General features: G+C 34.8%; 6 protein-coding genes and 1 long non-coding RNA gene across 7 annotated transcripts; 3 read left to right on the plus strand and 4 right to left on the minus strand.

Moving 5' to 3' along the window:
* The first annotated feature begins 35,714 nt into the window (after positions 1-35,714).
* LOC133334456 (iroquois-class homeodomain protein irx-3-like) lies at positions 35,715-36,953 on the plus strand. Its single transcript, XM_061542755.1, has 3 exons — positions 35,715-35,766; positions 36,154-36,824; positions 36,871-36,953. The coding sequence occupies exons 1-3, from the start codon at positions 35,723-35,725 to the stop codon at positions 36,951-36,953; spliced, it is 798 nt and encodes a 265-aa protein (XP_061398739.1). The 5' UTR covers positions 35,715-35,722.
* A 6,893-nt stretch (positions 36,954-43,846) lies between these two features.
* LOC133334394 (large ribosomal subunit protein uL10m-like) lies at positions 43,847-44,756 on the minus strand. Its single transcript, XM_061542693.1, has 2 exons — positions 44,700-44,756; positions 43,847-44,598 (listed from the first exon to the last, which is right to left on the minus strand). The coding sequence occupies exons 1-2, from the start codon at positions 44,719-44,721 to the stop codon at positions 43,847-43,849; spliced, it is 774 nt and encodes a 257-aa protein (XP_061398677.1). The 5' UTR covers positions 44,722-44,756.
* Positions 44,757-48,195: 3,439 nt separating this feature from the next.
* On the plus strand, positions 48,196-77,346 carry LOC133334406 (uncharacterized). The gene is made up of 17 exons (XM_061542704.1): positions 48,196-48,271; positions 48,345-48,472; positions 48,532-48,881; positions 48,939-49,072; positions 52,621-53,184; positions 53,238-53,442; positions 53,651-54,075; positions 56,764-57,320; positions 60,553-60,702; positions 60,851-61,352; positions 65,286-65,524; positions 65,584-65,763; positions 65,818-66,493; positions 66,550-66,677; positions 69,348-70,309; positions 76,775-77,168; positions 77,287-77,346. The coding sequence occupies exons 1-17, from the start codon at positions 48,196-48,198 to the stop codon at positions 77,344-77,346; spliced, it is 5,730 nt and encodes a 1,909-aa protein (XP_061398688.1).
* A 98-nt stretch (positions 77,347-77,444) lies between these two features.
* LOC133334438 (peptidyl-prolyl cis-trans isomerase, rhodopsin-specific isozyme) lies at positions 77,445-82,103 on the minus strand. Its single transcript, XM_061542738.1, has 3 exons — positions 81,603-82,103; positions 77,616-77,716; positions 77,445-77,547 (listed from the first exon to the last, which is right to left on the minus strand). The coding sequence occupies exons 1-3, from the start codon at positions 82,101-82,103 to the stop codon at positions 77,445-77,447; spliced, it is 705 nt and encodes a 234-aa protein (XP_061398722.1).
* Positions 78,207-78,475, plus strand: LOC133334448 (uncharacterized). The gene is made up of 2 exons (XR_009754495.1): positions 78,207-78,354; positions 78,441-78,475. It is a non-coding gene; the product is annotated as an uncharacterized LOC133334448 (long non-coding RNA).
* Positions 82,104-87,537: 5,434 nt separating the features above from the next.
* On the minus strand, positions 87,538-108,055 carry LOC133334416 (serine/threonine-protein phosphatase 1 regulatory subunit 10). The gene is made up of 5 exons (XM_061542715.1): positions 108,038-108,055; positions 104,139-104,236; positions 103,659-103,933; positions 96,318-98,255; positions 87,538-89,555 (listed from the first exon to the last, which is right to left on the minus strand). Exons 1-5 carry the CDS (start codon positions 108,053-108,055, stop codon positions 87,568-87,570), a joined length of 4,317 nt encoding a protein of 1,438 aa, XP_061398699.1. The 3' UTR covers positions 87,538-87,567.
* A 7,042-nt stretch (positions 108,056-115,097) lies between these two features.
* LOC133334427 (ring canal kelch protein-like) lies at positions 115,098-126,063 on the minus strand. The gene is made up of 8 exons (XM_061542726.1): positions 125,822-126,063; positions 123,365-123,514; positions 119,870-120,271; positions 119,335-119,799; positions 118,490-119,260; positions 117,656-118,242; positions 116,853-117,593; positions 115,098-116,542 (listed from the first exon to the last, which is right to left on the minus strand). The coding sequence occupies exons 1-8, from the start codon at positions 126,061-126,063 to the stop codon at positions 115,098-115,100; spliced, it is 4,803 nt and encodes a 1,600-aa protein (XP_061398710.1).
* Positions 126,064-144,179: the final 18,116 nt, after the last annotated feature.

Consider the following 144,179-nt stretch of genomic DNA (forward strand, 5'->3'; position numbering starts at 1 on the left):
CGTTTTCGATATGAAGCTCTCACCGTACATCACTAGTTTCGATACATAGGTATCGAATATTGAAATAAATAACTGACACAAAGTTTGAAATTTCTATCTAATAAACTTATTTATTTACATGGGTTTTTATATTTTTATAGATTCTATTCCGATTTATTTCCTGATGTGCGGATGACCCCCAATTCCACCTTTTATCCCACTCAGGATTGACCTCCTTGCTTAAGCGAATGAGTCGCCACATGGCAAGTTTTTCCGAAGAAACAGACGGAATTTTCTTCCAACTCTTTCTTACACTAACAACATTTGCATAATTTGCCTTCGAAGACCCTCACGGTCGATTGCTCCAGTTTTTCGGGGCTCACAGATTCACTATTCGACACATGTTAAATTCTTTCTAACATAATTTTTTAAATAATGAGTGAAAAAGGAATTAAGTTCCGCCGGAACGAACTCTTGATACCCTCCACTATAGGTATACTGGCCGTTACGTATAGTGCATAAAACCTCCGACGTAAGCAAAAAATGGATGGGATGTTTATATAGAAGATATTATAACTAAGTGAACCGCGATGCGATGTTTTTCAATGATATCTTGGGAAATACCGCTGACCAGCAAAGCTAAATTGCATTCACTTTTGATGCTAAATTTGCCTAAATATTCCAATATAAGATATTGACATTTATTTGCAACGAAGTTGCTCACTCCACGATGAACCTTATTATAGTACTTCGAGTTATGATGAAATGAATAATGAACGGGATCATAGAATACGGAATATACCAAAAAGTGGGCTTATACATACGACTTTTCTAAAAAAAATTTTGTAAACCTCAATGCAAACACAATAAAAATTTCAGGAAAGTAAAATGAGGAGTTTCCTTAAAATCTGAAAACCTCAAAAGTGTAGCGACATTGATAAGTCGTGGTAGGGTGGAACAAATCCCTTATTTGATGCAAGACCGGCATAAATCAATCCCAATCGATTTTGCAGAAAATGTGATTTAAGTTGTCAATTTATTCACACTTTATATGGGACAGAGGAATTTCTACAGTTTCTCAATTAGAGTGTGTATGATATAATCATCTGAATTTTTTACACAATATGAACTCTGATATAGGGAACAATTCTGCATTATTAACATAAAAATCACGATTTTTGATTTATGCCGGTCTTGCAGCATATGAGCGATATGTCTAAAATCCGAAAAATACTTCAATTACTTCAATAGAAATATATACCTAATGGGGTGCAATTATTTTTTACATCTGGTGGGAAATTCTGAATATTGAACGTGGAGGGGTATTATTTTGTTTGCGTTGCCTAAATGTGGACCGATATACCTCATTTTCGAAACTAACCCCTAATTCGTGTTTCTCGATGCTTTATTTCATCTAGAAGTATATTTTAATGGGGGATATGCCTAAATGTGTGTGTAGTATGATAACAACAGCTTACAGACGGATGGAAATGGCTAAGTTGTCATAGAATTTCATTTTTTCTAATAATTGACGTAACATGCAAAAACCGAAAAAATTAACAATATTTTTTTTTTTTTTTTTGACACTTTTTAATATGGCCTATACCCGAGTATGTTTTTATAAAGACTAGTGCTGTGCTAAAATTGCTAAATAAAAAATAAGCATGTATTCATTTCAGTCGAATAAAGGTTCAGTCCAAAACGCGTTGAGATCAAAGAACTCAAATCCGAAGAAACCACCTGTAGACTTAAAAAATTATAACAACAATTGATAGAACCATTGTTGATCTCGAAAAACTGTCTGTCTTTTGACATGGTTGCATGTTGTATTCACTAGAACTGATTGGAGAATTTAAACACGTTTTTCTCCAAACAGCGTTTTTGCGAATATCCGAATCGATTACAATTTTTGGGATGTTTCTCTGTGAATGTATAGCTATCGTATGATCTTGCAATCGGTGAAGATCTTCCTTTTTTAACTAGGTTTTTTGTCAAAATAGACTATTTTCCAAAAATATTTTTTTAATGGTCCGCCATTTTGTTAATTTTTGAGTGAAGTTAATAATCCCAGTTCATACTAGGGATAAGTAAATCGACTTTCGACTAATCGATTAATCAAATTTTTGCATTTAAAAGTCTAAAAGTCGAAATCGACTATTGATCTTTGAGAAAATCGAAAGTCGATCTTGAAAAGTCGACTTTGCGATTGATAGAACCATAAATAGGGGAGACTGGGGCACCTTCGGCACCGGGGCACCTTCGGCAATCGCGTTTTCGATATGAAGCTCTCACCGTACATCACTAGTTTCGATACATAGGTATCGAATATTGAAATAAATAACTGACACAAAGTTTGAAATTTCTATCTAATAAACTTATTTATTTACATGGGTTTTTATATTTTTATAGATGTTTCTGTAATATTTCAATTCCACTTCGTAAGTATTTCGCGTATAAAACTTTTTAAATTTTTAAGACAATATTATTAAAAAGTGGTTAACTACGATGTGTATTATTATAGAAATGTTTAAAAATATAATGTTTTTAAAAACTGATCGAAAAAAATGAAAAAAACTATAAAAAGTACATTCGGGGTACATTCGGCATTTTAAAGTGGGGCACATTCGGCCATATACAGATTGTGCAATATTATTTGCTTAAAATGTTTTTGAGTTTGTCTTTAAAACTAATCCTTTAATATGGTCCGAAATTGCATATATAATATCAAACGTGTTTGTATTGACGAAAATGCGATAGAAAACCCTTATTTCTGATGTTGTGTGCGAGCTTGAGATGTAAACGTCCGCCGTTAGAAAATAAAGCCCTATAATTCAAACATTGTGTGGCGTATTAAAACCAAATAGAGCCTTTAGAGGATCAGAATTTCAACCAGACTGATACCAATGACAATTACCCGGCTATGACTATGTTGCCGAATGTGCCCCATCAAATGCCGAAGCTACCCCGGGTTGGGGCACATTCGGCGAATTTGACTTTTTTTACAAAACTGTAAAATTTTTTAACTATTACTATTTTTTATATCTTTTTGGTACTATTTTTTATAATTAAGTGTCTGAGGACAATAATCAGCCATAAAGTTGTTATATATGTTGAATAAGTACTGAGATATAGAGCTCTAAAAAAAAGTGCCGAAGGTGCCCCAGTCTCCCCTACATGCTTTATTATCACAAAGCCAAAATTGACCAAAAATTACACATTCCAAAACTTTATTTAATCTGTTGACAACAATACTTCTAAAAATCAAATTTTAAGTCGATTTTGCTTTAGCTCGTAAAACGGCATTTACATTAGAACTTTTTACCCGGTTAACCTACTTAATGAGGATTTATTTGACATATATGCAAAGGAATTGGCAATTGAAACCCACTGGGTTAACGAAATCCGGCTAAATGTAAAAGTACTATAAAAGTCGAAAATCGATTTCGGACAGATTTGACATAATCAAAAGATCGAAAAGTCGACTTTTTAGTCAAATGCAAAATTCGAAAAGTCTAAAAGTCGACTTTTTGGTCAGAAGCAAGAATCGAAAAGTCTTAAAGTCGACTTTTGCGCTCGACTACGTATCTCTAGTTCATACGAGAGCCAGATATGTGCTCTCTGTAACACCGTTGGAATTTTCGGATTCAGATGTTCCAGTGAGCAGTTATCATGCCCGCCATCAATAATAAGGACTTTTCTTTAATCACAAGAAACAATAACAAAAAAAATAAATTATTTTTCTTCCCTTTTAAATCTTCAAATATATATGTGCGAAGTTACAAACCTAAACAAGCATTAATTTACCACCCCATCGAAAATCTGCAAAATATAAAATCGATAATGGGAGGTTCCTTAAATTACAACCAACTATCCTAAAAACGCAAAAAATGTGAACTTTATAACGCAAAAACAAATTTATGTATGATTCAAATTTAATATAGGCCCAACTATAAAATACCGAGTTGTTCAAGTGTTGGCAACCCTAACAAACATTTTAATTCTAGCTACTTGATAAACAAAACCATCCGCTCCGCCCCACTGCCGTATAATTTTATTCGTTTGCCGAGAACTAAGCAAAATAAACGAAACTGTATAGCACAATACCAACAACAATCGCAGTGCACAGCAGCAGTGAAACAGTTTCCCTCGCTTTTTATTTGTCTGTGACTTACTTTCTATGAAATAAATGAAATTAAAATGATTTCTGCTTCATCTTGCTGGTTGCCTGATAGAAATATCGGTAAGGCTGTGCAGCCAACGTCGTCACATGTCTTTCGAAACGACTATGAACGAACGACTCGTCTAAAAACACCACCAACCATCACAGTCAGAATAAGAAGGAGTGCGACTACGAACCATTGCCGACGGTATGTGTGAATGGATGATTGCTGGTTGCTTCGCAGCACACCAACAACTGAACGACTTTGAAGTTTTCGTTGCTGCGTTGTTCCCGTTTGTAGATAGACTTTGTTACTACCCTCTTCCAGAGTCATCAAGGCCATTTTCTACGACCTCATTCAATGTCATGATCTCAATGCCATTTCTCGAATAGAACCTTGAGATGTTGTGCTTGCTGTGTGTTGAGGTTGTTTGAAGGTTTCTTTTTCTCCTTCACTTTGTCATTGGCAATGAAAAAGGTCGCCGCGGCCATGAGATAAACAGTAGGTCAATGTCTAAGGCCATGACTTAGTTCGTACAGTACAATGACTGTATACGATGATGTTATTGAACACAAGGTTAGATACATACGTTCATATGTACGTGTTTAATCTACAGTTCTAATATACGGAAATGAATAGAACGAAATAGGTATATGCGGATGGAGATTTATTTGGCATAACGTCTAATTGGATTTTATTAAAAATACGAGTAAAGATGTAAATTGTTGATATACACCGTTGAGCAAATACTTACGTTCGAATTTTTAAAAATATTTCTACGATGCCTTATAGAGGCGTGGATTTTTTAAATAATATTTTTCCCATGCCTTCTGGAGGCGTGGATTTTTTAAAGAATATTTTTCCCATGCCTTCTGGAGGCGTGGATTTTTTAAAGAATATTTTTCCCATGCCTTCTGGAGGCGTGGATTTTTTAAAGAATATTTTTACCATGCCTTCTGGAGGCGTGGATTTTTTAAAGAATATTTTTCCCATGCCTTCTGGAGGCGAGGATTTTTTAAAGAATATTTTTCCCATGCCTTCTGGAGGCGTGGATTTTTTAAAGAATATTTTTCCCATGCCTTCTGGAGTCGTGGAATATTTTTCCCATGCCTTCTGGAGGCGAGGATTTTTTAAAGAATATTTTTCCCATGCCTTCTGGAGGCGTGGATTTTTTAAAGAATATTTTTCCCATGCCTTCTGGAGGCGTGGATTTTTTAAATAATATTTTTCCCATGCCTTCTGGAGGCGTGGATTTTTTAAAGAATATTTTTCCCATGCCTTCTGGAGGCGAGGATTTTTTAAAGAATATTTTTCCCATGCCTTCTGGAGTCTTGGATTTTTTAAAGAATATTTTTCCGTGGATTTTTTAAAGAATATTTTTCCCATGCCTTCTGGAGGCGTGGATTTTTTAAAGAATATTTTTCCCATGCCTTCTGGAGGCGTGGATTTTTTAAAGAATATTTTTCCCATGCCTTCTGGAGTCGTGGATTTTTTAAAGAATATTTTTCCCATGCCTTCTGGAGGCGTGGATTTTTTAAAGAATATTTTTCCCATGCCTTCTGGAGGCGTGGATTTTTTAAAGAATATTTTTCCCATGCCTTCTGGAGGCGTGGATTTTTTAAAGAATATTTTTCCCATGCCTTCTGGAGGCGTGGATTTTTTAAAGAATATTTTTCCCATGCCTTCTGGAGGCGTGGATTTTTTAAAGAATATTTTTCCCATGCCTTCTGGAGGCGTGGATTTTTTAAAGAATATTTTTCCCATGCCTTCTGGAGGCGTGGATTTTTTAAAGAATATTTTTCCCATGCCTTCTGGAGGCGTGGATTTTTTAAAGAATATATTTTCGAATCCATGGCGTGGATTTTTTAAAGAATATTTTTCCCATGCCTTCTGGAGGCGTGGATTTTTTAAAGAATATATTTTCGAATCCATGGCGTGGATTTTTTAAAGAATATATTTTCGATTCCATTCCTTGGCGTGGATTTTTTAAAGAATATATTTTCGATTCCATTCCTTGGCGTGGATTTTTTAAAGAATATATTTTCGAATCCATGGCGTGGATTTTTTAAAGAATGTATTTTCGATTCCATTCCTTGGCGTGGATTTTTTAAAGAATATATTTTCGAATCCATGGCGTGGATTTTTTAAAGAATATATTTTCGAATCCATGGCGTGGATTTTTTAAAGAATATATTTTCGATTCCATTCCTTGGCGTGGATTTTTTAAAGAATATATTTTCGAATCCATGGCGTGGATTTTTTAAAGAATATATTTTCGATTCCATTCCTTGGCGTGGATTTTTTAAGGAATATATTTTCGATTCCATTCTTTGGCGTGGATTTTTTAAAGAATATATTTTCGATTCCATTCTTTGGCGTGGATTTTTTAAAGAATATTTTTTCGATGCCTTATAGAGGCGTGGATTTTTTTAAGAATATTTTTTCGATGCCTTATCAAGGCGTGGATTTTATCTATATATATAAAAGAGCTTAGTGTTAAGTGAGTGAGTGACTGACTGACAGATCATCGCCCAGACGAAACGGCTGAAGCTAGAAGCTTGAAATTTTGTGTGGGTTGTTGCTGGTGTGTAGGCGTGAGATAAGGCTGGGTTTTTGGAGATTCATACTAGAAGGGTACGAAGAGTACTAAAATGTACCAAATATGGTACCCTTTGTATTAGGCGATCGGGAAGAGCTAGACTTCTGAAATTTGGAATGTGGGTCACTGATGGAAAGTTAGAAAGATGTAGAAAAGGGTTTTTGGAAATTCGACCTATAAGAGTACTAAAAGTACTAAATTTAGTTCTAATTGTACATATATAGCTAAAATCTTTAAATTTTATATAGAATACAGGTTGGGATTTGGTGTTGATGTATAGAAATGGTTTAAGATTTTCGTACTTATGTTTTTTAGAAAAGTACTAAATGGTACTAAATTTGGTACTAAATTGGGTACTATTAGGACTACTGTTGGAATACAGGATTGAGGTAACTTTAAAAAATCGTACCTTTGTGTACGAAAAGTACTTAATGGTACTAAATTTGGTGTATGTTGGATTTCGGTTCACATATAGAGCTGGAGTCTTGAAATTGGGTATTAACATGACAGTTGCAGTGTAGAATTGAGGTAGTTTTGGAAATTCGCACTTATTGGTACGAAAAGTACTAAATCGTACTAAATATAGTACAATTTGGATTTTGCTTAAACGTATGAGCTTAAAACCTGAAATTTGGAATTCTGATTACTGTTGAAGATTGAGCTATAGAGTCATCAGTGGAAATTCGTACGGCACTAGATATGGTACAATTTAGATTTGGGTGAACGGAGAGAGCTGGAAACCTAAAATTTGGAATAATGGTTGCTTTTAGAATATAGAATTAAGGTATGGAAGCATAGTACGTATGTGTACTAAATGGTACTATATTTGATACAACTTGATTAAGTGGATAGAGTTGGACTCCAGAATTTTGGAATTAAAATTACTTTTGAAGTGTAGGATTGACGTAGTTTAATTATAGAAATAAAAAGTACTAAATGGTACCAATGGATAGGGTTGAGATCCTGAAATTTTGATTAAATTATTATTACTGTTGCAGTGCAGGATTGAAATATGTCGGTAGTTTTGAAAATTTGTCATTTCGTGTACTAAATGGTACTAAATTTTGTACAGTTTAGATCAGAGTGAATGGATAGAGATGGAAAACTTAAATTTAGAATGCAAATCACAGAATTAAGGTAGTATTGGAATTTCGTACTCTTGGATACGAGAAGCACTAAATGGTACTAAATAGGGTACAATTCGTTTTGTGTGAGCGGGAACCCTAAAATTTGGAATCAAAATTAAGTGTGGAGTGTAGGATTGAGATATGGAGGTAGTTTTGAAAATGCATGATTATGTGTACTAAATGGTACTATGTTTATTTAGGTTGAGATAAAAAACTTATATTTGAAAATAAAATTACTGTTAGAGTACAGGATTGAGACAGTGTTGAAAATTCAAACTTAAAGTACGAAAAGTACTAAATGGTTCTAAATATGCTACAATTTCGATTTATGTGAACGGATAGGGCTGGGATCCTGAAATTTATGATTAAAATTACTGTTGGAGTGTGGTGAACGGGTAGAGCTGGAATCTTTAAATGTGGACTAAAGGTTATTATTGGTGAACATGACTGGGGTAGTTTTGGAAATTCGTACTTATGGGTACGAAAAGCACAAAATTTGGTACAAATTGGACATTGGTGAACGGGTAGAATTCGAATCCCGAAAGTTGCAACTTACTGTTACTGTGGGAGTGTAGATTTGATAAAGTTTGGGAGTTAGATAAAGTTTGGAATATGGGTACGAAAAGTACAGAATGGTACCAAATCTGGTACAATTTGGTTTTTGATGAACAGACAGAGCTGGAATTCTTAAATTTTGACTATTTGAAATAAGGATTGAGGTATATCTTGAAATTTGTACTTATGAGTACGAAAAGTACTAAATTTGGACTTTGGTGGAATAAGATGGCCCAAGGACGAACCCTATTGAAATTGGGAAAAATCTGTTCAAATTTAGATATAGTTCCCATATATATTTTAGTCCAATTTTATGTAAATAGTGCACCAAACTTCGATTCACGCGAAATTAGGCACAGCGGGCTGAATTACGTGTAGAACGATGTGTGTTAAACATCGTGAAAATCGGTTCCGATTTAGATATAGCTCCCATATATAACTTCGTCCGATTTAATGTAAATGGTGTACCAAAGTCCCTATATATCTTTCGACTTGCACGAAATTTTGCATGGGGTACTTTACTACTTCCCTTACTGGTTTTAATCTGTATAATGGAAGCAAGAGAGATTTCGGAAAATAGTGCTTATGTGTATGAAGAGTACTAAATCGCAAACCGTATGAAATATTTTTTGTATTTCCTTTCCGCATACGAAGTAGCGGGCACTTTGCTAGTAAAGATTATTTTTTCGATGCCTTATCAAGGCGTGGATTTTATAAAGAATATTTTTTCGATGCGTTATAGAGACGTGGATTTTTTAAAGAATATTTTTTCGATGCCTTATCAAGGCGTGAATTTTATAAAGAATATTTTTTCGATGCCTTATCAAGGCGTGGATTTTATAAAGAATATTTTTTCTATGCCTTCTGGAGGCGTGGATTTGTTAAAGAATATTTTTCCCATGCCTTCTGGAGGCGTGGATTTTTTAAAGAATATTTTTCCCATGCCTTCTGGATGTGTGGATTTTTTAAAGAATATATTTTCGATGCTTTATAGAGGCGTGGATTTTTTAAAGAATATTTTTTCTATGCCTTATAGAGGCGTGGATTTTTTAAAAAATATTTTTTCGATTCCATTCCATGGCGTGGATTTTTTAAAGAATATTTTTTCGATTCCATTCCATGGCGTGGATTTTTTAAAGAATATTTTTTCTATGCCTTATAGAGGCGTGGATTTTTTAAAGAATATTTTTTCTATGCCTTATAGAGGCGTGGATTTTTTAAAGAATATTTTTTCTATGCCTTATAGAGGCGTGGATTTTTTAAAGAATATTTTTTCGATTCTATTCCATGGCGTGGATTTTTTTAAGAATATTTTTTCGATTCTATTCCATGGCGTGGATTTTTTAAAGAATATTTTTTCTATGCCTTATAGAGGCGTGGATTTTTTAAAGAATATTTTTTGATTCCAATCCATGGCGTGGATTTTTTAAAGAATATTTTTTCGATGCCTTATCAAGGCGTGGATTTTATAAAGAATATTTTTTCGATGCCTTATCAAAGCGTGGATTTTATAAAGAATATTTTTTCGATGCCTTATCAAAGCGTGGATTTCATAAAGAATATTTTTTCGATGCCTTATCAAAGCGTGGATTTCATAAAGAATATTTTTCCGATTCCTTTCCGAGGCGTGGATTTTTTAAAGAATATTTTTCCGATTCCTTTCCGAGGCGTGGATTTTTTAAAGAATATTTTTTCGATGCCTTATAGAGGCGTGGATTTTATAAAGAATATTTTTTCGATGCCTTATAGAGGCGTGGATTTTATAAAGAATATTTTTTTCTATACCTTACCAAGGCGTGGATTTTTTAAAGAATATTTTTCCGATTCCTTTCCGAGGCGTGGATTTTTTAAAGAATATTTTTCCGATTCCTTTCCGAGGCGTGGATTTTTTAAAGAATATTTTTCCGATTCCTTTCCGAGGCGTGGATTTTTTAAAGAATATTTTTTCGATGCCTTATAGAGGCGTGGATTTTATAAAGAATATTTTTTCGATGCCTTATAGAGGCGTGGATTTTATAAAGAATATTTTTTTCTATACCTTACCAAGGCGTGGATTTTTTAAACGAATATTTTTTCGATACCTTTTAGAGGCGTGGATTTTTTAAACGAATATTTTTTCGATACCTTTTAGAGGCGTGGATTTTTTAAACGAATATTTTTTCGATACCTCATAGAGGCGTGGATTTTTTAAACGAATATTTTTTCGATGCCTGGATAGAGGCGTGGATTTTATAAAGAATATCTTTTCGATGCCTGGATAGAGGCGTGGATTTTATAAAGAATATCTTTTCGATGCCTGGATAGAGGCGTGGATTTTTTAAACGAATATTTTTTCGATACCTTATACAGGCGTGGATTTTTTAAACGAATATTTTTTCCATACCTTATAGAGGCGTGGATTTTTTAAACGAATATTTTTTCGATACCTTATACAGGCGTGGATTTTTTAAACGAATATTTTTTCGATACCTTATAGAGGCGTGGATTTTTTAAACGAATATTTTTTCGATACCTTATAGAGGCGTGGATTTTTTAAACGAATATTTTTTCGATACCTTATAGAGGCGTGGATTTTTTAAAGAATATTTCTACGATGCCTTATAGAGGCGTGGATTTTTTAAACGAATATTTTTTCGATGCCTTATAGAGGCGTGGATTTTTTAAACGAATATTTTTTCGATGCCTTATAGAGGCGTGGATTTTATAAAGAATATCTTTTCGATGCCTGGATAGAGGCGTGGATTTTTTAAAGAATTTTTTTTCTATACCTTATCAAGACGTGGATTTTTTAAACGAATATTTTTTCTATACCTTATCAAGACGTGGATTTTTTAAACGAATATTTTTTCGATACCTTATAGAGGCGTGGATTTTTTAAGGAATGTTTTATCGAGGCCTTATAGAGGCGTGGATTGGACATCATATTCATGCCATTCATTTCACACGTCCTTAAATGACTTAAGGAGGCTTGGAGTTAAAAAAAAATATTTTCAATCCCTTCATTTTCGGTCATACCAATTGCTTCCTAAAATAACCACAAATCTCCAAATTGGCATCACTAATCACCCCATACTATAGTCATATCTTTCTAACACATACTTATTAAAATAAAAAGTGGATTTCCTTCCTCAAATCTCCATGCTTCCCTCCCTAACCCATGTATACAACAAACAACATCAACACAGCCAACTCACTACATGTTGAGTTGAGACACTTGTGAACAACTAAAAATGTCGCCATTGCCTGCTGAAAATTCTGCGTTCCTTGTAATGCGGTCAGACATTTGTGTTTCACTTTTCGTAAGCTCGCAACTTGTATTGTCATTTCTGCAGCTACAACAACAACAAACACACAGGAAAATAGCAAACCGTATGATGGCTGGCTGGCTGTGGCTTGTTTGTTGTGACTGAAGTGACATTTCTAGTTGTTTGAAAAGCAAAGCAGCTTTTGTAGTGAAACGAACCCAAGGCCAATGAACTTTGTCGGGTTATTGACATTGATTTCGTTTTTCGGGTGCCAGCCAGTTCAGTGAACTTTTTTAACTCACTTTTTCTTTTAACGGTTTTTGTTGTTATGAATTGAGAGTGAGGAGAATTCATGAACTATGGGTCGAAGCAGTGCTGCCAGTTAAATTTCATGAAAAATCGTCAATTTTTCAGAAAAAAATCGGCATAATCGGCATTTGTATTTTTAAAAATCGGCAAAAAATCGGCAGCATATAATTTATAAATAAATTCATATTTTTTTGGTTTATAACAAATCAATATTGTTTATTACATTAAAAAAAGATAACAAATTCAATTCTGTATAAAAAATAACATAAAAGATTAATTTTTCTACAAAAAATGTAGATTTTTCTAAAATATAGCAATTATTATGTACACTAGTGAGATCTTTCAGATTTACGTATAACACAGTGTGGTATTAAGGTCATAAAAAAATTAGAAACTAGTACATATTTCTATTACAAATTTTTAGTATTTCATTATCAATTTTGATATTAAAACAATTTGAATTATTTAGTTTGAGGTAATATTAAGAATAAAGAATCCCTTCCAATGAATCATTCTCAAGTGAGCTTCTAATTTTAGTTTTGTTAAGGTATACCTGACTAAAAATTCGTTCCACATTTGCTGTGGAATGTGGAAGAACCATAATTCTTTGTACAAATTTAGACAAAACTGGAAAAGCTAAATTGGAGCCCCACGTTTAATTTCGGAAATTTTTTTCCGAAAAATTTTTAAATTATATTCTGCATTTTCAAAAATTTCTTCAAAATTCAGAAAGTTTAACTCCCTAAACTCGGAGTCTAAAGATTTGCCTTATTCGATGTAAAATGTAAACTAGACAGAGTACAATGCTGACAAAAAATGCAGATATCTAAGCCATTGAAAACGGCTGCGGCGAGTCGCCGATAGTTATAATGATTTAAAGCTGCCAATTTTATATGTTTGTATGATAACGCCGTATTAAATTAAAAAGTTAGACAATTTGTGTCGATTGTTGAAATATCGGCAATTCTGAGGCAAAAATCGGAAAATCGGCATTTTCCATTTTTAGAGTGAAAAATCGTCAAAATGCCGATAAATCGGCAAATATGGCAGCCCTGGGTCGAAGAGATTATTTTTATCACCTGCTATGTTGGCGTAAGAAATGTTGTCAATCTGCAACATTTGAATGTAAATAATAAGCATTATAGTTCGGTCATAATTAGAACCGGGATAAAATAGTAAACAAATTAAGCCTTTACAAAATGGATCGTATACAAACGAAGAATTTTATATGTACATATATGCCAGGGTAGAAGGATTACTCATAAAAAGCGAATTTATTTTGTTTCACAATGGGTAGAAAATCTCCCTACGAAAAATAATCAATATTGATTGACCCACGGTCGCCGTTTTAGTATATGTACCCGTTTAGTATAGTAATGGTGCCACGGCGTTTTGGGCACTTTTTTAGTCTAAACGCCTGTATTTTTAATTATCAAAAGATAAAACGACACCCTACCATAAATTATAATTTCGACATCAGTTTCAAGTTAGCCCCATATAACTCTATAAGCCCTCATACAAAGTTCATGCATCATTTTGCTATGATTAAGGCCTCAGCCCGACCTGATTGTCTGTAGTTGGAATATCTTTTTTCCGGGCTGGAATTTATCAGGACAGATCCTCCATATAAGAGTTCCGATATCGCTTTGCAATTTTTGCACATAAGCTGCTAATTCCACTCGGATATAGAAAATGAGACGGGTTAATTAATTTGAAAAATCTCTATATAACAGTGTGGGGGATCTTAACAGCAAAATTATTCAGTGTCGGAACGTTATTAGATTTAATTTAGATTTTAAAATTTTCTATTATCATTATAATTATATCAATTAGATTATAACTAAAAAAATCATACTAACCGAGATATAGTTTCGGAGAGATCAAAAAAATACTTTGTGGAAATCATTCTTTGATACCGAGATGCAGTGAAACCCAAAAAATAAAGAAAAGAAAATCGAAAGTAAATATTTTCAATCTTTATTGTAAAGTAGACGAGTTTCGTGAGAAACAACGGGAAGCGCCTCTCTGCATCCGAACTATGCGAATGTGGCTTCCAAGAGATATAGTAGAAGAGAGCGTAACACTACCCTACAATCCGAACTAGGCGAATGAGGCTCCTTTAAAGATATGCAGAGAAGATTTCCCCATCGGGCTCCGAAGAGCGGCCAATTAAAGAGGTTAATTGTAATGCTGTAAAAGGGGAAACGACGCATCGAACATATACATTTCAGTAAGCAATGTATCGAACTTCTACACATCCAAAATATCTTACTTGGGGTGACACATTTATATGGGGACTATTCAGTCTCTGAGAAAAAAGATAATACCAAATTACCGACCCTCAGTTGAAAAGCTGAGCCAGAAACTTCAACATACCGAAAGTTAAGGGAAACCTTTGTATGGGGTTATTTACTCCTATAAAAAAATGACTAATATTATTTAGATATTAATTACAAATACAATATTTAATATTTTGTTTCCGTATGCGTTTTGAGTATCGACAGCTTTTAGTCTTATTGTAACGGATTCCACTATTTTTTTTTTGCATACATCAGATCTTATTTGGATCCATTCTTCATGTAATGAGGCTTTATGTTGGTCTTGCTCAATTACGTTTAGATCAAGCCTTTCGCCTTAGGACAATTGTACAATAACCAGTATTTGGCTTCAGTTTTTTTCACGCAAATGGTTAGTTAACGTGGTCTGTTTAATTGTACGCGGCATTGTTCAGCAATTTTTATACCCTACACAACTATGTAGTCAGGGTATTATTGCTTTGTGCAGCCCCAAGAGTTTGTAACGCCGCGAAATATTGGTCCTAGACCCACTTTTAAGTATACTGATCATCATATCTCGACTAGTTAAGCCGATCTAGACATGTGTGCCCCTCCGTCCGTCCATCTGTCCATTATAATTTGTAAACACGATACAGGCCACAGTTATGGACCAATCTTCACGAAATTTTGCATGTAGGATGGGTTCTGCCCAATGAAAACCCCTATGTTTTTGGTAAATATCAGTTAATAATTAGGCGATGAAATGGACCGAATACTTAATTTTTGTCTGATTTTCTGTTAGCTCCAAAGGCCGCAATTATGATCCAAACATCGCGAAGTTTTACGTTGAGAAGGGGACCGGGACAAAGAGTAAGCATGCCTATTTTTGATAAAGATCGGTCAAAATTTTAGCTGGTCAAATGAACCTTGACTTTTGTGTGAAAAATTATAAAATTTATATTCTATAGCGTATATATTTACCTCTGAAGGGCATAGACCCGAGAATTATATTTAAATATTTACAGGTGCTTACGTATTCATATATTATTTAGTAACCCATTACAACCCTAGAGGGCGGAAATATAGCGCTGATAGCTTTGAAAACGTACATAAGGATCCAGGTATGGTCGATGAAAACGCCTATAACTTTCGGTGATGATCAGGTAAAAATTTTGGGATGAATGACAAAATTAGGAAATTATAGCCATTTCGATGACGAAATTAGACAAATAACGTAAATTTGACAGAACTAATGTTAAAACATGGACCCATATAAAATATTTTAATTAAAAATGCTTTTTTCAATCTCCAAAAATCCCAAATGCTAAATTACATCCCCTTTCAGTTGGAAAGTTCGACTAAAATGTTAAAAATGGGACGGTGTTGTTATAAACCAAATGACATTTACATTCTAGATTTATCCGAGTTCAGAATGTTATTTTCCCACCTCATTCAGTTCACCCTCGTTCCATTCGAAATAACATTTAAAAGCAAAACAGCTGATTGCATCCTCTTGTCGTTGTTGTTGTTTTCCCACTCACAAATAGATGAGTATATAATTTTATGCCAGCGGTTTGTTGTTGTCCAAACACTTGCGGTTAATTCTGTTCGCCTAATCAATGTAAACTCGGTAGTGCGGTAGAAAACTCGCTTGAGTTGTGTGCGCTCACTTTGTCTAGCGGGAAAAAATGCAACAACAACAGTATACCCCTCCGTAACCTGAGTACACCAAACACACACAACAAGTCCACTCGAACTCAATTTGGCTGTATTAGCTAGAGGAGTAAGAACGACGACGATAACCATACAAGAAATATGAACGAGATTGCATTTAAACAGATGATGAACAACAAACAAGAAGAAGACCAGGGAAGTACTATTGGACTTGTTTCCACTTCCATGGTTGCGAAGTGGGGAATATGATGGTATGACGACGAACAAACGTTATACGAGTCGAGTACACATGAACGTGTATATCATCCGTCCGTCCCTTTCACTTTGACTCACTGCGCTAATAACAAAGAGGAAGAAACACAGAAACAATCATGTTTTCTATTCTATAGAATGGATTTCCCCTCTCGCTCTCTCCCTCGTTCGCGCCAATCAATCTACGTGGACTGTATTATGCTGTTTGTTTATATGGTAGGTATTGCTCGTTTGCTCGCTGTATAATCGTGTTCGTACTGTATTACCACTTTGCCCAACACTCAAACAGCCATTCATCCAGCTGACCCTAGCTGCTCTCCTGGTACTAATAAGGTTCCTTTTTCTTGAAAATACAGTTTAAAAAACTACTTTTTACGAATTTCGGTGTTTTATGTGCACTGGCACGGCACAGCCAGTTTCTTTTCGACTCGCCACCACCATGATGAGATTGTTCGGTAGGTACAAAAACCAACAAACAAACACAGGCAGGCTGTGTTTTTCTTCTTCACAGTTCGGTCGGTTGGCTGTTCTTTCCGTTACAGTTTTGAATTTTCACATGAGTTTCCGTTAAATTTGAAAATACTCGTCGGAACATTTTCTGGTTCATCATTTGAAACATTTTAAAATCGTCTATAACAAAATGGTGTCGTCTTTAACGGGATGGTAAGGCATCAAAAATCAAATCAACCATTTAGTACGAAGTTGTCTGTAATGGAGTTTGGAGTAAGAACCAAAAAGGGGTTCGGCCAAACCGAATATTTAAATATTGGATAATCAGCATTCGAATGCTAATTGGATGAGACGCCGGGTCTGACACATAAGTTTTGTCCGTGTACTTATTATAATATAACTATTTATTTACTGCCTAATATTACAAGTAAAAAAAAATGTCGTTTGGTTCGGGCGGGCCGAACTTTTTATACCCGCCACCATTAAATGGACATTCCAAAAACCGAAAATCAAACGGTATTTCTATATGGGGTTTGCTATGTCATGGTAACGAGGAAAAAATTAAATACAAAACTACAGACACTCAGTTTAGAAAATTGGGTTAGGAGCTTCAACATACCGAAAATAAAGTGTGACCTCTGTATGGAGGTTAGATAGAAACATGGATTTATATTGAAAATGTTCTGTGAAGAAGTTGTAAGGGAATTCCAAATTAATTCGTACTAAAATATAGTCACTTGGAACGGAAAATACTCCTTGGACCATCAAAATACTTATAAAACGGATGGACCTTTATATGGACCTAAGGTCGACCAATATCTTTTTGTATAAACCAATATCTTTTGGTTAAAAAACATATCTGAAATTCTTAAATACCGAAAATTATATGGAGGCTGTTCCTGATCATGGATCAGTTAAAGTCGGAAAGGAACTATAGGTAGCCTTTTGTCTCTTGCTCATGCGGGAGGCAAATATGATCAGAAATGACACTCTGTACACCAAACAACACATGTTATTCGCCTGGTGTTGGTCAACAGATGCTACTATGGTCTTACTAAGCAGTTTAGAAATAAAGCCACCTCCCGCCAGACCAAACTCACACTCTACAAGACGTTGATAATACCCGTGCTGTTATATGGATCTGAAGCAGATGATGCAGCTCTTGGAGTGTTTGGGAGAAAAATTCTTCGAAAATATTTAAAAAAATTGAATTTATTCTCACGATTGGAAAAATATTTCGAAGAACAATTGAATGTCCCGGTCTGACAAATATGCTTTGTTCCTGTTATATTCATACCCTCCACCATAGGGTGAAGTATACGAAGGCTACTATATCTATGGCTTGCCTAATAGGACAACAAAAATTTCATTAATGACTCTTTTTCATTGTAAATTGTAGCCAGAAGAGGACGAAATACCAAACTACATGTTTTAAAATTGGGCTACGACTTTGATATACAAAAATAAAGCGTGATTCTTATTGGTTGCCAAATCTCACACTCAAAAATCAATATCGGTCCCGCTTTGGTATAACCCCCATATGACAGAAACCCCACTCTTCGGGAGTGGATTTGAGGATTGCTGTTATACCATGTGGTGAACGAACGACGATTTGAACTATATTAAATTTGTCATTCTCAGGAAATCCCATATAGTATTTTCTTAATCAGAATAAAATTCTATGTTGATTATTATGCGCGTCGTCTGTTTGTCAGTTGAAATCACGATATATGGTAGCCTCCATATAACGGTACCCCATTTTTCGTAATTCAACATTATCAGCTGTAATGTGGTGTATTGGATTCACTTCGGCTATCAGATCTTCCTACGCAGGGGTACGTAGGGTTTTTGTTGAGAACCTTCTTTCCAGATTCGGAGACTCCATCATTTCCTCCAGTTGTTGATGAAATGAACAGTGTCTGTCGGATTAGAAGTAGAAAATCGCCAGGTATGGATGGTATGACTGGAAGGATGGTTAAAGCCATCTTAAAGGTCATGGATACTTCCCGCGTACTTGGAAATGCGCCCGAGTTGTTGTGTTACTTAAGTCGCCCGATCGGGTGAGGAGTGATCCTCGCACGTATCAGGGCATGGCTTAGGGAATGCTACAGCGAAGTCCTTGTATTAGTTCGATTTTGCGGAGTGTAGAGGTACGTGGACGCGTGGCGGCAGGTGCAAGATAACCTGAGTGGATCAAATTTCAAATATGTCCTTGGCATATTTGTGGATTTCCAAGGAAGGTTTGTATCGTGGGAGCCAGTGCCCCAGTGTTCCATTTGTGGACCATGTATATGAATCCTCATGATGCATACTCTGTTGCGGGATCTAGCTACCTCCTTTAAGGTTTGTGCGTATGTGGACGAATTGCTCATCATGGTTGAAGGGGATATTCGTCTTGAACAAGAAAATCGTGGTGTGCATGCTATGCAGATTGTGCTGGCCTGGAGTGACCTGGAGTTTTGGTGGCAACCGAGATGCTGATGGTAGGTTGGCACACAGATGTGTGTCATTCAATCTGGTGAACGCGGCATAAGGTACTCGAGTACGGTTAAGTATCTCGGAATAACAATGTCCGAGAGGTTAAATTTTCTTCCTCAATTTGATCGGTTGAAGGAGAAGCTGGCAACAGTCGTAGGTACCATGAAGCGTGTCTTGCGGACCGATAGGGGCTTGAGTAGGCGTTATGATGTGTTATTTGTTGCCTGTGCAAGAAGCTCCTTTCCTCCTTTCGCACTGTTTCCACAGAGGCGTTGGATGTGCTGCTTGGCGCCGTGCCGCTGGACCTTGAGGTGGGATGTAGGGATATCAAGTATAAGCTTAAGCGTGGCTTGCTGTTGGATGGGGATTATTGGCTCAGGCCTTCTGATTTGGTGGATGGGAATAGTAGGCGATACTTCGGGGGTGTGTTGTTGATAGTTGATAGATAGAGGACTAGGTGGACGGACAGACGCGGGGGGTGGTGGCTTCGCACCTCACCAAGTAAGCTTAATTTCAGCAGTTCAGGTGGTGAAGAAAGTGCCGGTGGATTTGGCAGCGTGCATCTTCATATTTCTTATATGGAAAAACTGTACCGTATCAGACATATAATAGGACCCGACGTCATGTTCGAACTACCATCCGCATACTGGTACTGGTACATCCTCGGTTCGAAGCACACTCCTTTTCGATTTGTCACACCCGGGGTGCTTTATAAACTGGGGCTAAAATATCTTGAGCATCTATTCGGATCTGTTTTTGGAAAGAAGTTTTGCTAAACAAAATTACGAATGATGAGCGGGAAATAAAAATAAGTCATTGGGTGCCAAGTCTCGTTTGGAAAAAAATTATCGGTGGTTGCCGAAACAAAAAACAAATTCGAAGAGATATTTTGATGACCCTAGACACATTTTCAAACCTAAGTGCTTGTAATTTGACATTCAGAGTTAGAAACCCATCTTTGAGGGCCGAAAACACCTTAAGGGAACCCCACCCATTCTCGATTTTAATTTTTCAAGATTTTCAAATGGGCTGGTAAATGAATACAAATGCTTGTTCAGGTTTGTAACTTTGCACATATATATATTTGAAGATTTAAAAGAGAAGAAAAATACTTTACAAACAATTTTTGTTATTGTTTTGTTGTTGTTTTTTTGTATTTAAAGAAAAGTCCTTATTTTTGATGGCGGGCATGATAACTCCTCATTGGAACATTGGAATCCGAAAATTACAACGGTGTTGGAAAGAGTACATGTCTGGCTCTCGTATGAACTAGGATTATTGACTTCGCTCTAAAATTAACAAAATGGTGGACCTTCGAAAAAATATTTTTGAAAAATCGCCGATTTTTTTTACCAAAAACCAAGTTAAAAAATAAGGAAGATCTTCACCGATTGGCTTTATCCTAGTTCATACGATAGCTATACACTCACAGAGAAACGTGTAAAAATTTGGAATCGATTGGGTTATTAGTTTTTGAGTTATCGTGCCCGTCATTCGCAAAACAATGTTTAGAGAAAAACGCGTTTAAAGTTTGAGAAGCCCTTTAGCCGTCACTTGATGCTGACACAATAAATCGGCTACATCTTCAAGAGTTCTTGAGATTTTCACTTGAAATTTTGTAGGGACATTCTTGATTTAGTGTAGATTCGAATTAAATCAAAAAAAAAATGTTGACTCCGAGAATGGGGGGGGTCCCCTTAACTGACAATTAGGTCCATGTTTTGATATAAACGTTCGGTTGGCCTAACTTAAACGTGCTTTCACTTGTTCTCAATAAAAATCTTTACGCATTTTAAGTCCTTGAGATATAATCATTTACTAATTGTAGATATATTTCTTTTTATCAATAAATTTCGAGATTTTCTAATTAAGTATTTCAATACTTCTCTCGAAATTTCTTAGATAATTCTATGAAATTGCTCCACTGTAAAACATGAGTCTTTAATACAATCATCTACAAATATATACATATGTATATATTTAAATATATGTATGTTTGTATGTACAAATCTATAATATGTATTTGAGAAGATCCTCATAAATACTTGTCTAAAAATAAAGACGTCACCTACATTCAGATTTTGAAAATGATTTCGTGTTTTTCGTGCTGATCACCCCAAAATGCGACAAATAAAGCGAGGAGAAGAGGAAAAAGAAGAACAACAGCATCATTTGTTGGTGATCTGTTTCGCTCATGTCAACATTTGACATCTATGATAGCCCACATTTAAGTGCCATCTATAATTCCACAAACAGGGAAAGGGAGAAAGTGGTCCACTTTTTTTTTGAAGTTAAAGTGGAACAGCGTCGTTCATCGAATTGCAGTGTAAAATAAGGTACTTCTATCAAAATATTCTTTGGTGGGCCAAAAGGTCCACATATTCAAAAAAAAAAAAAAAAAAAAAAACAGCTGTCATTAAATAGTCGAATGTCCGAATCTTGTAGTCGAACAATAAAGTAAAAATGTCCGAATCTTGTAGTCGAACAATAAGGTAAAAGCAGGACCAGGGATAATTAACTGTCTGAATAAAAAATTCAATGAAAAGTCCAATGCCCGAATCTTGTAGTCGAAAAAAAGCTGGTAAAAAAGACAACACTAAACGCGAAACTTGGCTACGAACTTCACCATTTCGACAATCGAGCTGTGCCTTTATATGTGTGATATATCAAAACATCGACATCATGTAACAACTTGTTTTCGAAGAGTTCTTAAAATTTTCGGGAAGCCTAAATGTTAAATCACGGCAACAATATGGCTAAAACTTGTAAATTCCTAAAAATCTGGTGCTATATGGCACCCAACTCAAAACATAGATCAATATATCTCGGTTTCAATGCCACACCTACTGCCTATCGTACATATTGTGAGTTCCATCGATACTATTGCACAGATATACTAATAAAATCGGCTAATAAATTTTAATTGATCCCGTCGAGCATTTCGGGGCGTTTGGTTCCTTTGGAATCGAGGAGTTACAGAATGACGTTTCATCCTAAGGAGAATATACCGTCCTCCTCCTCCACAACAATCTCCAAAATACACACTTTTTTAAGAAATTTCTTGTTTTTCGTCAAAATATTAATCACCTCCACATTCACACCCACAATGCCACTAATCACGTAGTTGTCGTCGTCGTCGTGGTCGGCGATCTTTTCCAATTGAGCATTGGACACCTATGAAATTTTCTCAGATTCGGTTGTGTTGAAAATTGTTGATGCTGAAAACAACAACAACAATACGAAAGTATGCATGTGTGACCAAACGCAAACAACTTAAACAATTTTATGTTTTTTTTATTTCATATTTGTTGTTTATTAAAAATATCACAAAGACCACTAGTTTGTGTTTTTGTTTAATGAAATGTCATCGTTTTACGATCCAGAACAAAAATTCATGTTTTTGTTTCATATAGGAACAATGGAATTTGTAGTGTATTAACAACGAATTTGTGGTTATGCTACACAAGAAAATGAAGGGTATAAAACCTAGATATTAAACAAGTAAAAAAAAAAATTAGTAACGTTCAAAAGTCGAACGGAGCCGAATATATGATACCCTACACCACTTCGGGTAAATACTAGATATTTTTCTATGCACAAAATCCTGTCATTAGAACGGACATTGCATCTTTGGGGGACCATTGACATGGAATTGGATGAAATTAAATATGTGATCTACATAGCTATATCTATGTAGATCACATATTTAATTTCATCCAATTCCATGTCAATGGTCCCACAAATCAGCCCATGTACATGTCATTCAAATTTCATGGCAATCGGACAGACTTGGGGGTCTTTAGATGTTTAAGAGCTAAATGTATAACTATTGAAGCAAACTTGACATACACCATTCAGTATGCTGCAGTACAGTGCAATGTCCAAAAGTACATGTTAATCGTACAAAAGGTGATTATTTGGTGTACAAGTTGCCTGAAATCGGACTAAAATATATAGCGGATATATAAATCTGAACCAATTTCAATTTGTGAACAATGCTATCGCTATATCTAAATCAGAAATATATATGAGACAGTAAACAATTCTAAACCAATTTCAGGAAACTTAAAACATTTCATTCATCACTCAATTCGATAATGTGCAGTGTGCTAAATTCGTACATCCGATAAGCAGATTTTTCAAAATTTCATATATATTTTTTTCTGGAAAAAAACTTTAGTATACTATATACTATATGGCGGAATTTTCATATTATGGATTACAGAATAACGTATTCGTACCGAGGAACAAGATAAAAAAACAGTGAGCGGAGCAGTATAGTCGGACGGGGCCGACCATATGATACCCTACACAACTACCAGGGAACTCTAACTTTTGCGTATGTTTATTTCGAACTGGGTCAATATTTAGTGATATTTGCACCGATTAGAGATCAAAAGCACATCTTCCTTTTCCGAATATACCAATATTCAGTACAGCCCTTCTAATTACTTGTCCAAATTCCCTTCACCGTGGGTTGTGTTGTGATTTTCGGCTTGTGGCCTATATATTGACTCGAAAAAACACAAAAAATTTAGTTTCCGGTCCACTTCATGCCAAAATTTTAATCTGATTATCACTGAAAACTTTAGGCGTTGTCCTTGATCATACCTGGAACCTCATGCAACATTTCAAAGCGATCAGCGCTATGTTTCCGCCCTCCAGTGTGGTAATAGGTTTCTAAATAATATATGAATACGTAAGCACCTGTAAATATTTAAGTGTAACTACCGCATCCGAGTACCTACGACTATATAATTGGTATCTATTTAAAGGCCAACCACTCCTCTTGGATATACTATCAACTTGTAGGGTCTATATCCTTCAGTGGTAAATATATACGCTATAGAATACAAATTTTGTCATTTTCACACAAAAGTTAGGGTCCATTTGACCCGCTAAATACTGACCGATCTTTATCAAAACAGGCATGCTTATTCTTTGGCCCGATCCCCTTCTCCATGTAAAAATTCGCGATGTTTGGGCCATAATTGCGACCTCTGGAGCGACCAGAAAAACCGACAAAAATAAAGTTGTTGGTCCATTTCATCCCCTAAATATTAACCGATCTTTTCCAAAAACAATAGGGGTCTTCATAGGCCAGAACCCATCCTACATGCAAAATTTCGTGAAGATTGGTCCATAACTGCGGCCTGTATCGTGTTTACAAATTATAATGGACAGACGGACGGACACACATGTCTAGATCGATTCAGCTAGTCGAGATATGACGATCGGTATACTTAAAAGTGGGTCTAGGACCAATATTTCGCGGCGTTACAAACTTTTGGGGCTGCACAAAGCTATAATACCCTGACAACATAGTTGTGTAGGGTATAAAAACAAATAAAGAGTATGTAATTTAGGCCCGGTCGAACTTTTTATACCCTCCACCATGCGGATGATATTCAAAATATCTTAAATTAATGGGGGCTCCTAAGATATGATAGGAACATATTGAAAAAGATGATCTAAATTCTCAAAATACCTACTAATGGAGCTACCGTTATATGCTTCTATAGCAAAACGGTTATCGATATTTATAAAAATATCAAACTACAGCCAATTCGGTTAAAAACGTGCCCAAAAGATCCAAAATACCGACTTATATCAATGTAAATAATTTTTAGTACGGAAATGTGGGGTACCTTTATATGGAGCTACCCTCAAACTTGGATCAAATGGTGCGGAGATGTATTATACAATGAAAACGCAAAATGCCAAATTTTACTCACTTCGGTTAAGAATCGTGCCCAAAAACCACAAAATACCGAATATTTAGGGATACCGTTATATGGGGGGTTATCCTAAAATTTGGATCAATATTAATAATTGTTAGTACGGAGATGTGATATCAAATGATAACCCAAAATATGCAGAATATTGGAGGGTACCGCTACCAAAACGTGGACCGATATATCCCATTTGCAATTCCAAACATCCTAGGAGTACTAGCAATGATTGTGCAAAATTTTAGAGCTCTGTCTTTAATATTGCAATCTCTTTGCGTATTTGGGTGAGAAGGTGGGTATTTCAGTACGCAACGCACTGAATTTAGGTACAGGCCTAAAAGAGATCTCTCGATTTCCTGTTCAAGGACTTTATTACTTTAGCATCCCTCTGCATGAATGCACTGCCAAACTGACGATCTCCTTGATCCGATCCACAGACGATAGCCGATCGAAGGCATGCTTCAAAGAACCACCAGTGACTATCACTAATCCTACCATAAGGATCAGATTTGTCGATGATCGCCACTTGAAGGCCTTCGTCAGCAGCTACCGTGCCCCGCAGATTTCTTCTGCGGGGCAGTATTCGCTCTTACAGAAGACGATGGTTCCTTGTCAGAACTGAACTTCCTCCTATTTCGGCCAACGGTGGGGCTATTCAAAGCCTTAGTACCAACCGCTTCACCTTTGTCAGATTTGTTCTGCGATGGTTCCTGGCCAGACTTGACCTTCTTCCTTTTCCGACCAACCATGTGGCTACTCAAAGGTGTATACCAACCGCTTCACCTTTGTCAGTTGGCGTAGAATCGGGTTATTGCCCTTCACACGTCCATCACCCTTATGGATGACACTTTGTGTCGGGATGTGCTCAACAGCTTTTTCAATTGCCTTTTGACTCGGGCTGGGTTCGGATCAGAAGTCTACTCCACACCTTTGTCAGAGACAGTGGGCTTCGTCGACTCTACTACTTTTCTCGATTCAGAGGTCTCCTGAGAGATTTTTAATCGAGCTGTTTGTTTCGGGAGGGAGATCTTCTCCATCTCGAGGTTACGATGAAGAGCATGCGGATAAGTTCTTTCGAACTTCCTTACGAATTTCATAATGAGATGAACCTCCCTCTTCCAAAGCAAATTCGCATCTAGCCCTAAGAATTTGCGAAGATACGATACGTCACGTTTGTAATGCTTCGCATCGGATGCTTCTTGGGCAGTTCCGACCTTTTAATCGTTGTCCGTTGCTGGGGTCTGGATAGATTCCCCATCGTCGGACATCGCTTAAGACGCGGTCTGCCTATGGAGCTTATTGTCGGCATGTGCCTATATAAATAAGCACGGATATCATAATGCTAAATCCGTCTTTATTTACAACTTCGAGGAGACTTGTATTTGTGAGACAATAAATGATACGCAATTGCGAACGAAAGTATAAAAAGGAATGAAAAAATAGAACATCGGTTGAAAAATGTGCCTGAAAATTACAAATACTTAAAACGGCAAAAAAAAAACATTCTCTGTGAGGATGTTTTTCGCCGTTAAAAATACGGAATTTTAAATTATGGTATTTTGGTTTATAATTAGTCTAGGATCATCAAAAAACCCACAATAGTGCGGGGCCTTTATGTGGACGCAAACCCTAAACATAGATATGTTCATAATTTGTTGTGTATGAATTCCACAAAATAATGAAAACTGAGAGTTACTTTTAACTAAAAAGTAAACCAACATTGATATTTTTTGCTAGAAAGATTTGAACTCATAATAATAAATAGAGCCAATTCGCCGGAAAAACGTGCCCAAAATCCTCATAAAAACAAATTATCGTGGTACCGAGATTTTTTATTCTTTTTTTTTTTTGATAAATGTGCCCGAACTCCCGAATCTGGGGAAGTACCGTTATACGAGGACTACCTCAAAAAAGTGGACCAATATTTAGCATTATTGGTATGAACATTTGATAGAACCCAAAATACCAAGCTTAGAGTCAATCTGTTTGAAAATCGTGCCCTAAATTCTGAATAATGTGGCTATCGTTATATGGGCTCGACTCGATACTTATACGACGAATTAGGAACTTTGTAGCGGGCTAACCTCTTTCGCAAGAATTTATTTGACATATCGCTCATTTGCTGTAAGACAGGCATAACTGAAAATCGATTTTGTAGAAAATGCGGTTTATGTTTTCAATTTATTGGGACAGAGGAACTTCTACAGCTTCTCAAGGTTTCTCAGCTTCTAGAGGTTTATTATAGCGAACAATCGTGCATTATTAACTCGAAAGTCACATTTTTTAAGCTAATCCTCTCTTGCAGCAAATGAGCGATATATTAAACATTACCTGTGATATTATTATTCTTTTAAAGAGGACTATACAAATATATCGATAATTTATGGTAGGAAGATTTTCCACACAATGATAATCCAAAATATAAAATTAATACGGCTTTTACATTAGAACATTTTAACGGGTTAACCTACTTTATGATGATTTATTTGGCATATATTCAAAAGAAATTGACAATTTAAACCCACTGGGTAAACCAAACCCTGTACAATTTAAACGTACTTTAAAGCCAAGTCGTTTAGAAAACGTGTCTGAAGTACTCAACATAACGTTACTTTAAACCAAATCCTGGACCAATATAGATATTTTTGGTAGGAAGAATTGGCGGCCAATTAGACCTAAAATTCCAATAAAAACGAATAATGGGGATTGCCGTTAAATGGGGGCTACACCTATGTTTATTATCCAAAATATAAATCCACATCCAATTCTGTTTTAAATACGAGCCCATACTCCCGCAAATACTGAATATTGGAAGTAAAACAAAAATGAAAATCTGCTTCTATAGAGTGCGCTAAAATTTCTCCAAGTAACTACAGATGAATAATCAAAATCACCTTCAAATCACATGTAGGGTATTTTTTATTTATGTTTGTATGTATAACAAAGGTGACGAAAAATAGATACTCGATTCTGCGCACAAACAAATTGCTTTCTTAACAAGTTTTGGCACAATTTTCATGTTTTTTCTTTTGAATACAAAAAAACATATAAAATGTTATGTTTTATTTCGAGTGATGAAAATCCACGATAAAACAATTAAAACCAAATGTCATGTAAATAATAAACATTTATAAAAAAAAACCCAAAATAATAATAAAATATTCAAATATCTAACAATTCAGATTCAAAATTCATGAATGAAATTACAAGATTTGTTTCCCCTTCAAGTGGTTGCATAGATTAATTGCATGTCTTTACATAATTTAGGTGTTTTTGTCGTTGTTGATGTTTTTTCATTCCGTCATTATGTACGAGTACATACATAGTTTTACATAGATATTGCCCACCTATTGGCCATCATTCTATTCAATTTTCTTGTTATTTTATTTTTCTTTGTGTGTTTGTATTAAATTGTCCTCGTCTTTCGTTTTGTTGTAGTTTTTCTATTGTAATTTCCTCTTTTTGTCGAATTTTCTTCTTTTTTATCGAATTTGTGATCTATTTTTATTTTCTTTGGGGTTAAGGCAACACTTTTTCAAAAATACAAAAAAAAAATCGCTTTGCTCTCTCATGGACAGATATGACTAGAAAAATGCGAATTGCAAATTTAATATTTTGTCTAACCTTCAGAGTAAAAATATACGTATCGGACACAGTCTTGGTAAAGCTCCTATATAACGGTACCGCTCCACTTTTCTTATTTTGCGGTTTTTTACCCCATTTTCTTTCCAAATTGTGGATTTTTGAAGGCTCTACCTAAAACTATCAATATTTTGACATAACCCCTAAGTCGACTTAGCATGTTTTCAATTTCTTTACGATTTTAGATACTACGGTCCTTAATTTAAATTCACTGAAATTTTGGTAATCATCGGACAATCCAAACCAAAGTTATAAACAAAAATGTACTTAGCATGGCACGTACGATTAAAGAAACTTCCATACTTTGAAAGCTTCTACTAAAAAACTCACTTTTCAGACTGAGCATACTATGGTTCGGAGACGTCGATATGAGCGGCACCTCTATATGGGGGCTATGTTTCACATTTTTAAGGTATTGGCAGCATTTTCCTGGTGAATAAAGTGACTGGCCATTAAAAAACGTATTTTCAGGAAGTTTTCATCATAGATAGATATGGTATTTACCGGGTAAATACCCAAGGGTGGTAAATGCGGGTATTTATTATATTCAATCGGTTAGCCCCCACACAAAGGTACCCCTATTTTGAGTATTTACCCAAAAATAATGTGTAAACTCTTTAACTGGCAAACCACATAGGCGGCCAAAATTCGGCTCAGATGGATTTTATATGAATACAACTTCTGGTATTGCAAATGGGGTCTCTGCGTCCAAGTTTCGATATGGCCCCCATATAACCGTACCTCCTGATTTTAAGTAATCGGGTATTTACCCAAGTCTTTAAAGTATAGTATAACTATATTAATTTTAAATCGATTTGATAACAGAAACCCGGAAATTGGGTGTAAGATGTTGTATTACCCATTCAATAAAGTGAATACCCACAAATGGGTACTCACCCAATTTACCGGGTGTTTACCCACTGTCCATCATTAATCAATCATCACATTTTCTTATCAGACCTTATATGTACATTTTTGCACCACTGTTCCGATGACTTCTAGCAAATTGCGTAAAACAATATTGTTGGATAATATACGATTCCGATTTGAATTTATCTTCCGTATCTTTAATATCAAAGTTCGTATTTAACGAGGATTACCTGTTATTGTTTTCATGTTTTCTTATTTTTTTATTGATAAATACAATACACAGATTTAAAATCTAAAAATCATTGTTTTTTGTATTTTTGTTCATGTGATTGTGGTGACAAATACGAAATTTACAACAAAATCACATTTTAATTATATCATGGTCAAAATCATTAAGATGAAAACAGCAAAAGAGAGAGAAAGTGGTCAGAAGAAAAAAATTAAGATTAAGATTTTGTCACAGCACATTTCTACCCTACACCACTACTTGTGGTGTACCCACACTGGAAAGAACACCTCTGCGGCCATACGTTCAGAATGGTTCTCTCTGAACTTTGTTCTAATGACTTAGGTGGAGCATCATTGCATTACCTTCAAATATTCTAATATACTTCAAAAGATACACAGAAATATCTTCAATAATTGAAAAAATAATCTTCAAAATGCAATGTGGTTTCTCATTTCGTTGACCCATTTCCAATTACTCTTATTGTTGGTAAATGTTTTAGTTTATTTTACAACACAGTGATATGTGTATGTGTACATTAGGTGCACTACAAAAAAAAAAAAAAAAAAAAGATTCAATGCGTTTTCTTTCTATCATAAAAAATATTCGGAAAAAGTGAAAATGTCGTCTATGTTAAGGCCATTTTTTACTTCTTTTGAATTTTATGTTGCCTGCGGTTGGGACGAATAGCTATAATCCATATAAAAGCGAAGTTATTCCACATCAATGTTATTTGCGCCCATGTTCGGACTTCGCGACAGCAAAAACATGATAGTTAGCAGCACTAGATTCAAGCATTTCGATATACACAAGGCCACATGGATTTCTCCCGATCAAGCAAGGATAAATCAAATTGATCATGTTGTGATAGGCGGAAGGATTTCATCCAGTGTTTTAGACGTTCGATCGATACGAGGAGCGAATACCGATTCGGACCATTATCTTGTGGCAGCCAAGGTTTGCACCCATCTTAGTGTAGCAGCAAAGGTGCGATCTCATGTAACACGGAAACTCGACGTCGAAAAGCTGCAAACACAACATATAGTATAGCCTACTCCGTTCAACTTACCCACCTGCTTGACGAAAGCACTCCTAGTCCACATAATAATATAGAAGCACAATGGCAAAGAATTGCCCCACTTGGTTATCAAAGACCACCATAAAGAAAACAGGAGAAAGACGCAGAGTTTACGGCAACCCTGCAAACAGTAGGAACATGCAATGCGAGAGAGAATTATCGGTAGAAAAAATTACAAAAATGACATAGGAAAAGATAACGAATGAGAGTTTTTAACCATTTACGCAAACGTATGATTTTGGGAAGTTTTGAGCATCATTGTTCAAAAGAATAAAGAGATAACAAGATAAATCGTAAGCGTAAGCAAATCGAGATCTACAGAAGTTAGAATGAAGTCCGGAAATTTTTATCAACGAGTAAAACTTTGGCTTTGGAGAGGATACAACTCCTGTAGGGATGAAGAAGGAAACCTGGAGACAGATACATACAGCGTGTTGAGGATGCTCCTTCCAGCATTTTGTAAAGCTTCTGGTATCAAATAGTAACGGTGAAGAACCAATTAGTATACAACCTAGCCTAGATGAGGTCAGAATAGCAATTAGTAGGCTGATGAATAATAAAGCAGCAGGTGGCAGTGTATTATAATAGACCCAAAATTAAGTTTTATGTTACTTTAATGCGTTTAGTCGAAAAAAGTACTGGGAAATGACTTTGAAAAAAAAATACAAGAACATTTTGAATTTTTTGTTGAAAATGTATGACTATATATTCGTTATATACATTGTGGGAAAAATGGGTAAAAACTAGTAATAAGTACCATTTTAAACCTAAAATGAGTTTATGTTTTTTAAGATTATTGACTTTTAGGCTGATTTTTGAGTTTTAGTCTATTCTGAGACTTATGGCGAACATTTCTGTAGAATATTCTGAGCAGCTTTAACCCCGTTTTGAATGATTTTTCAATCACTTCTGGAAAAGGAGACCGAAAAGACCCCCTCAATGAGTCGGTTGAGGGTTAAAGTTTTATAATTTTTCATCAAGACAACGCACCAGAGCACAAGAGTGTTTTAACAATGGCTAAAATCAAGAATTAAATCACGAGTTGTTTGACTTTTACTAGTTCCTAAATCTAAAAAAATTCCTTGCTGGCAAGAATTTTACTTCAAATGAAGATACAATTAAAGTTGTAAACCATATTTTGTAGACCTAGAGGAAAACTATTTTAATCAAGGGATAGAATTGCTAGAAAAGCGTTGGACTAAGTGTATTGAACTTTTAGGAGATTATATTGAAAAATAAAAATATTTTTGAAAAACTAACCACATATTCTCTTTCATTGATAGGCTAAGAAGTTTCCGAACCACCCTCGTATTGGTCCGAAATTGGTCGATTCTTACTAGGCCAACGTCTGTCACCTCAGCGCTTTGTATAGAAACAATGGGGCTGTTACAACAACAACGTATATATCTCTGAAAGTCCCTTCAAAATACAGTTAGAGGGGCATTCAAAAATATTCTTAAAAATCAACGACTATAGATTTGAAAATGCCTCTAAAATATTCTTCAATATGTTTGTATGAGAATTATAGGGTAAAAAGATCCAAAAGTCATGTGCCTAATGTACATCCATACATACACATGTATGTATGTATCTTCGTGCTAAGCTATCTGATTGCTAAACAAGCAAAGAGAAGATCTATCATTAAAAATCTATTCAATATCTGAAAAAAAAGAAAAACTGATATTGAACGAAAAAACAACAACAAAGAAAACAGAACAAACGTGAAATTGTTTTCCTCTTGATCACCACACTGAGAGTGTTTTTAAATTTCAGTGTTGTTGTTGTTCTAGCACGAATTTTCAAAAAAGAAAACGACACAAGAAAATATTGTTAAGAAAAACAAGAAAATCTTGGTGGCGAATAGTCTGATTGTGATTGTCTAGCCAAACGGTTGTTCTTTTGGGAAGATCAACGAAATTAAAAAAATATTTATAAAGATAAATACAAGAAAACATAAAAAATATATAGAAATAAAATTAAATCGAAAAAACATAAGTTATATGACGCGTGATATATAAAAAGTTTAAAACAACAAAAAAAATTAAAAGGTGTGTTTTGGGGCGTTAAGAAATTTTTATTACAAAGAAAATTTTATAAAAAAAAACATCTTGAAAATATTTGAATAAAAAAATGAAAGAACACCCCCTTAAACATCTGTAACATCGTGTTGACAAGAATGATTTTTTTTAATATTGTCATTATATAATAAACAGGAAAAAACATGACTATCTTAAGTGACTGGCCAATGTCATTTTATTGTAATCGAAAAAATACACAGAAACGAACAAAAAGGAAATAAATTTATATCACCTTCATATATCAAAAAATTACTTCCTTAAATTTAAAAAAGAAACGATGTTTGATTTTGAGAAAGAATAATGAAAAACAGAAGTGGTTTTTATAAAAAGTATTTTAATAATTGTTTTTGTTGTTATGAAAGAAATTCTGTGCATTGACCTCCTTAATTTTTCAGTTGACCAATAAATTTGAAAGAACGATTTTATTAAAAATTATATTAAAATATAAAACAATTAATAAATAAAATATTAAAGTTTTGAAAAATTAAAAAAATAATATTAATTAAATAAATAATTATATTCAGTGAAAATGTGTTCAAGTTGATGAAGGTTTGCTAAAAAATCTTCACTTTTCCAATGGAAACTCCAGTTTGCATTTGATAAAGACTTGTATTGTCTGGAACCACTATATATAACAAACGTCGTATTAACGTAAAATGACATATAAAAAAATATATTCATTGAACTTTAAAAATACGACTATATAAAAAATAATGTAATCGAAAAAAATAAATTTGAAAAAAATCTGTATTATCTCTGTGTTAAGCCCTCAAATTTTCAGTTTCTGTATATTTTTGTTACTTCTCCTCAAAGGAAGGCCATCAACAGAACAAACTTTAAAAAAAGAACAACAAAAAAAAATACTACGACGAAACTAAAAAAGTGTCATCGAAAAAAAACGAATTCAAAACTATTCTGAATGGCGTAAGGTGGTTTTCTCCCTCGCACGAAGACACACACAATTTATCTCTTTGGCGATGCACTCTCTACTTTTCTCTTTTGTTATTTTTATTTTTAAAATTTTTTATTTATTTAGAACACAAAATACATGTTTTCTTGTTAAGAATTTTTCTTATTTGTTTATATCCCAAAAAAAAAAAAACATGAAAATTGTTGATGATCGCTTGTGTGCTTTCTCGGTTCTCTCTCTCTCTCTCTCTGTGTTTGGTGAAAGAGTCCAAATATTTTTGAGATTTAAAATTTTGTTTAAATATAGCATTCAGTATTTAGAATATAACATTTTTTTATTGACACTATTTAACCACCTTCATAATTTAACAGAGTGCTGCAAAAAATATATTCCTATAAAATATATATATTAAAAAAAAACATTAAAAATATTTATTTTTAAAAAATAACATATTCCAAAAAATACACATTTAAGAAAATCCATCCTAAAATGTTTTAAAAAATGTATATTCTTAAATAATATATGTTTGAGACATTCATTTCTAAAATAAATTATTATTTTTTTAAATCTAATATTAAATAATTAAAAAAAATTAAAAATCCATTAAAACACCAGTAAGGAAAGTTGGACTGGGCCTTCACCACTTTGAGTATATTCTACATAGTCACCTAACAGACGTCGCCTTATCGAAAGACGATATTCACGAAACTTAACACAAATTTTTCTAGACTTTATTCAGTGCGCTACACCAAATCGGAAGATATATAGGGACTTTGGTGCACCATTTACCTTAAATCGGAATTATATATGGGAGCTATATCTAAATGTGAACCGATTTTTCCGAATTTCAATAAGGTTCGTCCTTGGGCCAAATAGTGAGTAGTGCCAAATTTCATCCAATTCGCATCAAAAATGCGACCTGTACTTTGTTTACAATTTAACATGGACAGACAGACGGACGGACATGCATAAATCGACTTAAAAAGTGATTCTATGCATATTCTCAAAAGGAACAATGGGTCTATCTCGTTTCCTTTTGCTTGTTACAAGCATATGCACAAAGACATAATACCCTATACCACAGTGTGGTGAAGGGTATAAAAATTAGGAAAAAATTGTTTGACAAACAATTAAATAATTTTTTTTAAAAATGTAAAAAAATAGTTTTAAAATTTTTTTATTTAAAAAAAACCTAAAAAGTGCTCTGTTTTACCATTTAAATCTAAGAGCTTTGAAAGACCTAAAGTCTTTAAAAAATTTAAAAAAAACCCAGAGCCTTGAGAAGGCATTCAAAAAATAATCTTAAAACATAATGTTTAAAAGGATTTTCAAAAAATATTTTTTAAAAATCCACTCCTAAAGCTTCGACAGCCCTCCAAAAATGTATTAAAAAAAATCCACAACTAGAGCTTTGATAGTGCTCCTAAAAGGTATTAAAAAAATTCACGACTACAGCTTCGACAGTCTTCCAAAATTTTTATAAAAATCCACGCCTAAGTTTCAACAGTCCTCCAAAAATATTTTTAAAAATCGTACGCCTATAGTCCTTCAAACAATATTTTTAAAAAAATCATGACTATAATTCTCTACAAAAAATATAATTTTTTTAAATTCACGCACGTGATAGTCCTCCAATTTTCCCGATTTGCCCCGTAGTCCAGTGTACTCGTCATCACTACATGTAGCCACATTGGCGCACATCACTGTTAGGGGGAGCTGGGGAGATACATTTTCTTTAATGTTTTTTTTTCACTTTGGAGAGTAACATAAGAGATAAGTGCCCCATTAATACGAACGCGTACACACACATCCTCAAAACGATAAAAATTCAAAATAAAACCACCTACGCGAAGTTTTGAAATCTTTTTATGGTGATTTTTTTCTTGTTCTTTTATTATTCAAATATTTTCAAAAAGTGTAAAAATTGTTTTTTGTCTGAAAATAATTAAAAAAACAAACACCTAGAATTAAAAGAAAACAATTATTTTTCATATTGACACAATTTAAATAAAAAATATTGTTTTTTTTTTTAAGTTGGTAAAAATATAAAAAAGCGTTTCCAAACCAAAAAATATGTCTCTGATGGAAAAACCAAATCGACCACAACGCAATCGTCGTCACAGTAGGTGGGTCACGAGACATCTTTTATACAATCATGTTCTTTTTTGTTGTTGCTATTTTTTGAAAAAGAAAATAGTTTTGTGTTTTTGTTTTTGCTGTATTTGAAATTTTCATTTGTTGTTGTTGATTTTGATTTCGATTTTGCTTTTCTTTTTTTTACAAAGTCGTGGGGTCAGTTACGGAAAGTGTGAAAGAGGAATAAGAAACAACCCCCCTCTCAAACACCCAGTTTGTCTTTAAATACCTTTCTGTATCTGACTCCCGATTTTTTATGCCAGAATCAAAATTACCTCGCATCTAATCTGTTTTTGCATTTTTGTTTTTCGTTTCTAACCTCATTTTTTATACAAAAACCAAATTTTCAATTCCAATTTCCACCTCCCTTTTTCTAGACGTGCCTGGCCACCAGAAGATGATTTACATTATCCACGAGCAGCCAAACGCCTTTTCACTCCCGAAATCAAGCGAATGCTTAAAGAATGGCTGGTGCGAAGACGAGAAAATCCCTATCCCAGTAGGGAGGAGAAAAAACGCCTAGCCATAGATACAGGGCTGACTTATACCCAAATTTGCAATTGGTTTGCCAATTGGCGTCGTAAATTGAAAAATGCCGAAAGAGAAAAATCAAAGAAGTCCTGGGGTCATCTTATCAAAAACTACAATACCAATGCCAAGGGTAATGTCGAACAATTTAGTATATCATCGGAGGATAGCATATGGGAAGAGGAGGAACAACAATATCGACGTCACCAGCATAGTGATAACGACTATGAGGATGATGATGATTTAGATTCAATGTGTGATCTAGATGGTTCAAGTGGTAGTGGTTCGACAGATATCACAACAACAGAACGTAATGACAACGGTAGCGGTAGTGGGTGCAGTACAATAAGCAGTAGCATTGGCCAAAGTGATTATCACTCAATGGATATGCATCAAAATAGGAATGGCTATACCACTCTGACTTTACACAATGATCCTAGTGATTTGTTTATAGGACGTGAGGTAGATGTGCTCACGACAAATGCCACCTGTCAAATAACACAGAGTGCTGCAAGTGCGGGTACTAAAACCAAATACAAACAGAAAATGATGGAAAAATATTTAAGAGATACTTATGATACAACGACACCACCGACCATCTCACCCACCACCACAATGGTACATATTGATTATAGTGGACAGCCAGTAACATCGGATAGTGGGCAACATGCCACCGCCACAGTATATTGTAATGCTACGAATACAACAATTATTAAATCGGGAGCAGAGTTATCCAAATGGTTGGAAAGTGCTGCGAAATTTACACCAAATAAAAATAACTATTTCATTGAGTGGAATAGTAAAAGGTAAGCATGAAAAATACTTTTTTTATATGGGAACAACTGGTCCAGATTTAGATATAGCTCCCATGTAAATTTTCGTCGGATTTTATGTAAATGGTGTACCAAAGCCCGTATATATATTTCGATTTGCATGAAATATGGCATAGCGTACTGAATTAAGTCTACAATGATGTGTGTTAAATTTCGTGAAAATCGACTCAGATTTAGATATAGCTCCCATATATATTATTTTCCGATTTAGTGTAAATGGTGCAAAATGTTCCTATATATCTTTCGATTAGCATGAAATTTGCTATACCTTATTAAATTGAGCCTAGAATGGTGTGTGTTAAATTTCGTAAAAATCGGTTCAGATTTAGATAAAGCTTCCATATAAATTTTCGTCCGATTTAATGGAAATGGTGCACCAAACTCCCTACATATCTTTCGATTTGTATGAAATTTGGTATAGCGTACTTAATTAAGTCTAGAATGGTGTTTGTTAAATTTCGTGAAAATCGGTTCAGTTTTAGATATAGCTCCCATGTACATTTTCGTCGGATTTAATGTAAATGGGGCACCAAAGTCCCTATATATCTTTCGACTTGCACGAAATTTGTTATAGCGTATTTAATTGAGCCTAGAATGATGTGTGTTAAATTTCGTGAAAATCGGTTTAGATTTAGATAAAGCTCCCATGTATATTTTCGTCGGATTTAATGTAAATGGTTCAAAAATGTCCCTATATATCTTTCGATTTGCACGAAATTTGACATAGGGTACTGAGTTAAGTCTAGAATGATGTGTGCAAAGTTTCGTAAAAATCGGTTCAGATTTAGCTTCCATATATATTTTCTTCAGATTCCATATATATCTCGGACGGGTGTCCCATTGAGATTTAATTTTGAATAGTCCAGTATACCGAATAGCGTGTATAACATTACGTTTTTTCTTACCAATTAAAAGTTGCTAATTTTTATGTTTCTTATATTTTTCAGAAACAAAAACGATAAGAAACCCATATTGGTGACAACAACGACAACAAAATCATTTCCATCGCCATCATCATCATCGGCAACTACAAATGGTGGTGGTGGTTGTGATCAGCAGCAACAACAGACTTCGGTAACCCTTGTACCAATCATATATTCCAATACATCGGCTACAGTACAAATAACAAATTCAACAACCACTCCAAATACGCAGGCGCATCACCATCCCCATCCGGCACAACAATTTCAATTACATCTACCCGACGACAACGACCATACGGATCATATCTATAATTCCATTCATCACAAAGATGAATTGGATGCCGCTGAGGCCCTGGCTAATTTGGCGTTTAATTGTCGCCAGCGGATGATGGATGCAAATGTTAAAGCGGGCTGTGGTAATACATTTCAACGGCCCCTAAATGCAATAAGTTCCTAAATTTGTTCAAATCAAAAATTCTCTCTCACACACACACCCACATACAAAAGCATTTAGACTTTAGATGAATTGAAAAAAGCAGCGAAACCAAAGTACTAGTTACAATTATTAAAAAAGGAAAACAAACTACTTCGATTACAAGACAAAAGCATTCCAGCACTGTGGTTTCTTTTTTTGAATAAAGTGCGGAAGACATACTTACTACATACATACTTATACAAAATCTAACAAAAACTATTATTATACTATTTTAATTGTTGAATAAATTTTTAAGAACAAATGTTTAAATCAAATATATATACATTTTTTGAATGCATTAGAAAAAATATTTGAGTTTTGATTGGTCTTAAAATATTTCACCGGAAATCGAGACTTTTTACCGATGTTTGTGAAATGTACAAAGAAGCTAACGCTATTTTGACATTTGATCATAATAAATAGGTAGAGATGGTATTTACCGGGTAAATACCCAAGCGGTGGGTAAATACCCATTTGCGGGTATTTATTTTGACCGCCTATGTCACGTGGTCCGGCAGTTAATGAGTTTATACCCAATTTTTGGGTAAATACTCCATACCTTTGTATGGAGGCTACCAGTAAACGTAGACCCACATACAGTGGTGGTCACAGAATTAAAACATTTACTGTGGTAAACAGTTTTTGATCAGCCCTCGATTCGTTTGAAGTATTTTTGAAAAATTTTTAATTCAGAACACTTCGATATACTGCACTTAAGAGATTTAGTGTGAAAATTGAAAATTATTGCATGCAATTTTTCCATAAATAACGGTTTTTATGAAAATACATCGACTTTGAAGTGGCCATATAATTAAAACATTGTGTGATTTTTTACTTTACTGCATTTTTTGAAAATATTTTTAAAAAAGCTCTTTAATGTAGTTAAATTATGTAAACTAAGCACCGATAAAATCATTTGCTGATAAAAATTTTTGAAAAAATCTGTAAAATCTATCAAAATTGCCAAAAATTTGTACAGTACACCTTACATTCAGAAAATAACCCTTATTATAGAAAATAAAGGTCCGAATGCACCAGAAATTGCTATAATTAGTAGAAAAAATAAATAATTCTCAAAATAAATAAATATTTGAAATAAAAACTGAGAAAATGGGAATTAACCTAAAAGAACGACTCAATTTCGATAGACTTTATTGAAGAAGGTCGGAATATTTTTGCAGTATGTGAGGAAATATCGATTGATATTGACATTTATTATATCAAATCGATTGTTCGAGTAGTACAGAATATATTTTATCAAAAAATATATCAGTCACAACAGAAAGAACAGAGATCAACGCATATGTTGACGAGTAAAAGTTTCTGCCACACAGCAGCATTTTTGATGCCCAACACAAGACTTTAAATATTTGTCAAATTGTAAATTGTTTCTTTCTTTTAGGCTAAAATAGATTAAATGGACATTATTCTATTCAAAAAATATTATTTTTGAAAAATATTCTCATGTTCAATAGATTTTAAGGGTCAAGAGTTAACCATCAAACATGGTGCTGTGTACCAGAAACGATTTCTCGTCAACATAGGCGTTGATCTCTGTTCTTTCTGTTGTGACTGATATATTTTTTGATATAATATATTCTGTATTACTCGAACAATCGATTTGATATAATAAATGCCAATATCAATCGATAATTCCTCACATACTGCAAAAATATTCCGGCCTTCTTCAATAAAGGCTATCGAAATTGAGTCGTTCTTTTAGGTTAATTCCCATTTTTTCAGTTTTTATTTCAAATATTTATTTATTTTGAGAATTATTTATTGTTTTCTACTAATTCTAGCAATTTCTGGTGCATTCGGACCTTTATTTTCTATAATAAGGGTTATTTTCTGAATGTAAGGTGTACTGTACAAATTTTTGGCAATTTTGATAGATTTTACAGATTTTTTCAAAAATTTTTATCAGCAAATGATTTTATCGGTGCTTAGTTTACATAATTTAACTACATTAAAGAGCTTTTTTAAAAATATTTTCAAAAAATGCAGTAAAGTAAAAAATCACACAATGTTTTAATTATATGGCCACTTCAAAGTCGATGTATTTTCATAAAAACCGTTATTTATTAAAAAATTGCATGCAATAATTTTCCATTTTCACACTAAATCTCTTAAGTGCAGAATATATAGAAGTGTTCTGAATTAAAAAATTTTCAAAAATACTTCAAACGAATCGAGGGCTGATCAAAAAATGTTTACCACAGTAAATGTTTTAATTCTGTGACCACCACTGTACATACATTTTTGCATTGACATTTGGTACCCAAAGAGAACACTCTGTGCCAAATTACAGCCACCGTAAAATGTGTCTAATAGACAAAAATACCTTAAATCGGGAGTTGCGGTATATGGGGGCTATATCAAAATATGGGGGCTATATCCGATTCAATATTTACTTTGACATTAAAAACATGTAAGCAAAATTTTGGGAGCCTATGTTAAGTGGTTTGACAGGAAATGAGTTTATACCCAATTTTTGGGTAAGTATCGTAAAACTATCCATTCTAAATCGATTTGATACCAGCCCATCAGCCCATCCCTACTAAGTTCTTGCAGGAGTACAATCATATTAGACCTGTCGTAAGTTCCTCTACGATCTAGGATGGTGCCGAGGTATTTGGCTTCCAAAGAGAGTCCCAGACCTACTCCATCTATTGTTGGTAGAGAGAACGTTGGAATTTTACGCTTTTTAGTGAATAGTAACAATTATTTCTTAGTGTGATTGACTCCAAAACCATTTCATCGCGCCCACCCTGACAAGCGTACCAGTGCACACTGCGTAATGTCTAATATCGTTGGTAATACTTTTTCGCTAATCACAACTACAACATCAAAATGCCACGACAGAGGAACTACGAACTGAAACGACCCGAGTCATATTCGGTCAACGTCTGTCACCTCAGCCCATTGTGTAAAAGCAATAGGTCTTCTACAACAACAACATCATCGGCATAAGCCACTACTTTCGTTCACCATTGGTCAAAGTTAACAAGAATATCGATTATACTAGAAGCCAAAAAATGGCGATTGCCCCCCGTTTTGTGAAGTTCCTCTGTTGATTAACCACTTCATCCTCCTTGATTATACGACTTTTCAGTATAACATCAATCCAATCCACCAGGGTTGATGAGAGAGAAGAGAGCTAATATCATAAATTCCAAATTTACGTTGTTGAAAGCTCCGTTTATGTCGAGAAAAGACGTCAGCGTGACGTTTGTAGTTCTCTCAATATGCTCAATATGTAGGCATACTGGGATTTGCTGATCATATTTTTATTAAGTCCAGTAATGTCCTGATTTCAAGATCTAATAAACTTTCCATTGTTTAAAAAAAAAATAAATAAAGACTAATCGGTCTATAGTCTTTCAGTAAAGTGTGACTAGGTTTCCCTGCCTTGGGAATGAAGGTCACCTTTATTTCTCTTCACAACCTTAGACAGGCCCCGAAAAAAACTCCCTAAATTTTATTAAAACCTGTTCTGATGCAATCTGCATCGTTGCAGGTATTATGCCATCTGGACCAGGAGATTTTTAGTGTTGGAAAGTGTTAATTGTCCATACCAGTTTTGGATACCTTGTATGGTCTTATATCACAGATTAATTTGACATGGACAGAGGTTGAATATGATGCAGCAATTTCTGATCCATACCCAAGTCTCTGCTCCCAGCAAAATTAGTATCCGATAGAATATCCAGAGTCCCCAAACCACAATTGGTCCATGTGTCAACCTTTCTTTTAATATTACCGATGGATTTTGTATCTTCGATAATATTTTCATTAACTCCCTTTATCGACTCACTAATGCATATCCAAGGCTCTCGCTGACTTTCCTAATTTCACATTTGTAATTATTGAAAAACTCCCTATAAGTGCCCCAATCTGTTCTATGTTTACATTTATTTGATTTGTTGTACCGAAAATTGGAGATAACGTTGTATGGGGGATATTCAAGGTTAGGTAAGGTCTGGGGATGTGCAGTCACTAATGTGGCTGCAGCACTCTGAGACCATCCGGTCCATTGTGATCATCCATGAAAAGTATGGAGAGATCTGTAGGGGAGAAAGGATAAGAAGCCAACAAGAAGTTTTAGGAGAAAGGTGGAATAGTTTCGATGGCTATAGAAATTGGACAGAAAACATATTACTTGCTAAGTTTGCACTTTCCCAACCACTTTAGGTTGCTAATGATGCTGTAGATTAAAGCAGCTTCCATAGTTGAAAAGAAGCTTACAGACGGTGAACACCCTCTAGTCTGTGCCGTCTGCAGGCCAGAACTGGACAGCGACACAGGAGATGCTCAATTGTCTCCGTCTCCTCCTCGTCGACATAGACTCTGCAGTAATCGGTAACATCATGGCCCCTTTACCGGTAAATGCCCTGATATTGCAATGACCATTAATGACTCCTGTCATTACTCTAATTTCAGCTTTCCTCAGATTCACAGTGAGTTTGCCCAGATAGATCTTGACACATTGCCCCTAAGTTCGTTGTGCCAGAGTTCATTGGCTCGTTCGTCGATAGCTAGATATGTAGATTGATATCCTCGTCTAGCTAATTCGTCAGCTTTTTCATTACCCATAAAGTCACGGTGTCCTGGTACCCAACACAGCCGATAGCTATGAGTGTGAGAGAACCCAAAATATCAAATTAGAACCTCATCGGTCCTATTGATCATTTTGGTGGGAGATTTGCCCAATGATAATCAAAGTTCAAGTTATATCCCATTCTGTTGAAAAGTGACTCAATTCCTCAAAATATCGAATGGGTTCAAATAATCGACCGATATATCCCATCTTCAGTAACAAACATCTTATGATAAGTGGCATATATTGCCACACAATTTCTGTGCTATATAATAAATACGTATTACAAAATTGGATATAGATTTTACTAGTCGGTCTTTCACGAGAGAGGATCTATATAGGTTATACAGTCTCTGGGTGGAATAGTGTCAGGGCAAATTAAAATTGGATACTTTCGAATATAAGGATGCACAATATCAAATGATTAACAGGAAAATTGATTTTATAACCTTTGTGCAAATGGGTTACACCAACTAATGATGAATTTATTATCATTACTTTTCTACTTGTTTGACCCCTTTGTTGGTTACCAGTTATTTAAAAAAAATCACAGTTTTCAGTTTACTTACATACATATTTTTCTATTCACAATTATTTACTTGATTGTTCGCATTGTCGGATATCCATTGAATTCACACATCCCATTTGGTCATTTCTTTATGGGTTTTATTTCGTGTAATAACAATTTAACATATTTAAATTAAAAACAAATTAATTTTTATTCTCTCCACTATCTGCGGGTGCTGTTGTTTTACTAGCATCGCCGCCATCAGAACTTTCACTCTTAGCATAAACATCTAAAATATTTACAAAATTCTTTTGGTGGGCCTCCAAATTTTGCACCAACGATGTACCGGCCATATTCAATGTTTGTACAAGTTCAGCTTGAGCCGATTTCAAACCTGGCAATTGAGCATATTGCATAAATTCATTACGGCTCAACAAAGTGTCATCGACAATACCGGCTATTAAAAGCATTTGTGGTATTTTACGTGTGATTTTCAACAATTGTGCCACCTTAGGTTCTGGCGAAAATACTAGACAGGTTTGGGCATCAAACAGAGGCAATATCGCTTCGAAACGATTTCCCTCCACTGCCTTGCGGACAATTTTCTGACCATACTGTTTCAATTGCATATTTTGTTTGTGCAACAAGACACGGGCATCAAAGTAATCATCCGATTTAATGGAGTTAATGTGAAATATGCCCACCATTTTGGAGTTACTCAGCCAATTGTAGACTTCACGAGCAATAATATCATTGTAGGGATTTTCTTGTACTGTTCGTGATTTCTTTTCAAAACAATTGGATACTTTAGGTGGTTCAGGATATTGAGGTGTTGTTACTGCAATTACTCGGGCTCGTTCATAGTGAGGTTGGCGGGGACGTTGAATATTGATTTTGGCCCGGAACCGTTGGAATTGCAGCAGAGGATTGCTACGTTTCAGCTGATGGAAGAGTTCTGTTGTGGTGGTGGTGATGGACCGGCAATAACATACAAAAAGAGATGTTATGGTTATACAACAAATGTTTGAGGAATGTGCTGAATTTCCATTTACTTACCAGGTTTAATTAGTTGAGACATGACGGCTACTTTATGGTTTCAATGATGGGGCATTTAATTACAATAGTTTCAATTAATTTATTTGATAATTTGCCTAAAAATTGTTTTAGAATAAACAAATTTTGCAAGAAAACCCCCAGCTCGTGTGTTGCTGCTCCAACGGAATCCAAATAATCGTTTGTACATTAATCGAGGTTATCGATAACGTAAATGTAATGCTGCCTGGCAACACATCAAATTGATAACATTGGTGGAAGTTCACTGTTGTGAAGTTTATAGCAGATTTACATATTACATTTAAAAAATAAAAATAGTAAAAGTTTGTATATTCTTGCAATACCAAAAAAGACAATTTGTGAACATGATTAATGTGACGTATTTCCTATGGAATAGACATTTGAAGTAGTCTAGTCTAAACGGACCAAAAATTTGCAACTCTGGCTTATTTTTATATTCAATGGTTGCCAATTGCAAAAATGAAAGACGAAAATAAAAAATATTAATAAAATTATTTAGACTGTTCTAGAACCTGCAAGAAAATAAAATTTTTTATAACGAAGACAATTTTTTGGAAAAAATAATATATTGCATTGCAGGAACATTTCAATTGTTGCAATTTTTCTTTTCATTTTCTAATTCCAAACAAATATTTTTGGCACAAATTATAAATTTGTATATACACTAACAAACATCAGCTGATTGATTTTAAATCGTGATTAAAAGTATCAGTAATCAGTTAGGGTGTATATCTAGATTTCGTTAATCAAATTTGTTTAAAATCCGATATGTGCAGCATGCAAACACCGTATTCGTTCACCCACTAAAATGAAGAATTTACGAAATATTCAATTTAATAAGCAGATTTTCAAAATTTAATATTGGTTTTTATCTTTATGGAAGAAACATATGTATACCAAATTAATTATTCAGCCGCTAGATGGTGGAATTTTCATATTAAATATTATGAACACCTTATACGTGCAGAGGAACAAGATAAACCAGTAAAGAAAGTAGTAAAGCCGGTTGGGGCCGACTATATGATACCCTTCACCACTATTGGTATATTAAACAGGACTATTAATATGAAATTGGATGAACTAAAATATGTGATTCATATTTAAATTGATTGAACTAAAATATGTGATATTTATCTAAATGTGAATCGACTTAGATCAATCCATAAACATGACATTCGTTGTTACAATGGGACCAAAGTATGTAAATCGACTTCAAACAAATACCAATAGGTCATCCGTTTGGCTATGTCTGTACTTCTAGAAAACGCAACTACGTAATTCTATGCTCAATTTTATACGTTGTGCAAAATTTGATGTCAATGCCCAATTTACTTAAAATTGAACGAAAATATATATGGAAGCTCTATCCAAATATGAACCGATTTCAACGAAACTTTCTACAGGTTAGGTTATACTAATTTTAGTACGTTTTGTTCCTAACAGCCATATATTGGTTCCTTGGTGCGTCAATTACTTAAAATCAATCGATAATATATAAAGGAGCTATATCTAAATCTCAACCGATATCCCCAAAACTTGGCACACATCATTCTGGACTAAATTCAGTACGCTATGACACATAAGAACTTTGGTACATTATTTACATTAAATCGGACGAAAATATATATATTTAGATCTGCACCGATTTTCAAGAAACTCAGCACACATCATTCCAGCATCAATTCAGTATGCAATGCCAAATTTCGTGCAAATCAAAAGATATATGTGGACTTTGGTGCACCATTTACATTAAATCGGACGAAAATAAATATGGGAGCTATATTTAAATCTTGACCGATTTTCACGAAACATAACAGACATCACCATATGCTCAATTCAGTACGTTATGCTAAATTTCGTACAAATCGAAAGATATATTGGGACAAAACTATATATGGGAGCTATATCTAAATCTTGGCCGATTTTCACGAAACTTGGCAGACATCATTCCAGGTTCAATTCAGTACGTTTCAAGTTTCGTGCAAATCGAAAGATATATAGGGACTTTGGTGCACCATTTACATGAAATCGAACGAAACTATATATGAGAGCTATATCCAAATCTTGGCCGATTTTCACGAAACTTGGCAGACATCATTCCAGGTTCAATTCAGTACGTTTCAAGTTTCGTGCAAATCGAAAGATATATAGGTACTTTGGTGCACCATTTACCTTAAATCGGACGAAAATATATATGGGAGCTATATCTAAATCTGAACCGATTTTTCCCAATTTCAATAGGGTTCGTCCTAGTTCCAAATAAATGAACTTTGTTTACAATTTAACATGGACAGAAGGACGGACATGCATAAATCGACTCAGATAGTGAATCTATGCATATTCTCAATAGGAACTAATGGGTCTATCTCGTTTCCTTTTGACTGTTACAAACATATGCACAAAGACATAATACCCTGTACCACAGTGTTGTGAAGGGTATAAAAATAGAGATATTTGGTATGTTCTCGTATTGCAAGAATCTACTAGTTTTTACTATTTTTTCGATGTCGTAAAGGAAATTTTGTTATTGTAGTGAAATGTAGTAGATTCCTGCATTACTAAGGGAAGTTAGACTACGATTACGTCGTTAAATTAATTTTTCGTCTAAAAAATTCACTTAATTTTCTATCCATATCGTGTTTCCCTATGTATATAATACTAGAAGGTAACAGCAAGTGTTGTTGTAAAACAAACGATACAACAACCACATGGAAATTTGTTGTTGGAAGTTATGCTAATGTCAACGTCATTTGACAGAAAATTTTAAACAAACAAAAAAATTATCAACAAATTATTGGTCTCTTCCCGTACTGCAAAAATCTACTACGTTTTACTACGATAACACTTTTTTCCTTTATGATATCGAACAAAATAGTAAAAAATAGTAGATTCTTGCAATACGGGAACAGACCATATATTTGCTTTGAAAATTTAAATTTTTTGAATCTTCAAAATAAAATTGAAAAACGTGAATGAAATTCTATGAAATTTATATTTCTATCGCTTCCACATCTTTCCTATAATTGAGACATTGCCTCTCATATGTGTAACACATATGACAATGATTGGAATTTCGAGTTATTCCATGAAGAAAAATTTGCTTCCTCAAACTTTCCCAGCAGGCAGATTAATGGTATGTTCCCGTACTGCAAGAATCTACTCGATTTTACTATTTTCTTCGATATCATAAAGGAAAATTCGTTATCGTAGTAAAAAGTAATAGATTCTTGCAGTACGGGAACATACCATAAGTAAATTGAATACGGGAGGACATTTAATAAAGAAAAATTTCGAATTGTATGCGACCCAATTAAAAAGGATATGAAATAATTCGATATATTGCCCTCACCCTTTAATCATTGGTCATTATTCACAATAACTGTCAATATCAACGATAATTCACAATAACGTTATCAAAAATTTGTAGCAGCTCTTATTTTTGAAAAAAATATTAAAAATATTTTGTTCAAAGAAAATAATGTCGCACATGGAAACAAATGAGGATGTAGTGCTTACAAAACGCCTTGAAAACTATTGTTGTTCACAAAAACAATGTAAGATGATAATTCGCTTATTTCAATTAATATAATAGATAATTCAAATATATCTTTTTTTTTCAAATTTCAGATTATACCAACAGCAAATCAACTCTTGTCAATACATTACAAATTTTACCAAGAGTTGTTATATACAAAAAATCTTTGAAAATCGGAAGCTGTTATGAGAGTATAATAACAATTAAAAATGAGGGATTGGTGAGTAATTTAGTATAGAGTATATGTGCAGTAATAGTAATATTATTTTCTATATGTAGCATAATCGTCGTTTGTTATATAGCAGCGATTCAAATGATATTACAATTAGTGTCCACCCAGACAACCAGATGAATAACTTTTTGGAAGCTGATCATTCTCTACAACTATCTATTTACATAAAACCCACGAATAAATTAAATCTTAATCGCAGACGCCATATCTTCATTGAATCTGAACATCCGAATATAAAATTTGAAATACCCATTATAATATTGGGTAAAAATAAAATCGAATTGTCCAGTTTTCCAGAGCAGATTGTATTTCCAACGTCTACGATTGGTAATTGTACATTTTATGAAATGATTTTGTATAATGGAAATTCAGAAAAGACAAGTTTTAGTGTTAAGGGGTAAGTTTAAAAATCAGGATGTACCTTGTTAGCGATTTTAATCAAGTTTATTTCCAGAACTAATCCTAATTTGTCTATAATTGTACCTACATTAGCAATTCCAAAACGTGATTATTGTACAATTTTGTTGAAACTTAACTGCAAAGCTCTGAATGAAATATGTGATACTATTAAATTTAAATTTGGCTCAGGTAAGTCGGAAAATGGTTCCAGATAAAAAAATATTCCTTTGTTGTTGATAAATTGAAATGGTGAGAAGGTAATGCATATCTTAATACCCTTCACCATTATTGCTAAGTGGTTGCGTCAAAACTGCCTTTTTATACCCTTCACCACACTGTGGTACAGGGTATTATGTCTTTGTGCATATGTTTGTAACAGGCAAAAGGAAACGAGATAGGCACATGGTTCCTTTTGAGAATATGCATAGAATCACTTTCTGAGTCGATTTACGCATGTCCGTCTGTCCGTCCGTCCGTCCGTCCGTCTGTCCGTCTGTCCGTCCATGTATTTTTGTGAACAAAGTACAGGTCGAATTTATGATCCGATTTGGATGAAATTTGGCACAGGTCACTCATTTGGCCCAAGGACGAACCCTATTGAAATTGGGAAAAATCGGTTCAGATTTAGATATAGCTCCCATATATATTTTCACCCGATATAGGCACCAAAGTACCTATATATCATTCGATTTGCACGAAATTTGGCATAGCGTACTGAATGAGGTCCAAAATGATGTGTGCTGAGTTTCGTGAAAATCGGGTCAGATTTAGATATAGCTCCCATATATATTTTCGCCCGATATAGGCACCAAAGTACCTATATATCATTCGATTTGCACGAAATTTGGCATAGTGTACTGAATTAGGTCCATAATGGTGTGTGCTGAGTTTCGTGAAAATAGGTTCAGATTTAGATATAGCTCCCATATATATTTTCGTCCGATTTAAGGTAAACGTGGCACCAAAGTACCTATATATCTTTCGATTTCCACGAAATTTGGCATAGCGTACTGAATTAGGTATAGAATGATGTGTGTTAAGTTTCCTGAAAATCGGTTCAGATTTAGATATAGCTCCCATATATATTTTCGTCCGATTTAATTTAAATGGTGCACCAAAGTCCCTATATATCTTTCGATTTGCACGAAAGTTGGCACATCGTAATCAATTAGGAATATAATGGTGTGTGTTAAGTTTCCTGAAAATCGGTCCAGATTTAGATATAGCTCCCATATATATTTTCATCCGATTTAATCTGAATGGTGCACCAATGTCCCTATATATCTTTCGATTTGCACCAAAGTTGGCACAGCGTAATGAATTAGTTATAGAATGGTGTGTGTTAAGTTTCCTGAAAATCGGTTCAGATTTAGATATAGCTCCTATATATATTTTCGTCCGATTTAATGTAAATGGTCTACCAAAGTCCCTATATATCTTTCGATTTGCACGAAATTTGGCACTGCGTTATGGATGAGGTCTGGAATGATGTGTGTTAAGTTTCCTGAAATCGTTGAAATCGGTTCAGATTTAGATATAGCTTCTATTTCATCTGTTGAATATGCTCAAAGTGGTGAAGGGTATCATATAGTCGGCCCCGTCCGACTTTACTACTTTCCTTACTGGTTTGATACCTATTTACGTGCTCTCCTTCTAGACGACTTAGACACTCCCCTACCTTCCTTCACAATGGTAAATGGTCATTCAGGGACCACCACGAAGATCCCGAATGAATAGGGATTTCTGACATCATTATCCCTGCGGTGTTAGGATACCCAGACTTCTCTCGATTTTAAAGCATTCCTTATCGGTTATCGTACTCCTGTTCTGTTCAATGAACCGGCTGCAGAAGGCGATTCCTCTCCGGTAAAGCTTTCTTGGCATTAACACATTTAGTGGTTGATTGCTCTTATAAAACATCCATTGCTTCAATGGACAGATCATCGACGCAACATCCACCTCAACGGCATTTTGCCTTGGCCAGCCGTCGTTTGGGGCTACCATATATATATATATATATGTATAACTTAGTTGGCAGTGACCCATCCATGGAGTGTATGGGGATAGCACTTAAATGTGGTAGTGCTGAGGCAGAGGAGCTTAACGTGCATATATGGCCGAATTATAACTGTGAACCACGTTATTTTCTTAACATTAGCTTTCTATTGGAAGGAAGTAGGGAATTTCAATGTTAATTATAAGTTGTGGCACTCCGTACTAGGTAATGACCAGAGGGTAATAGTACTAGAAGAGCAAATTGATAGCTCCACGTTCTGTACCGTGAAAGAGGATGGCCCCACCAGAATAAGGGGAGAGTGTCGCAGTTCGCCAGACATAACAATTATTTCACCTGATCTGAACATCTAGCAGCCCGTAATTTCCCTTGGCTCAGGCCACCTCCCCATATTCGTCTCCATAAGCAGACAACCCGATATCGTCTCCTCTGAACGCCACACTTTCTAGCGGAGATGACAATGTCATTGAATGAACGGGTCGAGGGGCATACAATTCCGCCCACAATTTAAGGGGTCAAATTCGACAGCATGTTAAAAAGTCCGCACAGCTATCTGCGATAAGTTGAAAAGTAGGAATAAGTTCCTCAAGCGACTGCATCACTTGATCTATTACAGAGTGATGGTCTGTTCTACGCAATGGAGAGGAATTCAGACCTGTCAGAAAGCCGCCCTGAGAACTGCACCGGGTTGCCTTCTCATGGACCATCAGGAGGATCTTCTTCAAGAGGAGAAGAAGATCCTACTCGTACGTACCTGCTTGGGTGCTTCAGGGATTATCATCGAAGCCATCATATGGGGAATAAAACTCCCCACCCTGGCGTCAGCTGCCATACAAACCAGAGTAGTTTTGGCCCAATTATGTTCAGGATGGTTGAACCGTCTCAATTCGTATTTGGCACAGATTGATAACCACGTGCAGAATGTCTGCCCAGCATGTGGCGTGGTGTTCAAGACTAAGGTTGCCAAGGCAGCCACGACAACTTCAGTCGAAAGGGTGTTTTTCGTCAGTAGTATTCATTGGCGTATTTGGCAAGAGTTTTGAGGTCGACGTTGGCAAACTTTTTGGGGCGCCAATATCTCAACAAGGATCAATTGGTACCCTGACTGCAATTGTGAAACACTGATACGCATAAGGAAAGAAGGTTTTTAAGACCTAGGGGTTGATTATTTGGGCGCCAATTTCATATCTTTAATCTTGGGACCATTGGTTCTCGGAGATTTCCTACGAGGCTTCCCCAAAACGCTCTGACTTTCTGCAATCTATTGGGCGCATACGTTAGCATTCCCCATAGGCGGAACAAAGCTGAACGCTTACTTCATATGTATCCACGACGATGTAGTCCCCTTAATAAAAACTACCAAAGCATTAGTAGACAGTCTGCCCATACATTTTACGTGAGGAAAATGTTTGCAAAGTACAAAAAACCCCTCCTGATAGCAACCGACTGTGTACATATAATGAGCGTCTATAGCCTGCGTATCAAGGACTATTTGTAAGGTTACCCAGTGAGACCTGCGAAATGAATTATTGTGAATTAACTACCATCACGAAAACGTAAACTAAATTCAAATGTTTGACATTATGTTTGGGAATTAACAGCTGACTTTCGCTTGCTGGGTGACCTTATTAATAGATCTTGGATACATCCTCCTCTTCAAATGTTATTTTCTTATATTTAAATCAACTTCAAATTCAAGCCTAAATTTATTTCTCTTTTTCAGAAACATTTGAGGCAACATTTATTCACAAACCTATACAATGGAGCCTATTTCCAGACTGTGCCAACATTCAATTTGATGCCATAAAATTCGATAGAAACACAACTAAGACATTTCGTTTATGTAATGATTCTAAATCTACCATTAAATTTCAATTAGAATTCCCAACCAAACATAATAGAACTTGCTGTGAAATAGACCAGACATCAAATGAGAATAATTCCTCAGAAGAAAATAAAACAATTATAGATCAATATCCATGGCGACATTTTAAAATTCATCCAAAATGTGGAACACTCTCCCCAAATACCTCTCAGCTGATAGATGTAACATTTCATCCGATAATGCATGAAGATTTTTCGTCAGAAATGGAAATTCCACCATTTTTAGTTGAAACGAAATTATTTCTAAAGGCTCAAGATGAGCTGAAAGTTGAACAAAAATCTATTCGAGTAAAAGGTTTTATAAATGGTCCAGATATTGAAATTATACCGAAATTTATTGATTTCCGCAATGTCTATTTTGGAGAGGAACAATGTGCAACCATTAAGGCTATTAATGTGGATGGTAAACTTGACTTTTATTTTGGAGAATTTTTAATATTTTTTTCGGATTTTAAGGTCTCACGGAATGCCATGTGGATTATTATGACTTTAGTGTCCATGATGATGGCAATGTGATGATTACACCAGATGGCGGCTATGATTTGAAACCCTGTCAGAGTGCCATATTCAATTTACAATTTTTTGCCAAAGTCATTGGGAAATTTATGATCAAATTGCAATTTAAAGTAAGAAATGGGAATTTCTTTACATCAATTATAAGGTAAGATTCACGGGTTGCATTGACTTATAAATTAGATGTTGACCAATACAAAATCTTTTGGGCGCCAGAATATCATTGTATATTTCTAAGTGTCAAGATGTAGAAGTACCCAAAATTTGATATATATTTTTGTCGGTTCCCTAATATATTTGACCATATCCATTTCTATCATTTAATTTTTATTTTGTTCCCTTTCTTCCATTCATAGAGGCATCTCGCAGCAAGTTCGTGTCAAATGTTTTCCCGAAGTCTTGGAATTGAATAGCATACCAATATGTGTACCACAAAAACGTCTAGTGCTTATAATAAATCCCCTTTCTGTACCGATTACTGTACAATGTACGGTACCCAATGATGGCATCGAAATACCATTAGTTTTAAATGTCAACGAAACGCACGATCATTTACCTATTACGGTCAAGGATCCTGTCAAACATATGCAAGAATGTCATAAAGAGGAGGAAATCAGTTTACGTCTAAAAAAGGATGATGCAGAGATTCGAAGCAATGAAGAAAATGCGATTGTAGAATTGGAAAATTCCGAAATATCACTACAAACCTATCGCTCAATTAGAATCGATGACAATTCATCAATGACATCGTATAGTACGGAATTTCAGGAGAATGCCTTGGGTAAGTTGGGGGAAGGAACAATGAATAGTTGCAGTTCCATTTAACTGGAAAAAAAGATTAAGTGAATCTGCATTAGAAATTGTAAACCGGGTTAGAAACTGTCAAGAATTTTCAAAGTAAGGTGTATTTTGACAGCACTGTTGCAGAACCTGCAAAACTCTTCTTTTAATCGAAATTGTTTTCAATTTTCTCTTCATAAGTGTTTACCACGTTTTGAGTATGGCAACAGATTCACAATTTCAATTGATTGAATTCTCTCCATCTTTTCTTGCTCTATTAATAAGGTCACCCCAAGATCTACTAATAAGGTCACCCAGGTAGCAATCGAAATCGGAAAACAGCTGTTTTTTCTCAAGTCTAATGTCAAAAATTTCGACTTTGTTTACGTTTTCATAATGGAAGTCAATTCCCAATAATGCATTTTAACAGCAAACTTGAGTGGCGCAGATAGCCAGCTGGTCTCCCTGGGTGGCCTTATTTATAGGCCATGGGTCACCCAACAAGCTGTTTTTTTCAACTCTAATGTAAAAAATTTGAACTTTGTTTACGTTTTCATCAAGGAAATCAATTCACAATAATGGATATTGACAGCAAACATGAGAGACAGCTGATTACCTTATTAATAGGCCTTATTTTCTTGCATATACGGTTTATTAGAAATCGTTGAATCAAGATCTATTAATAAGGTCACCAAGATAGGAATCGAAATCGGAAAACCGCTGTTTTTTCTCAAGTCTAATGTCAAAAATTTCGACTTTGTTTACGTTTTCATAAAGGAAATCAATTCACAATAATGCATTTTGACAGCAAACTTGAGAGGTATCGATTATCAGCTGGTCTCCCTGGGTGACCTTATTTATAGGCCATGTCGTTGAATCAAGAATTATTTATAAGGTCAGCCAACTGGCGAAAGTCAGCTGTTTTTTCTCAAGTCGAATGTCAAAAAATTGGCCTTTGTATACGTTTTCATAATAGAAGTCATTTCTCAATAATGGATTTTGACAGCAAACTTGAAAGGCAGCTGATATCCAGTTTGTCTCCCTGGACGACCATATTTATAGGCCTTGGTTGCAATGTGTGAATCAGTTGTTTCTAGGATCAGCTGATTTCATCATTTAGTTATATTTTCAAAGATTATTCCACCAATGTGCTTCATCGCTAAAGATTTTTTTTTTTCGAAAAAGTGCCGTCCACCGCCTGTTTTACCAGCACCCTTTCTACGTATCTACGACGCTGCGAAATGTCAGCTGCCAATTGCTTGGAAGGTTGGACGATTATGTAAACCACAATGTCCTCTCAAAGCACGATATGTGGCTGTGACAGAATCACAATTTCGTAATATGTTTTGATAATTTTTATGCGTTTTGAGATAACTAAGCTATCCACTTTCGTCAATGTCAGACTTTCAAATGAAAAGAAGCAAATGTAAATCTCGAAATGGATAACCCTTTACAAGTCCTGTTAATAGGGACACCCAAGAAAATCAGCTGTTTCTCAAGTTGGCTGTCAAAATCGATTATTGGGAATTTACTTCGCATTAATAAAAATGCATAACCCTTTACAATTCCTTTTAATAATGACACCCAAGAAAATCAGCTACTTGTCAAAACCGATTATTGTGAATTGACTTCGCAGTAATAAAGTCAATATTTTTGACATTCACCTTGAGAAATAAAATCTGGTTTTTCTCTTCCTTAATAATAGGTTAAGGCCTGTTAATGTTATCCAAGGCGACCAGCTACATATCATCTGCTTTTCAAGTTTGCTGTCAAAATTCATTATTGTGAATTGTCTTTCCTTATGAAAACGTTAACAAACTCCAAATTTTGACATTAGACTTGAGAAAAAATAGCTGACTTTCGCTTGCTGCATGAGCACCAAGGCCTATAAACAAGGTCCAGGGAGACTCGATGCATATCAGCTGCCTCTTAAGTTTGCTGTCAAAATCAATTATTGCAAATTGGCTTCCCTTATGAAAAAGTAAACAGAGTCCAAATTACAATTCCTGGGAGACCAGCTGCCTCTTAATTTTGCATTCAAAATCGATTATTTTGAATTGACTTCCATTATGAAAACGTAAGCAAAAGCCAATTTTTTTTACATTAAGCTTGAGAAAAAACTGCTGACTTTCGCTAGCGCGTAACCTTATTAAAAGATCTTGATAAAAAAGAGAAATTCGAATGCCCATTTAATAGGTCAGCCAAAATGCAATCGAAATCACCCATTCTGATTGTAATGGTTGTTTAGTTTTCCCTACAAATAATTCAAAATAGAATGAATTTTGACATCTGGTCTTAATATTTATAGAAAGAATATAAAAGAAAATATTAAATGCCTCCAAGCTATCAAGGATTTGATTTAACTACTATTAATAAGGTCATCCAGAAAGTGAAAAACAGCTGTTTTCCTCGCTTTAATAATGTGATGTCAATTCACAATAATGGCTTTTGACAGCAATTCTTAGAAGCAGCTGATCTTCCTTTATGACCTTAATAATATACCTTGATTGCGTTTACTTATTTATACGATTAATTCAAAATAGGTTCAATGAGGATCAGTTGATTTTACCATATATTTCAATAGAGAAATTCAAAACAAGTTTCGTAAAAAAAATATATTTTTTTAATTATATTCCTTAGTCCTATATGTATACGTCTTCTTTTTAAAATGTGTTTCCCCCCATTTCAGATTTCATTCCGACAATGGCCACCAGTTTACTACATCATTTAAAGAAAATCAAAATATTCGATAAACCCGAAATGGAAAAGAAAGTTATCGATGAAACCATCTCGGCTTTATTACAAACTTCGTATTTTCACGATATGGATAAATATAAAAATTATTGTAATATGGATTGGAATTCATTACCATCAGATCCCAAAGAAATCTATTGTAATAATGAAATAATATTTCTTCATCCAAATACGGGTAAAGTGCTAAGTGTAATGATAATACCAAATGTCATTGGTGATCATCAGAAATTTCTCGAATTTCGTGTATGTCCAATATTGCCTTCACCTGAAGCCGATGATGATAGTGATGATGATTCAAAATTACAACAAATAGTACGTTCCAGTAATTTATTAAGTAGGCTATGGATTGAATATAATTGTGAGGTACCGGAAATTAGGTGGGGTAATGTCATCGATATGAAAGGTCCTCACTATGCTGGTGAGCTATATGAATTTGAAATGGTGTTTGAGAATTGCAGTAAAATTGGTGGATTTTTCTTCTATGATGTTATTGTAAGTATTTCCGAACTTCTTTCTATAATTATGATTATCACTTATATATATTTTTTAGCCGGATAATGAATATGGCGCGATGAAATTTTTAAATAACTGCTGGAAATATTTTATTGAACCGGAGTCAATCATCAAAGTTCCCTGCGCTGTTGAATATAAGAAAACTGGGTTTATAAAACTTTTAGGATTGTAAGTTATAAAAAGAAGTAATCCACACCTATCAGTGACAAGATATATTAATAAGTTCACCCAGCTAGATAAAGTCAGCTGTTTTTTTCTCAAGTCTAATATGAAAGGTGTGGACCATGACACAATGAATAGGTAGTCCATTTAGCGCAGCTGATGTCTCGATTAACTGTCAAAGTGGGTAATTTTTACTTGAATTCGATGTGCAGTCTTGCCAACCATTTGACATTTTATAAGGAAAAATTTGACAGATAATCGAGACAAAAACAAAGGTTTTTGTTGTGATACATCACCTTATTATTGCATCATGGTGTGGACTTTGTTTACGTTTCATAATGGAAGTCAATTCACAATAATGGATTTTGACAGCAATCTTGAGAGACAGCTGATATCCAGCTGGTCTCCCTGGATGACCATATTAATAGACCTTGATCAGTGATAGTTGTTGCAAAAACCAAAGCCTATAAATAAGGTCGTCCAGGGATACCAGCTTGATATCAGCTACCTCTTAAGTTACAATGCTACTTAGGTTTATATCTGCGATGGGAAGCATAGTTGAATGATTTCGAAATCGTCCACAGGTTGCCGATAGTGGAAAACCAATGATCTTCTAGACCAACAAGGTGAAGTGTTTAGCTCCCCTATAATTAAACAAACTTATGGGTTAATGACCTATCTATCCTCATCAACGCTGGGTTGTTATGCGAACTCGTGCCCATCGGTGTATAGGGTTTGTAGTCAGGGTTCCGACTATATTCGAACTGAGCCCCATCGACACCTGGGCGCCTTGATGAGTATTAGGTTAAGTTACCAAGTTCTTGTCATGGCAAGAAGGCTATGTCATAGTTGACATTCGGTCTTCCAATTAACCAATGCCTATGGGGTATTTAAAACCCCCCAAAAGAATCAATGTGCGTATGTTCACTTAACGGGCGCCAACTGCAGAACACGTCGTAGAATTGTCAGCTTCAGTCGACAGACCATCACTTCTGAGGCAAACGGATACTGATACCGGTTAAAAGTGAGTGTTCCAAAACTATTTTAGAATCCTCGCTGACGGCTCCTGCCCTCAAAAGAACAATTTAATTTTCGCAGCGATACATAGATAAGGATCCCAACATTATCAGCGAAAAGGAATTCAGCTGAATATAGAAGCACCCAAAAGGTTGTGAAGAATTGCGAAAATAACTATCCCTACAAGGCATCTAGGAAACTTCCGATCGACCGAATTTCTATCTTGCGGTGTCCGGGAGCTCTACCAAGGCGACGACAAATTAACCCCACTGTATATGATAAAAGAATGGGGCAAACAAGAGATCAAAGACAGCATCATCATCGATGACTAAGGTGGAATCCAACTGAAATCAACTCCTCCAAAAAAGAAGACCTGCACTATTCAGGTTGTGATGGATACAACGTATTAATGAAAAATCGTGGAGTGTTATCGTTCCTATTACACATTTCTGCCCAATTCTGACCTATCTCTCTTGACTCTATATATAATGTATAGGGTTTAGGATCAGGTGAGGTATCGTCAAGGTTGAGTTGATTAACATACATATTTCGCCATCAAACTGCGTCGCCCACGTTATTTGCAATATTTTAGATGGCAATAACCTCTGCTACTAGGGGATTTCAATGCTCTCCATGAATTAGGGCATTCCTTGGTTAGTAATGACTAGAGTGGCATGAAGCTGGCCGAGAAAATATTTATCGATCAAAGGTTAGTAGATTATTATGTTAGTCGGCTAGATTAATGGATGATTCCAAGAGGTGCGCGAGAAATTTTACCCGGCAATTCAAAGACCAATCCGAAAAGGGCAGGGCGAAAAGGAATGTACTGCACCGTATACGATTACTTTAGGTCGTGGAGGAACAACTACAATTTACTTTGGAGGATGATGCAAGTGTCATCAGAAACTCAAAATCAACGAAGGCACATGACCCTGATAGAATCTCTCGTCGTCGTACATGGAATTCGAAAATTAAAAGTCAAAGACCAGTTGAGTGGAAAATGCAATTTCCAGGGAGGTTGAATATTTCCGGAACTATATAATATCTACCTTTCTGGAATCCCTCGCCCACTGGACTGCATTAAGATCAATGTACGATCTTGGGGTCGGGGTTAAAAATTGATGACATCTGCGATCGGTTGAAGAACTATCTCGCGGACATAGCAGAGTTCTAGGGTTCACATTTGATAACCTATAGAAGAACATTTAAAATCTGCAAAATGACACACTGAGGACTGCAGCAATATGTTTCGTTATGACTTCAATAGCCCACTTGCATGAGGACACGAAGATTCAACAAAATTTGTCGATACAATTACTGCTCTTGTGTTAATAATGCAGCCATCCGAACCACCACAAAGACATGTCAGGAGGGATCTTCATGACATAAAATAGAAGTATCGAGGTGTTAAAAAATGCCTCCCGATTAACAGGTCTATGAAGCAGAATTGAATCGTATTGATGTAGTTGTGGAAGCAATTCGAGAATACAGGGTCAATACAATATTTTATGATCTCGAGAAAATGGTCCAGAGGTACACCAGAAAGCCCCTAGAAACAGGCTCAATATGTCAACTAGGATTGAATCGTGTTCACACCGATGGAGTTTGGAAGCAATTCGTGAATACAGGGCGAACCTCTGAGAACACCCGTCAACAATAGGATCAGATAACGTGACAAACCAGAGTGGTTTTGGTACCATTGAGATCTGGGAGGTTTAACCGACTCGATTTGTATTGGGCACGATATCTATTTTCTCTCTCCTTCTCTCTCTCTCTCTCTCTTATTATCCAATAGAATAAAAGTTGTTAGCCTCAACACTGGATTTCCATTTCACATCAAATCGGAAGTTCTTCCACCTGAAATAAATGTTAGTCCTCAGCAAATTGTGAAAAAGGTGATGGTATTAGAAAGAACACGTGGCTATATATACATAGATAATGTCACTCCCACAACCACTTGGTTCAGGTTAAAATTAGTAAGTCTAAAACAAAAAGAAAATGAAATCTTTGAATGAAATATAAAATTTTACAGAAGGATGACTCTCACATTACAATTTATCCTGAAGGAGGGCAATTGGCACCAACAGGACAAAGTATATTCGTGTTAATGGAAATGTTCTATACCGATCCTGGACTTTATAGGACAACTTTGAACGTTATAATGCAATATGAAACAATTAAGGTAAGGAGAAATAAGAGCTATTTAAGGTCTTCTGTCTATAAAGGAGCTGTATAAGATCTTCTTTTTACATGTGAACTGGAGGTGGTCTTCTGCATATAGTAGAAGTTATTCCACTTTTTATTATTTAATAATTCTTTTATTTCTACAGAAAATCCCCATTATAATCCATGTGGAGGGAATGTCAATATTCTTCGAACCAAATATTCAAATTGAAAATGTAGATATCGGCATGATATTGTGTACCACAGAAACTGAATTTAATTCGGAAACTCCAAACTATTCTAAAACAATACAAGTTATAAATCGTGGTCAGCATTCATATCGCATTGTGATAACCAAAACGAAAACTTCCGCACGACCCATTTGTCACATGACACCAATTAAGGCAAGATTACTTATAAAACCCAGTAGTATAGTAATGGGGCCAATGACAGAGGATCAATTTGTAATAACTGCCAATGCCTGTGAGGCTTTGAGCGTCCACAATGAATTTCGTATTGATATTGTTGATCTAGCGGAACCAACTATAAAGAAATCCTCTCGTTTTGTAATCAAGGCCGAGTTTACACAACCCCAATTAATTTGGAATCGTCGTGAAATCAGCATTGATTATTGTCGGACCCATAAGTATAAGGAACATCCGCAGTGGGGTAAGTACAAAATCAAGCCTATGGTAGTCGTGGTAAATATATCGTATTCTCAAAATATTAGGGACTTTTATATGTAAATGTAAATTGTCTGCTAATACGTTTTTTCTCTGCGAAAATTAAAAAAAAACTGGATTAGGAACTTCAATATGCCGAAAATTAAGCGGGACCTTGCATAAACTTGAACCTACATTTAAATTATATTATTGTTCTGCAATAATATATTTCACCTTCCAAATACCGAAAATAGGTGGTAATATAACGTGGATCTTGTTAGTTTTCTGTGGGATGATTAGACGCGTAATGATAACCCACCACAACGAAAAATGTACCCAAACTCCCCAAAATACCAAAAGTTGAGGTATTCAGTGATATGGAGGCTACCCTCCAAAGTGCATCAATTAAAAACGTGTTCAAAAATTCGGAAAAAAATCCAAAATTGATACATTTTGGTAAGGAGAAAGTCCCATTTCCCCTTACCAAAATGAATCAATATTACCGTTTTAACGACAATGACATTAATAATTTTTGTGGAAGATTTGCCACCCAATATGAACCATAAATATCAAATTAGGGCCAATTCGGTTTAAAAGCGTGTCCAATATACAGAATAACGGTGTTTCATTATATGGCGCCCAATATGGATAATTTCTGGCAGGCTGGTTCGCACAATAACTCTCGAAGGGAGTAACCGATTTCATCCAAACTAAGTTCAAGTTCGAATATGGGGAATATCGGTTCACTCCTTCTGGTACCTCCCCCACAAAATGGTGAAAATTATGCAAAAATTTAATTTTAAAATATCATGCCAATGAACTATCCGATTTGAACCAAACTATCCGATTTGAACCCATTGGTTCACTCCTTCTGGTACCTCTCCCACAAATGGTCAAAATTTGCAATATTCATAAATCCAATATTAGGCGAATGGAATGTCTGATTTGAATCAAATTTTGCGCAACCTATTATCTTTATGAAGGCCAAACTTGTAAATTTTTTTAAAATTGAAGCAAATTGAATAGCCGTTTTAATCAACATTTAATCTGAAACATCTCTGATAAAAACATACCCTATATAAAGCGAATAGTAAAACCTGTGTGTTATTCCGAGGGCTTTCGTAAACCATAGGCTGAGAGTATATATCTGTCGGCAACACCGACAGGCACTTCTTTACTTCTTGGTAAGGAGATTTCTACAACATGCCCAAACAAAAAAAAATATATATATATATATATGTATATGAGCGCCAGCCGAAAAAATGGGCCTATATTGATAGTTTTCAGGTTCATAAATGTTGCAATCTTTATTGACTGTGATCAAATAACTTCTTCGGGCAGATTAGTGGCAAAACTGCGCAATTGAAAAGATGAGGTCCTAGTCCACATATTGTACATGTTCCCAGTATCGTGCTGTCAATTCGGACCCCATGCGAATTTAGTCGGCTGCAGCCTAATGATCATAGTTGGTCTAAAACCACTCTCATTCGTCTAGGCAGCTGTCGTTCCGCTGCACCAATGCGTGGTGGATTTCTTCAAGAACTGCATTCACGGGATATTGGTCCATGCTATTCATTCCTCATCTATAGGCCTGTTGATCTAGGGGTTCTCTTTTGCTTCGTTTGACCTCTCTCTATAGATCCTGAAGATCTCTCCTTACGTGATTGGGTGAGGGCAATCATATACATTATATATATATATATATACATTATGTGATGGCATAAATGTTCCGGAGATAACTCTCAATGTACTGGTAGTAGTATGAACGTACGGGTAAGACAATACCCACTGGTGATATAAGGAGATAACCTGTCGCAGTTCTCAGAGCGAAATTTTGATAGGTTTTTACATTCTTCCACTGCATATCTCTTACATTCGAAAACCACCGGCGTCTCTTAGCTTACCACCGATCGACCTATTACTTTTCAACCCAAGAGCTGCTTACAAGCGATATGAGGACATTTTTCTTTCAACTGATCTTATAGCAAATACCGTGAATAACTAAAGTAATATTTTTTTATGGTCGGCATATGTGCACCAAGCCGTATAGCGGGAGCTTCAGATCAGAGTGTGGATTTGGCGCGGGTATCTTTACATAAATTTACATTTTTTCTAATTTTTTTGAATAAAAGCAAAAATGTTGGAAATAGTATAAAATTTTAGAATATGTTTAGATTTGTTCGAAATGGTCATCTTTTGCATGAATTATGGCCTTCAAACGGCCAATTAAACTTGAGGTGATCGACACTTTGGTATTTTTAGTGACAACCTTGCTTTCCGCAATACTGCAGACACATGGAATGTCCAAGGTCTGCGGCCCAAATGTTTGCGTGCCCAAGGCTTTAATACGCCCTCCAGAATATTTTCGCGATAATATTCGGCATTTATTCTGATGCCACGGTCGATTAATACGAGCAGAGAGCGACAATCGGCTGTTATGGCGGACCACACCATCACAAATAAATCACACTATCACGCTTGAATTCCATCACGAATAACTTTTTTTCTGGAAAATTCTCACCAAAATGCTTTTGTACGCTTGTAAACAATATAATGAGCAGTCACTGGCATAATTTTAACATCTGTCGGACGAGTTGCTTAGAAATGACAGCGGTCTGAAGTTGTTTGCAGTTTTTTCATCTCAGCCCGTATATTCCTCAGATATATCATCGATAATGAGATCAGCAATGAGGCAAGATCAATCATAAAGCCAACCACATACATCGCGATTTTATGCCGTCCGGGAGGTGTGGAATTTCAGAAAGGTAGATTTTACACAGTTTCGAAGATATCACCCCTCCATGAGAACTCCCTGTTTTACTCTACGGGTCTTCAACTTATTGTTTCTGAATTCCACATATTGACTGGCGATGAAAAATGTAGTTGATTAACCATCGTTTTAAAGTATGCCGGACGTTGGTCTTCTCTATGTCCTCGAACAGCTTCTCATGGTTCCGAATCCGAAATCCGTTTAGATGTTGGGCAACTGAGAACCTTCTTCTCATCAGAGGGAGGAATAGTGACTCAAGAGCGAAATCGGGTACCGCTGACATTCATGAATGGCTTCAGTATTTAATTTTCAGGATTCAGGAACAATTTGAGTGGCTGATAGCAGCTGATAAATTCTATACTCCATTCTCATCCAGTTACTTAAGCATAACATTGAGATTCAATCCGGACCAAAAGCTTTGGTTAACATAGTGATTTGGACGTGAAATGTGATTTTACCTCCTCGACTCGGAAGGCTCTTATACGACGAAGCCCACTCCTTTCCGCCTTGTCACTATAAGGGTGCTCTTTGAACTGCCGTCGACTCAACTTGGACTTACTTCGGGTATTCGTCCAGCAGGTATATGACGTGCGGCGGAAGCAGTATTGATGTTCCGGAAAATTCTCTTAGGTACCTGAGAATCTATGAAAACAATCAGCTTTGCCATGTTTCAGGAATGTATTGCGTTCAGAGGTTATGAACTATGGTCATTAGAATACTAAGCAATGAAATCCTAAAAAAACAAATTACAATCATTTAGGTTATAAACGTTGCCAAAATACCGAATATCGGACTGTGCCTTTATATGAGCGCTATACCAAAACTTGGACGGATACATTCCAATTTTAATACCATACATCCTTGAAGTATCAGTATCTTAAATATTGCGATTTCTACCGTTATTTCTACGGACAGAAATAGATGGACATGGCTAAATCGACATAGAATTATATTCTGCGGTCTCCAAAGTGGCAGATAGTTTTGTGATAGTCCAAAAAAATATTAAAAAAAATTCCAGGCTTTTGAAATCCTATAAAAATATTTTATTTAATCCACGCCTGAGATAGTCCTAAAAATATTTTTATCCGAGCTCGTGATAGCTCTAGAAGAAATATTAAAAAATTAAATTTGCAATTATTCATCTGAAATCATATTATCACACTTTTTCAGAACTTCTGAAACTTTCCAATACAACGAACAATTTTATTAAACTTGTCTGTCTCAAGATAGTTGGACCATTTTTGCTAAAAGAAAATTTCGAATATAATCCACTGAAAGATCTTCAATTCTCAATACATCCAATGGAATCTAAAGAAGTTTTCATAGTTTTGGATAAGAATGCATTGAAAGAGTTTAAAAATTCGTCTGTAGAAGGGCGCATAAGCTGTTCAGCGAATTCACATAAACAGGTAATACTGAAAACATTTGCGTATTCTCAAAATTCAATTCCCCATTCCTTTGGTTTCAGAAATCTGTGAGCATTAAACTGAATATATATACACCCACCATAAATATTAAACAAAATAATGTGATACTGTTTGTGAAAAATTCCGAAGGAGGTTGTTATATACCAATTCATAATGCAGGAAATGTTCCCGCCACCTATAAATGGTTAAAAATCCAAGAAACATGGCGATACATTAGTGAAGTAAACATAACATCAAAAATATTAATAAACAATTAAAATATATTTAAATTATAGGAAGATGATCATGAACAAGTTGCTGACATAATTATATCTGATATTATTAATAGCCTTCAGTTGGAAACAATTATTTTTGAAAATGATTCCGAACCAAATATGACCAAACGCTATAAAAAATTACGTTGCTATTTACCAAAGTTGAACGATCCAATTGGAATACGGAAAATATTAGATGATGTTATAAATGAACTTGATTTGACACACAAACGTTATAAATTTAACTTGCGGGAACCTCCACCACCTGCTGAACCAAAGTTGTCTTCATCCCGTTCAGAGTTATTGGAAGATAATAAATGTTTACATGAATTATCTCCAGATGTCACAGAAAATTATATTCAAGATGTAAATGTAAACCAAGAACAGGAAACTATTTTGGAAAATTTGTCAAAAAGACAAGATGCAGACATTCCCAAAACCTTATATTTTAATAAGACATTTTCCAAAATTCAGTCAACTACAAATTTACCAGAACAAACCTCATCAAGAGCATGTGTCTATCATACGTTGGATGCAATTTTAAATAATGTTAAATTGGAAGATAGTTATACTATATCTGAGCCCTGTATCGAAACTTGTGATCCCAAGGGAACAGTGTATTTCTTTGAAAAGTGTGGTACTGTACAAGGGCAGCAAATGGAAATGTGTGCTCTACACATACCTCCAATAAGACGAGGTAAGATATTTTTCAATTTTTAAATAAAAGAGATAAATTATTTTATTTTTTTTTAGGTTATGAGGTATCAGTTGCATTCCAGCTGCAAGTTGTTGGTGGTCAGAGCCAAGAATTCCACATTAAGTTCGTCAATTTGAAACGAACATTGAAACTCAGCAAGGAATGTGTATATTTGGGTGTAAAGGTAAGAGAAGCACACAGTTATTGAAAAATATGTTTCAACAAGTAAAATAGTGGTTATGTTCGTCCGGATGCAACTTTTTATACCCTGCACCTTCTGGGTTGCACTAAATCGGTCGGGAGCTTTATATGGATATTATGTTATTGCAATGTATACGAGTTGGTTTTTCAAAGATGATCTCCAAAATTACAGACAATTAGGATGGGAAACTGGGCAAGGGTCCTATATCGAAAATGTATTTCAAACATATTTTTACCCTCCAAAACCCCGGAATACAAAATTTCAGTCAATACCAAAAAATACCAGGACTTTTGTATAGACGTATTCAATACAACAAGATCTTCAAAATACTGCAATAGGATTATATATCAAAACTTGATCATATATCGAAAATATTCTGAAGATATGATTACCATCCTCTAAGATTGGAGTCTTTATGTTGAGGCCATGTAAAACATGTATCGATGTTGATATGTTTCTTCTTAGATATTTACCAGCCTCCAAAAATCCGGAATGTCAAATTGGTGGGAGAATGCGGATATAACCGTCTAACCGAAATTGATGCAATTTGGTATTTCGGGTCACCAGTTGGTTGAATACCTTTTTGCCGCTACCTTTGTGCTGTTTGTCATAGCCACCATGATAAAGATCCCGCTCCATTTTAGGTATTGTAATGGTTATGCGTAGACACACAAATTAGACCGATTTGATTCAGGATTTCCTCTTAAACTTCAGTAAGCTTTACATGTATGCCGACACGGTAAATACTCAAGAAAATATTGTACACCATCGTCCGGCTAATTTTGAAACGTTGGATAATCAACTAAATGTGTGGACTCAGTCATATGTGAAATTCAGAAAAAGGAATTGGAAGATGCGTGGAGTTAAAAAGACTGTTACCCAATCTCTTGAAATGTTCCAAATCCTCTGAAATTCCAGATCAACCGATAATACGATAATTGCGTAAGGCCCCATTATCAATGACATGACTATATAGTTTAATAGAGAACAGTGTTTCCATCTGAGAAATATATTATGAAAAATCCGAAAAATCGGACAAACACTGGCAGTTTGGTGCTCCATTAATATAAAATCGGACGAAAATATATACGGGAGCTATATCTTAATCTAAATCCATTTCAACAAACTGTAGTATTCGGATGAAAATATAAAATATATAATGGAGCTATATCTAAATCTGAACCTTTTTCAACATCAACAATTAGAAGTTTGGTCACCATTTACATAAAATCGGACGAAACTATATGTATAATTCTGAACCTTGGATCCTTGGTGACCAATGCCAAATTGCATCCTATTCGGATAAATGTGACCTGTACTCTGTTTAAAATTTAACATAGACAGACGGACGGTCGGACATGCATAAATCGACTCATAAAGTGATTGTATGCATATTCTCAAAAGGAACCATGGGTCTATCTTCGTTTCTTTTTGTCTGTTACAAACATATGCACAACGACATAATATCCAGTACCACAGTGTGTTGAAGGGTATAAAAACGAGAGTGTTTTAGCCAAACTAAGATCAGGATGGCGCAGCTCCATTGGCGACAAAATTAGAAGTAGGAACAAGGTCCTGAAGATACACAGTGAAAATGTATTCAAAACTGGTCAGAATGCGGCCCTGAAAATTACCACTGAGCGTTTCCTTGTGGCAGTAGTGGGACTTTTACATAAGGAGTTGAAGGTCTTCCCGTACATCGAAACAATAGGATGTTGCTGATGCAGTGACTACTTTGCTGTTATCGCCATCGAATGAATGACATTACCCAGACTATAGTCCAATAACACGTGAATGCTGAACTTAGAGGCTGTGCATAACAGCAGAAGAATGTACCTGTCATAACCTCATGGATACGATTCACCCACTCACCCAAAAGCAGTAACCCATGCTTATACGTGCAGCATTTGGAATCTACGGAGTCCACACAAAGCCGCAGAAGAGCGTAGCTTCCTTGAGAAACGTGAGTGGTTTTAACTCAGCTAAGATCAGGCTGGTTCAGATTACCTCTTTGCTCTCTGGTCGCAAAAAGAAAACGACTTTAAAACATTTTTAAATCAGGGTAGTCTGAACCAGACTAACTTCAAGTATACAACAACACTATATTAACAACAACTATAACAATGAATCAACTAACGGGTTGTGGCCTTAATAACCTTGGTTGCTCTCAGACGATGGATTTTCATGGCTGTCTCCTTAAACTTTGGATTGGCTCAGCTATCTCTTTATATCAGCCAACTGTAAGCTCTTTTTCTTTTTTCTTGGATTGACATTAGTCTATTCTTCGGAGATCTATCCTTCTGCGCATACGTTTTCTGTTCGCTCTTGTTTCTGATAGTTTTTCAACTCAGGTGTAGACTGTTGGCTGACTACTCTTAGCGATAACTTCGAACCTACAGATGCCAAGACACTCACATATGTAGGAGATGCTTGAAAACGATCATCGGATGACGACGGAGCGTGACTCGCTGTCCGGGTTATTGAGGATCTGCACTGTAATTTTATTTTTCTCTATGCCTTCCCTACTTGTTTTTTGTTTTAGGGTGGAAAGTATTAAAAGTTCGGTTCGATCGAACTTAACGATTTGTTTACTTATTTTTATAATTTCATATTATTTTTTATTAATTGATATTTGTTGCCTTTCACATTCAGCCATGGTATGAAAATGTCAAAACCCAAGTGATCGCTGAAAATATAACCCATTACGAAATAAACTTAAATATGGAAATATTACCCAAAACAACAACTAATTTACCCTCTGCCGCCAATGGCAATATGAAAATGTTAAATAATAAAGAATTGATCCTAAAGCCATTAGAAAAAATTAAATTAAAATTTGAAGGCATTATGGGCATCAACGAAGACGGATTTGAACGTGAGCTATGTATTACCATAAATAATGGGGAACGAAAATCATTAAAATTTCGAGGTCAGGGTATTATTCCTATGTTAATAAGAGATAACAGAAAATTACCTTATGAACCACAAACACCTGAGGAAATTATCGATGAATATCGTTTCCTGCAAAAGATTTATTATTTCGAGATATTTTCGGATATAACGAAGTTGGATGAGGAGAATACTAATAAACTAACAGAAGAAAATGATTTAAAAAGATCTTCATGTTCTCTAATGGAACTAACATCGACACAATCCGAATCATTGATTGACGAAAGTCAATCTACAACTGCAAGATCGACGACACATCGTGAAAAGGAATTCGAATTCTTTCGTTGTTTATTTCGAAATTATGTTTTAATAAATAATAATCAAGGATTACCCGATCCGATACAATTGGAACAATTATTGGAAACAGAAAAATTCCTCCAGCAACTGCATGAGCATTCGGAAACTGGTGAATTATTCAAAATTCTTTATAGAGAATATCAAAATGTGAATTATGATCGGATTTCCAAGAATTTAAAACATTTCGTCGTTCAACCTCTGCCTTTTAATATGAGAGGTCTTGTTTTGGATTTGGGTAAATTAGTATTTAATCAATATCGCAAGTACTCTGTGTCATTGGATTTTTTGGGACCAGGCATACTTATTGCAGCCGCTAGAAGTGCTATAGAAATTCCTGGTGTCTTTGTTGATTTTGAAGCGGTTGATAGGTAAGATGATCTCTTGTTATAATTTAATCATGTTTTTAAAATGAAAAAAGTTCTTGATGTTTACTGGATCGAACTATCAGGAACCGAAAAAATGAAAATCTTATAGATCGATATATATCTGCGAATAGTTTTTTAATAACTCTATAACATGCAAGACTTTGCTGGAAAATAAGACTATGTTTCTAACATTTTCCAAAATTGGTTGATACATGGTTGCTAATCGGGCCTATTTTGATAGTCTTTGATCATAAATCACAGTCGAAAATTGGACTAGAATTCAAAATTCCCTCAATGGGCTGGCATTCTTATATACTCGTTAAGTTCGTCCGGGACGAAGTTTTTATAACCTACACCATGAGATAGACAAAAAAAAAAAAAAAAAAACTAAAATCTATCGGGACTTTTAATATATGGGGCTATTCCATAGTAAATTGATGTCATATGAAAACGAAATATCAAACTGCCGACATTCCGTTTGGAAATTTGGGCTAGGCTCGAACATAACACGTGCCCTTAGTATGGGGCTATGTATATACAGTGGCCCCATCGCATAATCGGACAAAAGGAGTATTTACTATAACCGGAAGATTTTTGAAAGCAGGTAATTTCATGATAGATCATCTTAAAATACATTTCTATTGGTAATTTTCATTATATTAAGGTTCTGTTTACTGACGAAAGCAAATTTAAGTTGCACGGATCAGATGGAAAGATGTATGTGTGACGTAAGCCAAATGCTGAATTTAATCATAAGAATACAAAAGCCACTGTTAAGCACGGAGGAGGTTCTGTTATGGTTTGGGGCTGCATGTCGTGTGTGGGAGTAGGCAATTTGCATTTTATTGATGGTAAAATGGACAAATTTGTCTACCTCAACATTTTAAAACAAAATGTAAAGCAAAGTGCAGACAAATTGGGTATCGCGAACAACTTTTCCTTTTATCAAGACAACGATCCCAAGCACACATCAGGTGTTGCAAAGCTTTGGTTGATCCATAACTGCCCAAAACTTATACAAACACCTGCACAGAGCCCAGACCTTAACGTAATTGAGCATCTTTGGGAAGAAATAGCTAGGAGAGTGTATGAAAAAAAATTAACTCCTTAGTACAGCTTAAGGAGGCTTTACTGGAATCGTGGAACTCCATAGAGCCGGAGGTATGCCAGAATTTGGTCAAATCAATATAGAGGGTTTACAGGCCGTTCTGGACAACAAAGCATATGCAACTAAATATTAATTTCTCGATTTTTTCATTTTTTAACATTGATACTTTGCTTTGTCCGATTTTGCGTTGAACACAATAAATTGAGTTAATTTTGTTTTTCTAACGAAATTTACTGTTATCACTAGAAAAAGTTGTTGTTTTTGTATTGTTCAGAAATATAAGTAAGTAATGTGTAAATAAAAGCGAAAAAAACTACACATTTAGATAATTTTTTTGAAATGTATACCATTATTATATCTGACAACCACTTGTCCGATTAATCGATGGAGCCACTGTACATAGGAATCTACTTACTTGGGTCAATATTTATAAATATTGTTTGAAAAACGTACCCAAAAATTTGGGTGTACTGTTTTATGGGGTCAACCTTGGTAGGATGATTTGCTACCCAATGTCAAATCGATATATGAATGCCACTTAGGCTGTGAACCTCTTTTGATAATTATACCCTTCACCACACTGTGGTACAGGGTATTATGTATTTGTTCATATATTTGTTAAAGGCAAAAATAAACGCTTTCTGAATCGATTCATGCATGCCCGTCTGCCTGTCTGCCCATGTTAAATTGTAAACAAAATACAGGTCGCATGTGAAATTTGGTACAACTGGCCCAAAGACTAAAATTAGATATAGCTCCCATAAATATTTTTGTCCGATTTTATATAGAAGGAACACTAAACGCCCAAGCTTTGTTCGATTAAGAGTCTATAATGAAGTGTGTAAGTTTCGTTGAAATCGAACCATATTGTTACGAATATAACTTTAGATTTAAGTTAATTTAGATGAATTCCGTTAATTTAAGAATTTGAATTGTAACGTAAATTTCTACTACGCAGTTTATTCGAATAACTTCACAACAACAACTACTGTATAGATTTTTCTACATCCTTCCATTTCCTCTTTCATTTTCTATTTTGTTATTGACGTACAATTCTTGTTAAACGTCATCATTGATGATCGCTTAATTTCTCTTTCTTTGTTACTCCCTCGCCTGTATATGTGTTGTTATTGTTCACTCAATGTAAGTTTGTATGTGTTTGTTGCATTGGTAGATTGTTCGTAATCTAGGTGTTACCAGATCGTCTAGAAACTTCTGTAGCGACAGGCAAGGCTCATATAAATAGGGGAAATGGCAAGGCAGTTAGTCAGTTGTGAATCAGATCGCGAATTGAAACCGTCGAGTAAAGTAAAGTGCAAAGTTGTGTGAATAAAATCATTGTAATACTCGTAATCAGAAAGAACCCGCGTTTTATTTAGTACGAACCGTATTGGGAAATAAAACAACGTCTACACGGGATTATGTAAAATCCAAGAACATAACAATATGTATTGTTCGAACGATTTAATGTAAATACTACATAAAACTACCAATGTTCGTCCGAATGAAGGTAAATGGTACACCACACATCCAAGGCAAAATTGTCTGGAAACAAATGAGAGTTATGCCAATACTTTGACCCCTTTTTCTGTCAGAAAGTATTTTATCAACAGAGAACATCCGGAAAAGTTCCAAATTACAAGCCACTTCGACGGGGAATGACTCAAGGACTGTCTAAAATAGGGCGGGACCTTTATGTGGGGGAATAGCATATCAGAATATTCTGAAAGGTGATATTTTATCCTCTGAGGATCTGAAATAATAAATTGTTGTTACTTTGGTTGGAAAATGTGAATTTTCAAATTATTTAAAATCGGGGGGCCATACTATATGTAGGCTATTCAATTCTGCTATAAGATATTTTAAGTTCTAAGAGATCTGTATTAGAATTTTTTTTTCGATAGGTCGTCAGCCACGTTATAGTTTTTCTAAAACTTAAGACACATCTTCACATCCCAGATATTTACCGACTATAACGCTACTTTACACATCCCAACATTTTGGAAAGGTTCAACATTATTATGGTCTAGCCTAATAATGAAAATTCGAGTATTTATCATTAAAAATGGCTTTTCAAAGTATTCTCCAGCATTATCGAAGCATTTTCTCCTGACGCTTTTTATACCCTTCACCACACTGTGGTACAGGGTATTATGTCTTTGTGCATATGTTTGTAACAGGCAAAAGGAAACGAGATAGACACATGGTTCCTTTTGAGAATATGCATAGAATCACTTTCTGAGTCGATTTATGCATGTCCGTCCGTCCGTCTGTCGATGTAAAATTGTAAACAAAGTACAGGTCGCATTTATAATCCGAATTGGATGAAATTTAGCACAGGTCACTTATTTGGCCCAAGGACGAACCCTATTGAAATTGGGAAAAATCGGTTCAGATTTAGATATAGCTCCCATATATATATTTAACCGATTTAATGGAAACGGTCCCAATATATATTTCGATTTGCACGAAATTTGGTACAGCCTAATCATTAAGGTCTAGAATGATGTCTGCCAAGTTTCGTAAAAATCGGTCCAGATTTAGATATAGGTCCCACATATAGATTCGTCCGATTTCATCTAAATGGTGCCCCCAAAGTCCCTATATATCTTGCGATTTGCACGAAATTTGGCATAACGTACTGAATTCAGCCTAGAGTGATGTCCGCCAAGTTTCGAGAAAATCGGTCCATATTCAGATATAGCTCCCATATATAGTTTCGTCCGATTTCATGCAAATGGTGCCCAAAGTCCCTATATGTCTTCCGATTTGCACGGAATTTGGTATAACGTACTGAATTGAGCCTAGAATGATGTCTGTCCAGTTTCGAGCAAATCGGTCCAAATAAAGATATAGCTCCCATATATAGTTTCGTCCGATTTCATGTAAATGGTGCACCAAAGTACCTATATATTCTTCGAATTTCACGAAATTTGGTATAACGTACTGAATTGAGCCTAGAATAATATCTGCCAAGTTTCATGAAAATCGGTCCTGTTTTAGATATAGCTCCCATATATAGTTTTGTCCGATTTCATGTAAATGGTGCCCCAAAGTATCTATATTTCTTTCGATTTGCACGAAATTTGGTACAGCCTAATCATTTAGGTCTAGAATGATGTCTGCCAAGTTTCGTGAAAATCGGTCCAGATGTAGATATAGCTCCCATATATAGTTTCGTCCGATTTCATGTAAATGGTGCCCCAAAGTCCCTATATATCCTTCGGTTTGTACGAAATTTAGCATAACGTACTGAATTGTGCCTAGAGTGATGTCTGCCAAGTTTCGAGTAAATCGGTCCAGATTTCTATATAGCTCCCACATATAGTTTCGTCCGATTTCATGTAAATGGTGCACCAAAGTCGCTATATATCTTTCGTTTTGCATGAAATTTGGCATAACGTACTGAATTGAGCCTAGAGTGATATCTGCCTTGTTTCGTGAAAATCGGTCCAGATTTAGATATAGCTCCCTTTTATTATAGATTGATTTTAAGTAATTGACGCACCAAGGAACCAATAGGAACAAAACGTTCTGAAATTAGTATAACCTAACCTGTGACAAGTTTGTTTGAAATCGCTTAATATTTGGATATAGCTTCCATATATATTTTCGCCCGATTTCAAGTAAGTTGGGCATCAAATTCCTCATGTTAGTCAGATTGACATCAAATTGTGCACAACGTACAAAATTGAGCATAGAATTACGTAGTTGCGTTTTCTAGAAGTACATACATAGCCCAACGGATGACTTATTTATATTTGTTTGAAGTCGATTAACATACTTTATGGATAGATCTAGGTAGATTCACATTTAGATAAATATCACATATTTTTTTTCATCCAATTACATGTTAATAGTCCTGTTTAATATACCCATAGTGGTGAAGGGTATCATATAGTCGGCCCCGTCCGACTTTACTACTTTCCTTACTGGTTTTTTTGTTGTCATTGGGCGCCAAGTCAGAATTTTTCAGTGGATGATCCATCGAATCCACGTTAGGCTGCAGTTTTGCGCCGATGTGTTACAGCTCGTATTGTCATGTTGCAGAATGATTCGTCTTCTCTTGTTCATTTTTTAATTTCTCCGATGTCTTCAGACAAGCAAATTATGGTGTACGTTGCTAAAGCGGTTCAGTCGTCATATCACCAGTTTTACAGAAAAAACAAGTGACCATTTCTTTTGAGAGGCAACTTCCACGAACAACTTTCGTTGAATTTTGGCTGATGATCGAAGACACATATTGCCGTTTTGTTTCGGTTTCGGACGTACAAGCATAGATCCACGAAACGTCATTTTTGACAATCTTAAAAACAAAAGTCTGTTGAATCATAACGATACCCTTAGCCTTATGGCTAATGGTGAAAAATGTATTAATCCGACTTTAATCCAATATCCAGTTTGATCCATATATTACACATTATAATATTTGTACCAATACTAGATATAGTCCGAAGTTCTGTCTCCTAGATTTGATCTACTCCTTCTTGTATAAATATTCACTTTTCTTCAGATCTTTTATAACGATTTCCTTCAGCTCATCTGTTAAAACTTCCTGAGCTTCCACTCATCCATACTTCACATCAACTCGACTATCGTATATAGAAACTCTCTGACCTTCAGCATGACAGCAGCAGACAACATGACTTTCATCTCGTTGTTAATGATTCACAGGCCTTCAGCTTGTCTATAAGGGCTGTCCAGGCCTTCAGCTATATATAGTGACTGTATGGTCATCGGCTCGTCTGAAAATACGCTCTGGCTTCCAGCTAGTCTGTAAAGATTGCTGGCCTTCAGCTCGTCTATAAGGGCTACCTGAGACTCCGGTCGCCTGGTAATAAACAGGATTCTATATTTTTTGACACGGATATTCCCATGGAATGCGCGCACATCTAATTTCAGTCTATGCGCAGTTACACACTAATTTATTAATATAAAAATATTAATTAAGAACTAACTATGACAATATGACTATCTGTTTTAAATTAATTTGTAAAAGAGAGAATTATCATATACAATCTTAAATATTCAGCGGGGTTGTTGCTCATATCAACACTTATTTGATATATTGTATTTGTCATTTATATCGAAATAATTTTGAAAATACATATGCAGTGTCTAAAATAAAGAAACATTGGATAGCAAAACTAACGACAATCGAGTGGTTACAGTTGATCAAAGTATGAAACAATTTTGATAATAATGAAATGTTTACATTTTTTGGAAAAAGTGGTGGCTTTTTTCGTGAGTATAAGACTTTGTACTTGTATTCTAAGCGAGATATATCCACAATATGGAAAAAATAAACTATGTGTAGTAGACCCTGGAATAAATTGTTCATGTCTATATTCCCTTTTCAGAACTGGAGATTCCCAATTTATCTACGATCGTTCGGATAAAAATCAATGTCAGACGAAATCTCCTACACGTTATCGTAATATGTATGAACGTGAGCTAGATGCTGAGATAGATCCAAAAGTTAAGCATGCTCACTCCTTTGACATAGACAAACAAGTTCAACATCAGCGCCGTTTTCGCCACAATCGTTGCCAGCGTAAATGGTTACAAAACTATTATGGCAGTTTAAATAAATCAATTTATGCCGAACATAAACATCTGTATACACATTGTAAAATTTTTACCAAAAATAAAAAGTACATATCTTCGGCGAAACTTAATGTCGTGATACTAATACGCCCTGAGAAACGATATTATTTGGCAAATCAACATATTGAAGATTATGTATTTATTGATGTAAGTTTTTTTATGTTATAGGATTTTGTAAAAAAATCGAAATATTTTAAATCGTTATAAAATTAAAAAAAAATTAAATTTAAATTTTAATACAAATATTTGTATTCTTTTTTTTCAGCTACACATGGGTCCTACTTTACCCATTTTGCTACGTGGTACCATTACGGAACCAGAGTAATAATTATCTTCAATAAAATTATATTTTTCTTATTTTTTTATTTTTAATAAATTAATTTGATTTATTTTCTATACATTTGTTGTTGTTTGTTTCGTATTTTAACAATACATATTTAGCTGTCGGAAGAAATAATGAAAAACTATTAGTATAACAAAAGAACTGGCAACTGGTATTCCGGCCGATTTGATCCAACCCCAAACACTGGAAAATAAAATTAAAAATTGTTTTAAATACTTTTTTTTTCAAGAAATGTAGAATATTGGACTTACCTAAAATCATCCGGATAATATTCATATGGTTCAATAGGTATTTCACCGCAATTTGTTATAATAACCGGATGTATGGGATGATCATCTCTATCTGTTTTCACCTGAAAATATTGCACGTATTTTTAGTAAAATTCTATATGATATAGTTATGAGGGAGATATGAAGAAATTGGGTTAATCACCATAAAATATTGCAAATAATATAAAAGATATTCAGGAAATTAAAATTAAATTAATGCTCACAGTACGGCTTATTATAAATTTTACTGGAACGGGAAACTAGGAAATAAGTTAAAATTGGATGTCAATTCTTCAAAAATGGCGGGAAAGTACTATGAAAACAATGGAACATTGATTTCTTGTCTTTTGGGACCCAATCTAATATCTTATGAGTGATTTTTTTGTAAAGTATGTCTTATGGTCGTAATATCATGGTTCAAGGATATAAGGACAAAAAACTCACAAGGACTCGATATAGAAGGGGGAATACGAAAATATTCCTCATTCTACTGAAGACATTTGATCTTAAAAACTAACAAGCAATAATTTGTTCTTCTGGTTATTAATATACAAGGGCTTCCATCTCCATACAGAGTGAGATGAAAAAACTGCAACCAACTTCAGACTGCTGTCATTTCTAAGCCCCTCGTCCGACAGCTGTTAAAATTATTACAGTGATAGCTCATTATATTGTTATCAAGCGTACAAAAGCATTTTTGTGAGAATTTTCAAGAAAAGAAGTTATTCGTGATGAAATTTATTCACATTTAAATGTGAATAAATTTTTTGTGTCTTGTACCATCGCTTGTTACTGTGATACTGGTAGCGTAGCCCGACATCAAGGAAGTAGACGGAAGAAAACAGCAAAATCAGCAGAAATGGTTTAAAAAGTAAAGAAGCGACTTGATCGAAACTTGCGTCGCAGTGGCCGAAAAATGGCTCGTTTGCTGAACATATCGCAATATTGGTTCGATTGAGACAACATTTTATACATGTATGCGAAGTTTTGTTCAAATCGGCTCAGATATACATGGCAATATTCGCAATCAGGCAATATTGCCAATCAAAAAATCAGCTTTTTTGTTTTTGTGGCACATCAATGATTTTTGGTACACATATAGAGAAAAATGTTCTGACTCCAAAACCGTTCGCGATCAAATTTTTGGTTGATGCGCGCAAAAGTTATCGAGGTTTTAATTTTGGGCATAAGAAAAAAATCTTAAAATTACGCCATTTATTATATTGACCAAAAACATTGATATAGATCTTCCTCCGTAAAATAAGAATATGAATATATTATAATAATCACGATAAAGTTGCACATCTTCGCGAAATATGAGAAAAATATAGGAGATTACATAAATATTTTCATTATATTAATGACACACACACCTAAAAATTAATTTAAAAATATCTACATAATCTAAACACCATGATGAATCAAATGATATCAAAATCACGCAAGTCCGTGTAGCGGTTTGTAAATCACAGCGACAACAAAACCAGATATTGAGGAAAAATATTTGTTTTTGGTTCGAAGAAATAATATCATCATATTTATTTTTTAATTTTATACAAGGAATTTCAAAAAAAATGTTGGGGTTATTCTTCTATTTTACCCGAATTTCGCCGAAAAATTACCATATATGAAAATAATCACTTCATGTGTATAAGTATACACCTTGCGGATTGTACCAAGACCCTTCCGATAAATCTTGAGGTTCTGTAAGAATAAATAAATCTTAAAATAAAACTATATTATGAAATATACATTTTAAATTGCGTCTAAATCGCGTAATTATCAAAATCATTTGATGCGCATCCGGTTTCAAAGAAGTACTGAAGTTTATCTCCCAATCCATGTATATTTTGCGAAATTTCATTTGACGGCTAAGATGTGCCACACGTTGCATTGAAGTACCCAAAAATCGTAAAACGTGAATAATTTCCGAAAACTCCATATGCCATTAACGTGCATCCGATTTCGGTGTGCACCCTAAAAAAATACATTGATCTATACCGATTTCAATGTGGTCCATTAAGAACCATGGATGTGCCAGCTCACACTATTTTTGAGATAAATTGGGTACATCTCTCTTTCGGCTGAAGTTTTTAAAGTTCTCTTTTCGAAAAAGATCAAAATCCGTATAAGGTCATTTATTGAAGCGGAAATGATCCACAGAAAACGCAATTAAATCCGCGATATTTTCAAAAACATTTTTTGCCAAATTTCGTGTTTTTGGAAGGCCAGTTCCCGCCGTTCTAGTAGATGGATTTTCACGAAGAAGATTTGATATCATCCGAAACGTAAAAAACCTTATTGAACGCGGGTACCCATATCATTAAGTTGACAGATCTAAAAATTTGGCCCGAAAAATATGTTTTTTAAAAATTTGATCGCATAAAATTTTCACCTTCGGATGAGTATAACTTTGAAGCTGTGCATACTACATACCCAAAATATATATCAAATTACTCAGATTCGCGACTAGAATACTCTTATAAACGATTTTTAGAATTTCTTTTTGCGTATTAAAGCTAGAAGTAAAATGCAAAAAACACTCAAAATCGAGCTTCAAAATATCAGGATCAATTAAAGGTAAATGCAGTTAAAATTTTGAAAAATGATACATAAGGGGCGTAGTCCCCATTTTGTTGGCTTCTAGTTTTACTTTGACACGAAGACAGTGAAATGAGTGGCTTAATCACAAATCGATAGAAAACATAAAAAAACTGGTTCGCCTCAACCTGTTTTTACACATTTTTTTACATTAAAGTAGACACAGCTTCCACCAAAATAAAGTTTGGAGGTCGATATCATAAGCAGTTTGCAACGACAGATCAATTAACCCAAAACTATTCACTTTTTTTCATACACTTAAGTAATTCCCGAGTTATAAAGGGGTGAACCTCCGCTTCAGCTATGTTAAAAAATTGGCAATATTGCCCATATATATAGTTTCGTCCGATTTTATGTAAATGGAACTCCAAAGAGTTAAATTTAGGCCGATTGGCACTAAGTTTTGCAATGCGAACTGAATTATGTCCAAATTTATGTATGCGATATTTTATTGGAATCGGTTCAGATTTAGATATAGCTTCCATATATAGTTTCCTCCGATTTTATATAAATGGTGCCCCGTACTTTTGCATAGCGTATTGAAGTTAATACATGTTGACATTCGTATTGCAATCACTGCAGATTGACATCAAATTTTTCATAAATGTCAGATTGGTATGGGTTGTTTTAATTTAGTACAAGTATCTATAACATCACGCAGTTAATTTCGTCCGATTCCATTTCAATGATCCTCCAAAAATTCTATGTCTATTATATCTAATGGATATTGTACATATGAGCATCTCTTGTATGTACCGGAAGTGGTGAAGGGTATCATATAGTCGGCCCGTCCGGCTTTTGAACTTTCCTTGCTGTTTTTTTTTTTTTTTCATTTTGTTCGAACATTTTATTTGTTCCAGGACTTTTTCAATAGTATCATCAAATTATATCGGCCTCAAAGAAAAAAACCCAAAAGTTCTAGAGCGGAAAACTAGTTAAAATATCAAAATAAGATGGCTATACTTCAAAATCAACACAACAGCCAATCAGAAGTTGGCATTCCTAATTATCATTTTTTTTCGTGGAAATTTACAGGTTCTGGAACGGAACTATTAACGTCCAAAAGTATGTTCTAGTTTCATGCAAATTGTACACCAAAAACCTATTGTTCGGATTGAAGTGATTTTGCACGGATATAGATCACATATGCATTTAATTTAGTCGGGCTTCTTGTCAAGGATCCACTATCGATGCTATATCGATATATGATACCAAAATCAATATAGCTTGTTTTGAATCTGATTTTATGTTAAATGTTCATAAATTCGTTACATCATAAACTCATTTTAAAATAAAAATTATTTCTGAAACATTATTCTACAAAATTCAATGAAATCATTGAAGATTAATCATATCGATTAAACTTACATCATCAATGGCATGCACAACATCCATACCCTCCAACACCTTTCCAAACACCGTATGTTTACCATCCAACCAACGAGCCGCCACTGTGGTAACATAAAATTGACAACCATTTGTATCGGGACCACGATTTGCCATACCCAAATAGCCAGGTCTCAAATGTTCAATATCCAATGCTTCGTCTTCGAAATAATCACCATAAATACTAATGGAACCGGTGCCATCATGATTTACAATATCACCACCCTGAATAATGAAACGATTAATGACTCGATGAAATTCCGAACCAACATAAGTGGTGCCATTAATTCCCCTTGTGCAAATATGACGGAAATTTGTTGTAGCCTTTGGAGCACGCTTGCCAAATAAACCGAATATTATACGTCCCAACGGTTTCTTATGATGTTTTACATCCATATAGATTTTCGAGGTGACAATAAAACTTAATGCCGTAGCCGAAGTAATGAAGGCGGTAAAAATCAGTAATAACCGAAGTAAGTTCATTTTTTTTATAATTTTTTTAAGAATACTTGTTACGTTTTATGTGATTGAGTCAACTTCCAGTACTGAAATGTGAATAACATACCAAATATTTACCTGTGTTTTTTTGTTTTTGCCATTTGGTGTCCCTCGGAAACCTTACAAATTTCGTAACATTTTGGTTTTAGGTCGATGTCGAACAAACCCTTGAATATTGCTTGCTGTACATTGACATTCTTTTTATTATTGATTTTTTATTTTCGTGAAATTCTTGTTCTGGACCCCAATCACCCCCACAAAGACGATGAATGAACTATGGGGAAGGAAATTATGTCATAGTCATTCTAGATAAGCAACCTGTAAATAAATAAATTAATACGCCGCGATATTTTACGAGGGGAAAGTGTAATGCTTTTGTTGCGGTTGTAACACAATCCAGATATTTGTGCAGGTCAGTGACATGATCATTGTTTCTCGTTTGTAATAATAGGTATGTTCGCTTACTCAATAATTTGTACAAAATGTTACTGGGTGCTGTTCGCAAAAGTCCACTTGAGAGAGTATTTCGGTGACGTAGGGGATGATAGATGCCAAGCAACGACAACGAAAAGACCCACGAAAAATACATCGACATATACCTATTCCTGGACTACAAGGCTGCATTCGACTGCCCAATCCGCTAAGAAGTGTTTAAATCCATGTCTGCGTTAGGCATTCCTGCAAAATTAATACGGCTATAGAGGATAACTTTAACTGGCACAAAGTCAGCAGTTAAAGTCGAAAATTACCTCTCGGAGCCTTTCAATAAGGAACGAGAATTCAGACAAGGTGATAGTTTGTCGTTTGGCCTTTTTAACATTCGACTGGAAAAGGTGATGGTATCAAAGCGTAAGACGTCCAGTAGACTCGGACCAACCGTGGAAATTGGAAACTACAGCTTCGAGGTAGTAAATTTGTGTATATACGTCGGTACCACCATTAGCAAAACTAATAACATCAGCTTTGAAATCCGGAGAAGAAAAATGTTGCCAACATGTTAATATGTCATTCCATGTTCTTGAAGTTAAAATACACATTTGAAGCCAAGTTTCAAAATATGTTCAGTTTTTGGCTTAGCCCCTATGTAAAACGTCCCCTCGATTTCAGATATTTTTAAGGAACTAGTATCATGTTATCAAGCGATATGATTATTCCAATATCAAAAATTTTCCGCTCATTTTTTTGGTTATTGAAAGTTCTTTCCGAATTTTCCAACATATATGTCCGCAATTAAGTACATATTTATTTATTTTTGTTCAGAAGATAAACAAACCTCATGGCGGATAATTTTCAACGTAGATCCATGTTATGGCAAATCCATGTTAAGGTCTCCATGTTATGGGGACCTTATAAGGGATCCGTCCGACTTTAAAATGATCACATATAATGATCACTTTAAAATGTTCACATTGCACATCGAATTCAAGTAGAAATTACCCACCATGACAGTTAATCGAGACATCAGCTGCGCTAAATGGACTACCTATTAATTGTGCCATGCACACCATAATATACTTGTGATTACATTTCGTCTACATTTAACTCCTAAAAGTATGCAATATTTTTGAATATTTCTTTCTATAAATATGCCAGAATCTACAACTACTATACAAATGTTGGCAATTTTTATACCCTTCCCCTGCAGTTAGTGTAGCTAACGAATAACTAACGAAATGATTAGTTACGCAGAATTACCATGCATTACTCGCCAAACTACCACCAATGCGTTTGACTAACGAATTTAACATGGGGATGACATTGCCGGTAGTCAATTTCTACCTTCTGCATTACCTTTCACTAAAGATTTCGCCAATAACATGTAGTGTGCTACTTATCTAGTCTATCTGTACCAGTTATTACACTAATGCTATTTCCCTAATAAAAAGACTTTTTTATTTATTTTTTTGGAAATTTATTTAAAACAATAAAATAAATAAAACTTATTATGGAAAAAAAGCCTTTTGGAGACGGATTTTTCTTTTTTTTCACCCTTACTTGGATCCTTGGAACTTCTTAGCTGCTCTTCAGAGGGTCTTTTGTATTTCAGGTCTGGATTCTGAAAAGAGATAAAGTAAAAAAAAAGTCCGAATCAAAAGAAATTATAATATTTTAAAATATTACCTATTAGTAATATTTATATATTTTCCAGTCCTTTGAAAATAGTTTGCCTGAAACCCATCAGTATTGTAGGCCATGACCAAATGGTTGCAGTATGGAGTTGAAAAATGCTACCTAAAACAATTCTATTAAATATTAAAATTATATTATAAATGGAATACTAAATACTTACATAAACATGTTTCATTTGAGGGCTTTAGTGGTGTTAATCGCTAAAAAAATGCGACGCACTTACCTCCACGAACTATAAATTGAGACTATCACCAACGAAAAAATAAAATACTCAAAATTAAGTAAAAATTTTTTTTCCTTCTGCATTTTCTTCGGAATAACGGTGAAACCTGTTTTGCCCTGGAAAACAATGTTGCTTTTGTAGAAATGATCCTTCTCATTAATGATTTCGCCAGTCAGAATGTGTATCGTAAAAGAGTCGATATGCGAACTCCTGCATAACTGATGGCGTCAGGAGTAACCAGTCCATTTTTCGTTAGCGTAATACATAACGATTTTTAAGCAATTTCTACTTTTAAAACTGCAGGGTCACCACACTGTGGTACAGGGTTTATGTCTTTGTGCATAGGTTTGTAACAGGCAAAAGAAATCGAGATAGACTTTTGGTTCCTTTTGAGAATTTGCATAGAATCATTTTCTGAGTCGATTTACGCATGACCGTCATCTGTCCACGCATTTTGTGAATAAAGTACAGGTCGCATTTATTATCCGTTTTGGATGAAATTTGGCACATGTCACTTATTTGGCCCATGGACGAACCCTATTGAATTTGGAGAAAATCGCTTCAGATTTATATATAGCTCCCATATATAGTTTCGTCCGATTTTATGTAAATGGTGCACCAAACTCCCAACATTGGTCCGATTGAGACAAAATTTTGCACATAGTACTGAATTAGGTCTCTATTAACATATACCAAGTTTTTTTTGAAATCGGTTCGTATTTAGATATAGCTCCCATATATAGTTTCGTCCGATTTTATGTGAATGGAGCACCGTACTGCCAATATTTGTCCGATTGAGACAAAATTTTGCACAGTGTACTGAATTAGGTCTAGATTGGTGTATGCAAAGTTTTGCTGGAATCGGTTCGGATTTAGATATAGCTCCCATATATAGTTTCGTTTGATTTTATGTAAATGGTGCACCATTCTGTTTCAATGTTTGTCCGATTGAGACAAAATGTAGCACAGAGTATTGAATTAGGCCAAGATTGATGCATGTCAAATTTTGTATTGGATTTTGTGTCGATATACATTTTGGATAGCACACTGTGTTGCAGCATAGCAAATGGTGGTTGCTCAAATTCGTCCGGTTGCTCAAATTCGACCATTTATATATAGATATTTTACAATTTTTTTTTAAATTTCTGATTGGTATGTGTATGGGTTGTTTAAATTTAGTTCAAATATCTACCTACTTCATGCAGTTACTTTCGTCCGATTCCATTTCAATGGTCCTCCAAAGATGGTATGTCTATTCTATCTAAATGATATTGTACATATGAGCATCTCTTGTATGTACTCAAAGTGGTGAAGGGTGGTATCAAATAGTCGGTCCCATCCGACTGTTGAACTTCCATTACTGGTTTACTAGGAGGTACCAAAGAGAGTGGAACGATGGTTTTGAACTTCGGACATGACCTAGGTTTCGCAAAGTTTGGATCAAAGCAGACATTTAAGTCGTTTGATATTACGTTGTGCAATGTTTCGATTCTACTGAATATTTGTTTCGCTTCATATGAGATATACAAATTTTCAAAAAAATTTCGAAGGAGTGCACCGTTAAGTCCCATCTCCAATACGTTTATGGGTAATGACATAGACCCACACATCCCTTCGGAATAGCACACAAAGAAAATATTGAAGAATAAAAACGTAAAAAGGTTAACATAACATAAAAGTATATCTCATATCTTACTGATTGTAATTGCAACCTTTCAAATATCAATTTAAATAAAAGATTTTTTTATTTTTAGTTCAACATTTATGTATTATTTTTTATTACTTATTTTTCTTTTAATAAAATAGGTACTATTATTTTTAGATGGTACAAAACCTACATAATTCTTATTTTAAATAAAATAAATTGATGTTTTATTTTTTGTTGTTGTTGTATACAATAAAACAACTTAAACTTAAATTTATTGTTTTACTATGTAGTAGTAGGTAGGTACAGTACACTAAGCGATATATATTTATTTATATGCTACTATATAACAAAAATGTGTGGTGTAAACAAAAACAAAGTTCATATTGTACAAAATATTATTTATATTGATTATCTTTCTTTTAATAATAATTACTACAATTTATAATTACTTATTTCTTGTTTATAGTCTTCTTTAAAAACTACATTTCTATGATTTGAATAAAACGATATTTTTTCAATTAATTACAATATAAAGGTAAAAATTAACGAGATTTCAATTTTTGAAAATAAAAAAGGATAATAGAAATGACAAATATAAATGTCTTTACATGAAACGATGTAGTGGTGAAAACCAGTTTTTTTTAATAAATTTAAGAAGTATGCATATTTTGTGATATACGAAATATGCCTATTAGCTAAGCGCACAACAAAACAAGATACATTTATATAATGAAGTAGTTGTTGTTATGTTTCTTTAGGAAAACAACAATTAAAAGGAAATGCAAAATGGTACGTTCATTGTTGTGTAAAAATATATGTATAGTATGTATATAGTAATGAATAATATATATTGAACGACATGTTTCATCTATGTGGTAAGCATGTAGTTATTTTTCCATAATCAAAGTATGCTTCATGGCTAATTATATTTTCTATATAATTGGATACTGAATTTCTTAAGAGATAATTTTCTGTTTTTTTTTTTTATTTTATATATAAATCTTTTATTTTTTCTTCTTCTTTTATACGATAGTAATAGTTTACATATTTTTTTAACTTCACTTCTAATATAGAAATAATTCATAGTTTAACATCATCATCATCGTGTTCATGATCTTGAGCTTTTGTGTTTTGCACACAACAAAAAATACAGCAACAAAAATAAAATACATTTTTAAAATATCATGGCAATGGATACAGCAATAACATAACAGTCTTTGAGATCTCTCTCGGTCTCGGTCTAGGGCTCGCTCTCTAGGGTAACTCGCCTGCTGCTGCTCTCTCTTCTCTGTAGAGGCTAATATGTACTAACTTAAAGGCATCGGCCGGATACCAGCCACACACATTTAAGTAAGATTATCACAGTCATTTTTTGATTTGAGGTCAAGCGTGGGGGAATGTAACGTCGTTGTCTCATCTTCTTTGGGCGAAGAAGAGTCAGCCCACTCCTATATGCGTTTACTCTTGGATGGATGTATAAACTTACATGACTTGCCTAGGCGGCAATGACCACGCATAAAAGCCTTACAGATACCGTTGTTGTTATTGCCATTTCCGCCACCATTTCCACGATTATTTGGACCAGGGCCAGCTGGTCTCCAATTGCCACCGCCGCCGCGGCCATTGTTATCTTGGAAGTTATTTATCCAATTTCCACCACCATTATTGCGATTATTGGGGCCATTCATCATATTGGGACCGTTCATCATGTTGTTGGGACCATTCATCATGTTGTTGGGTCCGTTCATCATCATATTGGGACCGTTCATCATATTGGGTCCATTCATCATATTAGGACCATTCATCATATTCGGACCATTCATCATATTGGGACCATTCATCATATTGGGACCGTTCATCATGTTGGGACCATTGTTGCCCATTACACCAAAGTTATTGGCAGGACCCGTAAATGGATTCATGGGACCAGGACCGCCAAATGGATTGTTGTTGTTATTACCAGGACCAAATTGATTATTGAAATTGCCAGAGGGACCATTATTCATCATGTGACCACGCTGTGGTCCACCCATATCCATAATTGGACTACCATGATTGTTGTTGAAGGGATTGGGACCACCACCACTACCCATCATAGGTCCATTGCCACCACCACCCATGCCATTGGGTGATCTTTGCCAATGACCTTGGGGACTATTTTGCATGGCATTCATTGGTGGGCCATTGGGACCAACCACTGGTCCTCCTCCAGAATTACCACCAAATGGATTAACATTGTTATTGAAAGGACTAACTTTGTTTGGCGCAGCAACATATGCTCCCAGGCCAACGGCGTTATTGGGCGGTAAGGCACTACCCATCAGCGATTTGGGGCCTCCAAACATATCAACAGGACTACCCAAACCTCCAGTACCAGCCATAATAGCAATATCTCCATCTTTTGGTGAACCCCTTGGCTCTGGCCATGGCATGCTTGTAAAGTCATTAACAGCATCGGGATTACCGGTCAAATCGTCCAATGGTATAAGTGGTATGTCATGATTGAATATGGGTTCAATTTCCGCTTCGGCTGGCGAGTCGGGAATGAGAGCATGCGTAAAGTACAATGCCCGCAATGTAGTCATTTCACGTTCAGCTTGGATTTTCCTCTGTTTCGATTGGCTGCCATCTGGATGTGGTGGTACATCATCGACTAAAATCAATGGCCTCCAAGTGGTTTGGGGTTCCATGTTGTCTTCCTGATTGAAGCCGCGGCGAGCCATTACAATGGCATCACGTTCATTGAAACGCTCCAAATTTTTCATATCCATAAACGAGGTCTTGGTGACATTGACACGTTCGTTTTCATCAAGTTCGAAGAAACGAATCTGTTCCAATGATTCCTGGGGACGCCAGGTCAGCTTCTTCTTGGGACCCTTACGACGATGTAGCATAAGGACACCAGGTGGTCCATTGGGACCACAACCTGGACCAGGTTTTTTAACTACCACAACATCGCTGGCATTATCCGAAGATGCATCATCATTTGCCGTATCTTCTTTCGGCTTACCATCCTCATCTTTGGTAATATCAATAACTCCGCCCTCCGCCAAATCTTTTTTCTTCTCCTGTGCTACTTTTTGTTCTATGTCTTCCTTGACTTTCTTCAATGGAATGTCATCGTCATCATCTTCATTTTCCTTGTCGGTATTTTGATCATCGTCAGTTGTTTTCTTAGTAGGTTCATGATCTTCATTCTCTTTGTCCGATTTGGAATCTTCGATTTTGGATTCATCTAAGGTATCTTGATAGAATTTCAGTGGTGCTACCTTAGGCATATCGGGACTAGTTGGTGGGGAGGGACCTTCTTTGGCGCCTGTAGCCGAAGTGTTTGTTGGTAGCGGTGTATTGGCACGTTTGCGTTTAGCTACCTTTTTGGGTCCTGTCGCTGCCGATAGAGCATCTGAGAAGAGATTTGTTTCAACAAGTGTTTGTACTGTAAGGGGGAAAAGAAAGAGAGAGAAAATAAAATTAGTATTTGTATTTAAACAGAAGGGAGAGAGAGATAAATGAAGGATATAAGAGAAAACATGGCATCATTTCAGTGGGTGTTCAGCGGCTTTTGCAGTGTTCAATGGGTATTCTGAAAATAGATTTAAAAAATAAAGAAAAATTGCGATTGTCTTTTCTCTCTTTCTGTGTATATACTGAAGAGATGATACATGGGGTATATTGTAAAAAATCTAATAAGAAACTTAGGATTATTGTGTAATTCAATGTGTTTAAATGCATTTTTTAATTTTGAATCCTAGGAAATTAAACTTCGAGGCAGATGAGTACATGATCAGATGGTTAATACTTAAAAAATAGAACGCGGAATAACTGACAAAATTATTGGGATACTGAGTGATAAAATTGAAATTTGAAAATTGACTAAATATGAAGCAATGGAGCTAAAGAGTCATGAATACAGAAATACGTACATATACGGGGAAAATTATAAAGATCTGTCTGCAATATGCAATATTCATAAAATAGAAACTTGAAGAAACATGGAAGCAATGTTGACATTGTCAAGAAGAGATATTTAACCAACTAGTAGCCGAAAATTGTAGGCTGAACAGATCTTGTTCAAAAAAAAAAAAAACAGGGAAACAGAGCCCAGCTTGTAATCCTATAGATATTCATGTATAACTAAAGGAATTCAATAGTCATTGTGGAATAGAGGTGTCGAGGTATCATTATACTAAAAGAAATAGTTTTTCCGAAAAGGAAATATTTTTCCAATAAAACATTTGGATCAATAGTTATTGATAAATTGGTATTTTTATAAAGTATCATAATTGAATTATATCTGAAGTTCATATATTCATATTAGATTTTCAAATAATGTATAAAAGAAGCAGAATATGAAGACAATTTCTATATTTTTTGGAATTAAGGATATTTATACACTTGTGTAATTCATTTGGTACCTCTGAGTCATTTAACCTATTAACTTAATATATACAAGATTCTATATAAACCCCAAAAAATAAACACACATTTAATAGTTCCTTTGAGCTTGGTGGTAGGTAGTATAAAATATCGCCTTAATAATGATTCAATAATTTCTCTATATGTTCAAAAAATGTTGTAAATAATTTCAATATTATCGATTTTATGTTATTATATTTACATTGTATATGGTTGGAAAAGAGATGATTCAAAATCTTTTTCAATATCCAATACATAAATCACACAAGTCTTTACTTGGAGAAGTAAAAAAAAAAATAATGATAATAATAATAATAACTAAAATCTGTTATGTATAGAGGAGGACATTATAATTTGAAACGTTATAGTTACATTGCATACGGGAGAAAATCACATAAATTTTTACTTTGAGGAATTTATTATTCAATAAATTAATTAACATCTAGTATGGAAATTAAATAAGGCAGAAGGGGACATGATAATTCAAAGAAAATGTTTGTTTGGATTCTAATCCAGGAAATTTTCCAAAGAAGAATTTTATTTCAATGCTGACATTTGTAAGAAAACTGTGAAATATAAAAAAAAAAAATCCGAAAGAAATATCTTATTTAAAGGATTGGTATGAACAAAATAACTTCTTTAAAGAATCGATATATTTCTTGCAAAAAAAAATAATGGAAAATAAGGTCTATAATATGAGACAGTACGAAAAAAAAATATTTTATTGTAAAAAATAGCAGAAGAAGTATTAGCTGAATAAAGTTATTAATCTTTAAGAAGACTTTTAATTCCTTTATAAGAAATATCAAGCTGTCAAGTTATTTAGTTATGATCTAGATTCAGTCCTTGATATTATTTTTAAAATGTTGGGGAGTATTTGCGGTAATAATTCTACGTTGAAAGTGGGTTCATATTACGATTAATTTGTTCGCAATTTACATGCATTGCCAATGATATTTGTAATATTTTCTTTAAAACCGGAAATCTAAATCTAAACTTTTAATAACATCCAATTTGTCTAGTAATATTCATGATATTTTATTGTCTGATATATACGATTAATGATTGTCTTGTGTGAAGCCTGAATTGAACTATTGGGAACGGGAATTGTACATAACAATAATGAATGCAAAATCAATGAAACTTTTTTATATTTTTTATGGAATTGGGCGTTAGAAATATATTTTTAGAAGTAATAAGCCTGAATAAACAATTGGAAGCGAGAAATGTGCATAAATGGAATGAATGGATTGAGTGACATAACCTCAAAAACCATAAAACATTTTTTATTCCACCACTTTTTATGGAATTGAAATGTATATAGAAGTAATAATTGTCTTGTGTGAAGCCTGCATGAACAATTAGGAACTAGAAATGTACATAAACCTAATGAATGCAGTGAGTACCATAACCTCAAAAACAATGAACCGTTTGGAATCCATATAATTAATAGAAATGTCCTTGTGGACAATATATATATATATATATATATATGATATAAAATGATAGAATATATGTGGAATACAACAACTCGTCCTCCAATAGAAACATACAAAAACAAAGAGACGGACCCTGTCCTTAAACACTTAAAATGCATTGAATTAAAATTATCGATGTTATGTATTAATGAAGTTTGGAGGTAAGGAAAGGTAAGGTTTGTGTGAAACAAACTCAGTAATGATATGTCCTTTTACTTCATTAGATCACTTGTAATGAATTCATATAGAATGAATATATAGAAAATAATGAAGGTATAACATAACCTCAATTTTATAAAACAATTTCATTAGTAATAGGAAGCGTATGTAACATAAAGTTAATGGATAGCTTTTTTTATGAACATCGTGGACAACAATTGAAGACCGGAAATATTGAAAGTAATAGGCATATGCGATGACGCAACCTCCAATTAAAGATTACCTTGAAGGATCTACGGCAAACGTAATATTCAATGAATTTAATTCTGACATGGAATAGTGGAGGATATTGAGTGATATAAATTTCATAAAAATGCATTCAACTAATGGAATGGTTGGTGGTTATGCCAATTAGAAACATGTTAATAGAGGATCTCTCTTATCCTCCATTGAATGAAAGAAGTATGCAATATTTCATCTTTTAAACAAAATACAAGCAATCCTAAATCTTCATAAATTCTATCAAACTATCTAACCTTCTTTGCAAATATTGCATCTATCTCCCTATCACCTATATAATGTTGGCCCCTGAAAATCAACAAGTCATGTAACAGCAGTCAGCAGAGCACAGTGTGTGTAACAAAATCAATCTTATACAACCATAGCAAAATTGCTCATTACTACAGGCGTGACGACGACTACTACCAAACTTCAAGGACTATTCATCATATTTTATGTATTGTTTTTTGTTTTGTATGTATTTTATTGATTTCTTTTGCAATAAATAATAATATCTATTATTGCAGTTCCATTTCATTTTTTTCTTTTGATTATAGTTAATTTAAAACTAGGTGTAAATTAGAGTAAAATAATAGGATATATATGTATATTGTATTGTATACTTATCACATAGTTTGCCATACATCATCACCCGTTAAACAACCCCTTTTTCGACGAGGGGGGTTAAACACCACACGCGTATATTCATCGCGATCACCAAAAACAAAAAATAAAAATTGCTTACAAATTTTTGTAACGCCTTGTTCGTAAATTTGTGTGAAGCTTTGTAGCGCGCGTCGTTTTCATGTTGTTAGGAATGATAGTGGTGGTAAGTGTTGGAAAAATACGTTGCCATTTGCATTGAAGATTTTGGCAATGCCCATGAGAGTGTGAGAAATGTTGTTGATTTATGCACAATGTTAAAAAAAGGTAGAAGCAAAACGCGTGTGTGCCACCTAGAGGTATTATTCGAATTTTTTGTATCATCAGGGAATTACTCCGTTGGGAAATTAATTAAGTAATGTCATCGCACACTTCGTTTACTTTTGAAAGTTTTGTTTGAAACCTCGGCACGACGGGACCTACTTTGGAATACTGAAGCCATCCCTTTTTTGAGGGTTAAGTTCAGCATGACCCTACTACTATCCAATTTCTAAATGTTATAACTTCTTATGCACTTAAAAATAGCTTCATAGAATGAAGACACTACGCGCTACATTTATCTAGGCTTGTATATTTCAAACCCCGCGTTATCATTTCAAATAATTTCAACAATTGATCGCATTCAATGGAAACAAAGCTATTCCAATTCCAATATGTGGAGTTTCAACTATTCATTGCATTCAATGGAAACAAATCTATTCCAATTCCAATATGTGGAATATAAGGCCCACATGTTGTGGTCGGCAGAAGCCGGGGTTTAATTCCGCTATGACGTGAGGATCTTATAAACCCAACATCTTTGCACATTATCTACATGCCCGTTAGGCGTTTCGGAATATAATCAACTCTGCTATAAACCCCTTAGTGGTGGTCAGCAATAGCCACTTTTCCAGTGGAAGAAAATTGTTACAGCGTAAACTCACAGGAAATGGGATCTTATGGCCATACGCTGATAGCGAGAAGGACCCAATATTTAATCTAATCATCCAATCGGAAAATAAACCACTTCTCTTTAAATGCTCACAAGAGTTGGGATCTTATGGACATATAGAGATGGAAAGGACTCAATAGTTCATCTTTTCATCCGTTAGTCACTGTTATCCATTATCACATCGTAATGAAAATCACTATTATTTAAATGAAATATGCCCGGCTCTATTCTGAACGTTGTTCCACGATGAAAGTTCTAGGTGGAAATATTGGCTTTAAATCTCAAAAAGAAAAGGGCTGAACTACACCCGTGAAACCAGTGGGTATTCGAAACAAGCTAATGCTGGTAAGTGGAGCCCGAAAACCACTTCCTTCGATTAACACTCCTATTTTATTATCCTAATCATGCAAATTTGCAATAGAATAGAATTCTACCATTAAAAAATTGTTACGTTGCTAGGTCAGTTCTAAGTGGATCAAGCACATCGTCAACACTTTTCGAGGAATATTACAAAAACAACTACTTCATAGCCAGTTATTGTTGTTACTATAGCAGCCCTAATGCTACCAAATTACCATTCCAGACCTTGATCATATGGTCCTCGGGTCCTTCCGAATTGAATAATACAAATGTGAAGCTTTTTTCTCTCATTCTTCATAGAGGTATACATAAACCCTCATTTTAATAGGGGAGGTTATATTTTTCGTTAAGCAATGTTAATGGGTTTGATCAGGGAATTGAATTTAAATTAAATTAGTTCAATTCTGATTCCATGTTGTTCTGAGAAGTCAAAACATAGGGTTTTGGGTTACCCATTTTTGCGATAAATTTGTCCAGTAAAACAAGGACGAGAAGGCGACGTCTAATATTTATGATTCCGAAATATAATAATCTGCTTTTCATCTGAATTTAAATTAAATTAGTTCAATACTGATTCCATATTATTCTCAGAAGTCAAATCGAAACGTAGGGTTTTGGGTTACCCAATTTTGGGATCAATTTGTCCTCTAAAACAAGGACTGGACTTTTCAAGAGAAGGTAGCATCTAATATTTATGATTCCGAATCATGCCTTTCATCTGTGCAATTATTCTTAGGATTTAATATTCTCATCATAATGTTTATTTGCCCAAATTATAAATATTCTTCGAAATTCGAACTTTAATACAAATTGATTATCATTGAAGGAGTGGTTTTCCGAAACTGAATTTCTCTTTTAGGGAATTGCAAGAAAACATTTACTTGAAGTACGAGTAGATTTTCGAAGAATTTTTAATTAGAACCAGGCAACAGATGCGATTAAAGTTCCCCTCCTCCTAAGTTCACAAATAAAAATCATTTCATCTTCATATAAACCTAACCTCAACATAAATTCTCACAAAAAATATAACTGCATTTTTAAAGCAAACAGCAACGTTTTCCAACACTACAATACTTTTTATCATTTGTTTAGAGAGAGAGAGTGAGGTAACGTACACAACTCTCCCCTGGAACATTGCTCTTTTTTCATTTCATTCATTCCACTGTGTAAAAACGCCATAAAGGTAGCAAAGAAAAAAAGAGCAATGATCAAAGATTCACATTCACCACACACATTAGATTATACCGATTAAAAAAGTAACCGAAACGTTGCTGTTCAAAATTAAAAAAAGAATGTTCAATATCATCATCAACAAAACAACAACATAAAAAGTGAGGCCAATGATGACTTTGCTATATTCCTCCCCATGTTTTCTCTCTCTGGCTCGCTTTCAAGCAATACGGCTCTCTTCTCCATTATTTTGAGTCAGGCATGCAGCAGGCGGGCGGGCAGACAGTCAGCTAGCCAGCCATCCATCTCCACAGGGCAGCCAACAAACAACAGAGTATTTGGGTAGTATGAGTCATCAAAAGTTCGCTGTGGAGTAGTGGTTGTTGTATGTCGATGAAGAATCACATTTTATGTTAGCAGCAAACGTACAGCAGCAGACATTTGTCAATGTTTGTATAACCACCACGACACACACACTCATTCACAACATTTCTTTCCCTTTTGTTTTCTCTCTCACCAAGAAGAAGAAGGGGTTAATGTATTTTTGTATTTTTTTACGGTATGAAAAAGAATTTAAATAAAAAAACAAATAAAAAAAAACAAAAAAATGTTTATACTTAATTTGCAAAAGCCCCAACGCAGACACACACACTCAATATGAATGCCATTGTTTTCTCTGTAAATAGACGAGAAAAGAACAAAAAACCAAAATTAATATCGGTTCGACAAATCAAATACTTACTCTTCTTAGGGGCTATAAGTTTAATAGCTCCAGGCTTTTCATTAGCATTGGCTACTGTGGTCATATCTATTTTGGGTTTCTTCTCTGTGGGTGAATCCCGTGGTGGCGGTGATGACCTCTTCAGTGAGGAGGGTAAAGATGTGGGTAAAATGGAAGTGCCTAAAACAGGTGTAACCGCCGTACTGGAGGACGATGGTTTCTTAAGACCTTTGCGTGAAGGTGGTGGTGGTGCTTCTTCGGTTAGGCCATGGGAACGGAATTGGGATTTGTAGGTTTTTACGGTTTTGGACTTTTCAGCATCCTTGCGGATTTCAATGGACATTGAAGCCTTTTTGGAGGGAATTGTAATGGATGTGGGTTTGTTGGCATCATCATTGTTGCTGCTGTTAGCCGAGGATGATGAGTTTTCATCTTTTGATTTTTTACTTAGTTTGGCTAATTTATCGCCAGATGATGACGAGGAAGAGGATGATGATGAGGAATTGTTTTTCTCTTTATCGTAATCACGGTCCTTCTTTGATGATGACGAGGATGATGATGACTTGTCCTTGTCACGGTACTTATCCTTGGAACTGGAAGATGAACTAGATTTTGATGAAGACGATGATGATCTGTGTTTGCTAGAACTGGAACTAGAACTGCTACGTTCTTTGTCTTTGCTGGAACTGGAGCGATCCTTATCACTTTTATGCTTATCACTTGAACTGCGATGCGATGATGATGACGAGGACGATGAGGATTTGGATTTACTCGATGATGAGCTGCTACTTTTCGATGAGGAAGATGATGATTTATGGCTGGAAGATGACGATGACCTATGTCCCGAGGAGGAGGAGCTCTTTGATGATTTGCTACCATCTTTCTCCTTCTCCCTGTCATTGCTACTGCTACTACGTCTATCCTTGTCTTTGGAACTTTTAACATCCTTCGACTTGTCTGAAGAGTCTTCAGATTTTTTATCCTCAGATTTCTTTACATCTGCCGATTTACTTTTAACTTTCGCATCATCTTCATTGCCACTGTTGCTGTCATTTTCCTTTTCCGGTTTATCCAAAGAAGAGCTATTGTCATCGGTTTCCTCAATGTCATTGGTTTTACTCTTTTTCACAACGGTAGTGGCAGCATCTGTGGTATCTTCCATAGATTCTTCATCCTCTTCATCTTCTGCTTCATTTTCTTCTACAACTTCATCTTCCTCATCCTCTTCGTCTTCATCTGCTGCCGTTTCATCCTTGTCACTTGATTCACGTTCACTCTTCGCAGACTTTGGAGAAGCAGCAGCCGCTGCCGAGTCTGATGTATTTTTGGGAACTTTAGCTAAAAATTGATTACCATTTTTAACAACAATCTTATAAACTAGACCAGATTCACTGGCTTTTTTCTGTGCCGGTGTTAGACTGTATGATGCTGTGGAAATAGGTTCGGCGGCAACATCACCTAAAGGATCTTTTTCTTCATCATCATCGTCATCGTCGTGACATTCTTCGTCGTCATCATCGGCATCTTCATTATGTGCCTCCTCCTCTTCTTCTTCGTCGTCGTCTTCCTCGACCTCTTCTTGCTGTTCTTCCTCCTCATCTTCATCTGCAACTTCCTGTTTGGCAATTATTCTAGCCTTTGTATTTTTGCCAGCATTTTGTTTTGTTGCTGTGATTTGATGATTATTTCCCGGAGATGCTGTCGTCGTTGTTTGTTGGGCGGTTATGTTAACAGGAGTTACCATGGGTGCAACAACTGCAACAGGTGGTGATTTAATTACTGCTGCTGTTGCTTGTGGTGTCATGTTGTTAACGGTAGGTGTTGTGGTGCTTGTTACTGCTGATGATGCTGCGGCTGCGACAGGTGTTGTTGTTGTTGTGTTGGGTAATGTGGCATCCGGATTTTCGGTGACAACTTTTAGCCACTGTTCAACAAGACGTTTAGCTAGTATTCTCACGCCTGGAATTAAATAAAAAATTAAGGAATTAGTAAGAAGACATATTGAAAATTAATAGACGTAGTTTTTTTGAGAAAAGTTTCATTACAAATTTGTTAAAATTCAAAATAATTTAAATAGTATTTTCTTGATAGTCCTTTTGGTATCGTAATTTGGATTTATAGCAATAAATACGAAGGAAAAATAATAATAATACTAATAATAATTTATCAACATAAATCAATTCTGTCCCTGCAGGAAGGGTTTTGGTCATGAAATGAAAAAAGAGTTATGGCCTATTCAAAATTATATTTTGTTACAGAATAAAAAACGATTTATATTTAAATGAGCCATTTGTAAAGTCTCAACCTTGTAATGAGTTTTTAAAAGAAAGATTCAAGAAAATATAAAAAAATATTCTTTCTAATAGCTGAAGTTTAGATATGTTGATGGAAAATTAAAAAAATATATATTGTTTGTATAGATATAAACAAATAGAACAAATAAACTATTTTGAATAAAAACAAATAATTTTTTTTTGGCAATCTTAGATATCAAATCTTATTTAAATTCATAAAAACATATATCAAAATTAAAAATTTGAAATATTTTTTTACCGATTTTTTTTTTGTTTTCCTACTATTTTTAATTTTGTATATATTTCTATATTTTATTTTATTATTAAAAGGGTTCCATTTTTATTATATTAAATTAAGAATTTGAGTATGACAATAAACAAATTTGAACAAGTTTCTTTCTATTTTGTGAAAAAAACTAATTTGTTTTTTTTTTTTGAATTTATAAAAACAAACATTTAAAATAATTATATGATAATAAAAAACTATTAAAAAATTAAATCACAATTCTAATTCTTATATTTTATATAAAAATATATATTGGGTTAATTTTAATTTTTAAAAAATTATTTAAAATAAATGATTGAAATCTTGAAAATTTTTTGAAATCTTGAAAATTTTAAAAAATTTAAAAAAAAAAGAAAACATTATTTAAAAAATATTATTCAGAATTTATTTATTTTTATATTAAAGTAATTTCATTTTTTTCGTTTCACCATTTTAATAGTTAAAAAGTTTAATTCAAAATTTTATATTTTTTTAAAAAATATATATATTTTTAAATAAAAATATATATTTTTAATTTTAATAGTGAAAAAAAAACAAAAAATTAATTCAGAATTGCATATTTAATATTTTTTATATAAAATATATATATTTTTTAAAATTAATAACAAAAACATTATTAAAAAAATATTATTCAGAATTTATTTATTTTTGCCATACTATTTGTAATTTTCAAATCGTATTTTCATTATTTTCGTTTAACAATTTTAGTTAGGTAAAAATATATTTTTAATTTATATATTTTAAAGAGATTATTTTTTTAATATATATATTTTATATTACAAGTTTTTTTTATTTAAAAAAATTATGTTTCAATTTCCTTAAATATTTTTTTTATAATTTTACTTTAAATATCGCATTAATATAATTCAATTTTCTTTTTAATTTCAATTTTTAGAAATCTAAAAACCCCATTGAAATGTTTATTGTTTTTAGATTTGAATTGACAAAGATATTTTCATCTGCTTGTATAATACCATCTGATCAAGAAACTAAAACGTTTAAGGGGGAAGAAAGAAGAAGGGTAGAATAATCTACACATCGCATATAAACACGCACACATGTTACCCTTGACATTCCAATGACGCAATTTATTGTTGTTAGTAGTTTGAAATATAAAATATTCTTCAAGATCTTTGTATCACTATATTATATACAAAAAACCTGTTGTATATCTATATATGTGACCCAAGATGATAATTAAAACCATTATTTTCATAACACGTGTTCTTCATACAAAAGTAAAAAACTGAAGATTTTTAAATTTCTTCAAAAAAATATTTACCTCACTCCTATATATTGTAAATTAATAATAAAAATCACTAAAAACACTTTCAATATTTTATATAAAAATTGTCTATTAGAATTGAATATTATTTATATTCTGTTACTAATTGTAATTTCTAATGTTCACACAATTTTTTTTTTACATTTAAAAATCACTTCTCTCCTCAATGGCAAATAAATTGTGAATGCTGATTGTGGTGTACTACAACAGCAGCAAAGTTAAAATGTAATAAAAAATATCTATTATACATTGAGTCATGTGTTTTTTGTGGCTATATATGGAAAGAGAACAATTAACAGCGAACATTCTCTCCCTTGTACAGTAGTTCAAAGCCAAACAAGAAAAATTTACCTGGGCTATAGATTAGTTTGTAACTGGCAGATGTTTACAAATTCAATACAATTACAAAGGTAGTAGTAATATTGTATTGTGTACAGAACCACAAGATGTTATGTAGGTAACCTGGTATTTTTCAAAGGTATTGTGTAGAAGAAAATCTTAAGGGTGTACAATTTTCTTAGCATAAAAAATCTTGGGCAAAATATTGAATTTGTCAAATCAGCTGTCCTATTCAGGCATATAAAATTGCGTTGCTCTATTTTACTATAATAACGAGCGTTATATACAAACTACCCACACCACACATATTAGAGAGGTACTACTAATAACAAATTCATGTTGTACGCACTGCTGATAAGGTCATAAACATGGAATGATGATTAGTGGCACGTAGTCAAACATACGCACAGCTATACACATTGTTGTTGTTTTTTATTGTATAAAGTACAGTTCGTGCTTGTTCGGGGAAATCCAAAACATTTTGAAATCAAATAGAAATGACAACAAATGTGTAGATTGTCATTCTTCGAAAAAAGGTATTGACTAAGTAGGGTTATCAAGATTTTAAGTAAGAGATAAGTAGTGGGAAATATTTTTTAGAAATTCATTTTTGGGTAGAAAGATATGTTCCGTATATTGATGTTACAAGAAACAAGAATTCTAACAGCAGATCGTTGTATTTATTAAGGGTCATGTAGACAAGGGTTATCACAATTTGAAGTATTTGAAATATTTGAAAAAGAAGATATGCTCAACATATTGACCTCATATTATGAGAATTTTTTCGTTCTTGCAACATTAGATCGTCGTGTGATGGCATTTCTCGAAATACCTATTGTCACAAGTAGGGTTATCATCTACATTTGAAGTACGAGATAAATAATATAAAATATGTATTCGGAAATTCATAATTGGAAAGGAGAAAAATATGCCAACATATTGACCTCATGCAATTGGAAAATATTCTTTAATTTTAAACGAATTGTAACAATAGATTATTTTATGATATTCCACGAAATATATACTGAATAATAAGCATGTTCAAATTACAGATAAATATTAGACATTTGTTTAAAATTCCTAGAGGAAAAAATGTTTCAAAATGTTCACGCCATGGTAGGAGAGGTAGGAGAAAATGAATTGCCGTATGATATTATCCGAAAAAAATATTGACTGCGTAGGGTTCCGAATTTTCATGTTCAATTTGTAGAGGAAATAGACTACAAATCTTTACGCCATGGCATAAGAAAAAATTCGACCATTAAATACGAATTGTAACTGATCAGCATATAGTGATAGCTGAATATTTTGAAATAGCCTGTGGTCAAAGACAAAGTATTCGAAGTTAGTTATTGTAATTGCAAACATATCAAGACTGCCGATATATCTCCAGGCAATTTTACAGTATCATATGATCTTTCAGGTAATCACTGAATTTTAAATAATTCATTAAATAAAGATCACATTTTTACTGGTTGTTGTAGTAGGTAGCCTAGAAGAATTTAAATTTCAAATATTAAAATATGGGTAAATATCTTAAAAATGTATTAAGAAAATATTGATACGTTTCCACGACAATAGGGAATACGAATATAAACTGGGAACTGCTACCACAACAATTGTCATGGTAAAAATTACATAGAAACCGTTTTGGAATCACAAATTTTTTTATTGATTTCTATATTATTGAACGATTTTTGGGTATTTTTTGAACAAATTAATAAAAATTAAATCGGTCGATTATTTGAAGTTCTCTCTCGGTTCATTAAAAACACTCTAAACTTATTCAGTCTTATTTTTAAAGGGCTCGGTATGTCGAAATATTTTTTCTGAGAAAATATGTTTTAATTTGAATTTATGAATTGATTAATAATTAATCGTTAATTAATTTTAAGCCTTTGGAGTAGTTTATGTATTGTTGGTTATGATATAATTAAGTGATATACTGTTAATTTTAAGCTTTTGGAGTAGTCCATGTAAAGAAGTTTTTGGAATCGCTCATGGCCCTTTGGGCTAGGTTCTTGTTTATGAAATAAATTGAATTGAAAGCTTTTTTATTTTGGAAACTGGAAAATGTAAATTCTCTTAAAAAAGAAAAAAAATAGAATCAATCAATTATTTGGGAAGAGGCAATTCACTCGTTTCAATCCCATTTTTTTTTAATAGGGATGGTGCATATTTTCAAAAACATTAGACCTTATTTGAAGAACAATTTTTAATTGACATGTTCCTGTACTGAAAGAATCTACGTTCTAAACTGAGTACAGGTCGCATTTATGATTCGAATTTGATGACATTTGTTTCGCATAGCCTACATATTTGGCCCACTAATACGCCAATCCATGGTATATTCAGTAAGGTAGCCGCATAGACGAATTTCTACAACAAACATCAGTTGTTGTATTTGTATTTTTATAGAAAATATCAATAAAAGTATTGTCAAACAAGCTCTTCAAAATTCGGAGTTTTTTCATCTATAATTTTGTTTTTTTTTTTTTTTTTAATTTTTGGGTTCTACATTTTAACAATATTTTTGACATTTATTTGCACCAACAGCTGGGCCGATGCGTCTATCTTTTAAATATTCCTTGCGCCACTCAAAAACATTAATAATGAATGACCCATCAAGCGGTAGATGTTCGAACTATAACTTGCTGGAGCTTTGACATATTCAATGGCATTTCCAATGTGTCGAATTGTACTAAATAAAATTTTTAATTAATGGTTTTCTTGACCACACATGTAATTTACATATGCCTTGTTCCAGAACTTGAACGAAATAGTTGAGGGAATTGCCAACCACCATCTTTCTCGCCCACAAACTGACAATTGCCACAATTAAAATTATCGTTTTCACTATATCCATATACGACTGTGTTGTTTTTAACTGCTTATCTGACGTCTATTGATAATTTTTGACATGTGTATCAAATAACGGTCAAATAACACAAGATTGTGTTATCAGTATTTCCAATATTTTCAAATGTTCTTTTTAAAGTGCACCTAGAGATTTTTTATATCGCAAACCCTGTACTAAATGTTGAATGCAAAAATAAGCTAAATACGTCATGTTTTCAATATAAATACATCTATCTGCTTAAAGAAACTCTAATTAAAAAAAATTAAAAATCTGTTATACCAATAATATTTATGCTTACCTTCATTACCGCCATCCTTGCACAGACCCTTAACAAGTTTGGGAGCAGAATTAATCTTAAGACGATTGACATCAACCGGGCACAATAACAGCAATTCCAATATCTCTTGGACCAATGGCCAATTCATGGCACGAATGGCATCATTTAACCAGGTATAGACCAATGACCAGCCACCGGCACCCATAAATTCGCCCAGTAATTCGGTTTTGGTACATTTTAAGATTTGCACATAAATGCATTTGGAGACCAATTTTTTGGAATATTTGGTCATTAAACTGTTGGAGAAAAAAACAAAGGAAATAGGAAAACAAAAACACCATTATTAAACAAATCAAGAAATACAACTCTGTGTAATTGTAATAGATTAAAAAGGGCAAGAGTGGCGGTACAACGTGATTATTTATGGAGGCCAACCACCTAAAAACCACTCTTGCAGGGGGTTGGAATGAAAACACAAATATTTTATTTTTTTATGCCTACCTAGCTAATCTTTTGACTTCTCCGGCGCTCAAAATGCCGCCATTATCATCTAATAACACCTTAAGGCATTTCAATAACTGTATTGGCACAATACGTGGCTAGAAAAACAATAACAGAAAAAAAGAAAATCATTGAAATATGCTCGTCACACATTAATTATTTATAAAATAAAGTAAAACACATTATCAATTTAACAAAATTTTTATTTTTTATATTTTGTTAAAGGTTGGCAATTGCAAATGATCTTGGAACTAAACTTACCATTTTGTTGGATATTTTTGTTTAATATGTAATAACAATTAACTGGAAACTGGTATATTTTGCACGTCTCTCTCTTCTCAAATTGTGGTATACCAATATTTTCTTCTTTAGCTACGCGTTTGTCTTCTCTCCGGTTTGTTTACGTCATTTGTTTTCAATTGGACTTCACACAATTTTTCGGCGTAGTTACAGCTTGTTTTATTTTCTTTCCTTCTTTTTTCTTATTAAAATTTGCGATTATGTAATGCAGGTTTTTTTCTTCTTCATTCCACTAATCCATTGATTATTTTCTTTGTAAATTTCTTGTTACTCTTTTTACTTTTAAAATCTACAATAAAAACAAATAGAAATTAATTTATTTGTTGGCAAAAACGCAATTAAAAACTTATACACATTTTTTTCAAGTCGTCTATCGGAAACAGAGAAAAGAAAAACACACTTCAACAAAAGGAAAGAAATACTTCTTTCCAGTTGTCAAATTTTTGTTTACTTTATTTATAAACAACAACAATCGTATTACCTAGTATTTAATTTAATTGTTTAATATAAAAGAGTATAAATATGTTTTAAATGCGACAAGGAATTGTATTTATATTTATTTAAGCACGCTACGTGCAGTCTCCCATGAGTACTCTGAATAAACTGATGAAAACGCCAGTGGTGGCGGTGTTGCTGTGTTTGTAAAATGTAAACACATGTCTACAATTGTAATAGATTGTTTTCATTTGTTAACAGGGTGTTTCAAATGTTTCTGAAATTTCAGTGCTGTCTAGCAACATAACAGCATAACCCAACAAACATGAATTGTTTTGTATATCGATTTCACTTTTTTCGATAAATTACAAGTTGTTAGTAATGTCATTAAACTATATCCATGAAAAAGTCATCGAAATGGTTTAGTTGAGATGGTAGCTGTCAAAATGTTGTTTGTTTTGCATGTATTATGGAATGATTACAATAGAATATTTGGTCTGTTCCAGAACCTGCAAGAATGTGCTATTTTTACGAGAACAATTTTTCTTTATAATATCGGAAAAAATTAGTCGATTCTTGCAGTACGGGAGCAGACCAACAATGATTACTTGTAAATTAAAATATGTTATTTGCCGTATATTATATTTCATTAGGCTCAAAAATTGATTACGATAAATAATTTTAATGCATACGTAGTGATTAAATCTACAAATGAATTCAGAGAAACGTTTTTAGAAATAACTAATGTTTTATTTTTTGGAAAAGAAAATAACACCACTTATCGACAAATGCGATTATTATTTCAGTCAATAGTCAAGAATATCTTAAATTAAATTGGTAATATACAATATTTATAAAGAATTTTTTTGCAAATACAACTCTGATTTAGCAGTATTCTGACTACCATTAACATTCAGAAAAAAACTTTTTGCAATATTCGAACCAATTATGAAAATCAGAAATAGGAGATATATAAATGACAATACAATGTAGGATCATTACCAAAACCAGTATGATTCTAATATTTATTTAATAAATTCAAAGTTTTATTAGTGTAGAAGCAATTACAATTTCCTATGCGGGTTTTTCCAAAGTATGGTGAACTAATAAAATTCCCCACTTGAAGCGAAAATGGCGCTACTAGAATTAAATGTTGAAAAAAGCGCGTACGTTTTTGCTAATACAACTCTGATTTAAGAGTATTCTGACTGATGGAGAGTGACACCGATGCTGACATCTATTTTAAAGTAAATGACAAATACAGTCAAAGCCCGGTATAAAAATTGATATATTTTCAAGCCAATTATTCGTTATAGCGAAAAATTCGTTATTAACGTAATAATAACGTGTTTACATATTTTATATGGCTGGATAATTTTTTAAGGGATCTATAATTTATCAAGTAAAAAGTATTAAAAAAAGAGAAATAAATTATGGATAAAAAACCAATGTCATTATCTACCGGACATTATTTTTATTTTTATCAAGGTTACCAACAAGTCATGGCATAATTACAGACGGTAGTCTCATTTGAGAATTTTAGGCTGGCAACCCTTTTTAATTTGGAACTCATCTATAAATTTTTTATATATTATATACATTAGAACTTTTTAAAGGGTTAACCTACTTTATGAGGATTTATTTGACATATATACAAAGGAATTGACAATTGAAACCCACTGCGTTAACGCAATTCGGTTAAATGTAAACTTACTATATTATGTATGTGTGTCGATTGGCATATTTTCAATAAATTAAAAAATATATATATTTTCTAAAGCTGAACATTGCTCTTAAGATTTAATAATTTTTGACACTGAACACATGATATGCGAAAATTAAAAAAAAAGGATCAATTGATTCTTGTGAGTTCTGAAACATAACATCTGTCAACAAATCACTTTCCCTGTTCTTGTCAAAAATTATCTGAACTATAATTTTTGATCAAGATTTTTAATAAGGGAAATAATATATTGCAAAAAATAAATATTGCCTATTTAAAACTCCTCCCTGTCGATTTGTAAATATCGAGATGCATCATCTGAATTTTAATCAGCTGCCTTTTGGCCGGTAATGGCAAAGATTCGATTATTTATGTTTTTTCGTCAATGTTCCATTAAATACAAGAGTGGTAAAACCCATGATATATAGGGAATAGCTACCGACTAAATAATGGGCAATTCTATATGTACATATTTGGTGTATGTTCATCCGTTCAGACTGGATGATTTCATCCGAGCTGTCAAAATGCAATGTAACAAAACCTTTAACAGTATGGGGCAAGGCCTATAAATAAGGTCATCCAGGGAGACTTCCATTATGAAAACATTAAAAAATTAAAATTTGTTGACATTAGACTTGAGAAAAACAGTTTTTTTCCTTATTAATAAACCTTGGTATGGGGGATATTCAACCAAAATATCCGATAACCATTACTTCTTACACTACCTGTTTAATAATGGATCTTGACCCGTAGTAAAACGGGTCCTTTATGGGGATTTATTTGATATATATATATATATGCAATGGAATTGACAATTTAGAACCGAAATCCAGTACAATGTGAACGAATTTATAAAACTTTTCAAATTTATAAAGGGGAAAATAAAAATCGATTACTTGAAAATTCTTCCAAATTCAGGAATTAGTTTTTTTAACTTATAAAGAAAATAAACGAAAGATAGTAGGTTTTGGAAAAGACCAATTAAAATGTATACAAAAATTTCAAATTTATAAAGGAGAAACACATGTTCGATTATTTACACATGTTTTGTGCGCTTTTAAAAATAATTGTCAACATACAAAATGTCGAAAAAAATGTATACTTGACAAATTCCAGACACTACAACTATTAGCTTGGTAAATTTTAAACGATTCTAACGAGGGTTTAAAATGACATTTAGGTTATAACTTTTTTCCGGGTTAACCTACTTTATAAGGATTTATTTGGCATATATTCAAAGCAATTAACAATTCATACCCACTGGATTAACGAAATCCAGAAAAATGTAAACGTGCTATAAACGACTCTGGGCATTAACGCAGAACACGTTATTATGTATAACACGAATGAATCTGTGTATGAACTTTTTAATGAACAAAAACATACATAATAAATCTAAAATGCGCCAAAATTACATTTATAATTTTGAGTTTTTAATTACACCAACACTTGATGACATTTCACTAACAGCTGAGCGCTGATGTTGCCATATTATCAACCATGCAATGCATTAAATATTTTGATAATTGTTTGACATTTGGTCTGTTCCCGTACTGCAAGAATCTACTAGATTTTACTATTTTCTTCGATAATATAAAGGAAAATTCGTTATCGCAGTAAAAAGTAGTAGATTCTTGCAGAACGTGAACAGACCAATTGATATAGATATCGATAAAAAAATGAGTAATGTTGCCATACACTTGAGAGAAAGACATCGTTTGATGTGAAGGCCCCTTAATAAATAGCAACACATATTACTACACTAATCGATAACAATTCGATACCTCTGTTGCCATACTAAACACAACTCAACAACCGGTTTTTGGCTTAGCTAAAAGAAAAAGTAAACACCACTACAAACTAAAACACAATCTATTACAATTCCAATACACCTTCGTTAACGCCCATATAAAACTCTGACGCCATTTTGTTTTCCATTTTCGTATGTATAACAAAAATGTAATTATATACAACGCAATTTCACCATATATTACCATAAAAGTACAGCACACTATAATCCAACGATGAAGCAATGGAAATATTTGTAATATTTTTTTCGTATTGATTTTTCTTTTCGAGTGAAGTTATTTCACATTTTTCTATTTTCTTTGCTTTTCTCAGCAATTAGTTATTTCGAAATGCCCTAAATTAGTCAGCAAATTTTTCGTTTCGTTTGTTTTTCTTCAACTTGTGCTTTTAGTTTCTCCAAGCACATAACTCAATATCTAACAATAAAAAGACTTGCATTTCGATATTTCGTTAATGATTTAATTTTTTTTCTTCTTCAACAGTTCAATATTTATATTATTTGTTTTCTTGCTTTTTACAGATTTCTATTTTATAATTATTATTATGTATATATGGAGATAAATGTGTCAGCTTATTTTTCTTTTCTTTGTTCCGAGTTTACCAAAAAAGCCACGTCCAACTCACCCGTATTCACAAAATTATCTGAACAAAATGCAGTTATGACTAGGGATAAGTAAATCGACTTTTGACTAATCGATTAATCGAATTTTTGTCAGAAAGTCGAAATCGACTTTTGATTTTTGAGAAAATCGCAAAGTCGACTTTTCAAAATCAAGTTTGCGAATTTGAGATAACACGGAATCCAATGCTATAATTATATAAAATATTTTATGCAAATGAGTATTACACGCCCACGGGCTTAAAAATAGATTTTTACAAAATGGCGGTTGCTTATTTTACGGATAACCTACAAATTACGAGTCGTTCAACAGAATCCAAACATCTGCGCATGAAATTTTTAATTTTCGTAAATTTTAATAACAAAAGAAGATGCTTTTCGCAACTATGTGACTCCTTCACAGTAGAAGAGTTCACTGATACACAAGGCTTAGAAAGTCTAATTATCAAATTCTTAAAGAAGATCGAAGTCAACCTGCAAAACACAAACCACCATCTATGGATAAAGTCAAATCGTAGCTTAATACATTGGAGACACTGAACATTCTAATACCAAATAGGACGTGAGCCAAGGAGGAGAGGAGTTAATTGAAAAAAAAAAAAAAAAATATTTTATGAATATTATTGTATTTAATAAATACATAATTCATTGGTCCAAATTGATAAATCATCATGTGTGAATACTTGGGCATTTCTTCAAACAATGAATGAACGTCTGGCTTTAAAATGGTAAAACAAAGATATAAAAAACGATCGCAGTGCTTCAATAGGACGTTTATAAGATCATCACAGGTGCCGAATCATAGATCTTTGAGTACGAGCCCGAAATAAAACATAAAACAGCAATAGACCTTGTGGGTATTTGAAGCCAAATCCAATGAAAGTTGTTCGTGGAAGAAGCATTTTGGTCGTCTCTTTCTTCGCCTACCTGAGTGGTACACCACTATTTGTGTGCCAGAAGTATTATTGTGCGCCATGACAATACGAGCTCTCAAGTATCGATTCGAACCTTTTTTTTTTGGCCAAAACGTGGATTTGAGATGTTATCCGCAATTTAATCCTGACATGGACATAACTTTTTTTTATTCCCGTATATTGAAAATATTGGGTGACGTAGGGGATGATAGATACCAAGCAACGGCTGGCTGATTGGCTTTAACATGACGAAGCCCAGGCTTATCTTGGTCCCTCTTTCCCTGGGGTAACTATTTTCATCATCCATTGAAATAGTGAGCTGATATGTGCCGCGAATTCTCCCATAAGAACTATCAAAAATGGAAAAATTCTTACTTTGAAAAAGCAACGAAAAAGAAAACCAAACTTTGCGTAAGTTAATCAGATGATTAGGCCTTGTATTATAGCCAGTGTTGCCAATTTAGCACTTTTAGTGCTAGATTTAGCACTTTTTAAACTCGTTTAGCACCAAAAAATTTGATCTAGCACCTAGCACTTTTTTTAGCATTTTTATTTTTTATTAAATTTTTTCGAGAATTTCTGGTATCACTTCAAAAAAAACTTGTCGTTTTTCGATTTCACTTTGACAAACTGAAATTTCTTTATGTTTTCCACGATGAGTTTGATTTTTTCAACGTTAAATCAGTGAGTGGAGCATAATTATCACTGGTCCCAATGCTCTGCGAAACGATTTCCGGTTTCGGGAAAAAATCGCGACATATACACCTCCTTCTGTGATAAAAATGCTACTAAACAATATCAGAATATGAACATTTAGTATAACTCCAAGTATATAAATCAATAAAATTTATATAAATTTAAAGGCCAACCGCACCTCTTGTATATACTAGCAACTTCTTCCCCTCTAGAAAAATAAATGTTTTGGAATATTTTTTTCTTTTTCCCACAAAAGTATTGTTCAATTTGTCTCGTTAAATATTGACCGATCATTATCAAAAAAGTCATGTTTTATTGTTGGCAGATGATTTGGTGGAGCCCGAATCATCAAATACTATAGATGTCTCACTTGACCATAACCGACATTTCCACCCTCTAGTGTGGTAATGGTAATATTAAACAATATTAGAATACGTAGACACCTGTATATATGTATGTATAGCATCCACATCCGATTACATACATCAGTAATTGGTATCAATTTAAAGGTTAACTACTTATCTTGGATTCACAGTCAACTTTACCGGTATATGTTCTTCTAGAGAAAATATATACACAAATTTTGACATTTTTCACACAAAAGTGTTTACCGTTTGAGTCGTAAAATATTGAAAATATCTTTGGAAATTCCTTTCGCATTTCGCGATGTTCAGGCCATAGTTGGGGTCTCTAGAGCGACCAAAACAATATGTACCCTGTTTGGAAAAATTTCATATCAATTATTAATTTATATTTAAGTATAAAAATTAAGAAATATAGATCTCATTAACAACTTTCTTTATATTAAAATTTAGCACTTTTTTCTGGCACTTTTCTAAAATTTTTAGCACTTTTTGGCATTTTTTAAACAAAATCTAGCATTTTTTCTCAACAAAGTTTTGGCAACACTGATTATAGCTGACATGAAACGTGAATTTGGCTGCGAATTTATGGTTAATAAATTCGTAGATGAGCGAATTGCTATAATCCGTATGAAAGCGAAGTTCTTCTACATCAGTCTTATTTTGCACCCATGCTCCGACGGAAGACAAAGATGAACAGACCAAAGACATTTTTACGAGCGCCTAGAAACTGCATATGACCGCTGCCTGGTGCGATCTAATGTAACACGGAAAATCGACGTCGAAAAACTGCAAACACAACAGGTAGCAGATGCCTACTCCGTTCAACTTACCCACCTGCTTGACGAAATCACTTCTTGTCCCGATAATAGTATAGAAGCACAATGGCAAAGAATTGCCCACTCCTACAAACTGCAGCTAAAGCAACACTTGGGTACCTAAGACCACCGTCGCGAAATCCATGGTTCGATCAGGAGAGTCGTAATGATACTGATATGAAAAACGCAGCGCATAGGGTAACCCTGCAGACAGTAGCAACATGTAATGCGAGAGATAATTATCAGCAGAAAAGGAGAGGAGAAACGTATTTTCAGAAAAAAGAATGAAGTCCGGAAATTCTACGAACGAATTAAACACCAAACCGAAGGCTTTGCTGCAGGCACATTATCCTTTAGAGATGAAGATGGAAACCTGGTGGCAGATACAGAAAGCGTGTTGAGGATCTGGAAGGAGCATTTTGCAAAGCTTGTATACCACTTAGCCCAGATGAGGTCAGAATAACAATCGGCAGAAGAATAATAAAGCATCAGGTGACGATGGATTACCAGCCTATTTAAGATCGGTGGTCAGATACTGGTCAGGAGCATGCACCAGCTGGTTAGTACATATGCTTGGAACCTCAGCATCCTGTGTCCCGTACGCAAAAATGGAGACAAGACGATATATGCCACCTATAGAGGAATATGTCTCCTTCTCATAAAGTGCTATGCAGCGAGCTGTGTAAATGACTGAAGTCACTGATCAATGGCATTATTCGCCCATACCAAAGCGGTTTCAGGCCTGGCAAATCCACCATTGACCAGATTTTTACTCGGCGCCAAATCCTGGAAAAGGCCCACGAAAAACATCATGACATTTCACCTATTCGTCGACTATAAAGCCGCATTCGACAGTCCAATCCGTTCAGAGGTGTTTAAAGCCATGTCTGCATTCGACATTCCTGCAAAAATAATACGGCAATACAGGATAACTTTAACTGGCACAATGCCAGCAGTTAAAGTCGGAAAGGACCTCTCGGATCCCTTCAATACCGAACGAGGATTGAGACAAGGTGACAGTTTGTCGTGTCACCTCTTTAACATCCTGCTGGAAAAGGTCTTAGCAGAGGCAAAAGTGAACAGAAATGGAACTCGGTACATGCTAAGTGGAAACACATTTAATGACTTCAGGATTGGCATGTTAAGTTGGCTTCTTTTATTGTAAAAGAATAATAAAGCCAACTTAACATGCTAGGCCTGAATCCTCGTATGTGTTTCCCCCATGCATACGCCGATGACATCGACATAATGGGTCGAATTGAAAAGAGTCTGCCAAAGTGGGACTGTCAGTAAATGGCGGGAAGACCAAGCTGATGGTATCAACTTTGGTACCGCCATTAAGACAACTAATAGCATAATTTTTTGAAATTCGGATCTGGCCAACCACATGCTATTTTTATTTGTTTTTCTTGTCATAATTAACACAATGATTTGTCAATTGCTCTGAATCGAATCCCCGAACATCACGGTTCAATGTTATTAAATGTTCCTACTATTTATTTCTCTATTCAGTTCCAATAAAAATAAAAAAACTTACAATTTTATGTTAGATATATATTTTTTATTTTGATTAAATATGCAGGTTTGTTCTCATCTAATGAATATGTATAATTTTTACCAATTATATTTGAAGATCATACTTCACATGGATACGTATTTAATATCAATAAAACTAACAAAACACAAAATATGTTACAAAAAAGTGAGAAAGGAAATATAAGAAGAAAATAGTTGTCTTTTTTCCGAAAATGATACAAAGATACAGAGAAAAAAATAGTCTACAAAAAGAAATGTGCAGATCAAAGATTAAAATCTCTTACAATATAAATATTTTCTAGGGAACAATAATTGTTGAGGTTTTATTATTAAAAATTCTAAGGGAATTTTGAATTTTATACTTAAAAGAAAACTAGAAGAATATTAAACAAAAATGAATATGAGAAGTGTTGAATGAATGTAGGTATGTAAATATTTATAAAAAATAAGATTACACAATAATTGTAAATGTATTCGAAAAAATTGTTACAGTACATAATATATATTGGTTGGTTAAATATAGTATTTCTTTTTTATAATAATATATAGGAAATAAATTCAGCTGTTATTTAGTAATATAATAAACAAAAAAATGTACACTTTATAAAATTTCACATTTGAGGTCATTGTTAGAGAGGGATTCTGAAAGAGAGTTGGAGACCAATATCGACTAATTTTATATTTAAAATTACTTTTCGCTTGCCGGTTGAGTTTTTAGTAAAGGATAGGTCATTGCTAAAGGTAACAAATTTCAATCCAGTTATTTTTATAGTTTGTTTGGCTTTAGAAGACTTTCTTGCAACAATTGAAATGTTATGGATGGCCAATATTTTTGTTTGCAATTATTTTCCAGACACCCTTAAAACTGTTGATAAAATTCTTTATGGTTTTATACTTTATGTGTATGGTTATGATTTCTTTTTAAAGAAACCAATCTTTTGCGAAGTTAATCAAAATATTTATTTTTTTTTTCTTAAATAATAGAATAGTAATTATTTCTAATAAAAATTGTGCTATTGAATGTACTGGGAGTTGTTGTAGCTAATTTAGAAAAAAAAATAATTTTTATGTTATGCCATAAATTTCGCTGTTTCAATATTTTTTGAAGGCCGTAACAGACCTTCTAAACACCAATTCTAAACAGAGACCACAGGTCTTTATAAAGACCAGTTGGACTGTATAGAGACCACAGGTCTTTATAAAGACCAGTTGGACTGTATAGAGACCACAGGTCTTTATAAGGATCAATTGGTCTGTATAGAGACCACAGGTCTTTGTAAAGACCAATTGGTCTGTATAGAGACCACAGGTCTTTATAAAGACCAATTGGTCTGTATAGAGACCACAGGTCTTTATAAAGACCAATTGGTCTGTATAGAGACCATAGGTCCTTATAAAGACCAATTGGTCTGTGTGGATACTAAAGGTCTTTACAAAGACCAATTGGTGTGTATAGAGACCACAGGGCTTTATAAAGACCAATTGGTATGTATAGAGACTATAGGTCTTTATAAAGACCAATTAGTCTGTATAGCGACCATAGGTCTTTATAAAGACTAAATGACTTTTAGGTCTTTATAAAGACCAATTGGTCTGTGTAGAGACCACATGTCTCTATTGTCTGTATAGAGTCAAAGATTACCGACTTTATTTATTTATTTTTTTGTTAAACAAAAAACAAACCAATTACTGCGTGGCTTATTTGGATTTAATCTCAATTTAAATAAAAAACCTAATACAAAAAAACTTAGTCCTTTTGTTCCGTATTTGTTGTAGTATTTGGCGAGTTTAATTTATTGTTTGCCATCATCATTGTTGGCATATTGTCGTTGTCACTCATACCAGTAACGGCAGCTGCTTCTGTACCACCACCAGCACCACCGCTTGCTTCAATATTGGGAACCGATTCTATGCCACCAACAGCACCTTCCATTTCTTCAATGGCAACTGCAGCTGCTGCATCCAATTGCGGCTGTTGTTGTGCGTTTGACGTTCCCACTCCTACTGCGGAGTTTTGTTGTGAATTAACAATTGTCTTTAATGCTTGATTTGATGTACTTGGTTGATTATCGGCTGCTGGCGCCGCACCAACGACAACATCTAGTGTTTCAGCTTTAGCCAATTTTGGTTTGAATGTATTATTTTCCGAATTCAATTCATAATTACGAAATGGATCTTTAAATTTTTCTCGATTATTTGTTGCCTTATGTGCTGCGGTGGTATTTGATCTTAAGCGTCGCGATTGTGTATTATTACGTTGGCTGCTTAATGTTGGACTTTCCGATCTAGCTCTTTGCAAGGGAGCACGATTGGTAACGGGTGATTGATATGGTGGTGTCGCCGCCAGAGAATGATCATAATCTCGCGATCTACCAAATTCAAAACCATTTTGCCATTGGACATGTACATTTTCATATGATGGATCTTCATACCGCCGAGTCGCCGCGGTTGCATTTGTACCATAATTATCAGCTTCCCGTAAACGATGTAGGGTATTGTGTAAGGGTCTTCTATAGGGAGCGGCAGCATTCATACCCGCCGCGGCAGTTGAATGCATTTCCGCCCTAGCATTGAAACGTACAATATCCTGTGGCAAACCGGACAAACGTGGTGTTCCATATGCTGACATTTGAGCTGCTGCCGAGGCGGCATCACAGTCAACACAATCTCTGGAGAACATAAAATTAAAATCAATCACCTTGCAGTCAGCGGCACCCTGGCCCATCCACAACGGTAACCATTTATTGACCAACAACCATTGTAGACTTGATTTTGAAATGCGATTTAGTGAGCCATTTTGTTCAGTCATTACCGGATTGTTGGCGGATGAAGATGCAGTCGTTGTTGATGATGTGGAAGACGACGACGCCGTTTGTTGTGCGGAAGTTTTTTGTGCAGAATTTGAAGAAGATTTTTTCGTTAGAGCATTTTTCAGGGAAGACACAGTTTTTTCTGTTGCAGTTGCAGCATTGGAATTCTTTTCAGCATTATTGCTGCTGCGATTTGCATTCGAAGAGCTGTTAAGATTTTTTATTTTTGGGATGGCACCGGTAGCACGCAGTGTTAGAGTTGATGAAGAACTTGTTGATGCATCGTTGTTGCTGCTGTTGTTGTTACTATTGGCATTTGGATTGATTAAGGGTCCGGCCGAAGCGGCCCGGCTTTCACGATCTTTTGAAATGGTGGCACTAACTGTGAAGGTGAAATTTAAATGAAGTTGAATAAATAGAGGGTTTTTATTATATTCCCAATTCTAATGAGAAGTTATGAAGATATTTTCTAATATATGAGTTGCTACTTATACTTCGAGTGAATATATTATTAAAAATGGTTTTAAAAACAATTCCAACTCATTTTTATTTGCTGTCAAGCTCTATTTTTGGTTGCGAGCTTAATCAAAAAGGGCTATATAATGGTTTCAAAATTTTAATCAACACACCCAAAATATAAACAGCAACCCCAGCCGAAAACATACACCCACCGAAAAATTCTTCCAACTTACCATTTGGACATAATCCCGAATTTCCCGTTGATAAATTTGAATTTCCACCACTTCCACCAGCTACCGAGGAGCTTGCAGCAGTCGGTCCTCCTCCACTACTGTTCGGATGACCCGATGCTTTATATATGTTACTCATACTTTGAGTATTCTCCCCGCCATGTAAACAACTGAAAAATGATGAGGCGCTATTTTTGACGTTATTTGCATCCCGTTGAGCAGCGGCTGCGGCTGAGGATGAAGCTGTGGTACCACAACCGCCGCCATTACAACTAGCTGTTGAAGTAATACTTGAACTATTTGTTGTCGTGGTTGAGCCAGTATTCAGGCGTATATGTCCAACGGTACCAAAATGTGAATGACCCAAAACGGCATAGTGACCACCGAGATTATAGTGATCAATATTACCACAGGATGAGCTGAGATGGCGTTCTATCCGTCCTATACCATGTCCAATGACATTGAGACGGCCATAGACACGAGCAGCCGATGCACCACTGCCACCGCTACCTCCTCCTCCACCGGTATTTGTATTACGATATATGGGTTCATCGTGTATTTGTTCGTAAATATTTTCATAACGAACCGAGGGTTGATAGTTCAGGTTGTAATAATTCTGTGATTCGGTGTCATCAAAACTTCGTTGACGATGGCAAGATGAGGACGACGACGAAGAAGTGTTGTTGGCAGTGTAATGACTGCATGAGGCACCATTACAACGAAAAGCATTGAAACGGGGATTTGCTGGGGGGAAATAAGAAATGAGAAGGTATTATTAAAAACTATAACAAATAATTTCTTCTTACCTGCATGTAAATCTAATTGGAAGTTACGTCTAAAACCTAAACCCGATCTTACAGATCTTGGTATGTCATAATTTGTTGTACCAACTCCTATTCCACCTCCTGCCCCTCCTCCTCCACCGGCAGTTGGACCATTTGCATTAATGCCATTGGCCCGATCATATAAATCGTTGCGATAATTAATGTTGCTCGTTGTCATTCGTGTTTTATTTTGTTGAGTATTATTGTTGTCGGAGTTTCCGGATGATCCCATTGTTGTGGGTGGTTGGGGTTGTTGTGGTGTTGGTGGTGGCACTATTAATTCTTCAGCAGGGGCATTGGCATTATTGTTGTTGTTATTGGGATTAATTGGTGCAATAAGGGCCTCAGCACCAAGTCCACGAGCGGCTGCGTTATAATGTTCAATGGATTCGTAGATATTTTCATAATGAGGATGTGCATTTTGTTGTTGTTGTAGTTGCTGATTAGGATTGTTAGCTTGTTGTTGCTGCTGCTGTTGTTGTACAACACCTACTGCACCTTCGATCGTACCTTCAGCTTGACTATTCTCATCATCCACGAGTCCATTAATGGCAATAACAGTCGCTTGTCTGGAAAACAAATAAAAAGGGAAATGAAGGGGAATTAAAGAAGGATCTTAAAATTATATCAAAAGTTCACTGTAATCAAAGTATCATCCTTGCAGGAAAGACAACACTTTTCAAAATGTGATTTCAATGAAATCTGGAATTTAGATTTGTTACTAGGTTAGGCAATTTCATCTTGGCATCCCCCAATATGTCACCAAGTTGTTTTCCACATTTTTAACTTTTAATTCATCCCGTTCTTCTTACTCACCTCACCAATGCACCCTGCTCTTCTATTCACATGGGTTTATCTATCATACACACACCAGCATAACTGCGTCCGATGGTCATGGCGGCGGGTAAAATTCTCCAGGTGTCTGTTTCGGGACTATAAACCTCAACGGAGGATAAATTCGAATCACCATCATCACCACCAACAACATAGAGTAGACCATCATGGGCAACAACACCAGCATTGCGGCGACAAAATGACATATCCGCCACCGAATGCCATTGATTTGTTTCGGGATCATATGCCTCCGATTTCCTTACCATTGGTCCATCATGACCCCCCACAGCATATAGAATATTTTTCAAAACACCAACACCGGCACCGCTACGTCTGGCTGACATATCAGCCACCGGATACCAGGTATCATTTTCTGGATTATAACGTTCCACCGAGGAGAGGCATTGTCGCGTAAAACCATCATAACCACCAACGGCATATAATAGACCATTTACCACACCAACCCCGACGGAGCTGCGTCTTGTTGACATGGAGGCAATGAAACGCCATACTTCAGTTTTGGGATCATAAACTTCGGCACTGCAAAGGCCGGTGGTGCCATCGAAGCCGCCAACAGCATAAATGCAACCATTCAAAACAGCAACACCGAGAGTGGAACGTCTGGCCTCCATGCTGCTGCTGTTAGACCATTGGTCAGTGGTGGGGTCATAGACATCAACAGTTCGTACACGTAGCGAACCATTAAAGCCACCCACGGCATATACCTTGTCGCCCAAGACAGCCAAGCCGGCACTAAAAAAAAATACAAAATTCCAAATATTATTTTTAGAGCCTATCGAAGTGAAAATAGGTATTGTTCTACTTACCGACACCTACGATTTGGCATTTCAGCAGCCTGATACCATTTCTCCTCCCTCAGATCATAACACTCCACCGAGCGTATGGCTTTTGGTGCTTGACCCCCAATAACAAGGAGAATTTTTGGAAATCCTACCGGTTTTCGTGGCATTGTACGTTGTGTCTTGATTTCATTTGGTAATAGATGATATGTCAGCGCTTCAATAATCAGATTTTTACAAACAATATTACCCTCCAATAGAGGTTCTTTATCAACATTTTGTGCTATATATTCCTTGGACAGAAGTGGCAAACGGACATGTTCCATTAAATCGGCAGTGTATTGTTCACGTATGGTCGGATCATATCGTATCCAATTTATGACACATTCATACACTTTCTCTTCACTGGCCACCGAAATGCGATCATTGCGTATTAATGAGATAACTTGTTCGGATGTTAAATTGAGAAATTCATCGAATTGAATTACTTCGCTGGAAGAAAAGAAACAAACATTTCAAAATTACTTTTAACACCAAATTTGAATTCTATTTCAATACTTACTTAAAATGCTGTTCAATATATTGTTCGGCATAATTCACCAAATCCACACAACCGTGCATATCGGCAAAATCACGTATACCCAAACAATTGCTGGCATCCAATTGTGTTTGCAAATAATCACAACATGCATCGCGTACATCAGTCAATTGTAAAAGATTGGCAGCTGTCAGCAGAACTTGTACATTATCTTCATTAACCTCTACAGTCGATGTATACACATATTCAATAAGCAATTCGAGTGCATGATGATCGACACCCTGTAAAGTAATACGTCCTTGTCGTGACTCTTCGAAACCTGTAAACATTGCATAAAAATATGGACTGCAGGATGCCAAGACCATTTTATGTGCCGGTATTTCAATATCTTCAGCAATAAGGGTTACATCGCAGAGAAGATTTTGTCTGAAAAAGGGAATAGAAGAAGGAGGTTATTTATAAAACTTTCAAAAAGCGGATAGAAGCGAATAGAATCTTCAGGTTTAATGGAGGAAAACTCTCCCAAAAAAATCTAACAAGCTTTTAAAAAATCTTCCTAGATTTTGTTGTTGGAGTGTGTGGAAAAGTACCGATGGTTATCGAAAACCACCTCAATAAATTTTCTGCAGATTTTTCAGTTAACTTTGCGATTGATAATAGCTGTAATGTGCTATAAGGAGAAGTTAGTGCTGTTGGCTAAATATCTGGAAATTATTGTCCCTATACTGTTAGTATTAAAACCTGAAGACATAATGGTATAATCATCGTACGACACCACCGAAAGATAATCAAATGATTGGGGGTTTCGCACGATAAATGTTGATACTTGGGTGCATCAACAAGTTTTTCAGACTTAGTTATTTTTTTTCTAATCGAACGTTCCCATGCCTCACTTTCCCACCCCTGCCGACCAAGTTCTTACCATGGTGTGAGGTTATACTATTGTCGAACTCAAATCCTCAAAAAAAAAAAAAAAAAAAAAAAAAAAAATAATAATAACATGGTTTCTTAAGTCTTTCTAAAAACAAACATGAAGCATGAAAAAGGCCAAAGCAAGAATCCCAGAGACCGACACCGAAGCATAGCGGCACTGCTGCTCACCCCAAATCGTAATGGATTGCGGGACCACCCCGCTACTAAAGGCATGGATGCCAGCACATACATGCCGATATCACTTTTGTCGCCAGTATGTAAGACACTTCAGGCATGGCTACTCCCAAGCATTCGTCAATGCTACTCAGTTACTGATCATCAATACGGATTCCGGATGCAGGACTCAACCAGAACAGACCGTGTAATTGGGCAGGACGTCGTTAGAACAATCTTCCAGCTAAGTTTGAATCTTTAGATCGCAAATTATATTTGGACGCGAGTCGTACGTGAATATCTGAAATAAGAAGTCGAAGGCCCGTAGAGTTAAACAGGGAGTTCCCCTGCGATATCATTTTTTCCGTATGAGGAATATGTAAATATCCGCCACTAAATCAACGATCACACTATTAACCACATAGACAGCGGAGATGCGGATACCTTTGAATGGGCAGGTTGATGCGTTCGCAATTCCGACCACCAAGTCCTCTGTCTCGAAGGCCGATTCTACGCCAACTGACAAAGGTGAAGCGAATGAGCCAATGAACTCTGGCACAACGAACCAAGATGCAATGCGTCAAAATCTATCTGGCCGACTCTGTCAACTAAGAGAACAAACTCACTGTTGAACCTGAGCAAAGTTGACTAGTGGATGCTCAATTTCCACCGCCTCTAAGCTTCTTTTCAACTATGGAACCTGCTTTAATCCACAACATCATTACCTAAAGTGGTTAGAAAAGTGCTATGGCTATGGTGCCGAATGTGCCCCATCAAATGCCGAAGCTACCCCGGGTTGGGGCACATTCGGCGAATTTGACTTTTTTTACAAAACTGTAAAATTTTTTAACTAATACTATGTTTTTATATCTTTTTGGTACTATTTTTTATAATTAAGTGTCAGAGGACAATAATCAGCCATAAAGTTGTTATATATGTTGAATATGTACTGATATATAGAGCTCTAAAAAAAAGTGCCGAAGGTGCCCCAGTCTCCCCTATTAAGTTTCATGAAAATAGGTTCAGATTTAGATATAGCTTCTATATATATTTTCGTCCGACTTAATGCAAATGGTGCACCAAAGTCCCTATATCCTTCGATTTGCTCGAAATTTCCCACAGCGTATTGAATTAGGTCTAGAATGACGTGTGTCAAGTTTCGTGAAAATCGGTTAAGATCCAGATATAGCTCCCATATATCTTTTCTTCCGATTTTACGTAAATTGAGCACTAAAGACCCAAAAGTTTGGCAGATTGGCACACAATTTTGTACAATGTACTTAAGGGAACCCCAATGTCTTCAAGAATTCTTGAGATTTTCACTTGAAATTTTGTAGGGACATTCTAGAGTAGATTCGAATTAAATAAAAAAATGACACTAGGAAGGGGGGGGGGGGGGGGGGGGTTGTCCCCTTAATACAAAACAAATCTTCGCAAATATCAATTAAAAATATTTCAAAAAGGTATTTGGATTATCACAAAACAAATGAGTTTGACTTTTAGCTTCTTTGTTCATATCACCTAGAGCTGGTGAATAAACATTGCCCATTGAATTGATTTTCAATTTGTTTGTGTGTGTGCTTTTTGTGTACTTTAAGTAGACAACAACAAATATTTAAATATTTAGCAAAAACAAATAGACAATGGAATTTGTTCTTAAGTATATATTATTGTAGATGATTATTGAATCATTAAAAAAAGGTGATGGAATTTTTACAAATTTGTTAAAATAAAAATATTTTACAAACTGTTAAAAAACAAAAATAACAAAGTATATTGAAAAAAAGAGTTAAATTTTATACATAAGTATTTTTCCATAATCGTTGTTGTATGTATAAATTACAAAATTCTATTTCAAAAAAGTCGACCACTACAAATACATACAAAATTTCATTCTAACACAAACATTGTCATTGATGGTGATAAATGCTAACCGATGGCACTCGCTACCTATTAAGCAGCTACCAAGTTCAGGGTTAAATAAATATTCATAATGAATTTGACAATAAAAAAATAACAGACTTTTGTTTTGTTGTTGTAGCGTGTGTGCTTTGAGATAAACAACAAATGAGAATTGGCAATTAATAAAAACAAACAAAAAATATGATTAACATAATAAAAGAAGAAGATGAAGATATGCATACACAAAAAGTGGAACCTTATAAAAATTAAAAGAAAAAAAATTACGACAACATTGCACACAAAAATTACATATGCACTTTGTATGCAGATACTATAAGGCGACTGCTGTTGTCCCCCACGCATTCATAAACTAGACATAAATCTCTTGTGTACAACACAACGCATACCCTGCACAATGTGCGTAAATGTTCGACAATGTCTTGTTTTTTTTCTCATTACTCTCACAACGAATTCTTAAAATAAATTATCTGTCAATTTGAAATTTGTATAGTATTTAAAATGTTAGCTTACTTGCGCATCTCGTTCATGGCTTCAAAGGAACGTGTGGTATGTAGTTCATTGTGATATTGTCCCACACAACGATCTTTACTATTCGGTCTTTGTATGTGTTTCTGAGAACTTTCATCCAATGAATTTTGGCTCGCATAACGTAATAAACAGCTGCAAAGACAAGGAAAAAATAAAATGTTAATATTATTCTTACATGATGACGATAACGACTATGGCGATGAGTGTTTTCATATTCATAATTAATTAATAAAATTTATGCATATTTTATTATTTTGCAATGCCTTCGGGCTGTGTGACATATACAAAAAATTAACAATTGCAATAAGGGAAATTGTACATTTTACAAGACAATAAATTTGAATATTCGATAGAGGCTTATGGAATGTAAGAATAAAAATTAAGAATATATATAAAATAGGTAATTTAATACAAATAAAAATACCGTCCAACATGAGGTGGACATTCAAAATAACTTATAAATGGATTGAAACTTTTATATAAAGTGGATTATGCCATGGTAAATAGCTGACAGGAGAAAATGAAATATTAAACTACATAAACTCTGGTTGGAAATTGATCTAGAACCTTGATCATGGACCTTTGGAAAATGTGACTTATAGCCTTCACCACACTGTGGTATAGCGTATTATGTTTGTAACAGGTAAAGGGAATCGAGATAGACCCGTGGTTCCTTTTGAGAATATGCATAGAATCACTTTCTAAGTCAATTTATGCATATCCGTCCGTCTGTAAACAAAGTACAGGTCGCATTTATGACTCGAATTGGATGAAATTTGGCACAGCTAATTTATTTGGCCCATGGACGAACCCTATTGAAATTGGGAAAAATCGGTTCAGATTTAGATATAGCTCCCATATATATTTTCGTCCGATTTAATGTAAATGGTGTACCAAAGTCCCTTTATATCTTTCGATTTGGACGAAAAATGGCAAAGCGTACTGAATTAAGTATAGAATGTTGCGTTTCAAGTTTTGTAAAAATTGGTTTAGGGTATCTTATAGTCGGCCCCGTCCAACTTTACTACTTTCCTTACTGGTTTTTCTATAAAAAAACTCAGTTAACCTGTGCAAATTTTTTATAGAAAAAAAAGGCAACGCAGTGAACCACAGCGATTTTATTAGAAAAAATACCTTAAGGTATCTAAGCGATTTTTATACACTCCGCCTTATTTCTAATGACGGTATACATACTTTGATACGGCAAAAATGTTTTTAGACCCCATTTTTCTTTGGATCAAATCCGTTTCATACAATTTGGAGTCGTTTTAAAAATATCCCTCCCTCTGTCTGGCCGGCTGGTACGCACAATAACTCTCCTAGTTAGTAACCGATTTCATTCAAACTGTGCCAAGTAAGTTCGAAGATGGAGAATACCGGTCCACTCCTTTTGCTACCTCACCCACAAAAAATTATATGAAGCGAAGAGAATATCCAATTTCTTCGAAACTTTGCACATCGTAATATCTAGATTACGTTCGAAGATGGGTCCCGTCAGTCTACTTTTTATTATACCTCCCTCACTAAATTCTAAAAAAAATTTGCTAACAAATAATTTTAAATATCACGCGAACGGACTATCCGATTTGGACTAAATTTTGTACAACCTAATTTTATAACCCCGACTGTATAATGTGGTATGATGGCAATTATCAGCCCTCTTCTATTACCTACATCACAAAGGAATTATCCAGTATCAAGTTAATTCATAATGTCTTTCTCATAGAAGTCCTGCTCTCTATTTGCAAAAAACTCTAGTAGTCGATTTTTACAATCCTCTCTAGATACCAATTTTTTATCATTAAAGAATATTTGCAATGCAAGAAAAAGATGATATTCTCTTGGTGCTAAGTCCGGACTGTATGGCGGATGTATTAAAACTTCCCAACCATGCTTCCGATGATTCTGGCTATTCATGTCCTCGTGGAATAGAACAACTCTCCTGTTGGCCAATTCTGGCCGTTTCTGGTGAATTGCTATATTCAAACAGGCCAGTCCCACCAAATGCATAGCAGAATCTTCCTGGCCGTAAAAAAAAATCGGGGACCAAAACCTTATCTCCAAAACGGTTTGAGATAACCCCATCATATCATAACCTTTGAAATGATATCCATTTTATATTAACCGGAACCGGATATAACCAGGTACCCGTACCCGAACTTCCGGGTTAAAAAACCGAGTAACCGGGTACGTCCCCATAATTAGGGTAAAAATACCTAACTCTGGAAAAATTTTCAGAAAAATCTGATCGTTTTTACTAAACTAGAGTTAAACCGTGAAATTTATTACATTCCCCTATGGACAGGTGAATAATTCGACTACGCAATGAAATTTCCGTTGCTATCCTCTTTTACTAATTTTTGACATGTTCCAAATGTTTTCCAAATCTAAATAAAGAACCAAAATCGTGAAAAAAAACAAAAATAAATTTGTACTGACCTGCCTCTTTCCATACTGCCCTCAGCAGCTGGATTCTGATGATTATTAGCGCCAGCAGCTGCTGCTAATTGTACTCTAGCTGCTGCACCATCACCACCGGCATTCTGTTGTGCCTGGTTTTGATTCTGATTGGCAGCACCAGGTTGCTGCTGCTGCGCCTGCTGTTGATTTACGTTTTGATTTTGTTGACCACTCATAACTCCCAATGATGTCAATAACGCACTTGATATCAACGATATCATACAGTGGTTGCAGTGCAAATAAGCACTGCTATTTTGTTTTACAAATAAATTATTATTTTTCTAAACTACAAAAACAAAATACACGAAAAATAAATAACAGACACGGCGCAAATGCTTAGCGCAAACACAAACACTTGAAAAGTGCAATGCTTTGCAATTTTTTGTTTTTCCTTGTTGTTGTTATTATTGTCCGAGACTACTTCAGATGTTGAGGTGGGTTGGTAGAGGTATATGGCTAGACTGCTGCTTGCAGCAAGTAAATAAGCAATCAGACAGAAGAGGCCGCAAAAAACAGAAAACACAAACAAAATGCACAGGACCCGCCAGCACACACACGCACGAACAAAACACCACAGCTGTTTATGTCTGTTGCAAGAAATTTGAATATCTGCTTGTTCTTCTTCAACTTTTTCGAACAAAGCAAGCGTTTGACCCCATCCAACATGTGTGTCATGGGGAGGAAGTAGAACTTCTTAAAATTTCCATTGGCTTCAAATGAACAATTAATATGCTTATTAGCTCTATCTTTTTAATGTAGGCTTTCAAACGGGTTTAGATTTTTGTATACCACCCCACGCCAACAACAACAATAACACCACTAGCAAAACAACATTCGCACTTGTTCGTCGTTCTTGTTATACCGATTTTTCACTTCACTTTCAATTCATTTATTGTTGTCGGCTGTATATGTTTGTTTGTTAAACAAGACACAACATGCTTTGGAACATGCACATTTTCACTTTTCTTTAAAGCGTATTGCAATAAATATTATTTTGTTAATGGCGATAAATTAGATTTTCTTTAAACTTGTTTTTCCTATTCGAAAAAAAAACACACAAAACAGCGATCGACTTTGGCTCGACTTCCCCACACGACTCAAACAAACCGAACTAGGGACGCACAGATCGACTGGTAATGACAAACAAACCAAACAACCACGGAACGACAACAAAGGCTGACGGCGTTGTAAGCAACGCCGTTGAGTATTTTGTTTTCATTGTTATCGATAACAAACGATAAATAAATAAAAGCATTGTGGGAGTTTTTAAAGACTATTTTTGAAGGGGGTTTAAATCGAAAAGCTTGGATTTTTTAAAGAATATTTTTACAAGGATTATCAGAGATCAGGGGGAGATTTTTAAAGAATATTTTTCTTAAGAACCAACAGAGCAATAGGCGTGGATTTTTAAAGAATATTTTTGAAGGACTATCGGAGCAATAGGCGTGGATTTTTAAAGAATATTTTATAGGACCAACAGAGCAATAGGCGTGAATTTTTAAAGAATATTTTTTATAGAACCAACAGAGCATAGGCGTGGATTTTTAAAGAATATTTTTGAAGGACTATCGGAGCAATAGGCGCGGATTTTTAAAGAATATTTTATAGGACCAACAGAGCAAAAGGCGTGGATTTTTAAAGAATATTTTTTATAAGACAAACAGAGCATTAGGCGTGGATTTTTAAAGAATATTTTTTATAGGACCAACAGAGCAATAGGCGTGGATTTTTAAAGAAAGGATTTTTAAAAGGCCTATCGAAGCATATGGCGTTGATTTTTAAAGAATATTTTTTGAAGGCATATCCAAGCAAAAGGCGTGGATTTTTAAAGAATATTTTTTGAAGACCTATCCAAGCAAAAGGCGTGGATTTTAAAGAATATTTTTTGAAGGCCTATCCAAGCAAAAGGCGTGGATTTTAAAGAATATTTTTTAAAGGCCTATCCAAGCAAAAGGCGTGGATTTTAAAAGAATATTTTTGAAGGCCTATCCAAGCAAAAGGCGTGGATTTTAAAAAATATTTTTTGAAGGCCTATCCAAGCAAAAGGCTTGGATTTCCGTTATTTATAATTTCCCATTACTGTGTGGACAGTTACATTAACAACAAAGCTTCGTCCTTTAAAGCTTGAAGCTCCATTTTGATGTCGATAACACACCAAAAATAAAAAACCGAAGTAAAAGCTTTCTTTTTTTCTTTTTGCAAGAGTCAAGTGTAACTTCGTATCTCCTTCAGTCCTTTGTGTCAGTTTTATGTGAACGGTCGTCTCAAATCGCGTACGCGGAAAAATCCTTACGGATATTAACGAACGAAACGAAAAAAAAACATTCCTCAATTTGCATGGTCATAAAAAAACAAATCAAAGCAGCTGTTAAAGTTGTTTGGGTAATAATAATTTTGAGAGTTTTGAACAAAGAATAAATGCTGATTTGTTTGAAAACAATTGTTTGTTTATGTACATTTGGACAATAAATAAATGTAATTTATTTGCAATCATATGTTGCATTTCAAAAGAAGAAAATTATGCGAAATTTAAAAAAAAACAACAGTGACGACAAAAACAGTTTTTTTTCGCACAAAATTGTGGACGCCAAGTGAAAGAACCGGCCTCAGAGAAGAAATAGAACGTGGCGTTTAACATGCAACAAGAGATGTGAGAATGAGAACAGTGTTGCCGTTTCAATTTTAATCAGATAGTGGTAAATTGTTTATATCAAGCGACCAAAAATTTAAAATATATTAAATAAAAAGAAAGGTATTTACTGTAGATAACTATGCTGTGAGGATATTATGTGGCCTCAAACGATCTCGATCTAGCATGTGTCTGTCCGTCCGCCCATTCATTATTATTTTTATTTCAAATTCACTTTCTAAGCCGATTTACGCATGTCCGTCTTTAGATGTTAAATTGTAAACAAAGTACAGGTCGCATTTATGATACGATTTGGATGAAATTTGGCACAAGTCACTTATTTGGATCATTGGTCTATTGAAATTGGTGAAATCTTTTACATACCCATAGTGGTGACGGCCCTGTTAAGCTTTTGAACTTTCCTTACTGGTTTTATATAATGTTTGGTAAAAACAACTCTTTTACATAAGTTATAGCCCTTATTTTGATGATTTTTGAAAAAAAACAATACGTTAAAGCTGCTGACTTTTTTACCGACTTGTAAATCCAATAAATATTCATTAAAATAAAACATTGATTCGAATGAGTACTGTCACCACGTATACGCACACATATGAACTTCCATTGTACGGGTGAACGGATTAGTTTTATCAATAATCATACGCTTCATATATACAAATATTATACTTATTATTAGTTTTATTATAAAACAATTCGATTTTAATACATCGCATAAAGAGTTTCAACTCTGACAAGATGAACATAAAATTTACAGCGATAATCAATAAGCCAGTAATATTGTAAATATTTGACAACATATTGATATTATATCAAAACCAGTGAGCGGAGCAGTATAGGTGGATGATCCCTACACTACTACCACAAAATTCCTACTTTCTGCGGTTCTATATTCTGAGCCTGACAATATTTCCCAATATTTGACCGATAATAGGTCAACAGCTTCACTTTCTAATCATGACATTTTTTCAAACCTTGTTTTCCAAAGTGAATAAAATAAAAATTTGGCCAATTTAGGTTTTTATTCGACTCTCGGAATATTGACCGATCAACATCTTAACAGCCGTTCGAAGTATTTGGTCACATCGTTCACTGTGTAAAATATGTGATGTTCTACATATAATAATGGCCCTTAGAGCTACTAGAAAATCTGACGAAAATAAATTTTAATAAAGCGACATTTCCCAACTCCCACATCCGAGTATATACAACAATATAATTGATACCAATTTAAAGGTAAACAACTCCACCTGGGTATACTGTCAACTTATCGGGTCTATGTCCTTTAAATATATTCACCATAGAATACAAAATTTCTAATTTTTCACGCAAAAGTCTGAGTCCATTGGATACGCTAAATATTGACCGATCTTAATCAACACAGTCATTCCTATTCTTTGGCCAGATTCCCTTCCTGATGTAAAAATTAGTGGTGTTTGGGTCATAATTGTGACCTCTAGACCGACCAGAAAAACAGAAAAAAATAAAGTTTTTGGTCAATTTCATCCCCTAAATATTAACTGATCATTACGAAAAACAATAGGGGTACTCTTTGGTCAGAACCCATCCTATATGCAACATTTCGTGGCGATTGGTCCATAACTGTGGCCTGTATCGTGCTTACAAATTATAATGGACAGACAAATTTCGAACAGTTCGAATTAAATGATTTTTACTTGTTCTAATTTTTTATGCAATTAATAGGCAATTAATCCCAAGATGGTATTTGCTTGGCTGTATGTTAAATATATGATTAACAAGTTGTAATAGCTAATTTTTATATTTTTTCTTATGTTTTAAATAATATTTTACGTTTAGTGAAAAGTGCACATTTATTTGTTAACCTCATGTCCCAACTTTAAGGTCGGTGGAAGTATATATATATATATATATATATATAATGTTTTAAAATTTCCTGGTATCAGCTGAGTATTTAAGGTACATTTTTAATCGAATTGGCCAATAGTTTCGTTTTTGGGTCTTATATTGATCAAAAACCATTTTGAATTTTAATTTAATATAAAAACGACAACACTGTTTAACAACATCCCCCATAAAGACGAAAGCACACACACACACGCGTTCTCTCCCAATCCACCAATTTCTCATTTGACATCGCATCAAGTGTGTGTGTTTGTTTGAGAGTGTGTCAACATCATTGTGTTGTAGTTTTTGTTGACATTTTATTTATTTGTTTGCTCTCAACCGGCTTTTGTTGTTTGACGTTTAACACAAATTTAATGAACAAGAAAAAAAGGATGAAAAAAAGAGTTAAAATCTGAGTGAAATAACTCACCGACAATACAATTTTATTATTTTGTGATAATAATAATGTTTCAACTGTGACACAGTGGGTTAAAGGAAAGTGAAATAAGTAAATAAAATCTTAATCTTAATTTTAACTAAGAAATTGTTTATACTTATCCGTTTAGCCACTTAATCGACATTATTGTGGTGTAAAATAAAGCTTAAAGGACAAATATTTAAGATTTTAAACTGTGAGAGACATTAGCAAAAAAATTACTCCAACAGAACGGGGTTTCCAAGAGATTTTCAACGAAATTAACAAGGTGAGTAACACATTTTTAATTTACACAAAATGTTTAATTATTTTAAATTAAAAAAAAAAAAAATAATAGACATATTTAAAATATATGTAATCTCCGTTTATAGCCCCTCAAAAAAAGTATATTTAGCTGTGAGAAAAAGAATCAAAGTTGGTTGGGATAGTCTATATGATATCCCACACCACAAGAAGTGCTCATAAGATATTCATTATAACCTATAGTAATATATGGCCTAACGTGAAAAGGAAATAATTCCAATTTTTCTATAACTAGAGATTTTGATAGAGACATGTTCAAATAATATAAATAGGGTAAGTGCTCCTAATGTCGGCCCGTACCAATAGTCGACATCTGTTGTATATGACTTCAAATAACTACAAAATAATATAACCAAATATCAAAAATATTTCGAATAATCTTTAATAATATCTATCTCTGTGTAAAATTTTATCGAGCTAAGACCAATGAGGTCTATAATTCTTGTTTCTTAAGAAAAATTAGTGGGCATGTCGACATATAACTATATTACAATTACATATTTTTCACAAGAATATATTTCGTAATTTTAAAGAACATACAGGAGAACACTTTAGAATAGAAGTAAAATTTTATCGACGCCATCTTTAGGAACAAACTTTTTCAAGGTTTTCCTATAGTTAATTAGTATTTGGAGTATTACTAATTAATTAAAAAAAAAAAAGTTTTGAGTGGTTTCACACAATAGAAAACATGGATATAATATTAAATGTCTTAAACCTCTGAAATACGTAATTTAGCCATGCCGAGAATTGGGTAATAGGTTCCCCAAGTTTTATAGTTGAATATGTACAATATTCTATCGATCGGATATATGTCGATCTTGTCATATTTGGAGGACCCTTATGTATATGGATAGACTTCAATTATTCCATACCCTTAGGCAATCGATGTGTAAAAAATGTAACACCTAAAAAACAACACTTCTAAATTAGAAGTGTTAGTCCATAGACCATCCACGCCTAAAAAATAGTCCCTAAACACCTCACGTTCAAAAAATAGTCATTGAAAAGGAAGTCTTCGTAGTCCTTGAAAAATAAATCGTTGAAATAGCGTTTTAAAAATAGTCCTTAAAATTCACGCTTATGGAATTGATAACCGTTAAAAAAGTACTTCATAAATATGGTCTGCTAAACCTTCAAAAAACGTCCTTAAACATCAACGCTAGAAATTTACTCTTTTTAGTCCTTAAAAATCACGCTTATTGGTGTGAGATAAGTTCAACAAAGTCTTAAAACGTCACGCCTATTGGTATGATAGTCCTTAAAAACTAACTCTTATAATCTACACTTATTGGGTCATGCTACTGATGTGAAAAACGCAGCGTATAGGGCAATCCTGCAGACAGTAGCAACACGTAACGTGATGGAGAATTATCGGGAGAAAAGGAGAGAGGAGAAACGTGTTTTCAGAAAAAAGAAGAAAGAACAAGAAAAACGTGAGCGTGAGAAAATCAAGATGTACAGGAGTCAGAATGAAGTCCGGAAATTTTACCAACGAGTAAAACACCAAACCGAAGGCTTTGGTGCAGGCACATCCTCCTGTAGAGATGAAGAAGGAAACCTGGTGACAGATGCAGACAGCGTGTTGAGGATCTGGAAGGAGCATTTCGAAAAGCTACTAGTATCAAATAGTGGCGATGAAGAAGATACCCCAGAACCAATAAGATATGATGGTATAGAGTGTATACCACCTAGCCAAGATGAGGTCATAAAAGCAATTAATCAGCTCAAGAACAACAAAGCAGCAGGAGCCGATGGGTTACCAGCCGAACTATTCAAGACTGGTGGCCAGATGCTGGTCAGGAGCATGCACCAGCTGATTAACACAATTTGGCTAGATGAATGCATGCCCAATGATTGGAACCTCAGCATCCTGTGTCCCGTGCACAAAAAAGGAGACAAGACTATATGTGCCAACTATAGAGGAATAAGTCTCCTTCCCATCGCATATAAAGTGCTATCCAGTGTGCTGTGTGAACGATTGAAGCCAATGGTCAATGACATCATCGGATCATACCAATGCGGCTTCAGACCTGTTTTTTTTTTTTTTTTAACATCCTACTGGAAAAGGTCATACGAGACGCAAAGGTGAACAGAAATGGCACTCTGTACACCAAACAACATCAGTTACTCGCCTACGCCGATGACATCGATATAATGGGTCGAACATTGCGAGCGGTAACAGCCACCTTTGAACAAATTGAAAAGGAGTCTGCCAAAGTGGGTCTGTCAGTAAACGGCGAGAAGACCAAGCTGATGGTATCAACGCGCAAGACATCCAGTAGACTCGGACCAACTGTGGAACTTGAGAACTACAGCTTCGAGGTAGTTAAAGACTTTATATACCTTGGTGCCGCCATAAATAAAACGAATGACATCAGTCTTGAAATTCGGAGAAGGATTGTGATGGCCAACAGATGCTACTATGGTCTAAGTAAGCAGTTTAGAAACAAGGCCACCTCTCGCCAGACCAAACTCACACTTAACAGGACGCTGATACTACCCGTGCTATTATATGGATCAGAAGCATGGGTACTTGCGCAAGCAGATGAGGCAGCGCTTGGGGTGTTTGAGAGAAAAATTCTCCGAAAGATCTACGGGCCGATCTGCGTCGACGGTGAATATCGGCGTCGAATGAACCACGAGCTCTACAATTTATACGCGAACATCGACATAGTCAGTCGTATTGAGCTGCAGCGACTACGGTGGCTAGGCCATGTTATGCGGATGAATGAAGATGCCCCAGCTCAAAAGGCATATAAAAATGAGCCTACCGATGGTTCCCGTAGAAGGGGAAGGCCACGAATTAGATGGAAAGACCAAGTAGAAAACAACATCTTGGAACGTGGTCTTCCAAATTGGTGGACTTGCGCACAAGACCGACGCGCTTGGAAATCTTTTTTAAGCTCGGCTTATGGAACAACCGTTCTGTAACAAGCCAGCTAAGTAAGTAAGTAAGTATTGGGTCGAAAGTCCTTGATAAAGTACTCCTTAAAAATCCACACTTATTGGATTGTTAGTCCTCCAAAAATAACACCTAGGCCCCATAAATTGGCCTCAAAAATAATTTAAAAACCAGTACGGAAAGTAGTAACGTGGGGCTGGGCCGACTATATGATATCCTTCACCACTTTGGGTATATTCTAGATATGGATCTTAACAATTTCCAAGTGAACCGACTAACATCAATCTATACACATGCCTTTCTGCATCCTATGCTAAATTTCATTTCATTCAATTTGGTCCTTGTCAAATCTGTTATTTGTTGGCGTAGGTCACCTCACCTCACCTCACCATACCATATCATATCCACCCTTCACATATCCTTTTCTTATTTGATTTTCTCATAAATATTTGTTATAGTTTCTACTTCATTTAATCTGTATTTCATTGGCATGAAGTAATCTGAAATCTTACAACAACAATTGAAGAAGATGAAAAAACATTACAGCCATTATTTTGATTATTTATTTCGAAATCTGAGGAAAGACCTTGGCGAAAAAAGAAGAAAATTATCACCCCGTATTTATTTGAGCCTTTGTTAAGCCGTCATATCTTCTGTGTGCCGTAGGACACTCTTTTCTATTCCAGCCTTTTTTGGTTTCTATTTTTCCTTACAATCAAAATAATTGCTTTTTGTGTAGCCTGTGTCGGTTTTTGGCGGGGTGGTGGGGGGTGGGGTAAATTGTATTTGCCTAAGATATTGTCCTTTTTGGTGTTTTGCGTTGCTGTTTTCTTCTATGCTTAATTTTTTTGTTTACCCTTATTGTAGTTGTATGGAGCCATTACATGGTAATGGAAGGAGGAGGAGCAGCAGTTTGTGTTAAACTAGAGGATTTTGTGTTTACTCGGCGTATTTATGAAGGTTCACTCTGCCTTACTATGGACAGGAGGTGGAGGAGGTGTAGTCAGGCAATGACAAAGATGTTGTTTGGCAAAAAAAAAAAAAAAAAAAAAAAAAAGAACAAAATGTCTCATGATGACCATTATATTGAGAGGCAATGTATTGTCCTAGGACCTTTGGGGGATATTTTACGCCTTAAGAAAATTCGCGTGTTTTAAAGACACAAAACACGCAGACACACAAAAAAGGACTCCTAGAAAAAATAACAACAACAAAGCAGGATAGACATAATAATATTACATTAGAATAAACGCAATAGCTGAATGGAAATGTACAACAGAAAATAGTACAAGTAAGTGAGGTTCAGGACCAATAGAAGGACCCAAGAATTTAAAACAAAAATTAAACACACTTTCAAATATTTTGTTTTGGAAACCCAAATATTTTTTTATAAAATGGAAAGAGGTCAAATACTTTTATTAACATTTACGGTGACACGCATTATGGAGATGAGCCACCTTTATTAAAACTTTATGGCGGCACGTTTTACGGAGGTCAAATGTCTTTGTTAATATTTTGTTTGGTTAAAAATGATGTTAAAATAAGCCACTTTTATGGCAAAGCTTGAAAAAATATTTTTTTAAAAATCCAGGACAACGGTAGGCCACTAAAAATATTTTTAAAAAATCCACGCCTAAGGTGGACCACTAAAAATCATTTTTAAAAAATCGACGCCTATGGTAGAGTACTAAAAATCATTTTTAAACCAATGAGCGGAGCAGTATAGTCGTACGGGGCCGACCATACGATACCCTACACAACTACCATGGAACTCAAATTTTCTGCGGATGTATATTCCGAGCCTGGGCAATAATTCGTGATATTTGCACCCTCTTGCCCGATTAGTGGTAAACAGCAACTCTTCCTCAAACTGACATATTTTCCGAATATTACGAGTATTCAGTACAGCTATTGTTCAGATTCCCTTCACCGTGGGTTGTGTTGTGATGTTCGGCTTTCATTTGTGGTCTATAGATCGACTTGATAATAACACAAAAAAATTAGGGTTTCGGTCCACTTCATTCCAAAATTATTATCTGATCATTACCGAAAATTATAAGCGTTGTCCTTGACCATAACTGGAACTTTATGGAACATTTCAAAGCGATCAGCGCTATAGTTCCGCTCTCTAAAGTTATAATAGGTTACTAAATAATATACGAATACGGAGATACCTGTAAATATTTAGGTGTAACTTCCACATCCGAGCACATACAACAATATGATTGGTATCAATTTAAAGGTCAACCACTCCTCTTGGATATAATATCAACTTCTCGGGTCTATGTCCTTCAGGGGTAAATATATACGCTATAGAATACAAATTTTGTAATTTTTCACACAAAAGTCATGGTCCATTTGACCCGATAAATATTGACCGATTTTTCTCCAAACTGGCATGCTTATTCTTTGGCCCGATCCGCTTCTCCATGCAAAATTTCACGATGTTCGGACCGTGGGTGCTTTGGGAGAGTACCAATACAATCACAGTTCTGTGTTCGAACTCAACATTATTCTCGACATCGAACATGTCGTATGCTTTGCAATGCTTTAACATAGACGATCTGTACCGAGAGAGCGAAAATTACTCTCCCAACGGATCTATGCGTGTGCCCAACACAATCATAGCAGTTTGCATATGTATTGTTGGCTAACCCTGACCTAGACAACGGAGTCGCTGCAGCTCAATACGTCTAACAATGTCGATGTCCGAGAATAGCTGTTACAACTCGTGGTTCATTCGACGGCGATATTCACCGAATTGTTCTCTCAAACACTCCAAGAGCTGCCTTATCTGCTAGCGTAAGTACCCATGCTTCAGATCCATATTACAGTACGGGTAGTATCAGCGTCTTGTAAAGTATGAGTTTGGTCTGGCGGGAGGTAGCCTTGCGTTTGAGTTGTTTGCTCAGACCATAGTAGCATCTGTTCTCCGAATTTCAAAACTGATGTCATTCGTTTTGTTTATATAAAATCTTTGACTACCTCGAAGCTGTAGTTCCAAATTTCCACAGTAGGTCCGAGTCTACTGGACGTCTTGCGCGTTGATACCATCAGCTTGGTCTTCTCGCCGTTTACTGCCAGACCCACTTTGGCAGACTCCTTCTCAATTTGTTCAAAGGTGGCTGTTACCGCTCGCAATGTTCGACCCATTATATCGATGTAATCGGTGTAGGCGAGTAACGTGTGTTTTTTGGTGCACAGAGTGTTGCCTCTCGTATGACCTTTTCCAGCAGGACGTTAAAAAGGTCACACGACAAACTGTCACCTTGTCTGAATCCTCGTTCGGTATTGAAAGGCTCCGATAGGTCCTTTCCGACTTTAACTACTGACCTTGTGCCACTTAAAGTTATCCTGCATAGCCGTATTAATTTTGCAGGAATGCCGAACGTAGACATGGCTTTATAGTCGACAAATAGGTGTGTTTTTTGTGGGTTTTTTTTTTGTGTCGATATGTTTTTTGTGGGTTTGCCAGGTCTGAAGCCGCATTGATATGGTCCTATAATGTCATTGACCATTGGCTTCAGTCGTTAACACAGTACGCTGGATAGCACTTTATATGCGATGGGAAGGAGACTTATTCCTCTATAGTTGGCACATATCGTCTTGTCTCCTTTTTTGTGCACGGGACACAGGATGCCGAGGTTCCAATCATTGGGCATGCATTCTTCTAGCCAAATTGTACTAGTCAGCTGGTGCATGATCCTTACCAGCCTCTGACCACCAGTCTTGAATAGTTGGGCTTGTAACCCATCGACACCTGCTGCTTTATTATTCTTCAGCCAATTTATTGCTCTTCTCACTTCATCTTGGCTAGGTAGTATACACTTTATACCGTCATCTATTATTGGTTCTGGGGTATCCACTTCACTGCTACTATTTGATACCAGAAGTTTTTCAAAATGCTCCTTCCACATCCTCAGCACACTGTCTGTATCAGTCACCAGGTTTCCTTCTTTATCTCTACAGGAGGATGTGCCTGCACCAAATCCTTCGGTTTGGTGTTTTACCCGTTGGTAGAATTTTCAGACTTCATTCTGACTCCAGTACATCTCTTGTTCTTTCTTCTATTTTTCTGAAAAAACGTTTCTCCTCTCTCCTTTTCTCCCGATAGTTCTCCATCGCATTACGTGTTGCTACTGTCCGCAGGCTTAACCTATACGCTGCGTTTTTCATATCCGTAGCATTGCGACACTCCTGATCGTACCACCGATTTCTTGATGGTGGTCTTTGGTACCCAAGTGTTGCTTTTGATGCAGTTTGTAGGGAGTGGGCAATTCTCTGCCATTGTGCTTCTATATCATTATCGGAACCAGGGATGCTTTCGTCAAGCAGTTGGGTAAGTTGAGCGGAGTGGGCTTCTGCAATCTGTAGTGTATGCAGCTTTTCGACGTCAAATTTGTTACATTAGATCGCACCTTTGCTGCTACATTAAGACGGGTCCGTACGTTGGCTGCCACAAGGTAGTGGTCCGAATCGATATTCGCTCCCCAGATCGATCGGACGTCTAAAACACTGGATGAATGCCTTCCGTCTATCACAACATGATCGATTTGGTTTTTCGTTGTTCGATCGGGAGAAATCCAAGTGACCTTGTGTATATCGAGAATGTCTTTGGTCTGCTCATCATTGTATTCGGTCGGAGCATGGACGCAAATAAGACTGATGTATAAGAACTTCGCTTTTATACTGGAGTGAATCTGGAGACGAGGTCTTTTATTCTCCTGTTAACCATAAATCCGCAGGTAGGTTATAAAAAATAATTTTTAAAAAGATCCACGCCTATGGTAGATCATGACAGAATAATTTTTAAAAAGATCCACGCCTATGGTAGATCATGACAGAATAATTTTTAAAAAGATCCACGCCTATGGTAGATCATGACAGAATAATTTTTAAAAAGATCCACGCCTATGGTAGATCATGACAGAATAATTTTTAAAAAGATCCACGCCTATGGTAGATCATGACAGAATAATTTTTAAAAAGATCCACGCCTATGGTAGGTTATAAAAAAATAATTTATAATAAATCCACGCCTATGGAAAACTTGAAAAATATTAAAAAAATCAACCCTCAAAATATTTATTCAAATATGAGAGTCCTTCAAATAAACTACATGCTCTGAGGGAATTTATTCAATAACCATACACATGTCGCCCTCCTCACTCACACACATTCATGCACAATTTCATTCCCCAACTAATGAGAATTTATGCCAACATAATTGCCTACATGTCTTGCCCGGAAAAAACGGAATGAGAATGTTATTATTTTTTATGTTTAGATAAAATGCACAGATGGCCAGCACATAAACATTCATGTTTATATCCTGGAAAATAAAATATTCTAACGAACATAGCCTTCATTTTTGCTTCGTTTGAGAATTTTTTCCTCAAGTCATGGGGGGAGAACACACATCTAATATTTTTTCCTTTCCATCACTTCACATCATCATCGACGACCACAAAGAAAAATGAAAAGAAAATCGTGACCTCTTATAACTGTAAATACGCAGAAGATTATGGCAATTTGTCCGAAAAGTCATTAGGTCAGATTTATGAAAGAAAATAAACATTTCGAATCTTCGGATGGGCAACAGTTGTGTGAGATGTGAAAATTAATATTCTTGTCAGAAGACGACATGAAGACACGAAGGTTAAATAAGGCGTCAGATAACTTCTCAAGAATATATAATTCATATAAAACAGAAACGTTTACATGACAGTTAGTTATGCGAGAATTGATATTTGCAAACCATCAATCGGGGCATGGGAGGTTTATTAAATTCGTCAGCATTTTTTAAACATATTTTCAAGCATCAACGGAACCATAGGCGTGGATTTTTTAAAGAATATTTTTAGAAGGCATAGCCAAGGCGTGGATTTTTTAAAGAATATTTTTTCAAGGCATAGCCAAGGCGTGGACTAGTTAAAGGATATTTTTTCAACGCATAGCCAGAGCGTGGATTTTTTAAAGAATATTTGTTCATGGCATTGACAAAGCGTGGATTTTTAAAGAGTATTTTTTCATGGCATATACAAGGCGTGGATTTTTTAAAGAATATTTTTTTCAAGGCATAGACAAGACGTGGATTTTTTAAAGAGTATTTTTTTCAAGGCATAGACAAGACGTGGATTTTTTAAAGAATATTTTTTTCAAGGCATAGACAAGACGTGGATTTTTTAAAGAGTATTTTTTAAGGCATAGCCAAGGCGTGGATTTTTTTAAGAAAATTTTTTAAGGCATAGCCAAGGCGTGGATTTTTTAAAGAATATTTGTTAAGGCATAGCCAAGGCGTGGATTTTTTAAAGAGTATTTTTTCAAGGCATAGCCAAGGCGTGGATTTTTTAAAGAATATTTTTTCAAGGCATAGCCAAGGCGTGGATTTTTTAAAGAATATTTTTTCAAGGCATAGCCAAGGCGTGGATTTTTTAAAGAATATTTTTTCAAGGCATAGCCAAGGCGTGGATTTTTTAAAGAATATTTTTTCAAGGCATAGCCAAGGCGTGGATTTTTTAAAGAATATTTTTTCAAGGCATAGTCAAGGCGTGGATTTTTTAAAGAATATTTTTTCAAGGCATAGCCAAGGCGTGGATTTTTTAAAGAATATTTTTTCAAGGCATAGCCAAGGCGTGGATTTTTTAAAGAATATTTTTTCAAGGCATAGCCAAGGCGTGGATTTTTTAAAGAATATTTTTTCAAGGCATAGACAAGGCGTGGATTTTTTAAAGAGTATTTTTTCAAGGCATAGCCAAGGCGTGGATTTTTTAAAGAATATTTTTTCAAGGCATAGACAAGGCGTGGATTTTTTAAAGAGTATTTTTTCAAGGCATAGCCAAGGCGTGGATTTTTTAAAGAATATTTTTTCAAGGCATAGGCGGGGATTTTTTAAAGAGTATTTTTTCAAGGCATAGTCAAGGCGTGGATTTTTTTAAAGAGTATTTTTTCAAGGCATAGCCAAGGCGTGGATTTTTTATAGAATATTTTTTTCAAGGCATAGCCAAGGCGTGGATTTTTTAAAGAATATTTTTTCAAGGCATAGCCAAGGCGTGGATTTTTTATAGAATATTTTTTTCAAGGCATAGCCAAGGCGTGGATTTTTTAAAGAATATTTTTTCAAGGCATAGCCAAGGCGTGGGTTTTTTAAAGAATATTTTTTCAAGGCATAGCCAAGGCGTGGATTTTTTAAAGAATATTTGTTAAGGCATAGCCAAGGCGTGGATTTTTTAAAGAGTATTTTTTCAAGGCATAGCCAAGGCGTGGATTTTTTAAAGAATATTTTTTCAAGGCATAGCCAAGGCGTGGATTTTTTAAAGAATATTTTTTCAAGGCATAGCCAAGGCGTGGATTTTTTAAAGAATATTTTTTCAAGGCATAGCCAAGGCGTGGATTTTTTAAAGAATATTTTTTCAAGGCATAGCCAAGGCGTGGATTTTTTAAAGAATATTTTTTCAAGGCATAGTCAAGGCGTGGATTTTTTAAAGAATATTTTTTCAAGGCATAGCCAAGGCGTGGATTTTTTAAAGAATATTTTTTCAAGGCATAGCCAAGGCGTGGATTTTTTAAAGAATATTTTTTCAAGGCATAGCCAAGGCGTGGATTTTTTAAAGAATATTTTTTCAAGGCATAGACAAGGCGTGGATTTTTTAAAGAGTATTTTTTCAAGGCATAGCCAAGGCGTGGATTTTTTAAAGAATATTTTTTCAAGGCATAGACAAGGCGTGGATTTTTTAAAGAGTATTTTTTCAAGGCATAGCCAAGGCGTGGATTTTTTAAAGAATATTTTTTCAAGGCATAGGCGGGGATTTTTTAAAGAGTATTTTTTCAAGGCATAGTCAAGGCGTGGATTTTTTTAAAGAGTATTTTTTCAAGGCATAGCCAAGGCGTGGATTTTTTATAGAATATTTTTTTCAAGGCATAGCCAAGGCGTGGATTTTTTAAAGAATATTTTTTCAAGGCATAGCCAAGGCGTGGATTTTTTATAGAATATTTTTTTCAAGGCATAGCCAAGGCGTGGATTTTTTAAAGAATATTTTTTCAAGGCATAGCCAAGGCGTGGGTTTTTTAAAGAATATTTTTTCAAGGCATAGCCAAGGCGTGGATTTTTTAAAGAATATTTTTTTTTCAAGGCATAGCCAAGGCGTGGATTTTTTAAAGAATATTTTTTTTTCAAGGCATAGCCAAGGCGTGGATTTTTTAAAGAATATTTTTTCAAGGCATAGCCAAGGCGTGGATTTTTTAAAGAATATTTTTTTCAAGGCATAGACAAGGCATGGATTTTTTAAAGAATATTTTTTCAAGGCATAGCCAAGGCGTGGATTTTTTTAAAGAGTATTTTTTCATGGCATAGACAAGGCGTGGATTTTTTAAAGAGTATTTTTTCAAGGCATAGCCAAGGCGTGGATTTTTTTAAAGAGTATTTTTTCCAGGCATAGCCAAGGCGTGGATTTTTTTAAAGAGTATTTTTCAAGGCATAGCCAAGGCGTGGATTTTTTTAAAGAGTATTTTTTCAAGGCATAGCCAAGGCGTGGATTTTTTAAAGAGTATTTTTTCAAGGCATAGCCAAGGCGTGGATTTTTTTAAAGAGTATTTTTTCAAGGCATAGCCAAGGCGTGGATTTTTTTAAAGAGTATTTTTTCAAGGCATAGCCAAGGCGTGGATTTTTTTAAAGAGTATTTTTTCAAGGCATAGCCAAGGCGTGGATTTTTTTAAAGAGTATTTTTCAAGGCATAGCCAAGGCGTGGATTTTTTTAAAGAGTATTTTTTCAAGGCATAGCCAAGGCGTGGATTTTTTTAAAGAGTATTTTTTTCAAGGCATAGCCAAGGCGTGGATTTTTTTAAAGAGTATTTTTTTCAAGGCATAGCCAAGGCGTGGATTTTTTTAAAGAGTATTTTTCAAGGCATAGCCAAGGTGTGGAATTTTTTTAAAGAGAATTTTTTCAAGGACCTAAACAAGGGTGGTGTAGGGGATGATAGATACCAAGCAACAGCTCTGATTGGCTTATCTTGGTCCCTCTTTCATCTCAATTGTGGACACTGACCTCCCCGCGGTGACACCTGGGGTAGCTACTTTCATCATACGTTGAAATAGTGTGCTGATATATGCCGCGAGTTCACCGATAAGAACTATAAAAAATCGGTTGAGGCGTAGGGTTAGTTGCCCACACTCGGAAAACCCCTCCTACAATGAAAAAGCAAAGAAAAAGAAAACCAAACCCCCCTAATGTTGACGACCCCCGGGAAACGTATAAAGGATCACGATCTGCGAATCTGCACTTGGAATGTGCGCACGTTGTACAGAACAGGCACAGTTCTCGCTTTGGCGGATGTACTCAAGAAGTACAAAGCCGATATTATTGCCTTACCGGAAATGCGATGGAAGGGGAGAGGCGTAAGTAAATCAGATGATTGCGCCCTGTATTATATCTGCCATGAAACGAGACTTGACTTCGCGGCAGGAAAAAACACGGTACCAGATTCAAGCACCTCGATATACACAAGGCCAACTGGATTTCCCCTGATCATGCAACGAGAAATCAAATTGACCATATTGTGATAGACGGATGGCATTCATCCAGTGGTTTAGACGTCCGATCGATCCGAGGAGCTATTATCGATTCGGACCATTACCTTATGGCAGCCAAGGTACGCACCTGTGTTAATGTAGCAGCAAAGGTGCGATCTAACACAACACGGAAACTCGACGTCGAAATGCTGCAAACACAACAGGTAGCCGAGGCATACTCCGCTCAACTTACTCATCTGCTTGAAGGAAGCACTTGTTGTCCCGATAATAATATAGAAGCACAATGACAGAGAATTGCCCACTCCCTACAAATTGCAGCAAAATCAACACTTGGGTACCAATGACCACCACCAAGAAACCCATGGTACGATCAGAGGTGTCGTAATGCTATTGATGTGAAAAACGCAGCGTATAGGGTAACCCTCCAGACAGTAGCAACACGTAACGTGATGGAGAATTATCGGGAAAAAGGAGAGATGAGAAACGTGTTTTCAAAAAAAAAGAAGAAAGAACAAGAAAAACGCGAGCATGAGAAAATCGAGATGTACAGGAGTCAGAATGAAGTCCGAAAATGTTTCCAACGAGTAAAATACCAAACCGAAGGCATTGGTGCAGGCACATCCTTCTGTAGAGATGAAGAAAGAAACCTGG

This window comes from Musca vetustissima, unplaced genomic scaffold (genome assembly GCF_032173495.1).
Source record: "Musca vetustissima isolate MV318-11 ecotype Yass unplaced genomic scaffold, APGP_CSIRO_Mvet_v1 utg22410, whole genome shotgun sequence".
Classification (NCBI taxonomy): domain Eukaryota; kingdom Metazoa; phylum Arthropoda; class Insecta; order Diptera; family Muscidae; genus Musca; species Musca vetustissima.

Excerpts from the sequence above, each read along its gene's own strand:
- LOC133334438 (XM_061542738.1), bottom strand. The coding sequence starts at position 82,103 with ATGAACTTACTTCGGTTATTACTGATTTTTACCGCCTTCATTACTTCG. Across the intron at positions 77,717-81,602 it reads TTGTGCATGCCATTGATGAT|GTGAAAACAGATAGAGATGA; the intron begins GTAAGTTTAATC and ends CAATATTTTCAG. Across the intron at positions 77,548-77,615 it reads TATTATCCGGATGATTTTAG|TGTTTGGGGTTGGATCAAAT; the intron begins GTAAGTCCAATA and ends TTTATTTTCCAG.
- LOC133334416 (XM_061542715.1), bottom strand. Across the intron at positions 103,934-104,138 it reads GAAGTCAAAAGATTAGCTAG|TTTAATGACCAAATATTCCA; the intron begins GTAGGCATAAAA and ends TTTCTCCAACAG. Across the intron at positions 89,556-96,317 it reads ACTTATAGCCCCTAAGAAGA|TACAAACACTTGTTGAAACA; the intron begins GTAAGTATTTGA and ends TCCCCCTTACAG.
- LOC133334456 (XM_061542755.1), top strand. The coding sequence starts at position 35,723 with ATGGAAAAACCAAATCGACCACAACGCAATCGTCGTCACAGTAG. Across the intron at positions 35,767-36,153 it reads CGCAATCGTCGTCACAGTAG|ACGTGCCTGGCCACCAGAAG; the intron begins GTGGGTCACGAG and ends CCCTTTTTCTAG. Across the intron at positions 36,825-36,870 it reads ACAGAGTGCTGCAAGTGCGG|AGATACTTATGATACAACGA; the intron begins GTACTAAAACCA and ends AAAATATTTAAG.
- LOC133334394 (XM_061542693.1), bottom strand. The coding sequence starts at position 44,721 with ATGTCTCAACTAATTAAACCTG. Across the intron at positions 44,599-44,699 it reads GTCTCAACTAATTAAACCTG|AACTCTTCCATCAGCTGAAA; the intron begins GTAAGTAAATGG and ends CCACCACAACAG.
- LOC133334406 (XM_061542704.1), top strand. The coding sequence starts at position 48,196 with ATGTCGCACATGGAAACAAATGAGGATGTAGTGCTTACAAAACGCCTT. Across the intron at positions 65,764-65,817 it reads CATGGCGATACATTAGTGAA|GAAGATGATCATGAACAAGT; the intron begins GTAAACATAACA and ends TTTAAATTATAG. Across the intron at positions 77,169-77,286 it reads AAGATTATGTATTTATTGAT|CTACACATGGGTCCTACTTT; the intron begins GTAAGTTTTTTT and ends CTTTTTTTTCAG.